We start from the raw sequence: 144,179 nt of genomic DNA on the forward strand, positions 1-144,179 counted from the left end.
GTGTACTTGTAATTATTATTATTGGGGTCTGCGTGCCTCCATTATATTTCTCATTTATTGTCGGGCCTGCATGCCTATGATTACGTTGTAATCGTATGAGAAGGCACAGCGAGAGCGTGGATGCGATAGCGGGACCCACGAGACGGATGATTGCGATGCATGGAGATGCATTAAGATATCAACGGAACCGACGAGAATAAGATGAACGATCACAGGGCATGAAGATGCATCATTGCACACATAGATCTTGATGTGAGTGATCAGGCCTACCGGCTCGGGTCTGAGCACATTAGGTTATGTTCCATGATCATATGTTGTGATTGCTTATACACATACTAGATATGTATATATATTTGCAAGTGATGTAGATATATATTAAATATGTATAAGTGTGACATGTCATATTAGGAGACCAAATTATACAAACATCTCTCTCGATAATATTAAGTCGGTAAATGTGAGGCAATTAGTTTGACTCACGTGGCCTTCCATCGTTATAGGTAGGAACCGATTCCCGGTGTAGGTTGAGTTGATCGAGTCCCTCGAGGCTCACCTATATCGCGACTCGCTATCTTACTTACGACATAGAGATGTCACCGGTGACCTGAGGACATGGTATGCTTGGTCGAGTCTCTCGAGGGTATAACATCAAATCAGACTCATCTTGTAACGAATGTGTTGACTTAACCGAGCATCATGGTTGATCGAGTCCCTCGAGACCATGATAATTTGGAGGCCGAACAGGACGGGAATCACAAGGAGTTGTGATCGGCAAGAGTTGCCTACTTATTTGGCTTAGTGTGATTGGTTGAGTCCCTCGAGGTTATACTAAGATGCTGATTGAATCCTGATCCCCATTAGAAGCCTGCCGGAGACTTATGTTTCACGTGCTGAGGGTGTCGCGTGACTCGCTAGTAAAATAGTGGGAGCATATTAAGATAGAAGTCCATATATTGATAGTTTATTTCTTACAAAATCTGCATGTTATTCATTTTTACTGCATATTTATTTTCAAAAAATGTCGCTTTTAAATCCCTTACGTGGCATTCTTGATGTCAACCGCCTCACTGGTCCAAATTATATGGATTGGCTCTGCAACTTGAGAATTATTCTCACGGTGGAGAAAATCGCGTACGTCCTTGATACAGTGATACATACGCCCGAGGAAGCGGCAAGCGAGGATGAGATCGCTCGTTACGTAAAGTACATTGATGACTCCACTCTTGCTCAGTGCTACATGTTGGGCTCTATGACTCCTGAGTTACAGTGATAACATGAAAAGATGAGTGCCAGATCCATTCTCCTATATGTCCACAAATTGTTTGAGGAATAGGGAAGGACTCATCAATATGAGATATCCAAGAGCCTCCTTTACGCTAGGATGACTGAAGGGACATCGGTTCAAAACCATGTCCTAAAGATGATTGAGTGGATGGAGAAACTCACAGGTCTAGGAATGGTCCTAGAGGATAACTTGTGTGTGGACATTGTGCTTCAATCCCTACCAGATTCCTTTTCACAATTCATAATAAATTTTAATATGAACAAGCTTGAGGTGACTCTCCCAGAGATCCTCAATATGTTGAGGGAGGCAGAGAGTACTATTAAGAAAGAGAAGCCAATTCTCTACACTAGTGAGACCAAAAAGAAAATAAAAGCAGAAAAGTCCCTTAAGAAGGGCAGGGGTAGGGGCAGACTAGGTAAAGCAAAGGTTGCTAAGAAAGACTCAACAAAAGACAAAGGCCAGTGCTTCCACTGTGGCAAAGATGGGCACTGGAAGAGGAACTGCAAAGAATACCTTGTAGAGAGGGTGAAATAGAAGCTTGGAGAAGCTTTAGGTATATTCATGATCAATCTCCATTTGTCAGACTCTTATGATAACACATAGGTATTGGATACCAGTAGTGCTTATCATATATACAATTTGTTACAGGTTCTGACAATGCCTAGGAGACTAGAGAGAGGCGAGATGGACCTCAAGATTGGCAATGGAGCAAAAGTTGTTGTAGTAGCTGTTGGTGAGGTCACCCTACATCTACCTAGTAGAGCTTTTATTGCATTAGATGCATGTTATTTTGTTCCTTCTATTATCAAAAACATTATCTCAATTTCATGTTTGATAGTTAGTGGATATAAATTAGTTTTTGAGAACAATGGTTGTTCGATATTATTAGATGATGAGATCATCATGAAAGGAACATTGTATAATGGTTTATTAATGCTAGACACTACTCCACATATCATGAATGTAAGTGTGTCTAAGAGGAAACGAGATGAGATGAACAGTGCATACCTATGGCATTGTAGGCTAGGTCACACCCATAAAGAAAGGATTCAAAAGTTGCTAAATGATGGATATCTAGATCCATTCAATTATGAGTCATATGCAACTTGCGAACCTTACCTTCGTGGAAAACTAACCAACTCTCCATTTAGTGGAATTGGAGAGAGAGCCATTGAGCTGTTGGAACTCATACATAGTGATGTATGTGGACCCATGTCAACTCATGCCATTGGTGGTTACTCCTACTTCATTACCTTTACTGATGATTTCTCAATGTATAGATATGTGTACTTAATGAAGTACAAGTCCGAGGCATTTAAGAAATTCAAAGAGTATAAGAATGAGGTGGAGAACCAGACTAGAAAGAGTATCAAGACTCTTTGATCAGATCGAGGAGGTGAGTACTTAAGTATAGAGTTTACTCAATTCCTCAAGGACCATGGGATATTATCCCAATGGATACCTCCTTATACACCTCAGCTCAATGGTATCTCTGAAAGGAGAAATCGTACACTATTAGACATGGTACAGTCCATGATGAGTTTCGCTGACCTACCCATCTCATTCTAGGGATATGCCCTAGAGATCGCAACTTACCTTCTGAACAGAGTTCCAACTAAGTCGGTAGTGTCTACACCATATGAGATATGGAAAGAGAAGAAGCCCGATCATAAGATTGTTAAGATTTGAGGCTGCCCTGCCCATGTTAAAAGACACAACCCTGATAAGTTAGAATCAAGGACAAAGCAATGCAAATTTGTGGGATACCCCAAGGAAACTTGTGGGTATTATTTCTATCATCTCGAGGACCAAAAGGTCTTTGTAGCCAAGAGAGCAATGCTCCTTGAGAAGAAACATATTCTTAGCGAAGATAGTGGGAGCATGATAGAGTTGAGCGAGGTTGGAGAACCAAGCTCAAGCACTACTCTATAGCCCGAGTTTGTTCAGGTACCTAATACACAAGTTTCAACTTTACGTAGGTCTGACAGAGTATCCCATCCTCCTGAGAGATACGTGGGATATATTAGAGGAGAGGATGTTGAGGATATTGATCATCAGACCTACGAGAAGGCTATTATGAGTATAGACTCCGGGAAGTGGCAAGAAGCCATGAATTCTGAGATGAATTCCATGTACTCCAACAAGGTTTGAAACCTAGTTGATGTGCCCAAGGGTATTGTACCCATCGTTTGTAAGTGAATCTTTAAGAAAAATGATCAAAGTAGATGGAACGGTAGAGGCCTATAAAGCAAGGCTAGAGGCTAAGGGGTATTGTCAAAGGCAAGGTGTTGACTATGACGAAACCTTCTCACCCGTAGCAATGCTAAAATCCATCCAAATTCTATTGCCTATTGCAGCACACTATGATTATGATATCTGGCAAATGGATGTGAAAACTGTATTCCTCAATGGGAACCTTAAGGAGGAGGTGTATATGATACAACCTGAGGGATTCGTATCCAAGAACTGCCCAGATAAGGTGTGCAGGTTGCTTAGATCCATTTATTGACTAAAGTAAGCTTCCCAAAGTTAGAACATAAGATTTGATGAGGTAATCAGATCTTATGACTTCGTTAAGAACGAAGATGAGCCTTGTGTGTATAGGAAGGTAAGTGGGAGCGCTATCACCTTTTTGGTGTTATATGTGGATGACATTTTGATCATTGAGAATGACGTAGGAATACTATCCATAGTAAAGGCTTGGTTATCTAGACACTTCTTTATGAAGGACTTAGGGGAAGCATCCTATATCTTGGAGATTCGGATCTATAGAGACAGATCCAAGAGGATGCTTGGCTTGTCCCAGTCCAGGTACATAGAAACTATTGTCAAAAGGTTTGGCATGAAAGACTCCAAGAGATGTCTCATATCGATAAGATATGGGATATCGCTTTCTAGGAGTTTGTCCCTAAAGACTCTAGAAGAAAGAGCGAATATGGATATGATACCTTATAACTTAGCGATAGGGTCTATCATGTATACCATGCTATGTCCTAGGCCTGATATAGTGCATGCTCTGAGTGTCACGAGCAAGTATCAGGCGGATCCAGGCTTGGAGCACTAGAAAGTAGTAAAGTGTATCATTAAGTACTTGGGAAGGACTAAGGATCTTTTACTAGTATATGGAGGTAGTAACCTCAAGGTTGAAGGCTACACTGACTCAAGTTTTCAATCTGATGTCGATGATAGCAAGTCAAATTCGGGGTATGTGTATACCTTGAATGGAAGAGCAGTGTGCTGAAAGAGTTCCAAGCAAGATACTACTACTGACTCGACCACAAAGGCGGAGTGCATTGCTGCATCAGATGCAGCAAAGGAGGGAGTCTGGATGAAAAAGTTAATTATAGATCTGGGAATCATACTGGGTAGTAAAGAGCTAATTTCCTTATATTGCGATAATAATGGGGCGATTGCTCAAGCAAAGGAACCCAGGTCTTATCAGAAATCTAAACATGTTCTGAGGAGGTTCCACCTGATCAGAGAGATCGTGTCCCGAGGAGATGTAGTAGTGGAAATAGTTCCATCTGAAGATAACATTGCAGATCCACTAACAAAGTCGTTGTCTCAGATTATCTTTGAGCGTCATAGGGGTCTGATGGGGATCAGATACATAGGTGATTGACTTTAGGTTAAGTAGGAGATTGCTAGTCATAGGTGCCTAACAAGCCAATCACGTGAGTGATGGCACGTGTGACTTGACACGGAATATTTTTACTTATTATATTTTGGCATTTATCACTTTATATTAATTATTGCATATATGCATGTATATGTTGTGATGTCCTTGGATCCGTGCAATGGGAATCGGATCGCAATGAGATCATAATAATGAAACTGATTCACCTTTAAACATAGATCCTAAATAATCCCGGTCATAGGTTACTCGAGAGGGACATCGTGATAACCGGATAGACTGGTATACCTATCCATATGATGGATGCAGTTGGTCTTATAGCTGCTTGTGTAGAGATACTATGGATACAATATAAGTGCTCATTGGAGAATGAGTTCATTGATTGATCCGCTTTTGGAATGCTGGATGGTTGATGATGCCTAATTGTCAAATAGTGATTCCATAGTCCTAGTGGTGTATTTGGTCCTTAGACTTGAGACATCAAGGATGTCCTGTATGAGTGCTCCACTCCTTGATACCAGACTTATAGGTTTGGATATTCGAGATCTAGTACAGTTGGTCATTGGGAGTGGCAGTCGACCTTACGAGGGCTATTGAGTATCAATAGAGGATCATCCACTCTCGACGTCATAAGAGGAATATTCCATGTGTTCTTGCTCAGACAAATCCCTGGCTAGGGTCATTCGGGTTAAGAGAGAAAGAGTTCTCCGGCTGAATCCGATTAGAGCGAGACTCGAGTAGAAACCGTATGGGTCTAACAACACTATGCTCGATATACGGTCTTTAGGATATTAGATGGATGAGGGACTATAGGTACATGGTAACTGAGGACAAATAAGTCCAATGGATTGGATTCCCCTGTATCGTTTGGGGACTACGGTATAGTGGCCTAGTACGTCCGTAGTCGATGAGTCGAGTGAATTATTACAGTAATAATAATTCACTAAGTTAGAAGGAGTTCTGATAGGTATGACTCATGGCTAGCTCGATATTGGGCCTAGAGGGTCACACACATATGGTAGGCATTGCGATAAGAAGAGGTTCGGATATGAGATATCCGCTAGAGCCCCTGTCTCATTGGATATCCAATAAGCCCCTGAATTATTGGATCCTATAGACAAGATCCAATAAGAGCCCATGAGATATTATTGGATAGAGATCCACTAATCTAAAAGGCTTAGGTAATTAGATGCAGATCGAATACCCACTAGGGGAGGATCCATTAGGTTTTGACAGGGGGCTTCTATAAATAAAAAGGATTCAAAGCCTCATAGGCTAGAGCCTTTGCTTGCCTCTCCTATTCTCCTCCCCCTCTCCACCTCAAAGCAGGCCTAGAGTTTTGAAGAGCGTCGTCACAGCCTTGCTATGTGGATCACTTCTAGAGAGGAGGACGCTTGACCTCCTTCACCCTCTCCTAAAGATCTACAAGGAAACATGGATATATGATCTCCCTAGATAACACAATCTACTCTATATGCAGTTTTAAGTTTCATGAATTTTGCGCACCAATCTTTGCACGATGACGAACATCTCTTTGGGAATAGGGGATTTTGTTTTCTTGTACTTCCGTTGCGCATGTGATGTCTGCTAGTCATAAGTGCCCAACAAGCCAATCACGTGAGTGATGGCACGTGTGACTTGATACAGAATCTTTTTGCTTATTATATTTTGGCGTATATCACTTTATAACTATTGCATAAATGCATATGTATTGTGATGTCCTTAGATTTGTGCAATGGGAATCGGATCGTGATGAGATCACGATAATGAGATCGATTCACCTTTAAACACATATCCTAAATAATCCCGGTCATAGGTTACTCGAGAGGGACATCGTGATAACCGGATAGACTGGTGTGCTGTATACCCGTCCATATGATGGATGCAGCTGGTCTCATAGCTGCTCGTGTAGGGACACTAGGGATACAGTACAGGTGCTCATTGGAGAATGAGTTCACTGATTGATCCGCTTACGGAATGCTGGATGGTTGATGATGCCTTATTGTCAGACAACGATTCTGTAGTCCTAGTGGTGTATCTGGTTCTTAGACTTGAGACACCAAGGATGTCCTGTATGAGTGCTCCACTCTTTGATACCAGACTTATAGGTTTGGCTGTTCCCAGATCTAGTACAACTGGTCATTGGGAGTGGTAGTCGACCTTACGAGGGCTATTGAGTGTCGATAGAGGATCATCCACTCTCGGTATCATGAGAGGAATATCCCATGTGTTCTTGCTCAGACAAATCCCTGGCCAGGGTCATTCGGGTTGAGAGAGAAAGAGTTCTCCGGGAGAATCCGATTAGAGCGAGACTCGAGTAGAAACCGTATGGGTCTGACAGCACCATGCTCGATATACGGTCTCTGGGATATTAGATGGATGAGGGACTATAGGTACATGGTAACTGAGGACAGACAGGTCCAATGGATTGGATTCCCCTGTATCGTCTGGGGACTACGGCGTAGTGGCCTAGTACTTCCGTAGTCGATGAGTCGAGTGAATTATTACAGAGATAATAATTCACTTAGTTAGAAGGAGTTCTGACAGGTATGACTCACGGCCAGCTCGATATTGGGCCTAGAGGGTCACACACATATGGTAGGCATTGCGATGAGTAGAGGTTCGGATATGAGATATCCGACGGAGCCCTTGTCTTATTGGATGCAGATCCAATACCCACTAGGGAAAGGACCCATTAGGGTTTTGACACGGGATCTCTATAAATAGGAGGGATTCACAGCCTCATAGGCTAGAGTCTTTGCTTGCCCTTCCTATTCTCCTCTCCCTCTCCACCTCAGAGTAGGCCTGGAGTTTTGAGGAGCGTCGTCGCAACCCTGCTGTGTGGATCACCGCTAGAGAGGAGGACGCTTGACCTCCTTCACCCTCTCCTAAGGATCTGCAAGGAAACAGGGATATACGATCTCCCTAGGTAACACAATCTCTATACGCAGTTTTGTGTTTTTGCGGATTTTGCGCACCAATCTTCGCACGACGATGAACATCTTTTTGGGAATCGGGGATTTTTGTTTTCTTGTTCTTCCGCTGCGCATATGATGTCGCCCCCTTATGATTTCCCAACAGTGGTATCAGAGCCAGGTTGTTCGTGCGAATGATTGGTTTTTGAACTGCGTGTGTTGTGTTTAGGAAGAATATTGACGTCAAAATCGTTGACGCAAAAGCAAGGAAGGGCAGCAACAGTTGCTGCCCTCGATCTGCATGCCTGCAGCCAGCCGCAGCCGCAGCCAGGCAGCACAGCGCCGGCGCATGCGCAAGCGCTGTGCCTGCAGCAGCTGGCCGGCGGTCTGCTTGCAGCAGGCTTGCGGCCGGCGGGGCTGGCAGCCCGCTCGGTAGAAGCGCCTGCGGCCACTGAGCCCGCGGGCAGAGGCGCCGCGGGGCAGCAGCGCGGGCTGAGGCACCGCAGGGCAGCGGCGCCTATGGCCGCTGCTCCCACGGGCAAAAACCCCGCAGGGGCGGCCGCCAGCGAGACAGCACCACCTGCGGGCGCTGACTCGCGGGCAGAACCGCCCGCGAAGGCGGCGGCGCCCGCGGGGGCGCCCACCCGCAGCGGCATCGCCGCCAGCGGGCGTGCCGCCTGCAGGCGAGGGCAGTGCCCTCGCCCCGCCGCACAGGCCGCCGCCGGTACGGTGGCGGCGGCGAAAAGGGGAAAGGGTATTAGGGTTTTCTGCGCAAAAGACAGTTTTGCCCCTCGGAATTTGAGAAATTCCAGTTTCTGTCTTTTGTCCAAATTATGAAAATACCCTTAGGAATTGAGAAATTCCCTATATATCCCTGATTTCAGAAAATATTAATTAATTAAAAGGTTTAGTTGATTATTATTTTTATTATTATCTAGTAGTCCTACATGATGATGATTATTTATACATGTGATGTATGATGAGTGGACGGATGATCATGGACCGTGTGATGTGTGTACTTGTGATTATTATTATTGAGGTCTGCGAACCTCCATTATATTTCTCGTTTATTGTCGGGCCTGCGTGCCTATGATTAAGTTGTAATCACATGAGGAGGCGCAGCGGGAGCGTGGAAGCCATAGCGGGACCCACGAGACGGACGATCGTGATGCATGGAGATGCATCAAGATGTCGACGGAACCGACGAGGACGAGATGGACGATCACAAGACATGGAGATGCACCGTTGCACACATAGATCTTGATGTGAGTGATTAGGCCTACTGGCTCGGGCCTAATCATATTAGGTTGTGGTCCATGATCATCTGGTGTGATTGCTTATACACATACTAGATATGTATATATATTTGCATGCGATGTAGATATATATTAAATATGTATATGTGTGACATGTCATATTAGGAGACCAAATCATAGAAACATCTCTCGATAATATTAAGTCGGTAAACGTGAGGCAATTAGATTGACCCACGTAGCCTTCCATCGTTATGAGTAGGAACCGAATCCCGGTGTAGGTTTAGTTGGTCGAGTCCCTCGAGACTCACCTATATCGCGATTCGCTATCTTGCTTACGACATAGAGATGTCACCGGTGACCTGAGGGCATGATATGCTTGGTCGAGTCCCTCGAGGGTATATCATCAAATCAGACTCATCTTGTAACGAAGGTGTTGACTTAACCGAGCATCATGGTTGGTCGAGTCCCTCGAGGCCATGGTGATTCGGAGGCCGAACAGGACGGGAATCACAAGGAGTTGTGATCGGCAAGAGTTGTCTACCTTTTAGGCTTAGTGTGATTGGTCAAGTCCCTCGAGGTTACACTAAGACGCTGATTGGATCCTGATCCCCACTAGAAGTCTGCCGGAGACTTCCGTTTCACGTGCTGAGGGTGTCGCGTGACTCGTTAGTAAAATAGTGGGAGCATATTAAGATAGAAGTCCATATCTTGATAGTTTATTTCTTGCAAAATCTGCATGTTATTCATTTTTGCTACATCTTTATTTTCAGAAAATGTCGCTTTCAAATCCCTTACGTGGCATACTTGATGTCAACCGCCTCACTGGTCCAAATTATACGGATTGGCTCCGTAACTTGAGAATTGTTCTCACAGCGGAGAAAATCGTGTACGTCCTTGATACAGTGATGCCTACGCCCGAAGAAGGGGCAAGCGAGGATGAGATCGCTCGCTACGTGAAGTACATTGATGACTCCACTCTTGCTCAGTGCTATATGTTGGGCTCTATGACTCCAGAGTTACAGAGACAACATGAAAAGATGGATGCCAGATCCATTCTCCTACATGTCCGTAAATTGTTTGAGGAACAGGGAAGGACTCAACGATATGAGATATCCAAGAGCCTTTTCCGCGCTAGGATGACTGAGGGGACACCGGTTCAGAACCATGTCCTAAAGATGATTGAGTGGTTAGAGAAACTCACAGGTCTAGGAATGGTCCTAGAGGATAACTTGTGTGTGGACATTGTGCTTCAGTCCCTACCAGATTCCTTTTCACAGTTCATAATGAACTTTAATATGAACAAGCTTGAGGTGACTCTCCCAGAGCTCCTCAATATGTTGAGGGAGGCAGAGAGTACTATTAAGAAAGAGAAGCCAGTTCTCTACACTGGTGAGACCAGAAAGAAAAGGAAAGCAGAAAGGTCCCTTAAGAAGGGAAAGGGCAAGGGCAAACAAGGTAAAGCAAAGGTTGCTAAGAAAGACCCAACAAAGGACAAAGGCCAGTGCTTCCACTATGGTAAAGATGGGCACTGGAAGAGAAACTGCAAAGAGTACCTTGCAAAAAGGGCGAAACAAAAGCTTGATGAAGCTTCAGGTACATTCATGATCAGTCTCCATTTGTCAGACTCTTATGATAATACATGGGTATTAGATACCGGTAGTGCTTATCATATATGTAATTCGTTGCAGGTTCTGGCAAGGCCTAGGAGACTAGAGAGAGGCGAGATGGACCTCAAGATGGGTAATGGAGCAAAAGTTGTTGTATTAGCTGTTGGCGAGGTCGCCCTACATCTGCCTAGTGGAGCTTTTATTGCATTAGATGCATGTTATTTTGTTCCTTCTATTATCAAAAACATTATCTCCATTTCATGTTTAACAGTTAGTGGATATAAATTTGTTTTTGAGAACAATGGTTGTTCGATATTATTAGATGATAAGATCATCACGAAAGGAACATTGCATAATGGTTTATTTATGTTAGACACCACTCCACATATCATGAATATAAATGTGTCCAAAAGGAAACGAGATGAGTTGAACAGTGCATACCTGTGGCATTGTAGGCTAGGTCACATCCATGAAAGAAGGATTCAAAAGTTGCTAAATGATGGATATCTAGATCCATTCGACTATGTGTCATATGCAACTTGTGAGCCTTGCATTCGTGGAAAACTGACCAACTCTCCATTTAGTGGAACTGGAGAGAGAGCCACTGAGTTGTTGGAACTCATACATAGTGATGTATGTGGACCCATGTCAACTCATGCCATTGGAGGTTACTCCTACTTCATTACATTTACTGATGATTTCTCAAGGTATGGATATGTGTACTTAATGAAGTACAAGTCCGAGGCCTTTGAGAAATTCAGAGAGTATAAGAATGAGGTGGAGAACCAGACTGGAAAGAGTATCAAAACTCTTCGATCAGATCGAGGAGGTGAGTACTTAAGTACAGAGTTTACTCACTTCCTCAAGGACCATGGGATATTATCCCAATGGACACCTCCTTATACACCTCAGCTCAATGGTGTCTCTGAAAGGAGAAATCGTACATTATTAGATATGGTACGGTCCATGATGAGTTTCGCTGACCTACCCATCTCATTCTGGGGATATGCCCTAGAAACCGCAGCTTACCTTCTGAACAGAGTTCCAACTAAGTCGGTGGTGTCTACACCATATGAGATATGGAAAGGGAAGAAGCCTGATCTTAAAGTAGTTAAAATTTGGGGCTGCTCTGCCCATGTTAAAAGACACAACCCCGATAAGTTAGAATCAAGGATAGGGCGATGTAAATTTGTGGGATACCCCAAGGAAACTTGTGGGTATTACTTCTATCATCTCGAGGACCAAAAGGTCTTTGTAGCTAAGAGAGCAGTGTTCCTTGAGAAGGAACACATTCTTGACGGAGACAGTGGGAGAATGATAGAATTGAGCGAGGTTGGAGAACCAAGCTCAAGCACCACTCTACAGCCCGAGTCTGTTCAGGTATCTAATACACAAGTTTCAACTTTACGCAGGTCTGATAGAGTATCCCATCCTCCTGAGAGATATGTGGGACATATTAGAGCAGAGGATGTAGAGGATATTGATCCTCAGACCTACGAGGAGGCTATTATGAGTATAGACTCCGGGAAGTGGAAAGAAGCCATGAATTCTGAGATGGATTCTATGTACTCCAATAAGGTTTGGAACCTAGTTGATGCACCCGAAGGTATTGTACCCATCGGTTGCAAGTGGATCTTTAAGAAAAATATCGGAGTAGATGGAAAGGTAGAGACCTATAAAGCAAGGCTAGTGGCTAAGGGGTATCGTCAAAGGCAAGGTGTTGACTACGACGAAACTTTCTCACCTGTAGCAATGCTAAAATCCATCAGAATTCTATTGGCTATTGCAGCACACTATGATTATGAGATCTGGCAGATGGATGTGAAAACCGCATTCCTCAACGGGAACCTGGAGGAGGAGGTGTATATGATGCAACCTGAGGGATTCGTGTCCAAGAACTGCCCAGATAAGGTGTGTAGGTTGCTTAGATCCATTTATGGACTAAAGCAAGCTTCCCGAAGTTGGAACATAAGATTTGATGAGGCAATCAGATCTTATGACTTCGTTAAGAACGAAGATGAGCCTTGTGTATACAGAAAGGTAAGTGGGAGCGCTATTAGCTTTTTGGTGTTATATGTGGATGACATCCTCATCATTGGGAATGACATAGGAATGCTATCCACAATAAAGGCTTGGTTATCTAGACACTTCTCCATGAAGGACTTAGGAGAAGCATCTTATATCTTGGGGATTAGAATCTATAGAGATAGATCCAAAAGGATGCTTGGCTTGTCCCAATCCAGGTACATAGAAACTATTGTCAAAAGGTTTGGCATGGAAAATTCCAAAAGAGGTCTCATACCGATGAGACATGGGATATCGCTTTCTACGAGTATGTCCCCAAAGACTCCAGAAGAAAGGGCGAACATGGATATGATACCTTATGCCTCAGCAATAGGGTCTATCATGTATGCCATGCTATGTACTAGGCCTGATATAGCGCATGCTCTGAGTGTCACGAGCAGGTATCAGGCGGATCCAGGCTTGGAGCACTGGAAAGCAGTAAAGTGTATCCTTAAGTACTTGAGAAGGACTAAGGATCTTTTACTAGTATATGGAGGTAATAGCCTTAAGGTTGAAGGCTACACTGACTCAAGTTTTCAGTCTGATGTCGATGATAGCAAGTCGAATTCAGGGTATGTGTACACCTTGAATGGAGGAGCAGTGTGCTGGAAGAGTTCCAAGCAAGATACCACTGCTGACTCGACCACAGAGGCGGAGTACATTGCTGCATCAGATGCAGCAAAGGAGGGAGTCTGGTTGAAGAAGTTCATCACAGATTTGGGAGTCGTGCCGGATAGTGAGGAGCCGATTTCCCTATATTGCGACAACAACGGGGCAATTGCTCAAGCGAAGGAACCTAGGTCTCATCAGAAATCTAAGCATGTTCTGAGGAGGTTCCACCTTATCAGAGAGATCGTGACCCGAGGAGATGTAGCAGTGGAAAGAGTTCCATCCGAAGATAACATTGCAGATCCACTAACAAAGTCATTGTCTCAGATTGTCTTTGAGCGTCACAGGGGTCTGATGGGGATCAGACACATAGGTGATTGGCTTTAGGTCAAGTGGGAGATTGCTAGTCATAAGTGCCCAACAAGCCAATCACGTGAGTGATGGCACGTGTGACTTGATACAGAATCTTTTTGCTTATTATATTTTGGCGTATATCACTTTATAACTATTGCATAAATGCATATGTATTGTGATGTCCTTGGATTTGTGCAATGGGAATCGGATCGTGATGAGATCACGATAATGAGATCGATTCACCTTTAAACACATATCCTAAATAATCCCGGTCATAGGTTACTCGAGAGGGACATCGTGATAACCGGATAGACTGGTGTGCTGTATACCCGTCCATATGATGGATGCAGCTGGTCTCATAGCTGCTCGTGTAGGGACACTAGGGATACAGTACAGGTGCTCATTGGAGAATGAGTTCACTGATTGATCCGCTTACGGAATGCTGGATGGTTGATGATGCCTTATTGTCAGACAACGATTCCGTAGTCCTAGTGGTGTATCTGGTTCTTAGACTTGAGACACCAAGGATGTCCTGTATGAGTGCTCCACTCTTTGATACCAGACTTATAGGTTTGGCTGTTCCCAGATCTAGTACAGCTGGTCATTGGGAGTGGTAGTCGACCTTACGAGGGCTATTGAGTGTCGATAGAGGATCATCCACTCTCGGTATCATGAGAGGAATATCCCATGTGTTCTTGCTCAGACAAATCCCTGGCCAGGGTCATTCGGGTTGAGAGAGAAAGAGTTCTCCGGGAGAATCCGATTAGAGCGAGACTCGAGTAGAAACCGTATGGGTCTGACAGCACCATGCTCGATATACGGTCTCTGGGATATTAGATGGATGAGGGACTATAGGTACATGGTAATTGAGGACAGACAGGTCCAATGGATTGGATTCCCCTGTATCGTCTGGGGACTACGGCGTAGTGGCCTAGTACTTCCGTAGTCGATGAGTCGAGTGAATTATTACAGAGATAATAATTCACTTAGTTAGAAGGAGTTCTGACAGGTATGACTCACGGCCAGCTCGATATTGGGCCTAGAGGGTCACACACATATGGTAGGCATTGCGATGAGTAGAGGTTCGGATATGAGATATCCGACGGAGCCCTTGTCTTATTGGATGCAGATCCAATACCCACTAGGGAAAGGACCCATTAGGGTTTTGACACGGGATCTCTATAAATAGGAGGGATTCACAGCCTCATAGGCTAGAGTCTTTGCTTGCCCTTCCTATTCTCCTCTCCCTCTCCACCTCAGAGTAGGCCTGGAGTTTTGAGGAGCGTCGTCGCAACCCTGCTGTGTGGATCACCGCTAGAGAGGAGGACGCTTGACCTCCTTCACCCTCTCCTAAGGATCTGCAAGGAAACAGGGATATACGATCTCCCTAGGTAACACAATCTCTATACGCAGTTTTGTGTTTTTGCGGATTTTGCGCACCAATCTTCGCACGACGATGAACATCTTTTTGGGAATCGAGGATTTTTGTTTTCTTGTTCTTCCGCTGCGCATATGATGTCGCCCCCTTATGATTTCCCAACAATGTCGCCCCCAGATTTCCTAACATAAACAACATAGGATTACAACATCAAAGTAAGCAGAATTTTATGTTTACCACATCAAGGTAAACAACATAAGATTATAACATCAAACTGAGTAGAATAAAAGAGAGGGCTATCATCCATTTCTCCCCCTTTGTCATCAGCAAAAAAGCATAGTCAATTATTCAAGTGGTGGCCAGTCAAAATGTCTAAACAAAGTATTGAGTTGCTGATGAATCTGCTACAACTCAGTCAAAATTTGATCTTGGTATTATTCAAGTCGATCTTGACATTGTTCAAATTGATCCATCTGAGTCCCTATGTCGTCGATTGATGAGGGAGGTGCTTGCTCTATTAGAGGTATTTTCTCAAAGGGACCAGTTGGAGGAGATTGATTACCCCTAAAAATTGGTGTTTCAGGTTTAGGTTCAGGTTGGAGGGGATCAGTCCTTCTAGGCAGTCTAGTCCATATACTATTTCTAAATGTACATCTCAACCGTCAAAGTAGGTTTCTATTTATGATACTAAATCTATCTAGTTTTATAACTTCTTCATCGGGTGAAATAGCAATATCATAGGCATAGAGTAGTCTTGTGATAAAGCCACCATATGGAAGCATCATGTTCCTTTTTGATAGTTCAATTATGTTTTGTTGGATTAGGTAACCAAAACAATTGTTATATCCCTTCATAATCTAATACATGGTACCTAATTCCATTTAGCTTACTTCATCACGATGATATTGTTTTGAGAGAATTATACTTATCAGGATGTGATGAAGTATTATGGTGCTTAAAGGTAGTAAATGTTCATAGCTTTTTAGAAGAATAGTTAAGTTAGGATTACCAAAAATTGTTCATAAGGCATCAACGTAAGTAGTCCCAATTGATTCTTTATCCCATTATCCTCTAAAATAACACCCTCTTTCTTTTATCAGAATTCCTATGATGTTGCAAATTATGCTATTCGTAATGGGTATATGATGTCCTAAGAGATAGGTAGATACCCTTTCGTCTTCATTTATATGTAAATTGTTGTAAAATAGCCTAATAAGTCTGGGTAGATAGGTTCACTCATTTGAAGGATTGGGAGAATGTCTAGATTAACAAACTATTGAATAGGTTCCAAATCACTTAATTCATCTAAATCAACATATTTACCATTATAAATATGTCTAGACTATATGGATAAAAATTTTAGGGCATGTTTATTAGAATCGAAAAGTAGGGAGTTATAATTTTCATTTAATCTCCTCTTCCCTTTGTCTCTAGAGGATCTTTTAGAACCCATAGAGACTACAATTATGAAGACAAATAAGGAGTAAGAATAAATAATACAAAGAGGAATCAATTTGATTTAGAGAATACCTTAGTAGTTTATCCTTCTAGTGATCTTCAAAAGGTTATTGGAGATTAATCCTTGATCTAGTAGGAAGTGGGGATTTTTGAGTTGCTAGAGGGAGAGCAAGATGTTCAAGAGGTTTGGTGCTATTTGGAGGAGTGCATAATGTGTTAGGGTTGGTTCTACCACCGGCCCTAACTTGGTGTTTACAAGGGGTAGGTTGCGGGCGGTGGCATCGCTAACTGGGCGGTGTTACTTGCCACTTGTAACAACTAGCGGTGCTACCGCCAGCTAGGCAGTGCCATCGCCTACAGGCAGTGAGCACTACTCACATAGTTGTGTGGAGCTATCATGGGGTGAATCCAACTTGCAAGATTTTTATTATTGTGAACCACACAAACTTATTTACATCAGCATATAAAATTCACATCATAAGAGAAAAAGATTCGTATTGAAGATTGTATGTTCATGATTCATCATATAAAATGCATACCATACTCAAACATTATATAGAGCTCGTATTAAAAAATGCATACCATAAGTTCATGATTCATCATATAAAATTTGTATGCAAGCATCGTAAAAACTCGTATGCATATGGCTCATTGCGCACACTATAAGATCATGATTCAAGTGAGTGATCAAGAAAGTTCAAAAATGAAAATTAACAAATTCATGCATTCGGACAGTGTAACATCCCTAATTTCCTTCTAATAAAATCAAATTATTCTTCATTTAAGGGTATTGTAAAGATATCGATCAATTGATGTTTTATATCAATAAACTCTAATATTATATTATGATTATTAACAAGATATCATATGAAGTGATGCCTAATGTCAATGTGTTTAGTTCTCTCTCTCTAGTAACTCAAAGGAACACTCATCCTCTGCAAAATCAATGATCAATCCCAAACCTTCCTTGGGTGATCACAAGAAGGTTAAACCACTAAAGTAATCTCTAAATCAAATTGTTTCCTTCTTTGCATTAACTATTCTTGCCTCTCATTTATTCTTCATAAATGTAGTGTCTATAACTTCTAAAAGATCCTCAAGAGATAAAGGGAAGAGGAGAGTAGATGAAACATACGATTCCCTACTTTTTTATTCTTCTCAACATAGCCCTTAGATTTCCTACCATAGAATCTAGAAATGTTCATAAGAGTAAATATGTAGACTTAGAGGAATTTAGTGACTTAAAACCTATTCAATTGTTTGCTAATCTAGATATCCTCACAATCCTTCAAATATGTGAACATATTTATCCTAGACTTGTTAGGCTATTTTACAACAATTGACATTTGGATGAAAATGATAGAGTATCTACTTATCTCTTAGGGCATCATATACCCATTACGGATGGGGTAATTTATAACCTCATAGGAATTGATGAGAAAAGTAGAGGTTGTTACTTTAGAGGACAATGGGATGAAGAATTAGTTGGGACCACTTATTCTGATGCCTTAAGAATAATTTTTGGTAATCCAAACATATATCCTTCCAAAAAGCTATGAACATCTACTACCCTTCAACACCAAATTGCTTCATCATATCTTGATAAGCATTATAATTCCAAAACAATATCATCATGATGAAGTTAACCAAATGGAACTAGGAATGATGTACTGGATTATGAAAGGCCATCAAAATTATTTTGGCTACCTAATACAATAAAACATGATTAAACTATCAAAAAAGGATATGATGCTTCCATATAGTGGCTTGATCATAAGACTAATTCATGCATATGACATAGTCATTCCACCTGATGAAGAAGTCATGAAATTAGATAGATTTAATATCATAAATAGAAATCTACTAAGAAGATTAAGATGTATATTCAAAAATGGGACATGGACTAGATTACCTAGAAGGACTGATCCCCTCCCACCTAATCTAGAACTTGAAACACTAATATTTAGGGGCAATCAATCTCCTCCTATTGGTCTCTTTGAGGTAACACCTCTAGCAGAGCAAGCACCCTCTTCATCTACCGACGACATACGAACTCGAATGGATCGATTTGAACAACGTCAAGATCAAATTTTAACTATGTTATAGTAGATTCATCAACACCTTAATACTTTGTTTAGTCATTTTGACTTACCTCCACCTGAATAGCTAATGTATGTCTTTTTGCTAATGACAAAGGGGGAGAAGTTGATGATCTCTCTTAACGTTGTAATGTTCACTTTGCTATTATGTTCACTTTGATGTTGTGATGTTGTGATGATGTTGGATCTCTTTAAATGATTGTGATCTCTTAAATATCAAAAACTGTTGATGTTGTGAAATTTTATTATTACCATACAATGATGTAATATCATATTCTTAACTTTTGAATGTTACCATGCAATATAATGATGATGTTTCATGCATTGTAAGGCTACTTTATCATGCACGAAATGATAAAATCATTCATTTAATATCTCAATATATTGTGGCATGATTACTTGTAAACACTTTATCATGCTTGATTTCATATCAAATATTATGGTAAGGAATCATGAGCTTAACTTGCTATTTACAATTGACACCATGATGAATTGTCATCTTGCTAGATTCCACATTCGTATCATCTTTTGAAATTTGAAAATTGATACGTGGTATCATATTTTGATTTAGTGAATCATGATAAATATCATGTTATGCATGAATATAACTTATCAATTTGATTTTTGAATTCAAAGACCTTATATTCAAGAGTGTCTTTCTCAAAGTATGACATATAGATAGGGGGAGTTAAGGTTAACTCCACCAATTGGTTGTCATCATCAAAAAGAGAGAGATTGTTGAATCTCATATTTTGATAATGAAATCAATTAGTAAATTGTTTGACCTAATCTATGTATTGAGATAAGTGTGCAGGATTAACTACGATAGCGGTAAGGCATAAAGCAGATGATGGGCCGGAGTTGATGATTCAGACGATGTACCGGAAGTACATCAGGAGCTCGTCGAGAACTCGTCGGAAGATCGCCGAGAGTTTGTTGGATGATCGCCGAGAGTTCGTCGAGAGTTTGCTGGAAGCTCGTCGGAAGACTCGCCGAGAAGTTCGTTGGAGGTTCGCCGAGAAGTTCGTCGGAGGTTCGCCGAAAGAAAATTTGACATACCGGACTAATTTCTTGCCTTAATCATAGTTAGAACATTAGTTGAGTTAAGATCGAAAAGTAATCCCACTAACTCAGTTAAGGGCCAATTAAGCCCTTAATAGGGCTGAATTGGGCCGGATTGAATAAACCATTCGGCACTTGAAACCACGATCAGCGATGGCACTGCTAGGATCGGCAGTGGCACTACTTGGGACTCGGTCTCCCAGGTGTTCTGGGCGATGGTACCATCGACAATTAATGCTACTAACGGTGGTACTGCCCTTATTAGGCGATGGTACCACCAAAGCTTAGTTTTCGAGCTCTATCAGGTGATCGTACCGCCTAGACTAGGTGGGTACCATCCAGTGTTAGGTGTCAAGTGGTGGTACCGCCAATACCCTGAAATCTTGGGATGTGACACTTTTTGGATCTAATTCTGAGCCATTGGGACCTATAAATATCCCACCCTTTTCTACATGATAGGGCATAAAAGTATTAATATAATCTTGAATTCTTAGGGTGTTAAAGTGTTGTAAAAGTGAGAAGAGTCCTCCCCTCCCTCCCTTAGCTTTGTAAATATTTAAGAAAGAGGAGTGAGGCATGTAAGGGTTATCTCCTAAACCTAGTAAAAGGAGAAAGAGCTGTAAATGGCAGTTGGTCTTCGCCTTTGAAGGAAGGCCATTAGTGGATCCCAATAACCTCAACGGAGGAGGAATCCGAAGTGAATGTAGGTCACAACGATCAAACCACTCTAAATTCTGGTATGCATTTTGTTTTAAGCAATTTACTTTAATTGCAAACTATTTTACCTTCTTATTGCTTTCTCTACGCTCCATGCTTTCAATTCAATATCTTTACGAAACGAGTTTCGTTAGAATTGGGTTTAATCGAAATGAAGATTTTGAAACCGATAATTTTTCTACTGCACTAATTTACCCGCCCCTCCCCCCTCTTAGTGCTGCTCTTGATCCTAACACTAATGATATATTGGACAACGTAGGCTTCATGATTGTAATTAAGTCTTGGTTGAAGTTTAGAGTCTAATTGAGTTGGTTTTGGGGTGTAACCATGCCAACTCAATTAAGGGCTCATTGAGCTTGAGTTGGGGCTATTATGGGCCAAGTAGAAGGCTTATTCAATTACCTTTAGCTAGCCCAAGCAGTGGCACTACTAGGGCTAGCGATGGCACCACTTGAGGCTCGACCTCCCAAGCTATCTAGGTGGTGGTACCGCCCAGATATAATCTCCCAAACTGTGTCAGATGGTAGTACCGCTAGATTAGACAGTGGTACCATCCAGTGTCAGTGTCAGACTAGATAGTGGTATCGCCCAGTGTCAGACTGACAGGTGGTGGTACCACCAACTATCAATCTGGCAAGCGATGGTACCATCCAATACTGGCGATGGTACGATCAGTACCTCGAAAACCCAGGATAAGATCTTTCTTAGCTCCAAATTTGAATAGTCTATAAATATCCCAGCTATTCCTGCTTAAAGTAGTAAGAAAAAAGAGTAGAAAAGGGTTGTTATTGTGAGTTGAAAAAGTGCTAAGTGTCCTCCTCCTCTTTGAATTTCGAGCTTAATCTAAAAGATGTGTGAGGCTTATAAAGGTCGTCTCTTGAGCTTGTCAAAAAAAGAAAATAGTTACAAAAGGGTAGTTAATCTTTACCCATTAAAAGAAGATCGTTAATAGAAATCGATGGTCTCGACGGAAGAGGAATCGGGAGTAAACGTAGGTCACGACGATTGAACCACTATAAATTAGTTTGCACTTTCTTTCTGTATTTCATTGCTATTACATTCTGAATTAATTACTTAATTTACTTACTATAAGCCAAATACGTTCTCATTATCATTTTTATCGAACGAATATTTTTTAAAACTAATATTTTTATCACCCTTCTCTTAATATCAAAACAATCTTAACAATAATATTATAGACCGTAAAGAATATCATAATATCAGCTAGATCCAAACCACTTCAATGTTATAGTTTGCAAGATGATCTCTATTGAATTCTAAGACACTGCTTCGTAGGAAAGTTAACACTCTAATATTTAAATTATTTAAAACAGTAGTACTTAATGTTGATGAAACCTCGTACTTGAAAAAAAACAAAATAGTACTGCAAAAGCAAGATTCACAAGAGAAAGCTGATGATCACACGTGACCAATGGCATTCTCTTTTACAGAAGCATGACAAAGATAGTTAAAGATATTACACCTAAGAATAAATTGAAGATTGTAAAATCTACATCTTGTACATGGCACCACGGAAAGTTCAACTTTCCGATGATGATCTTACACATTTCCATGGATGATAAATGTTAGTTTTAGAACCTACGTTTAAGCGAAGAGAGAGTGTCACGACTCGAGCTGCCAAAATATTTATATCGAAATTGATGTTGAAATATAATCAATCCTAACCTTATTCATTTTCAAAAATATTTATAAAATTATAATTTTTCTCACTCAACATTTATTAAATCTGATGGGCTAACTAACCCATTCACTTTATTTGGCTCAACCCATTAATCAGCATGCTTAAACTAAAATTAATAATAGTATACTTATCGTACTCTTATACATCAATCTTAGTTTTAATATTAATATAGGATTAATAGGATATTATAGTTTTCTATACTCAAGAGCTCGATATCTACATCAAAACCTAACATAACATAGATCAAGTATGCATGTCACACGTAGTCCAATTCATGTCATGATGAGTATTGACTCCATTTACATATAGTCTTTATCTACTCGAGTCTATTCATTACATCTAAATACTATGTCAGTTCCGATATCAAATGTCATGATTAAGACTTAATAGATAATTAGTCCATCAAATTTGTTTGGTCCAAATCGTTGATCAAAATACTTAAGCTGAAATCAATAATGGTATACTCAAGGGTTTGACATCCTTGTCGAGCCCAGCATAACTCGAATCAAATCCTTGTATGGTACATGTGAGATGTATCTACTGATGGCTTCATATCGTGATAATACCTGACTCCATCCATGAAAAGTTTTTTCTTACTCGAATCCTCTCACCGTACTCAAATATTATATTGGTTCTGATATCAAATGTCACGATTAGAGTCTAACAGGCTAATTGATCTATCAATTTTATTTGACCTAAGCTACTAATTAAACTATTTAATTTAAAATTAATAACTATACATTCATTAAATTTTTATAAGATAATTTTAATTTTACTCTTTTCGATATAAGATTAAAGATTAGTCGGAATGTTACAAAGAGGCATCCTGCACTGTGGGAGGGGGATGCTTCGCAGCTGCTTCTGAGAAAGCGATCGTCGTATATGGTTGATGGCTTGGCATTTCGTATGCTTCCAAGTCAAGTCTTCCTAACGTTATTGACTTGATAGCTGTTAATTTTGGTTCGGTGGTCCCTTCTTCGGAGACTTGCACAAGTCTTGCGACCGGATTGATGAGGATGCAACTTGGCTTGCCTGTGTCTCTATCTGACAGCTGAAACATCACTTCATGCATATAGTTTCCACAAAGAAACGCAATATATTAACTTGTAGCAGCAAGGTCACATGGCATATACATATTCGAGTATTCTCATCGCTACAGTAACGCAATATATTAACTTGAAACTAATGTACATGACACCTTATGTGGCCTTTACACTAGAAAGATTACTGCAAGGAGTCTCCGCCTTGATTAAGTTGAAAATACAGCTACAATAGGAGATGAACACTTTCGTAGAATTCTATGACCTATAGCAAACCAAACGATCTGATTAGGCGATTAAGTATAATTTGTCTGAAAGATAAAATGATAGAAATCATTTAAAATGATTCCAAAGAAAATGATTAGAAGAAGACGTGCATCGATTAGAATTGCCAATGCAAGGAGGAGGGATAGAAAGTATAGAAAAATTTGATTTCTAAATGTAATAAAAACTGACTGATTGATTCATTTAACTACAAATATTATCCAACAGATTAATGAGGGCAAAAAAAATTTAGTCGGACCACTTCTGCATCATCGTTGCGGCAAAGATCTTCTTTTTCTATTTTTGAACTGAGAAAGTGATTAGATAATTATATTTTTCATTGAGGAGATTATATAAGACTACGAGTTTAGGTTATTTTTATTTAAGTTTCATGATTTTAAGGGGAAGAGAAGTTTAAAACACTGAAAAAAGAGGCTTCTTTTGTATGTGTCAACTCTCAATAATAAATAAATTAAGATTTAAAAAATATTTTTCCCCTTCTATATCTTAATATTGAGGAAATAAGTATAGATATTTCAATTTTTGTCAAGTAAAATATTATCTCATAATATTCTACCAATGCGACTATTCAGACAGATCATCATGTTATTGAAATATCGAGTAGCACAATTTCTAAGATGATAGATAAAGACATGACATCCAACTTGTATAACTTGAATATCAGATAAAGACATACATGGTTGAATTATTTGTTCATTCTATCGATCTAATTCAAATGACTAAATCGACTATTCAAGCAGATCATAATGTTTTTGAAATATCCGGTGACAATTTCTAAGATGATAGATAAAGACATGACACCCAACTTGTATAACTTAAATATCATACAAAAGACATGCATGGTTGAATTATTTTATTCATTATATCTATCTAATTCAAATGACTAAATCAGTTTAACGAAAATCCAGAAAGAGTTGGGCACAAAACAACCTATCAGGAACATTTGTTGTCTGTGAGACTTTTCTTCCAGTTTTTTTTCTAAATGTAACCATCTAATTGAAATGGCTAAACTTGCTGTATTCTAGTGCACCAAGTTTCCCCAATTAATTACCAGACATACTAGTGTGAAATCAATGATTGTTCATCCATTACGAAGACTTTCCAAATTAAATTAAATCTCTCGGTGTGGCATGGTGGGTCGATTGTAATGATATAGCGACATCATGTCTTCTAAAACGTTAATAGGATAGAAAAATTAGTCATTCAAGTATATTTGCTTGTTTTCCTTTCAGTTCGAATGACAGATAAAAGAAAGAGAAACATATATTAAACCAGCGTGCATCAGATGATCCAATGTATTGGATGACTTCACACTTCCACAACTATTTGATTAAGAAAACAAGTGTTAGGTGAAGGAAAGCCCCATCTCCATCCCGGCCCTCCGCCAACTGCTTTAAATCAGCCGGTACAACACACACATTCTGCATAAACACTTTGTCCACCATTTTCCTAACACCGAGTAAAGATCGATCGGATGGAAGCCTTTGCTATGGGGTTCGCGGAGGGCGTCACTACGTCCCTCTTAGGGAAGCTTGGAAACATCCTGGCAGAAGAAGCAGGATTGCTTGCAGGCGTCGAAGATGACATACAGTACATAATGGAAGAGCTCAACAGCATGGACTCCTTCCTGGCCGTCCTGTCTTCCTCGTTGGATCATAACAAGCAAGTGAAAACATGGATGGATCAAGTTAGAGATTTGGCTTACGATGCCGAGGATTGCGTTGACGTGTTCAGACATCGTCTCCGGAGGCCTCGCCACCAGCATCCACTGGCAGGCGTGCTCCTCCGTACTGTTCGCCTGCTGAGGACACTCGAAGCACGTCACTCTATCGCAACTGACCTGCGCAAGCTAAAGCTCCGCGCTCGCGATGTGAGCGAGAGGCGTGCACGCTACGCCCTCGGAATTGGCCCTTCTCCGGGAGGCGCAAGAAGTTTCAGCTCAAGTACTGCCTCCAGCTCTTCTGGCCTTCTTCGACGTTGTGCTTCTTTTGTGAAGGAAGTTGGACCCATGGGCATGGATCATTACAAGCGTGAGATTGTTGGGCGGCTAATGGAGGAGAACGATCCCCAACTCAAGGTAATTTCTATCGTCGGCGTTGGTGGATTGGGCAAGACGACTCTGGCAAAGATGGTATATCAAAGCTCGGCCGTCACCGGCGGCTACTTCCAAGCCCGCGCATGGATTGAGATGCCACGATGTTTCAAGATCGAGCCACTTCTCCGAAACATGATTCGACAATTCTCCTCCAGGGGTCAGCAGATCCTAGATATCTTGGGGGTTGATCCCATGAATCCGGGAGCGAAAATTGAGCGAGTTCTGGAGCAACATCTGGACAAGATGGGAGAGACGCAACTGGTGACGGCGATGGTGGATTATCTCAAGGACAAGAGGTATGTGATTGTTCTTGATGACATGTGGACTGTCCATGCATGGGATCATATCAAGTCTGCATTACCTTCCAGTACTAATGGTAGTTGGATCATCGTGACAACCCGCAATGAGGCGGTGCCAAACGCCTGTGGCTCTTCTTCCCATTGTTTCATCTATAACATCTCACCCCTCACGCCTAAGCTGTCAAACAAGCTGTTCTGCAAAAGAGCATTTCCTGGCCCCATCGCTACTTGTCCTCGAGGTATGGAAAATCTTACGGAAGATATGGTGAAAAAATGTAGTGGAATTCCATTGTCCATTGTCACTGTAGCTGGTCTTATAGCTGCTAAGCCTGATATGACGCCGGTGGACTGGCAAAACTTGCAAAACCATCATCCTTTCCGTTTGAAGACCAATATCATTCCGGAGAAAATAAAACGTATACTGCTTCTATGTTACATCGATTTGCCTCATCATCTCAGGCCCTGCTTCTTGTACCTCATTGTTTTTCCCAAAGATTATGACGTTGAACGGAAGCGTTTGGTGAGAAGATGGGTGGCTGAAGGTCTCGTGAGTGGAAGCCGTGGCATGTCCGCCGAGGAGGCTGCGGAGGGCTACTTTAACGAGTTGATCAGCCGCAGGTTAATCCAGCCATCAAAGATCACCGGTGACGGGAAGGTGAAAACTTGTCGAGTCCATGACATCATGCTGGAGGTAATCGAGTCCATAACTTCCGAGGAGAACTTCGTTACGGTCCTTCACGAGCATTCCACGCCGATGCTACATGGTAAGATTAGGCGGTTGTCACTCCATGGCATGATCACCCAAATACATGGTGTCCGCGTATCCCACGTCCGGTCGCTCACCGTGTTTGGTGACGGCATACCATTCCACAACTTTGGAAGGACGAGACTACTGAGGGTGTTGGACTTGCAAGGATGCAAGGGTCTCCGTCACAATCACCTCAAGAACATCTCCCAGTTGTTTCTTTTGAGCTTCCTATCTCTGAGAAACTCTTCTGTAGAGAAGCTTCCAGATTCGATCGGAGACCTGCCGAACCTGCAGACTCTGGACATCAGAGGAACAGGCATCAAGAAGTTCCCCGGTGCGGCTGTCAAACTCAAGAAGTTGGCCTATCTTCTCGCGGGCACCAAATTCCATTTTGAAGCTAACAGAGTCGAGTTTTCCGGCAGTTGGTCCTATGAGAGTTTGAGGATGCCGACAGGAGTCGGGAAGATGAAAGGGCTGCGAAAGTTGGGACTAATAACTGTTACCAACTCGATTGTGCTGCGGCAGATAGGCAAGCTAACCCAGCTTCAGAAGCTAAGCATCGATGTTACCGTAAGATACGTACGAAGGGTAGTCCATATCGGTCCTGAATACACCCGACGAAAGGAGCACTTCGTCGACTTGCTTTCGAAGCTCGACAGTTGCCTTCGTTCCTTAACCATTCTTGACAATGGCAATGGCCTGGGTCAGATTCTAAACAACCTACATAGACCGCCCTTGCTCCTCCATGACATACAGCTCGTGGGCTTTCTCCAAACTTTGCCGGTTTGGGTCGCATCGCTAAACAGGATTGTCAAGATAACACTACGGTTCACGTTCCTAATGCGAGATGCTGTCCGAGTCTTGAAAAATCTCCCCGCACTTGCCCAACTAGTACTTGGATATAATTCACTCGATGAATGCGACGAACAACTAGTCTTCGACCATAATGGATTTAAAGGCTTGAAGTTATTGCACATGGAATCCGTGGACGTGAGTTTCCGAGAAGGAGCACTGCCAAATCTCGAGTGGTTGAAATTAATCGGCCACTTCGGTGACCAAAGCATCTCAGGGATGCAACATCTCCACAGTCTCAAGGAAGTCTACCTGGATATCGGTAATGAACGACTCCAGGAAATGATTAGAACAACGGCTACAGTACATCTGAACCGCCCCAAATTTGTGATCGCGTAAAAAAATCTGTGGAGAGGTCTTCTTCTTTTCAATCTTACCAGCGTTGTAAATGTTCATATCATTAAATTTGTCTCTTGCTAATCTTCCTCAACCCCCACCCTCTTCGACATTATTATGTGATGCTTAGCATCTCCCAAGTGTCTCTATAAAAAAGCCGCTTGCTTCAATTTTGATTGATAAATAATGGTCACCAAAAAAATATTGATTCACTCGTATGTTATTTTTCAACTTAAGCAAACAGGATGATGCAGTTTATGTTTTTCTGACTTTTTCTCATTTTATCAAATTGACGTTTATGAGACTATTCTGTTGGAAGATAGCTTTGAAAATAGTTCTAGACAACAAGACAATAGACTAGACAGATAATAAATTATATATTTTTATTTATCCTTGTACTCACACAATTAATTTGAAATCATATTGTAATATAATTTATTCTATGATTTTTAATTTTAATTAAAATCTAGTTTGATCCAAAGTATAATTTATCTTTCAAAATCTTGTGACAAAATTAACTAAAAATATTATTTTGAATAACTATATAAGTATCAACTTTATCAATGTTATTTAAATTTGGGTTTAAATAATTTTACTCAATTGAATTCTAAAATTTAAAAAATATATATGTATATGAATGAATTTAAAAACAAGCTAAAAAATTTAATTAATATAATAATACTATATTAAGTTTAACTACTAAATATTGTCATAACGATTATATATCATCAATGTTATACTTACTACAACACTATTAGTTTATTTTAACGGGATAATCTTATTATTCACATTCAATTAACTTTAATTATATAAATAAGAATATCAATTATAATATATATTGAATCTCGAATTTTGATGATGAAATCAGTTAATCAGTTTATAATATAGTATTTGTTTTGAGTGACGTAAGACTAGCTTCGATCAAGGAGAGGCAAATTGATTAAAACAGGAGGAATCAGACAGGGCTAGCATGAATAAGTTAGAAGATTGGACGTCGGGCAAGAGGATTGATCGACGTGATGGCAGAAGGCTTCATGTCATGAATTCAGGCATCGGGCTAAAGTATCGGACATTATGCTAAGGAGATCGAAAGTTATTTTCAACCTTGCCTTTTGAGAAATTATTTTCAATAAGAAAAGAATTAAGTCTCTCATACCAAGCCCTTAGGGCTTGTTTTAAACCATAAAGAGCTTTAGTTAATTTAAACACATGATTAGGGAGGCTATTATTTTCAAATCCGGGAGGTTGTTCAACATAAACTTCTTCGGAAATAAAACCATTAAGAAAAGTGCTTTTAATATCCATTTGAAACAACTTAAAATTATTATTACTAGCATAGGCAAGGAGCATCCTTATGGCTTCTAATCGAGCCACAAGAGCGAAGGTTTCTTTATAATCGATACTTTCTTCTTAGTTGAAACATTTGGCCACTAATCTAGCCTTGTTTTAACCACAATACCATATTCATCTTGCTTATTTCTAAAGACCCATTTAGCACCAATAACTAAATGGTCATTTGGCCTAGGAACAAGCTTCCATACCTCATTTCTCTCAAATTGATTTAACTCATCTCATATTGTGATAATCCATGAATCATCTTTCATGGCTTCATCAATACATTTAGGTTCAATTTGGGAGAGAAAAGCGGCATTGGCACAAAAATTTTTAAGAGAGAACGTGTTTGAACCCCCTTAGATGTGTCTTTTAAGATTAGTTCCTTATGATAAGCATCTACCTACTTCCAATCCTTAGGTAAGGATGTTTCGGAAGTGGATGCATCCAAGTTGCTAGTTGGAGAAGGGGTTTCATTTAAATTCAAAGAATCAATATTAACATCATCATCAAAATCGTTTTTCTTGATTTCGGAAATCTCATTGAAAACAACATGAATAGATTATTCTATAATTAAAGTTTTTTTATTGAAGATACGAAAAGCTTTAGAAACCTAAGAATAACCAAGAAAAATTCCTTCATCGGATTTAGCATCAAATTTTCCTAAGGCATCTTTTTCATTTAAGAAAAAACACTTACACCCAAAAACTTTAAAATATGAAACATTGGGTTTTTTATTGTTTCACAAGTCATAGGGAGTTTTGGTGAGTAAGGGTCTTACTTGAACTCTATTCAAAATATAGCATATAGTGTTTACGGCTTCGGCCCAAAAATATTTGGGTAGGTTATGTTCGTTCAATATGGTTCTTGTCATTTCTTATAAATTTTTATTTTTTCTTTCAACTACTCCATTTTGTTGAGGATTTCTAGGAGTAGAGAAGTTATGATTGTATCCATTAAATTCATAAAATTCTTGAAAATCATAATTTTGAAATTCACCATCGTGATCATTTCTAATTGATGAAATCATATAGCCCTTTTCATTTTGAACAAGTTGACAAAACTTGGTGAAATATCTAAAGCATTCATTTTTTGTGTTTCAAGAAATAAGTCCATGTGTATCTATTGTAATCATCTACAATAACAAAGGCGTATTTGATACTTCCTAGGCTTGATATAGAGATTGGTCCGAGTAAGTCCATATGGATCAATTGCAAGGGTCTAAAGGTGCTTATTTGGTTCTTAGATTTGAAGCTATCCTTAATTTGTTTTCCTAATTGACAAGCATCACACACATTATCTTTGATGAACTTGATATTAGGAATTCCTCTTACAAGTTCTTTGGATGAAATTTGAGTGATTAGTTTCATGCTAGCATGACCTAATCTCCTATGTCAAAGCCAAGCATCGTCATTCAAAACCGAGAAACACATTTCAGTACAAAGATCATTGATGTCAATGGTGTATATGTTATTTTGTTTTAATGCAATCATAGATGTGTTTTTATGTGGTTTTTCAATGATGCAAGCATTAGATTCGAATTTGACAATATACCCTTTATCACACAATTGACTAATGCTCAAGAGGTTATGTTTTAAATCATCAACTAACAAAACATCTTTAATAAAGAAGTTGAATTTATTACCTATGGTTCCTTTGCCAATGATTTTACCCTTGTTGTTGTCTCTAAAGGTGACATAGCCTTAGGCTATGCTAGTGAGGTTAGAGAATTGAGATGGATCTCCGGTCATATACCTTGAGCATCCACTATCAAGGTACCATCTCTTGCTCCTAGCTTGTGATAGTATATGTTTCTCCTCTCCGATGGCCATTAGGGCGTAATGAGCAACTTGCTCGGTGTTGGACTCCTCTTCTTCGGACGCGCTTGAGTCACCCCACGTTGCTTTGAGCGCCTTCTTCTTTGGTGTTCTCTTTTTGGCTTGGGGACAATCACTTTTGTAGTGTCCCGGCTTCTTGCATTCGTAGCAAATAACTTGGTCCTTTTTGGATTCAAGTTTATTTTTAGTGTCATTTTTAAATTTGTTCTTTTAATAAATTTTTAAAATTTCCTTATTAGAAGTGCCAAGTCATTGTCAAAGTCCTCATCACTTGAGTTTTCTCTCAAGTGGTCTTCTAGAGTTCTAAGTGTCATATCCTTCCTATTCTTTGGAAGGATGTCTTCTTACTCTTCATAAGCTTTGTAAGTCATTTCGTAGATCATTAATGACCCGATTAATTCTTTAAGAGGGAAGTTATTTAAATCTTTAGTCTCTTGAATAGCAGTGACTTTAGGGTCCCAACTCTTTGGAAGGGATCTTAGAATTTTATTAACGAGCTCAAAATCCAAAAAACTTTTACCGAGTCCTTTTAGACCATTGACGACATCCGTGAAACGGGTGTACAAGTCGTCTATGGTCTCGCTCGGTTTCATTCGAAAAATTTCATAAGAATATACTATAAGATTGATTTTTGACTCTTTCACTCTACTTATGCCTTCGTGAGTCACTTCGAGTGTATGCCAAATATCAAATATAGTTTCATAAATCGAAACACGATTGAACTTGTTTTTATCAAGCGCACAAAATAAGGCATTCATAGCCTTTGCATTAAGAGCGAAAGTCTTCTTCTCCAATTCATTCCAATCGGTCATTGGAAGAGAAGACTTTGAAAATCCATTTTCAATAATATTCCAAAATTTAAAATCCATGAAAATAAGGAAGATCCTCATTCGGGTCTTCCAATAGGTGTAGTCCGTCCCGTTGAACATGGGCGGATGTGTAATAGAGTGACCCTCTTAGTTTCTGGCATATGTCATCTCTCTTGGGTTTTAATCTGATTGAGAGTGAACCCCGCTCTGATACTAATTGTTAGGATCAAGAGCACTAAGAGGGGAGGGGGGGTGAATTACTACAGCGAAAAACTTTCGTTGGTTTAAAACGACGTTTGTACGATGAAAGCATTTTCGATGAAAACCATTTCGAAATATTCTTCAACTTAAGATCAAACAAAAGAATAGTTGAAGTAAAGCAACGGAGGGAGTTTGAAGTTAAGATAGAGAGCAGAATGTAAATGAAAACCGAGATTTAGAATGGTTCGGTCAATCTTAACCTACATCCACTTTTGGCTTCCTCCTCCGATGAGGTCACCGACGTCCACTATAAGCCCTCCTTTAATAGGCGAAGGCCAATCACTATTTTACAGCTTTACTCCTTTTAATGGGCTTAGGAGACAACCCTTACAGATTTTCACTCCTCTCTTGAATGATCAAAACTTAGAAGAAAAGAGGGAGAAGAACTCCTAGCCATTTACAACACTTTTAAGCTCTCAAATTCTTAGAATAAATGCAAGCTTTCGGTGCCCTTTCATGCAGGAAAGGGTGGGGTTTATATAGGCCCCCAACTAGTTTGAATTTAGAGCTCAAAAGTGTCATCTCCTAGATTTCCTAGGTCCTGGCGGTACCACCGCCAGAACTGGGCAGTACTGTTGAATCTCGTATTTTGATGATGAAACCACTTGATATGTGTTTATGTTTTAATCTATGTTTTAAGTAACGCAGGATGCTTCGATCATGATAAGACAATTAAAGCAGGAAAAATCATGTTGTGCCGGAGAAACATGTCAGAAGATTGGACGTCGGGTCGATGGATCGATCGACGTATCGACAGAAGGCTTCGGGCCATGGACTCGAGCATTGGGCCAAGAAGAGCGGGTATTGTGCCAAGGATATCGGAGTTGTGGAGTCAACTGGCCGATTGGGCAATAGGCCGCAGGAGAGGACGATGCGCCGAAGAATCAGACGAAGCGTCGAGGGACCAATGACATGTCGGAAAACTTGGTTAATTGCTTAGGATTAATTGTCTCGATCGAAGTTTTATTTTAAGTATACAGGATTAACTACAATGAAAGTAAGACATGCAGTAGGAGTTGCGTCGAAGTCAGGACTATGATCACGTTGGGAGTTCGAGAGCTTGACGGAAGTCCGGACGATCATCGAAGGTTCTACGGGAACAAATCCGAGAAGTCCAGGAGCTTGCTAAAAGAAGCTCGTCAGAACACGCCAAGTGGATCATCGCAAGTCCAGGAGTTTGCCGGAAGTCCGTAGGAGCATCGTCGGAGGACCGTCGGATGTTTGCCGGAAGTTCGTCGGAAGCTCGCCGGAAGAAGCGATTAACGCACTGGAGCAAGCTGTAGTAAAAGTCTTAAGAATTATCGTAGTTAGCACGATGATTAAGTTAGAATTGAGAGGTGATCCCATTAACTTAATCTAGGGGCAATTGGGCCCTTGAAAGAACCAAATTGGGCCGAATGGATCAACCCATTCGGACCCAGATCTCTCGCACAGAGGTGGCACCGCCTGAGCTCGGTCTCCGAGCTCTGGTTGGACGGTGCAACTGCCCCAGTTAGGCGGTGGCACCGCCTGAGCTCGGTCTCCGAGCTCTGCTAGGCGTTGCAATCGCCCCTGACAAGTGGTGGCACCGCCCAGAGGCTCAGTCTTCGAGCCTTGTCAAACGGTGCAACCGCCCCAGTCAGGCGGTGCAACCGCCAGACCCCGGAATTCCGGAAGATGACAGATTTAAGCTCCAAATTCAAACTGGTTTGGAGCCTATAAATACCCCTCCAATCCCTGGGTAAAATATACAAGCATAGAGAGATTAAAAGAGAGAAAACACTGCTGTAATCTCTAGAATTTCCCTCCTCTAGCTTAAGTGTTAAAATTCTGTTTAAGAGAGGAGAGTGAGTGCTTGTAAGGGTTGTCTCCTAAACCTAGTAAAAGGAGAAGAGGGGTGTAAGAAGGAGGTTGATCTTCACCTAGTAAAGGAAGATCGTTAGTGGATGCCGGTGGCCTCGACGGAAGAGGAATCGGAGGAGTGGATGTAGGTCATGATTGACCGAACCACTGTAAACTCCCGTCTTCTCTGGTTTGCATTTACTTTGAGCTTATTATCCTTACTGCAAACCTCCTTCATAACTTACTGCCTTCTGCGCTTTTAGGATTGCGTTTCCAAGCTCAATATTTTCCGAATCGTGTTTAGACGTAAATCGCTTTTCTCGTACGAACATCATATTTCAGTTTGTGCTTACATTCTGATTTCCATCACAATAGCAAACTGCCTTAACAGATTCATTTTAACTACTTCTTGCCTAATCACAAGTTAAAGTGATTTACGAATCGGCTTTTCTACTGATCGCTTTTACCGTACGAACATCGTATTTCAGTTTGCGCTTACATTCTGATTTCCATCATAACTGCAAACTGCCTTTATAGATTTGTTTTAACTGCTTCTTACATGATCTTAAGTCAAAGAAATTTACGAATCGACTTTTCTACTGAAATCGGCTTTGTCGTACGAACACAGTTTTAAACGTTGAAAGTTTTCCGCTGCACTAATTCACCCCCCCCCCCCCCCCCCCCCCTCTTAGTGCTCTTGATCCTAACAATTGGTATCAGAGCCCGGTATTTCTCATTTCGGATTTACACCCGAGAGAAATGGCTCTTCATGGCTTTAAAGAGGGTTTTTCGGTTGTTCGTCCACCGTTGTTTCACGGATTGGACTACACTTATTGGAAAACTCAAATGAAAATTTTCTTGATTTCTATGAATTTGGATTTATGGAATATTGTTGAAAACGGTTTTCAACTTTCCTCTAAACCGATGAACGAATGGTCGGATTTGGAGAAGAAGTATTTTTCTTTAAACGCAAAGGCTATGAATGCCTTATTTTGCGCTTTGGACAAAAATGAATTCAATCAGATTTCTATGTGCGAAACGGCTTTTGATATTTGGTGAACACTTGAAATCACGCACGAGGGAACTAGTAGAGTCAAAGACTCGAAAGTTAACATTTTATTGCATGATTTTGAGCTTTTTCGAATGCAACCAAGCAAGACTATAGGCGAGATGTACACCCGTTTCACGGATGTCGTCAATAATCTAAGAGTTCTTGGTAAATCTTTTTCGAATTTTGAACTAATAAGTAAAGTTTTATGATCACTTTCTAAAGCTTGGGAACCAAAAGTAACGGCAATACAAGAAATAAAAGATTTAAATATTTTTCCACTTGAAGAACTTATCAGTTCATTGATAACATATGAAATGGTGCGCAATGCACATGATGAACATGATGAACAAAACAACCTTCTAAAGAACAGGAAGGATTTGGGATATAGAACATTTGAAGACCACTCGAGCATAAGCTCAAGTGATGGTAAACTTAAACCACAAATAAAATAAAAATTAAAAAGCAAAAAGAATGGAACTACTTGCTTTGAATGCAAGAAAAAGAACAAAAATTGGGATGAATTGAGCTCCTCCGAAGACGAGGAGAAAATCAAGAAAGGCGAGGTGGCAAACTACGCCTTAACCGCTTTCAATGAAAAGGTAATCGAAATCCCCTTGATTTATTTTGAAATTACTTGATGCTTTCATGATGTATTTTCTTTTTTAATCTAGAATTAATTTTCTTAAAAATTACATATTTAAAAATAAAAATTCAAAAATTATGATCATGCTAGTAATTTTGAAAATGATAACATTGCATATTTTATGATAAACAAACAAAATGATTTTGATTGAAAATATGAAATCATGGTTAAGAAGTAATAATGTGTATCATGTTTGATTAACATTGTTGAATGAAATCATGTTTGATTTGAAGTAATGCATAATGATGTAATGAAAATATTAAATGTTTTTGATACAATAATTGATAATTTTATAAATGAGATTTTAAGTTATACATGATGATAAGCATGTGTTATTTTCATAAGTGTATTTGAAAAACATATGGCAAAACAATGTCCGAATGCATGAAAGTGTTAAACTTCATTTTCGAATTTTCTTGACCATAACAATTAACTTTTTAGAATATATTGATCTTGATGGTCTTATGAAGAAATTCATTTTTCGATCCTAAACGTTGATGCATGTTTTTATTTAACATAAATGAAAAAGCATACTAACATGAAATCAAATACTTAAAAAAAAAGGGGGGGAAATATATTATGAAATCATGAATCTACCTATGTTATGAATTTTGTGAATCATAAAAGTGATTTTTATGATTTAAATTTGAAATGAGTTTTATCAAAATCATGATATTGATTTCTTGGAATAACATGAGATTACCTTTGATGATCTTTCTGATTCATGGAATTTTGGATTCATGACTTGGTCTTACATCTATTTATGAGATGGTTGAAATCTTTCTACCTTTGAATTCTTCCCTTCTCCTTTCAATTTTTGAATTTATGCATGTTATATGTTGAAGATTTAAAATAATGTTTCAGTATCATGCATATCTAAGAAATATTGATGTGACAAATTGAAAATAAATGATGATTTTTCTCTTGAATATATCTTGTGATATTTTTTATATGAATCATCATTTTGATTTCTCGACATTCGATACATGAGATTTTATTATAAATCAAAATTTCTCATTAATCGATCTTCTATGATTTGACTTGATATTCTCTTGAGATGAGATTTTCTAAATGAATCATGATTTTTCCTTGTGAGTTCTTGGAGTTATTATTTGATTTTCTTTTAAAACAAGATCTCTTCTTTATACTCCTATAATTTTTCTTGATATTTTATTTAAAGAAGATATTTACTATATGAATCATGTCTTTTGGCATTCAAATGATTTTATCCTTCATGATATGATTTCTTTGTATTTATGGCTTGCATGTCTTAAAATATTTTGATATGATGCATGCAATGATGAAATATTCATGAAGTTAAAATGATGTATGCAATACTTATGATAATGATGTACATGATGTATTTATTGCATATGATGTGTATCATGAATGCTTTAAATGATGAATATTTGATATCATGATCAACATGTTGATAAATGCTTAAAAATTTTAATGTTTGAGTATCAGGTATGATTTCCCCATTAATGATGATTGATTTATTTTTCGGTATCGTGCATGAAAAAAATAAGGTTTTTAAAATTGTGTATGTTTTAATTTGAATGTATAATGATGCACAAATAAGATTGATACTTACCTTTGTCATAATATGAAAATTTATATAAGAGTCTTCCCTTGTTTTTTATAATTACAAAGGGGGAGCAAGAATTTCTAGTATGGACATCGTGAAAAGAGACAAACTAGCTAGCTTGCACAATTCAAGATGAAAGCAAAAATTGCACTTCTCAGAAGAGAAGATGCAAATGTAACATTTGTCAAATTGTTTGCTTGCCTCATGTAAAACATTATCTCTTGCTAGTTTGGCATTTTGCTAGCTTGCACTTTGCAAAGAAAGCAAAAATGGCACTTCTCAAAAGAGAAGAAAGAGCTTGTTATCTTGAACATCACAAGCTTGCCTATCTTAAGAAACAAAAATTGCAAAAGTGCTATCTTGCCTATCTCAAGAGGCAAAAATGCTAACTTGCACATCAAGCAAAACTTAACAAATTTGCATATCTCAAGAAGCAAGAGTTGCTTTCTTGAACATCTTAAAACTGATAGCTTGCGGGTTCTAAAATGTTATAATATTGCTAGCTTGCATGATGTAGAACTTTCTATCTTAAACATTACCAAAAGTGCTATCTTGTATGCTGTAAAACTTGCATATCTAAAACTTGATAGCTTGAATGTTCTAAGTATGATGTAGTACTTGCTAAATTTTCTGGCTTCAAAACTGCATGATGATAAAACTTGATATTATGTTTTTCATGCAATAAGTTGAACTAATACTCCAAACACTTGATTGTGGTACTTCTCCTTTTTGTTGATGACAAAGGGCGAGAAGTATGTTGATGACATGACATGATATGCATAAGTTTATGCATAAGTTCATGATGATATATTGCAAGTATTCATGATGAATATTGCAATGACTTGAATTCAGTTTGAATTCAAGGTTTTATCAATATGGCATATTGATAGGGGGAGTTTGTTTAAACTCCGGGAGTTAAGGTTAACTCCGTCATCAAGTGGTAGTCATCATCAAAAAGGGGGAGATTGTTGAATCTCGTATTTTGATGATGAAACCACTTGATATGTGTTTATGTTTTAATATGTGTTTTAAGTAACGCATGATGCTTCGATCATGATGAGACAATTAAAGCAGGAAAAATCATGTTGTGCCGGAGAAACATGTCAGAAGATTGGACGTCGGGTCGATGGATCGGTCGACGTATCGATAGAAGGCTTCGGGTCGTGGATTCGAGCATTGGGCCAAGAAGAGTAGGTATTGTGCCAAGGATATCGGAGTTGCGAAGTCAACTGGCCGATTGGGTAATAGGCCGTAGGAGAGGACGATGCGTCGAAGAATCGGATGAAGCGTCGAGGGACCAATGACATGCCGGACAACTTGGTTAATTGCTTATGATTAATTGTCTCGATCGAACGTTTGTTTAAAGTGTGTAGGATTAACTACGATGAAAGTAAGACATGCAGCAGGAGTTGCGCCGGAGTCAGGACTATGATCATGTTGGGAGTTCGAGAGCTTGACGGAAGTCCGGACGGTCGTCGGAGGTTCTGCGGAAATAAATCCGAGAAGTCCAGGAGCTTGCCAAAAGAAGCTCGTCAGAACTCGCCAAGTGGATCATCACAAGTCCAGGAGTTTGCCGGAAGTCCGTAGGAGCATCGTCGGAGGACCGTCGGATGTTCGTCGGAAGTTCGCCGGAAGCTCGCCGAAAGAAGCGATTGACGCACCGGAGCAAGCTGTAGTAAAAGTCTTCAGAATTGTCGTAGTTAGCACGATGATTAAGTTAGAATTGGAAGGTAATCCAATTAACTTAATCTAGGGGCAATTGGGCCCTTAAAAGAATCAAATTGGGCCGAATAGATCAACCTATTCGGACCCAGATCTCTCGCCTAGAGGTGGCATCGCCTAGGTCAGCGGTGGCACCGCCCAGGGCTCGATCTCTGAGCTCTGGCTGGGTGGTGCAACTGCCCCAGTCAAGCAGTGGCACCGCCTAGGTCGGCGGTGGCACCGCCCAGGGCTCGGTCTCCGAGCTCTGGCTGGGCGGTGCAACTGCCCTAGTCAAGCGGTGCCACCGCCTGAGCTCAGTCTCCGAGCTCTGGCTAGGCGGTGCAACCGCCCCAATCAAGCGGTGGCACCGCCTGAGCTCGGTATCCGAGCTCTGCCAGGCGGTGCAACCGCCCCTAACAAGCGGTGGCACCGCCCAAAGGCTTAGTCTTCGAGCCCAGTCAGGCGGTGCAACTGCCCCAGTCAGGCAGTGCAACCGCTAGACCCCGGAATTCCGGGAGATGACATATTTGAGCTCCAAATTCAAACTAGTTTAGAGCCTATAAATACCCCTCCAATCCCTGGGTAAAATATACAAGCATAGAGAGATTAAAAGAGAGAAAACACTGCTACAATCTCTAGAATTTCCCTCCTCTAGCTTTAGTGTTAAAATTCTGTTTAAGAGAGGAGAGTGAGTGCTTGTAAGGGTTGTCTCCTAAACCCAGTAAAAGGAGAAGAGGGGTGTAAGAAGGAGGTTGATCTTCGCCTAGTAAAGGAAGATCGTTAGTGGATGCTGGTGGCCTCAACGGAAGAGGAATCGGAGGAGTGGATGTAGGTCACGATTGACCGAACCACTGTAAACTCCTGTCTTCTCTGGTTTACATTTACTTTGAGCTTATTATCCTTACTGCAAACCTCCTTCATAGCTTACTACCTTCTGCGCTTTTACGATTGCGTTTCCAAGCTCAATATTTTCCGAATCGTGTTTAGACGTAAATCGCTTTTCTCGTACGAACATCGTATTTCAGTTTACGCTTACATTCTGATTTCCATCACAATAGCAAACTGTCTTAATAGATTCATTTTAACTGCTTCTTGCCTAATCACAAGTTAAAGTGATTTATGAATCGGCTTTTCTACTAAAATTGCTTTTACCGTACGAACATCATATTTCAGCTTGCGCTTACATTCTGATTTCCATCATAACTGGAAACTGCCTTTATAGATTTGTTTTAACTGCTTCTTACCTGATCTTAAGTTAAAGAAATTTACGAATCGACTTTTCTACTGAAATCGGCTTTGTCGTATGAACGTAGTTTTAAACGTTGAAAGTTTTCCACTACACTAATTCACCCCCCCCCCCCCCCCCCTCCCCCCCCCCCCCCCCCCCCCTCTTAGTGCTCTTGATCCTAACAGGTACTACCGTCAGAACTGGGCGATACTACCGCCTAACACTACTAGGAGACCGAGCTCAGGTGGTACCACCGCTTGACAGGGGCGGTACCACCGCCCAACTTCACTCAGAGACTGAGCTTCTGGGCGATGCCACCGCCGACAAGGAAATCTCAGTCCGAATGGGCTGATCCATTCGGTCCAATATGGGTCTATCAAGGGCCCAATTAGCTCCAGATTAAGTTAATGGGATCACCTCCCATTCCTAACTTAATCTTTATGCTAACTACAACATTTAAGATATTAATACTGCAACTCGTGTTCCGGTGCGTCAATCGCTTCTTCCAACGAGCTTCCGGCGAACATCCGACGAACCCTCGGCGATGCTCCGGTAGACTTTTGGCAAACTCTTGGACTTGCGATGATCCTCTTGGCGAGTTCCAACGAGCTTCTTTAGCAAGCTCCTAGACTTCTCGGATTTGTTCCCGTAGAACCTCTGACGACCGTCCGGACTTCCGTCGAACTCTCAAACCCCCAACGTGATCATGGTCTTGACTCCAACGCAACACCTGCTGCATATCTTACTGTCATCGTAGTTAATCCTATTGAATCTCGAATTTTGATGAGGAAACTAATTGATTGTGTTTAGATGTTTAACTGCATTTTGAGTGATGCAAGTCTACTCGATCAGGATTAGACAGTTGACGTAGGAGGAATTGACGTTGCGCCGGAGGAGATCACGTCAGGATATTGGACGGTAGAAGGCTTTGGACGTCGGGCATCAGGCTAAGGAGAGCGAAATTGAGCCAAGGATATCGGGGTTGCGGAGGTCAACCACTGATTGGGCAACAAGCTACAAGAGTGGATGATGCGCTGAAGAATCGGACGAAGTGCCAACCAATGACGTGCTAGGCAGCAGAATGTCAATTTACGTTGTAATAATTGTCCAGATCGGAGTAGAGTTTTAGTTTGTGTGTGCAAGAATAACTACGATAATGACAAAGACATAAAGTGAAACAAAGTGTCAGAGTCAAGCGCGAAGGATTCGTTGGGAGTTCGAGAGTTCGATGGAAGTCCGAAGGTTCGTCAGGAATGCTGCCGGAACTAGCCGAGAATGAGTAGGGAGCTTGCCGAAGGGTTTTTCGGAAGCTCGCCGGAAGGTTCGTGGGAAGTTCACGGAGCTCGCCGAGAAAGATCAGAGCTTGCTGAAGAAGCTCGTTGGAACTCACCAAGATCAAATCGTGAAGTATAGGAGCTTGCCGGGAATTCGCAGAATGGTTTCCGAGAGTTTATCAGAAAACCGCCGGAAGTTCGCCGGAAGCTCACCGGAAGAAGTCTTGACTTACGGACTTTGTAATGGCTTAGGAAATGTCTTTAAATTCGTAGTTAGTATGATAATTAGGGTTAGGATTAGGTGTTAATCCTATAACCCAAGTAGGGGCCAATTGGGCTCGAGTTCGGACTGGTTTGGGCTAAGTTTAGAGCCCAACCAGTGAGCTGAAATAGTGCAAGCGGTGGCACCGCCAGATTAGGCGATGGCACCGCCTAGAACCCGAGAACTGAGTGGTGGCACTGCTGGACTGAGCGGTGGCACCGCCCGGCACCCGAGAGATCCGGCGGTGGCACCGCCAGCCTCGGAAACCCAAGAGAATTCAAATTTTGGAGCCCAAATTTGAATCCTCTTGGGGCCTATAAATACCCCTCAATTCTCAGCTGAGATTACAACCTTTTGCAAAGCAATAGTTTGAGATAAGAGCCTTAGATAAGTCTTAGTAAGTCTTGTTTTTCAAATTGCTTGAGTGTTCACCTCCTCCCATCTTGTTGAAAAGAATTATGAGAGTGTGAACCACTTGTAAAGGTTGTAAGAGGGGTATTAGTCCTTCCCCTACAAAGAGATTTGCTAGTGGAAGTTGGGAGCCTCTTCAAAGAAGGCTTCACAAGTGGATGTAGGTCATTTTGACCAAACCACTTTAAAATTGCTGTGTTATCTGGTTTGCATCCTACTCTTGCCATTTACATACTGCAAACTTCTTTACTTAGTCACTACACTTCCATACGCTTCTAAGTTACCAAGCTTCCAACCCCCCCCTCCCCCCCCTCTTAGTGCCACTCCGATCCTAACAAATCCTGCACACTTATCTCAACATATGGATTAGATAACCAAATGACAATTAGCTTCAACATCAAAATCTGAGATTCAACACGTTCGCCGACTCTGCCCGGGTCGCTCTAGATCACTCTCGATAGGCGACCCACTGGCACCAAAACCTGAGCATGAGCGTAGTCGCTTGGCCCGCAGGTCAGGCTCTTGCCCGAGTCACTCTAGATTACTCTTGACAAGCGACCTGCCGACACTAAGGCCCAAACTCGAGCATAGTCACTAGGTTCGCTTGCCGACTCTGCCCGGGTCGCTTTAGGTTGCTCTCGATAGGAGACCCGCCGGCACTAAAACCTGAGCACGAGCGTAGTCGCTCAGCCCACAGGTCAAGCTCTTGCCCGGGTCACTCCAGATCGCTCTCGACAAGTGACCCGCCGCACCAAGGCCCGAGCCTAAGCATAGTCACTCGGTTTGCTCACCGACTCTGCCCAGGCCGCTCTCGGTCGCTCTCGATAGGTGACCCGTTGTCACCGAACCTGAGCACAAGCATAGTCGCTCGGCCTGCAAGTCAGGCTCTGTTAGGATCAAGAGCACTAACAGGGGGGGGTGAATTAGTGCAGTAGAAAACTTTCAACGTTTAAAATTACGTTCGTATGACAAAGCCGATTTCAGTAGAAAAGCCGATTCATAAATCACTTTAACTTGTGATTAGGCAAGAAGCAGTTAAAATGAATCTGTTAAGGCAGTTTGCTGTTGTGATGGAAATCAGAATGTAAGTGCAAAATAAAATATGATGTCCGTACGAGAAAAGCGATTTACGTCTAAACACGATTCGAAAAATATTGAGCTTGAAAACGCAATCGTAAAAGCACAGAAGGCAGTAAGCTATGAAGGAGATTTGTAGTAAGGATAATAAGCTCAAAGTAAATGAGAGAAGATGGGAGTTTATAGTGGTTCGGTCAATCGTGACCTACATCCACTCCTCCGATTCCTCTTCCGTCGAGGCCACTAGCATCCACTAACGATCTTCCTTTACTAGGCGAAGATCAACTTACTTCTTACACCCCTCTTCTCCTTTTACTGGATTTAGGAGACAATCCTTACAAGCACTCACTCTCCTCTCTTAAACAGAATTCTAACACTTAAGCTAGAGGAGGGAAATTCTAGAGATTGCAGCAGTGTTTTCTCTCTTTTAATCTCTTTGTGCTTGTGTATTTTACCCAGGGATTGGAGGGGTATTTATAGGCTCCAAACCAGTTTGAATTTGAAGCTCAAATCTGTCATCTCCCAGAATTCTGGGGTCTGGCGGTTGCACCGCCTGGCAGAGCTCGGAGACTGAGCCTCTATGCGGTGCCACCGCTTATCAGGGGCGGTTGCACTGCCTGGCAGAGCTCGGAGACCGAGCTCAGGTGGTTGCACCGCCTAGTCTCACTCGGAGACTGAGCCCTCACGGTGCCACCGCCTGCCTGGGGCGGTTGCCCCACCCAGCTTTGCTAGGAGATCCTCTTCTGGGCGGTGCCACCGCCTACACTATTTCAGCTCACTGGTTGGGCTCCAAACTTAGCCCAAACCAGTCTGAACTTGGGCCCAATTGGCCCCTACTTGGGTTATAGGATTAACACCTAATCCTAACCCTAATTAACGTGCTAACTATGAATTTAAAGACATTTTCTAAGCTATTACAAAGTTCGCAAGTTAAGACTTCTTCTGGCGAGCTTCCGGCAAACTTCCGACGGTCTTCCGATGAACTCTCGGAAACCATTTTGCGGACTCCCGGCAAGCTCCTAGACTTCACGATTTGATCTTAGCGAGTTCCAACGAGCTTCTTCGGCAAGCTCCGATCTTTCTCGGCGAGCTCCGCGAACTTCCAATGAACCTTCCGGCAAGCTTCCGAAAAACCCTTCGGCAAGCTCCCAACTCATTCTCGGCTAGTTCCGGTAGCATTCCCGACGAACCTTCGGACTTCCTTCGAACTCTCGAACTCGCAACGAATCCTTCGCGCTTGACTCCGACACTTTATTTCGCTTTATGCTTCATCGTTATCATAGTTAATCCTGCACAATTAAAACAAAACTTCGATCGAGACAATTAATCATAACCAATTAAATAAGTTGTCTGGCATGTCATTGGTCCCTCGACTTTTCATCCGATTCTTCGGCGCATCGTCCTCTCCTGCGGCCTATTGCCCAATCGGCCAGTTGACTCCGCAACTCCAATATCCTTGGCGCAATACCCGCTCTTCTTGGCCCGATGCCCAAGTCCACGGCCCGAAGCCATCTGTCGATACGTCGACCGATCCATCGGCCCGACGTCCAATCTTCTGACATGTTTCTCCGACACAACATGATTTTTCTTGCTTTAATTGTCTCATCCTGATCGAAGCATCCTGCGACACTCAAAACGCAGATTAAAACATAAACATAATTATCAATTGGTTTCATCATCAAAATACGAGATTCAACAATCTCCCCCTTTTTGATGATGACAACCAATTGATGACGGAGTTAAACTTAACTCCCGGAGTTTAAACAAACTCCCCATATCAATATGTCATATTGATAGAACCTTGAATTTAAACTGAATTCAAGTCATTGCAATATTCATCATGAATACTTACAACACATCATCATGAACTTATGCATAAACTTATGCATAACATGTCATGACATCAACATACTTCTCCCCCTTTGTCATCAACAAAAAGGAGAAGTACCACAATCAAGTGTTTGGAATATTAGTTCAACTTATTGCATGAAAAACATAATATCAAGTTTTATCATCATGCAGTTTTGAAGCCAGAAAATTTAGCAAGTATTACATCATGCTTAGAACATTTAAGCTATTAAGTTTCAGATATGCAAGTTTTATAGCATAAAAGATAGCACTTTTGGTAATGTTCAAGATAGCAAGTTCTACATCATGCAAGCTAGCAATATTATAATATTTTAGAACCTGCAAGCTATCAGTTTTAAGATGTTCAAGAAAGCAACTCTTGCTTCTTGAGATATGCAAATTTGTCAAGTTTTGCTAGATGTGCAAGTTAGCATTTTTGTCTTTTGAGATAGGCAAGATAGCACATTTGCTTCTTTTGAGATAGCAACTTTTTGCTTCTCTTTAGACTACAAGCTAGCAATTTTTACGATTTACAACTTTCACAATATACAAGCTAGCAAAAACTTCGAAAGCAAATGCAAGATAACTTTCTTATGTAGGCTCATGATTCTTGCTTCCTATTGCAATGTGCAAGTTGCAAGTTTTGCTTCTTGAGATAGGCAAGCTAGCACTTTTGCAATTTTTGTTTCTTAAGATAGGCAGGCTTGTGATGTTCAAGATGACAAGCTCTTTCTTCTCTTTTGAGAAGTGCCATTTTTGCTTTCTTTGCAAAATGCAAGCTAGCAAAATGCCAAACTAGCAAGAGATAATGTTTTACATGAGGCAAGCAAACAATTTGGCAAATGTTATATTTGCATCTTCTCTTTTGAGAAGTACAATTTTTGCTTTCATCTTGAATTGTGCAAGCTAGCTAGTTTGCCTCTTTTTATGATGTTCACGCTAGAAATTCTTGCTCCCCCTTTGTCATTGTCAAAAACAAAGGAAGACCCTTATATCAATTTTTATATTATGACAAAGGTAAGTATCAATCTTATTTGTGTATCATTATATATTCAAGTTAAAACATACACAATTTCAAAAACCTTATTTTAAATACACGATACCGAAAAATAAATCAATCATCATTAATGGGCATATTATACATGATACTCAAACATTAAAATTTTTAAGCATTTATCAACATGTTGATCATGATACCAAACATTCATCATTTAAAGCATTCATGATACACATCATATGCAATAAATACATCATGAACATCATTATCATAAGTATTGCATACATCATTTTAACTTCATGAATATTTCATCATTGCATGCATCATATCAAAACATTTCAAGCCATGCAAGCCATAAATACAAAGAAATCATGTCATGAAGGATAAAATTATTTGAATGCCAAAAGACATGATTCATATAGTAAATATCTTCTTTAAATAAAATATCAAGAAAAATCATAGGAGTACAAAGAAGAGATCTTGTTTTAATCAAGTAATAATTCTAAGAACTCACAAGGAAAAATCATGATTAATTTTGAAAATCTCCCCTCAAGAGAATATCAAGTAAACTCGTAGAAGATCGATTAATGAGAAATTTTGATTTATAATAAAATCTCATGTATCGAATGTCGAGAAATCAAAATGATGATTTATATAAAAAATATCACAAGTTATATTCAAGAGAAAATTCATCATTTATTTTCAATTTGTCACATCAATATTTCTTAGATATGCATGATACAAATCTTCAACATATAACATGCATAAATTCAAAAATTGAAAGAAGAAGGGAAGAATTCAAAGGTACAAAGATTTCAACCATCTCATAAGCAAATGTAAGACCAAGTCATGAATCCAAAATTCCATGAATCAAAATGATCATTAAAAGTAATCTCATGTTATTCCAAGAAATCAATATTATGATTTTGATAAAACTCATTTCAAATTTAAATTATAAAAATCACTTTTATGATTCACAAAATTCATAACATAGGTAGATTCATGATTTTAAAATATATTTCCCCCCCTTTTTTTTTAAGTATTTGATTTCATGTTAGCATGCTTTTTCATTTATGTTAAATAAAAACATGCATCAACATTTAGGATCGAAAAATGAATTTCGTCATAAGACCATCAAGATCAATATATTCTAAAAAATTAATTGTTATGGTCAAGAAAATCCGAAAATGAAGTTTAACACTTTCATGCATTCGGACATGATTTTGCCATATGTTTTTTAAATACACTCATGAAAATAACACATGCTTATCATCATGTATAACTTAAAATCTCATGCATAAAATTATCAATCATTGCATCAAAAACATTTAATATTTTCATTACATCATTATGTATTACTTCAAATCAAACATGGTTTCATTCAACAATGTTAATCAAACATGATACACATTATTACTTGTTAACCATGATTTCATATTTTCAATTAAAATCATTTTGTTTGTTTATCAAAAAATATGCAATGTTATCATTTTCGAAATTACTAGCATGATCATAATTTTTGTATTTTTATTTTTAAACATGTAATTTTTAAGAAAATTAATTGTAAACTAAAAAAGAAAATACATCATGAAAGCATCAAGTAATTTCAAAATAAATCAGGGGGATTTCGATTACCTTTTCATTGAAAGCGGTTAAGGCGTAGTTTGCCACCTCGTCTTTCTTGATTTTCTCCTCATCTTCGGAGGAGCTCGATTCATCCCATTTTGTGTTATTCTTCTTTGGCCTCTTCCTCCGTTCAAGTTCATTGTTTATTTTAGATTTTTATTTAATAAACTTATTAAGATTTAGTGTTCGAAGTTCAAGTTCATCATTGTCCTCGTCACTTGAGTCATTGCTCAAGTGGTATTCATTTGTCCGGGGTTCTAAATCCTTCCTGTTCTTTCGAATGTTGTTTTGTTCATCATGTTCATCATGTGCATTGTGCACCATTTCATATGTCATTAACGAACTAATTAGTTCTTCAAGTGGTAAGTTGTTTAGGTTTTTAGCTTCTTGTATTGCAGTTACTTTTGAATCTCACTTCTTAGAAAGAGAACGTAAAATCTTGTTTACGAGTTCAAAATCCAAAAAACATTTGCCAAGAGCTCTTAAACCATTGACAACATCCATGAAACGGGTATACATGTCAACAATGGTTTCGCAATGCTTCATTCGAAAAAGTTCGTAAGAATGCACGAGAATGTTGATTTTGGACTCTTTCACTCGGCTAGTGCCTTCATGAGTGACCTCAAGAGTTCTCCAAATATCAAAAGTCGAATCACACATTGAAACGCAATTAAATTCATTTTTGTCAAGTGCACAAAACAAGGCATTCATAGCCTTTGCGTTTAAAGAAAAATACTTCTCCAAATCCGACCATTCGTTCATCGGTTTAGAGGGAAGTTGAAAATTGTTTTCAACAATGTTCCATGACTCCAAATTTATAGAAATCAAGAAACCTCTCATTCGAGTTTTCCAATAAGTGTAGTCCAATCTGTTAAACAACGGTGGACGAACAACCGAAAAACCCTCTTTAAAGCCATGAAGAGCCATTTCTCTCGGGTGTAAATCCGAAATGAGAAATACCAGGCTCTGATATCAATTGTTAGGATCAAGAGCACTAAGAGGGGGGGGTGAATTAGTGCAGCGGAAAACTTTCAATGTTTAAAACTGCGTTCGTACGACAAAGCCGATTTCAGTAGAAAAGCCGATTCGTAAATCACTTTAACTTGTGATTAGGCAAGAAGCAGTTAAAACGAATCTGTTAAGGCAGTTTGCTGTTGTGATGGAAATCAGAATGTAAGCGCAAACTGAAATACGATGTTCGTACGAGAAAAGCAATTTACGTCTAAACACGATTCGGAAAATATTGAGCTTGGAAACGCAATCGTAAAAGCGCAGAAGGCAGTAAGCTATGAAGGAGGTTTGCAGTAAAGATAATAAGCTCAAAGTAAATGCAAACCAGAGAAGACGGGAGTTTACAGTGGTTCGGTCAATCGTGACCTACATCCACTCCTTTGATTCCTCTTCCGTCGAGGCCATCGGCATCCACTAACGATCTTCCTTTACTAGGCGAAGATCAACCTCCTTCTTACATCCCTCTTCTCCTTTTACTGGGTTTAGGAGACAACCCTTACAAGCACTCACTCTCCTCTCTTAAATAGAATTCTAACACTTAAGCTATATGAGAGAAATTCTAGAGATTGCAGCAATGTTTTCTCTCTTTTAATCTCTCTGTGCTTGTGTATTTTACCCAGGGATTGGAAGGGTATTTATAGGCTTCAAACCAGTTTGAATTTGGAGCTCAAACCTGTCATCTCCTAGAATTCCGAGGTCTGGCGGTTGCACCGCCTGACTAGGGCGGTTGCACCGCTTGGCAGAGCTTGGAGACTAAGCCTTTGGGCGGTGCCACCGCTTGTCAAGGGTGGTTGCACCACCTGGCAGAGCTCGGAGATCGAGCTCAAGCGGTGCCACAACCTGACTGGGGCGGTTGCACCGCTGTCAAAGGCGGTTGCACCACCCAGTCTCGCTCGGAGATTGAGCCCCAGCAGTGCCACCGCCTGCTTGGGGCAGTTGCACCGCCCAGCTATGCTGGGAGATCCTCTCCTGGGCAGTGCCACCGCCTACACTATTTCAGCTCACTGGTTGGGCTCCAAACTTGGCCCAAACCAGTCCGAACTTGGGCCCAATTGGCCCCTACTTGGGTTATAGGATTAACACCTAATCCTAACCCTAATTAACATGCTAACTATGAATTTAAAGATATTTTCTAAGCTATTACAAAGTCCGCAAGTCAAGACTTCTTCTGGCGAGCTTCCTGCAAACTTCCGGCGATCTTCCGATGAACTCTCGGAAACCATTTTGCGGACTCCCGGCAAGCTCCTAGACTTCACGATTTGATCTTAGCGAGTTCCAACGAGCTTCTTCGGCAAGCTCCGATCTTTCTCGGCGAGCTCCGCAAACTTCCAATGAACCTTCCGGTGAGCTTCCAAAAAACCCTTCGGTAAGCTCCCAACTCATTCTCGGCTAGTTCCGGTAGTGTTCCCGACGAACCTTCGGACTTCCGTCGAACTCTCGAACTCGCAACGAATCCTTCGCGCTTGACTCCGACACTTTATTTCGCTTTATGTCTTCATCGTTATTATAGTTAATCTTGCACAATTAAAATAAAACTTTGATCGAGACAATTAATCCTAAGTAATTAAATAAGTTGTCCGGCATGTCATTGGTCCCTCGACGCTTCGTCTGATTCTTCGGCGCATCGTCCTCTCGTGCGGCCTATTACCCAATCGGCCAGTTGACTCCGTAACTCCGATATCCTTAGTGCAATACCCGCTCTTCTTGGCTCTATGCCCAAGTCCATGGCCCGAAGCCTTCTGTCGATACGTCGACCGATCCATCGGCCCAACGTCCAATCTTCTGACATGTTTCTCCGGCACAACATGATTTTTCCTGCTTTAATTGTCTCATCCTGATCGAAGCATCCTGCGTCACTCAAAACGCAGATTAAAACATAAACACAATTATCAATTGGTTTCATCATCAAAATACGAGATTCAACAGGCTCTTGCTCGGGTCGCTCCAGATCGCTCTCGATAAGCGACCCACCGGCACCAAGGCCTGAGCCCGAGCATAGTCACTCGGTTCCCTCGTCGACTCTGCCTAGGTCGCTCTAGGTCGCTCTCGATAGGCGACTCGCTGACATCAAAACCTGAGCACGAGTGTAGTTGCTTGGCCCGCAAGTCAGGCTCTTGCCCGGGTCGCTCCAGATCGCTCTCGACAAGCGACCCGCCGGCACCAAGGCTTAAGCCCGAGCATAGTCACTCGGTTCACTCGCCGACTCTGCTCGGGTCGCTCCAGGTCACTCTCGACAAGCGACCCACCGGCACCGAAACCTGAGCACGAGCGTAGTCGCTTGGCCCCGCAGGTCAGGCTCTTGCCCTGGTCGCTCCAAATCGCTCTCGACAGGCGAGTCGCCAACACCAAGGCCCGAGCCCAAGCATAGTCACTTGGTTTGTTCGTCGACTCTGCCTAGGTCGCTCCAGGTCGCTCTCGACAAGAGACCCGCTGACATCGAAACCTGAGCACGAGCGTAGTCGCTCAGCCCGCAGGTCTGGCTCTTACCCGGGTTGCTCCAGATCGCTCTCGACAAGCGACCCACCGACACTAAGGCCCTAGCCCGAGCATAGTTACTCGGTTCGCTCGTCGACTCTGCCTGGGTCACTCTAGGTCGCTCTCGATAGGCAACCTGCTGGCACCGAAACCTGTGCATGAGCATAGTCGCTCGGCCCGCAAGTCAGGCTCCTGCCCAGGTCGCTCTAGATCACTCTCGACAAGCGACCCGCCGGCACCATAACCCGAGCATGAGCATAAACCACTCAGCCCACAGGTCTGGATCCGATACCCGAGCTGCATCTCGAGCGATCCAACGTCCGAGTCATACCTCACGGCCGATCTGATGCCCGAGCTGCATCTCGAATGACCCAACGCCCGAGTCATACCTCACGGCCGATCTGATGCCCGAGCCGCATTTCGAAAGACCTGACGCCCGAGTCATACCTCGTGGCTGACCCGACGCCCCTCCCGGTCCGATGCACGAATCGCTCCACGTTGATCCTCGATTCCCTCTAAACAGCCCTAACCGGGTCACCTCGGTTCGCTCGTCGACTCGCAAAATCGGGGTCCGTAACTCCGACCCGTGCTAAACCAGGTCATTCGACCGACCAAGTCAGCAGGTCCCGACCGCCCGACCAGTAGAGTTAACCCTACCCAAGGCACGGGGCGTTGCCCCTTTGATCGCCCCACGACGAGTCAATTCTGTTTTTTCCTCCTAAACGACCAACACCCCTCCAACTCAGGCATGCCTCTTGGCCCGTTAAGGACCTCACGGCACGCCTTGGAGGGGGGGGGGGGAGGGGGGGGGGAGGGGAGAGGAAGAAGTGATACGATATATTTTGGCAGTTTGAACACATCCCGTCAGAGCCCCACGCCACACGTCCTGTCCCAAGAGCTCACACCAAAAAGATATACCACACGTCTTGTCCCGAGAGCTCTAGGGGTGTCGTTTGATGTCGCACTGCATGCCCTGGCATGGTGGCCAGTCAGAAGGGTCGTCTCATCCCTCGGGGACCAACGGCGATGCCAAATCAATGCGCCCTCAACTCTCTCGCCAAGGTATAAAACCCCTGGCCAGCCTCCGGCCAAGAGGACGAAAAAAGGGAGGAAAAAGGCAATCCCACTCGTTACTAACTTGCTCGTCGGAGGGGCCATGACCGGGTATCACCCGACAGAGGCTATTTTTACATGAGGGCGACCACTCATCGAGGGTGAAGGACTCGGCACGGAAGCACAACCGCCCGATGCCAAGGAGTCGCCGATCAACCCTGATCCCGATCAACGCCAACCAACAACTCTTCCCGAGAGCCATCCGAATCACCCGAATCACCCTCATCATTGTTAGGATCGAGAGCACTAAGAGGGGGGGGGGTGAATTAGTGCAGCGGAAATCTTACAGCGATTAAAAACCAAAAGCTGCGTTCGTCCGATAAAAAATGATTTCGATATAAAAGCAGAATCACAGTGCAGTTTGCGTCTAAGCGCAGTTTTGCGTCTAAGCGCAGTTTGCGTCTAAACACAGTTTGCGTCCAAACGCAGTTTTACGTCAAAACGCAGTTTTACGTCTAAACGCAGTTTTGCGTCTAAACGCAGTTTTACGTCTAAACGCAGTTTTACGTCTAAACGCAGTTTTGCGTCTAAACGCAGTTTTACGTCTAAACGTAATTTTACGTCTAAATGTAGTTTTGCGTCTAAAAGCAGTTTTGAACCTTGAAAAGCGTTTTACGTAGAAAGCAATTTGCAGTTATAAATGGAATCCGAATGTAAGCGTAAACTGCAGTGTGAAGATCGTACGAAAACACGATTTACGTTTGAATGCAGATTCTGAAAGAACAGCACTTAGAACTTGTTCGTGAAAGCGCAGAGAGCAGTAGTAATGGAGGAGGTTTGCAGTAATGATAAAGTGCTCAAAAATAAACGCAAACCAGAGATTTAGAGTGGTTCGGTCAGCCTTGACCTACTCCACTTTTGGCTTCCTCCACCGACGAGGTTGCCGACGTCAACTAGCTGCCTTCCTTCAATGGGCGAAGGCTAACTGCCCTTTTACAGTTTCTCTCCTTTTGACAGGCTCAGGAGACAACCTTTACAGATCCTTTCTCTCCTTTCTTTACAACTCAAGACTTGAAGAACAGAAGGAGGAGAACTTTAGGACTTTACACAAATTTGAGCTCTTAGAATCACTGAAAAGATCAAGAATTCGGTGTGGATCTGTCTCTTTTCAGTGCTGAATGGGTGGGGTATTTATAGGCCCCAACCCAGTTCAAATTTGGAGCTCAAAACGATCAAATCGATCAAATCCCAGAATTCTGGGATCAGGCGGTTGCACCTCTTGACTGGAGAGGTGGCACCGCCTGGCAGAGCTCGAAGACTGAGCTCAGGCGATTGCTTCTCTCTGCCAGAGCTCGAAGACTGAGCTCGATGGTTGCATCACCTGGCAGAGCTCGAAGACTGAGCTTGGTGATTGCATCACCTGGCAGAGCTCGAAACTGAGCTCGGTGGTTGCATCACCTGGCAGAGCTCCAAACTGAGCTCAGGCTGATGCACCTCTCTGCCAGAGCTCGAAGACTGAGCTCGGTGATTGCATCACCTGGCAGAGCTCGAGACTGAGCTCAGGCTGATGCACCTCTCTGCCAGAGCTCGAAGACTGAGCTTGGTGGTTGCATCGCCTGGCAGAGCTCGAAACTTGAGCTCTGGCGGTGCTACCTCTTGGCAGAGGAGGTTGCACCGCCCAGTCTAGCTCGTAGACTGAGCTCTGGGCGGTTGCACCTCTCGGCTGGGGCGGTTGCACCTCCCAGCCTCGCAGCCCTGGCGGTTGCACCTCCTGGCTGGGGCGGTTGCACCTCCCAACCCCACAGCCCAGGCGGTTGCACCTCCTGGCTGGGGCGGTTGCACCTCCTGGTGCAATCAGGGTCCGAATGGTTCACTCCATTCGGCCCACTTTGAATCTTTTCAGGGGCCCAATTGCCCCAAGATTAAGCTAATGGGATCACCTCCCATTTTCATGCTTAATCATCATGCTAACTACGATTAACTCTAAGACAACTTCTGCAGCTTTGCTCCGATGCGTCAATCGCTTCTTCCGGCGAGTTTCCGGCCAACTTCCGTCGATCAACCGATAACCCTCGGTGATCCTTCTGCGGACATCCGGCATACTCCTGGACTTTGCGACGATCCACTTGGCGAGTTCTGACGAGCTTCGCTTGGCAAGCTTCTGGACTTCTCGGATCTGTCCTCGCTGAACCTCCGACGACCGTCCGAACTTCCGTCGAACTCTCGAACTCCCAACGTGATCATGATCTTGACTCCGGCGCAACACCTGCTGCTTGTCTTACTCTTATCGTAGTTAATCCTGCACACTTATCTCAACACATAGATTAGACAACAAATGACAATTGACTTCATCATCAAAATCCGAGATTCAACAATCTCCCCCTTTTTGATGATGACAATCAATTGATAATGGAGTTATCCTTAACTCCCCCTGTCTATATGCCATAGTTGAGATAAGTCAACCTTGAATTCAAGACTAAGAATTCAAGTGACGTATTGATAAGTTAGATCAGTTAAACTTATCAATACTCCCATCATGATACCTATCATGATGTATCTCTTCAAGGATGATGTCAAAGCTTGACATTCATCATTACGTTTGTATTATGGTGTTTGTAACTGTTCATCATGTAAACATATAAAGCTACGAAGGACTTTTTACATGATGCACACATTTGAGATTTTCTAGCAAGTTTGCATTTACTTCACAAAATAGGATATCAAATCAAGATATGATGCAAACTATAGCACATGTTCACATATCTCTTGGTGATGCAAGGATGGCATAACATTGTTTATAGCATCATTCAAGTATTTGCAACTATGACATAGATATGATGATGGCAGTTCAGCTATGACATAGTGTTTATCAATTCATATGTTTCTCCCCCTTTGTCATCAACAAAAAGCATGATAGCATTATCAAGCATATAAAGGAAGTCATGACACATATATCTTTTTATTATTTTTGCTTGACGGAGGAAAGTCATTTTTCAAAGAGTTTTCATAAGAGTGTACAAGAACATCCCATTTTTAGTATACAAACCGAAAAATGAACTTCTTACATGCATCTGGTTAAAAATGTTTGTCACATAATTTGCAACATGTTATTTGATCAAGCGTTTGTCAAGGCATGTAATAGTAATAACATCCGAAAAATAATTTTAACTAGTTAAAGTATTCGGACAATTCAACATTCCTAATTCTCTTCTTATGTAATCAAATTGTTCTTCACATAGGGGTTTTGTAAAAATGTCAGCTAGTTGATGTTTAGTATCAATGAATTCTATGGTTACGTCATGATTGGTGACATGATCTCGTATAAAGTGATGTCTAATATCAATATGTTTTGTTCTTGAGTGTTGTATAGGATTTTTGGTTAAGCATATTGCACTTGTGTTATCACATTTAATTGGAATATTTCTGAGATAAACTTTATAATCTTTATAATCTTCTAAGGTATTTTTCATCCATACAACTTGTGCACAGCATGCACTTGCTGCAATATATTCAGCTTCGGTTGTTGATAGTGCAACTGAGTTTTGTTTCTTTGATGACCAGGAAACAAGGGCATGTCCTAAAAATTGACATGATCCTGATGTGCTTTTTCTATCTAATCTACACCCAGCAAAGTCAGCATCAGCAAAAGCAATTAACTCAAAATTTTCTGATTTTGGGTACCATAATCCTAGATTTGTGGTACCATTAAGATATCTAAATATTCTTTTAACTGCTTTGAGATGAGACATCTTAGGGTTTGATTGAAATCTAGCACAAAGTCCTACACTGAACATGATGTCTGGTCTGGTTGCAGTGAGGTAAAGTAAACTTCCTATCATACCCCTATAAGTTTTTTGATCAAAGCTTTCTCCACTTTCATCAATTTCTAATTTAGTGGAGGTGCACATAGGAGTGTTACTGGCCTTTGAGTTGTTCATATTAAACCTTTTTAATAAATTCATGGCATATTTAGCTTGACTAATAAAGATGCCATTGCTTAGTTGTTTGATTTGTAAACCTAAGAAGAATGTTAATTCTCCCATTAAGCTCATTTCGAATTCAAGACTCATAGTTTTACCAAACGATTCACAAAGAGATTCATTTGTAGAGCCAAAGATGATATCATCAACATAAATCTGAACAATGAGAAAATTATTTTCAAAATTCTTGATAAACAATGTAGTATCAACCTTGCCTTTTATGAAATTATTTTCAATGAGAAAAGAACTAAGTCTCTCATACCAAGCCCTTGGGGCTTGTTTTAAACCATAGAGAGCTTTAGTTAGTCTAAACACATGATTAGGGTAGCCATTATTTTCAAATCCAGGGGGTTGTTCAACATAAACTTCTTCGGAAATGAAACCATTTAGAAAAGCGCTTTTAACATCCATTTGAAATAACTTAAAATTATTGCAACTGGCGTAGGCAAGGAGCATCCTTATGGCTTCCAATCGAGCCACAGGTGCGAAGGTTTCTTCGTAATCGATACCTTCTTCTTGGTTGAAACCTTTGGCCACTAATCTAGCCTTGTTTCTAACCACGATACCATTTTCATCTTGCTTGTTTCTAAAGACCCATTTAGTACCAATAACTAAATGGTCATTTGGCCTAGGAACAAGCGTCCACACCTCATTTCTCTCAAATTGATTTAATTCATCTTGCATTGCGATAATCCATGAATCATCTTTCATGGCTTCATCAACACATTTGGGTTCAATTTGGGAGAGAAAGGCGGCGTTGGCACAAAAGTTTTTAAAAGAAGATCGTGTTTGAACCCCCTTTGATGTGTCTCCTAGGATTAGCTCCTTAGGATGAGCATCTATATACTTCCAATCCTTGGGTAAGGATATTTCGGAAGTGGATGCATCCAAGTTGTTAATTGGAGACGGGGTTTCGTTTAAATTCAAGGAATCAAAATCATCATCAAGATCATTTTTCTTAATTTCTGAAATCTCATTGAAAACAACATGGATGGATTCTTCAATAACTAAGGTTCTTTTATTGAAGATACGAAAAGCTTTAGAAACCGAAGAATAACCAAGAAAGATTCCTTCATCAGATTTAGCATCGAATTTTCCTAAGTTATCCTTTTCATTCAAGATAAAACACTTACACCCAAAGACTTTGAAATATGACACATTGGGTTTTTTGTTATTCCATAACTCATAAGGAGTTTTGGTGAGTAAGGGTCTTACTAGGACTCTATTTAAAATATAGCATGCAGTGTTTACAGCTTCGGCCCAAAAATATTTGGGTAGGCTATGTTCATTCAACATTGTTCTTGCCATTTCTTGTAAATTTCGATTTTTTCTTTCTACTACCCCATTTTGTTGAGGATTTCTTGGAGTAGAGAAATTATGGTTATATCCGTTGAGTTCACAGAATTCTTGGAAGTCATGGTTTTGAAATTCTCCACCATGATCACTTCTAATTGACGAAATCATAGATCCTTTTTCATTTTGAACAAGTTTACAAAACTTGGTAAAATATCTAAAGCATTCATTTTTCTGTTTTAAGAAGTAGGTCCATGTATATCTGCTATAGTCATCAATAATGACAAAGGCGTATTTGCTACCTCCTAGACTCGATGTAGAGATTGGTCCGAACAAGTCCATATGGATCAATTGTAAGGGCCTAGAGGTGCTTATTTGATTCTTAGCTTTGAAGCTACCCTTAATTTGCTTACCTAATTGGCAAGCATCGCACACATTATCTTTGATGAACTTGATATGAGGAATTCCTCTTACAAGTTCTCTAGATGATACTTGAGTGATTAGTTTCATGCTAGCATGACCTAATCTTCTATGCCATAGCCAAGCATCCTCATTCATAACGGCAAGGCACATTTCATCACATAAGTCATTGATGTTAATAGTGTATACGTTGTTTTGTTTTAATGCAATCATAGATATATTTTTGTGTGGTTTTTCAATGATACAAGCATTAGATTCAAATCTTATAATATATCCTTTATCACATAATTGACTAATGCTCAAGAGGTTATGTTTTAAACCATCAACTAGTAAAACATCTTCAATAGAGAGGTTGGATTTGTTACCTATGGTTCCTTTGCCAATGATTTTACCTTTGTTGTTGTCTCCGAAGGTGACATATCCTTCGTCTATGCTAGTGAGCTTAGAGAATTGAGATGGATCTCCGGTCATATGCCTTGAGCATCCACTATCAAGGTACCATTTCTTGCTCCTAGCTTGCGATTGTTTAGTTTTCTACAAGAAAGGATGATGTTTAGGTACCCATTTGCTTTTGGGTGCCTCATAAATAGATCTACATTTCTTATCATGTTGCATAGAGTTTATCATGGTTCCCTTAGGAACCCAAATTAATTTGTTTGGACTTATTTTCTTGAATGGACAACAATGTGTCTTGTGTCCAGATTTGCAACAAAAGTTGCACTTGGTTTGGTGTTGAACATGTAAGATGGGGCCTTTTACAAAGGTAGTTGGATTTCGGTGAGGACTCCTCACAAATCCAATCCCACTTCTTTTGGGAATGTGACCCTTGTTTGCAAGGATCATGTTTAATGACTTGCTACCAACCTCGAATTTCTTCAAGGTGTCCTTGAGTAGCAGGTTTTCTTTTTGCATAGTTTCTAAATCATGACATTTGATACATGAATTTAAACTATCATGATGTTCGACTTTTAACTTATCAAACTCACAGGTAAGACTATCATGCATCTTTTTCAGCAATTTATATTTTCTACTTATACTCTTGCATTCGTCAAATAAATCATTGAAAGCATTTAATAATTCATCGAAAGATAAATCAGCATCTATTGAATTTGTTACCTCGTCTTCGATGGCCATTAAGGCGAAATGAGCAACTTGCTCGGTGTTGGACTCCTCTTCCTCAGATGCGCTCGAATCATCCCATGTTGCTTGGAGCGCCTTCTTCTTTGTTGTTCTTTTCTTGACTTGGGGACAATCACTTTTGTAGTGTCCCGGCTTTTTGCATTCATAGCAGATCACCTGGTCCTTTTTGGGTTCAAGTTTATTTTTTGCATCATTCTTAAATTTGTTTCTTTTAAAGAACTTTTTAAACTTTCTTGTTAGTAGTGCCAAGTCATCATCACAGTCCTCATCACTTGAGTTTTCTCTCAAGTGGCATTCTGACGTTTTGAGTGCCATATCCTTCCTGTTCTTTGGAAGGATGTCTTCTTGCTCTTCATGAGCTTTACAAGTCATTTCATAGGTCATTAGTGACCCGATTAGTTCTTCAAGAGGGAAATTTCGCAGATCTTTTGCCTCTTGAATAGCGGTGACTTTAGGATCCCAACTCTTAGGAAGGGATCTTAGTATCTTATTAACAAGCTCAAAATCCGAAAAGCTCTTTCCGAGTCCTTTTAAACCGTTGACGACATTCGTGAAACGGGTAAACATGTCGCCAATGGTTTCACTCGGTTTCATCCGAAAGAGTTCGAAAGAGTGTAACAGCAAATTGATTTTTGACTCTTTTACTCTACTTGTGCCCTCATGGGTCACTTCGAGTGTGTGCCAAATATCAAATGCAGTTTCACAAGTTGAAACACGGTTAAACTCGTTTTTATCGAGTGCACAAAATAAGGCATTCATAGCCTTTGCATTTAGAGCGAAAGCCTTCTTCTCCAAATCATTCCAATCGATCATTGGAAGAGAAGACTTTGAAAAACCATTCTCGACAAGATTCCATAATTCAAAATCCATAGAAATAAGAAAGATCCTCATTCGGGTTTTCCAGTAGGTGTAGTCCGTCCCATTAAACATGGGTGGACGTATAATAGAATGGCCCTCTTGGTTTCCGGCGTAAGCCATCTCTCTTGGGTTTTAATCCTTTTGAGAGTTAACCGGGCTCTGATACCAATTGTTAGGATCGAGAGCACTAAGAGGGGGGGGGGTGAATTAGTGCAGCGGAAATCTTACAGCGATTAAAAACCAAAAGCTGCGTTCGTCCGATAAAAAATGATTTCGATATAAAAGCAGAATCACAGTGCAGTTTGCGTCTAAGCGCAGTTTTGCGTCTAAGCGCAGTTTGCGTCTAAACACAGTTTGCGTCCAAACGCAGTTTTACGTCAAAACGCAGTTTTACGTCTAAACGCAGTTTTGCGTCTAAACGCAGTTTTACGTCTAAACGCAGTTTTACGTCTAAACGCAGTTTTGCGTCTAAACGCAGTTTTACGTCTAAACGTAATTTTACGTCTAAATGTAGTTTTGCGTCTAAAAGCAGTTTTGAACCTTGAAAAGCGTTTTACGTAGAAAGCAATTTGCAGTTATAAATGGAATCCGAATGTAAGCGTAAACTGCAGTGTGAAGATCGTACGAAAACACGATTTACGTTTGAATGCAGATTCTGAAAGAACAGCACTTAGAACTTGTTCGTGAAAGCGCAGAGAGCAGTAGTAATGGAGGAGGTTTGCAGTAATGATAAAGTGCTCAAAAATAAACGCAAACCAGAGATTTAGAGTGGTTCGGTCAGCCTTGACCTACTCCACTTTTGGCTTCCTCCACCGACGAGGTTGCCGACGTCAACTAGCTGCCTTCCTTCAATGGGCGAAGGCTAACTGCCCTTTTACAGTTTCTCTCCTTTTGACAGGCTCAGGAGACAACCTTTACAGATCCTTTCTCTCCTTTCTTTACAACTCAAGACTTGAAGAACAGAAGGAGGAGAACTTTAGGACTTTACACAAATTTGAGCTCTTAGAATCACTGAAAAGATCAAGAATTCGGTGTGGATCTGTCTCTTTTCAGTGCTGAATGGGTGGGGTATTTATAGGCCCCAACCCAGTTCAAATTTGGAGCTCAAAACGATCAAATCGATCAAATCCCAGAATTCTGGGATCAGGCGGTTGCACCTCTTGACTGGAGAGGTGGCACCGCCTGGCAGAGCTCGAAGACTGAGCTCAGGCGATTGCTTCTCTCTGCCAGAGCTCGAAGACTGAGCTCGATGGTTGCATCACCTGGCAGAGCTCGAAGACTGAGCTTGGTGATTGCATCACCTGGCAGAGCTCGAAACTGAGCTCGGTGGTTGCATCACCTGGCAGAGCTCCAAACTGAGCTCAGGCTGATGCACCTCTCTGCCAGAGCTCGAAGACTGAGCTCGGTGATTGCATCACCTGGCAGAGCTCGAGACTGAGCTCAGGCTGATGCACCTCTCTGCCAGAGCTCGAAGACTGAGCTTGGTGGTTGCATCGCCTGGCAGAGCTCGAAACTTGAGCTCTGGCGGTGCTACCTCTTGGCAGAGGAGGTTGCACCGCCCAGTCTAGCTCGTAGACTGAGCTCTGGGCGGTTGCACCTCTCGGCTGGGGCGGTTGCACCTCCCAGCCTCGCAGCCCTGGCGGTTGCACCTCCTGGCTGGGGCGGTTGCACCTCCCAACCCCACAGCCCAGGCGGTTGCACCTCCTGGCTGGGGCGGTTGCACCTCCTGGTGCAATCAGGGTCCGAATGGTTCACTCCATTCGGCCCACTTTGAATCTTTTCAGGGGCCCAATTGCCCCAAGATTAAGCTAATGGGATCACCTCCCATTTTCATGCTTAATCATCATGCTAACTACGATTAACTCTAAGACAACTTCTGCAGCTTTGCTCCGATGCGTCAATCGCTTCTTCCGGCGAGTTTCCGGCCAACTTCCGTCGATCAACCGATAACCCTCGGTGATCCTTCTGCGGACATCCGGCATACTCCTGGACTTTGCGACGATCCACTTGGCGAGTTCTGACGAGCTTCGCTTGGCAAGCTTCTGGACTTCTCGGATCTGTCCTCGCTGAACCTCCGACGACCGTCCGAACTTCCGTCGAACTCTCGAACTCCCAACGTGATCATGATCTTGACTCCGGCGCAACACCTGCTGCTTGTCTTACTCTTATCGTAGTTAATCCTGCACACTTATCTCAACACATAGATTAGACAACAAATGACAATTGACTTCATCATCAAAATCCGAGATTCAACAATCATCCCGGTACCTCATCATCCGAATCACCCTGTAAAAAACTCCCAACATCGACCCGTGGACCAGGCCGTGCTAACTCACCAATCACAACGCATTTGTACACTAACATTAGTGATTGTATTCTTTGTATATAAATACAATTACAAGTATGCTTTCTTTCAAATGACGTATTCGGTATTCTGTGAAGTATACATACAGGATGACAAAAAAAGATTATTATTGTGAAATGCTTTTTGTTTTTCTTTTCCCGAAGAAAACGATAGATACCTCCGACGAACGCTGACAACAGTGTTTTCCTGAGCTGCTGCGGATGAACTGTTCTGTGTCCTGTCGGGGGTTCCTGTGTTCGTTCTGCTCGTGCACCCTCGTTTCAGATGATGACCAGTTTACATAGTAAACCATTCTTCGAACTGCTTATTAATCAGAACCCCTCACATAATTTCAAATAATGTTCCCTTAAAAGATCTTGATAAATGATAGACGAAGGTTCAGATCGTAGTAAACGTCATGAAATAAATACATGAACATATCAATCTTGGCTTAGCTATCTTGACTTGGCATTAGGATGAGGACTCACCCCATGAAATTGTTCTCTGTATTTGATATTTTAAAAAATAGAAATCCAAAAAATGATTGTCCGAGAAAATGTTTTTATATTTTTATTATTTTAAAAATCATAAAAATATCCTCCAAAAATTACTATGTATTTTTTCCTCAATCCACAACTTGTTTCCTTGTCAACTATTTAAAGTATTTTATAATTTTTTTATCAAAAAAATATAATATTAAATATTTTAAAAATACTATACCATGATTTTGAACTAATTTTATAATTTTTTTTAAAGTTAAAAATCAACCCCCAAAACACTATAACAATTGATTAAAAAACATTTTAGATTTAATAAAATAAAAAATATTTTTAGAACATTAAAAATATTCAAAAAAAAAGTTTTTCTAACAATCGTCCAAATAAAAATAAAAATAAAAATAATCAATTTTGTTATGTTTTTTAATAATTCTCCTAATTTAAAAGCTCAGTTGGTACTTCGTCGTGAAAATAAAATTTACATCAAACAGTGGCTGTACACACAGCACCATTTCAATATTTATAACGAAGAAAAGGAAGAAAAATGAAAAAAAGAAAAGAAAAAAAAAGATAAAAGAACTCTCCGTTGTCACCGCACCAATCATCATCAGCAGCATGATCATCCAAGTGTAGCTAGCGACACCCACGCCTTCTGTGGCATTCACGGCCAAGCCCTACGACCTAAAACCACGGCCAAGAGAAAGTGGAGACGGAGGAGGAGAGGGTGGGCTCCTCGCCCGGGAGGACGTGCGTCCTACATAATGGACACGTGGCGTGGTGGTAGTCGAGCCACGTTTCCAGGCAGGCCTTGTGGAAGAAGTGCCCGCAGGGGAGCCGATTCACCATGGACTCCGGCTCGAACCGGGCGAGGCAGACCCGGCAGTCCGCCGGGCGCTCGGCCGGCGCCCGCCTTCGCCCCAGCGCTGAGCCGAACCGCACGGGCCTCGACCGGCTGCGGAATTGATCGATGAGGGTGGGCTCAGCGGTCCCGCCCCCAGCCGGCTCCGCCTGCGGCGGTGGCGGTGGCGGCGGCGCGCGGAAGCGGAGGAGGTGGAGGGTGGAGCGGAGTAGCTCCTTCAGGATGGCGACCGTGAAGGCGGTGTTGACGAGCACCAGGGTGAGCACGCTCTCCGATGGCGTCGGCAGACTCGAGAGCCCCATGGACGTCGGGTTGGGAGATGAGGCGGTCGAGATTCGTCCTATGGAAGCTTTTGACTCAAAAAGAGACGGGCTTCGGATCCGCTGGCTTCGATCTGTGAGATCAGCAGGGAAGAAAAAGAAAAACCCCAGATTCAGATTTACTTGATGAGAAGCATTTGATTTTGTATCAAAAGATGAGATTTTTAACGGAGATCAAGAAAAATGCACGGCCTTCAAAATCCCACATATTTCCTATGAAATCAGCCAACATCGATGGATGAACATGCATAGAAATTTGGTGCTAACGTGAAATGCTGAAAAAAGAGGGATTTTTCGTTCAATTTACCATTACCTCAACCAAATTAAACCAGTAAAGGTGGAGATCGGCGCCGAAAGCTAATCATACAGATCAAAATGGCACCGAAGATGCCGGAATGTTGGATGTAATTTTCATATGCTAAATAAAAGAAGAGGAAATAAAAAAAATCGCGATCTGATTCGATGATCGGAAACAGGGAATCTAAGATATGACCAAAGATTCTACTTGTGACGATAAATGCAAATAAAAAAGGGCCTAAGTACCGGTGAGAAAAATCAAATTTTTAGCTTTAACTCCTTCAAAATTTCGGTCCTGCCGAAAAAATGTAAAAGGAAAATTAAGGAAAAAAAGCAAAGCTCGACTCTGATAGCTAATGGGGAAGGAAGATTTTGTTGCGATAATGGATCAAGAAAAAGTAGAGAGATAACGAAGACGAAAAACGTTCGAAGCTATCAACCCAGAAAGAAACCAGATCGAACGAATACCGTACACGCAACAAAGGCCGAACTTTTGCACACAAGCAAAGCAAGCTTTCCAAACGAAAAAAGATCCACTCTTTGAGCTCCAAAACACCCGACGGGCTAACTGTAAGGATCAAGAGACAAAAGAGAGAAGAGATCCGAAGCACCCATTCTCCACAACTTACGCTTCTCTTCCTTCTCCACACCAGGACTCTGTCTCGGGGACGCAACACAAATTGCTGGCGCATCGTGGAGAGCCACCGATGGATTTATCAATGCTTCTCGAGGGGAAGGTGCTCTTACCGCCATACTTTTTTATCCACCCATTTTTTTGCTGCTGCTTCTGGAACTCGACAGCAGCTTAGCCACTGGGTGCTGACTTAAAGTTACCTCCGGTTCGTTTCACTCGGTCTCGTCATCTTCTTCTTTTCCCACTTCTACCAGCAGAGAGATAATATTAATAATACGATACTTGGGACTTATTTAATTACTAAGATTTAGATAATGATGCAGTGTGGTCATGACATGAGATTTTTAATTCCGCCGTCCAACATACGAATTAATTAATTAGATCAGAAGACAGGCAGTGTAGCTTCCAGATTCATTAAATTCCACCTCGATTTTAAGGAATTATTGATGCACATGGAGATCGCTAGTCTACTCAATCGGCGCCAACTTAATGAATCCTATAATTTTAATTCCTTTGACACATAGAAAATGAATATTTTTTTAGGGTTTGTTCTCAATTTACTGAATTTTATTCTCATGACCGACAATATTTATTGTCCATCCAAATCACGATGTCATTCCATCGATGAACCCACCCTTAAGCACTCCAATTATAGTAGGATCAAGATTGAAAAAAATATGAACTTGGAGATCCTCACTATCTCCCAAAAATCCATCTTTTATTGGGATTCACATGTACAATTGATTCCTGGCTTTTAATCATGCATGCATGCAGATGCTACAACACATGGCAAGGCATCTTTGCATGTGAATTTTCCGGCACAAATGCTAAATTTCCTTCGTCGTTTATTTCTGAGCTCATCATGCCTTGGCATCGAATCACTAGGGCTTCACTTGGAAGACACATGTCAACCTATCAATTCCCACCGTGGCTTGAGATCAACCATAGTCCCCATGTTGCATGCTCTCTACGTGGCTGGACGCAGAGGGGGTGCAACCCACTTGTTCTTCTCAGTTTAGCGACACATGTCTCTCCTTCCATCACGTCAAATTCACCTTCTTTTACTTCCCACCGAAACCTTATTTTACGTGTCCTTGTTTCACCCACGCAGCCAGAAGCTGATAAGATTCACCACAAATCTCCTCCGAGGTTGGAGATCCTCAGCGTGGGATTCCCTTTCGAGTGATGACAAAAGGAGAGACGTGACATGCAATTAACTCGACGAGCACCTCTCGGTAGGTGCAATTGCACATCTTCCAATCCTTACTTGGTACGATGCTGACTCGCTATTTTATGTGTCATGGACACACACACACCCATCCGGTCAATCCTGATCATCTTTGCGATAAGATTAACGCGAATGCTTCCCCCGAGGTGGAACTGTAATTTGGCAGTCGTAAAAGTGTCGTACGATTCAAGATGTGAACATTTAGTCGAGCAGTGGTTAATCACAAAGTTGCATCAACTTGGTTGGGTAACCATTCATCACACCAACCTTCCCCCCCCCCCCCACATTGTTGACTTGCAGCCCTCTCTTTCTCCTGATGTGTAAATGCCAACCCACACAAGGAATAAAAATGACATACAGCAAGATCAAGTTGCAAGAAAAGAAGCAGCCATTTGGCACTTCCACTTGCCGCACCCATCCACTTGAAAGGCATTTGGACCACTTGATGGCTGTAGAATATGTAGGATATCCAATATTCTTGTCGGTCCACAACTCAAACGAGACAAATCGGTGCACTTAAGAAAGCATTTGTGTTCTTTGGATTCCATTTCGTAGGACTAGAGATTTCCCAGCGCATATACATATATATATATATATATATATATATATATATATATATATATATATATATATATATATATATATATATATATATATATATATATATATATATATATATATATATATGCACACAGTTTACTTGTATATTTGGTCTCATTCAAGGAAGTCGCATGAAAAGGAATAAATACATGGTGTGTGGGTGGCACAATTCTTACAAGTCACCTGTGAGCCTCGCATTACACGACTGCATGTGAATGGGGATGAGATGCATTGCACCTGCAAACGGATGAAACTTTTCGGGAGCCCGCCGACACGTGATCGTCACATGGATATGCCACCTCGCAGGTGGGGGCGTGTCACGTGGTGCGGCCTCCCCAGTTTTGTCCTGCCTCGGGGAGCAGAACATTCGCATGATGGTAGAACGATGCTTTCTCCTACGTCGTTTTGTGGCGTACCCACGTGGCAGCAGCGGCGCCACGTGGCCATGTCAGTCATTATCCATCTCCCGATAATATTGTTTCGTCTATTGAATTCGGTTTTACATATTTATCCTTTCAAAGCTTTCGAGTAGCGTAATAATTCATTCAACTCAAATTAAAATATTACTAATCATAATTTCTTTTATTTAATTTAAATTTTTTAAAATTTTAGATATCTAAGATATTCTTTAATATTTTCATAAGTTATTTAATCTTTCATGTTTTCTTATAATTTTTGAATAAATTTATATTAATTTAAATTTTAATATCATTAAATTAATAAGTAATTACCACGGTTCCAAAACTTATGGTCTTGAATTGGACCTTACCATGGTTACATATTATGTGAAAATTAAAATCAAAACAATTGTGATTTTGATTTTGATTAGATTAATTTTGATTTGGGTCTTATTCAAGCCAAATCATAATTAGGTTTAACTCTCGGATATTAACTACAATAAGTAGTCTTATTGTAAAGATTTTTATCCTTTACTATTAAAGTCCATCGAATCCCGCCTTCATCTTTTGCATATATATATATATATATATGTGTGTATATATATATATATGTGTGTATATATATATATATATATATATATATATATATATGTGTGTATATATATATGTTTATATATATATATATATATATATATATATATATATATATATATATATATATATATATATATATATATATATATATATATATATATATATATATATATATATATATATATATATATATATATATATATATAGAGAGAGAGAGAGAGAGAGAGAGAGAGAGAGACCCTAATTCCTCATATACCAGCAACACACGTTCCACTAGGGATCAGGAGAAGAAACCAATCACATGTTCATTGGAGAAAAAGGACATGATATATAATTGATAGGATGCTCTTGATCGGCAGCAATATCTCAGCCTTTCAGTAGAAAGCAGATTTAGAGTTTCGTAAACAACTCACAAATGATGACAGTGCTACTATATAATTACATGTAGTGTCTATACACTACTTTTTTAACGTGTTCGTCGATTCAGATACGGAGCATCTCAACTGATATCATCATCTCATGATGTTTAATGGCACCATGGCACTGTAGGAAGAATCGCATTCGCTGAGTGTGCCACTGCCGCTGCAGAGTAGTGTTGGATGAGCCAGCAAAGGCTGACCCAACAAAGGTTCAAAGGCCTCGTTGCTCTCCTTCACCCATGGGTGCTTTTGGAACGTTCTGATGCCATCGAGCACCATGGCCACCTCCTTCATGGTTGGCCTCTCCTCCCCCCTCAGCAGCAGGCATCTCTTGGCAAGCTCAGCTATCGCCACCAGCTTCTCCATGCTTCCCTCCTGCACCACACGATTCTCCAGAATCTCCATAAGCCTATTCTCATTCATGCAGACAACAAAGTAGCTCGCGAGATTGCCAATCCCCTGCGCCGACCTTGTCCCCGTGATGGCTCTCTCTCCCGTCAACAACTCTACAAGAACAACTCCGAAGCTGTAAACGTCGCTCTTGTCTGTGAACTGCCCGGTGTGGAAGTATTCGGGGTCCAAGTACCCAAACGTTCCCCTCACCAACGAGCTAAGGCAGCTTCGATCGAACGGCACCAACCTGGAAGTGCCGAAATCTGATACTTTAGCGGTGTAATTCTCGTCCAGGAGTATGTTGGAAGACTTGACGTCTCTGTGAATGATCGGTGTGACAGCCGATGAGTGAAGGTAGGCCAATGCTTCAGCGGATTCTGCGGCGATCCTTAGCCGGCTATCCAGCGACAACGATGCTGTGTGACCTTCGTCATGGAGGTGCTGCGACAGGGTTCCGTTTGACATGAACTCGTAGACCAGCAATGGCACTTCCGTCTCGAGGCAGCAACCCAAGAGCGTCACCACGTTCCTGTGGATTATGTTGGAAAGAACGACGACTTCGTTTATGAACTGCTCGATTTGACCTTCGTCGGAGATCTTGGATCGCTTGATGGCCACTACCCTGTGATCCAACAGGACTCCTTTATACACCGTGCCGAAACCCCCCTTGCCGATTATACGACTCTCATCGTAGTTATCGGTTGCCCTTTGAAGCTCCTCTGATGTGAATATTCTTAATGCGTTCGCTGCTCCTCCCAGTGGAGTGATTTGTTGTCGGAGCAGAAGGCCACCATTCTGTTCGAAGAACTTCTCCCTGAGCTTGAGCAGCCTCCTTTTCCTTGTAATCCAATATAGCCATGAAATGCTAGCAACTACGAAGAGGATGCAGAAGCCCAGACCTGAAACATGGTTGGATTAGCACCCAATTAGTGAGGCGACTCATGTATGTATAGCCATGATCGAAGAGGTGCCATATTTTGATGTTCAACACTTTGCATGAGCAAAAAATTCTCAACATAAGCTCTTCTATCTTAGCAAAAAGAGCTAATAATAGCACTCCAGTGAAAGCAATTTCGAGGAAAAAGTTGACGTATTGCTGTAACAGGAATTGAACAGGCAACCAAGCTAATTTGCCCAGTTAGGAAGTACCTAAGCCCATCTGAAGATAAGGCAATTTAGAGCTGCATCCGGTTCCATCTTTTCGACCATCCCCCTTCATTCCCTTCTGGCAAATACAGGAATAACTTCCTTGAGTATTTTGGCACTGATGAAGGCACAGATTCTTAGCTTCATCCTCGCATTCATTAACGTCTGTCGAGATCAAAAGAACGATGACATGTTTACATGAATAATGGCAGAACAGATAAAACAAGGATCGGAGTTCAGTAATTCGTAAAGAACAACATGTGAGAAAAACATTTCTATGCAGAGTAGCCTGATGACAGAAAGGTGCATAGCAATCATTTGAACTTAATACTGCTTAAATCCAACAGTGGTCAAACTGACTTAGTAATGATTGAATTGGTCTCAATTCTATTTGTAGAACTGTAATTGGATTTGGAGGATAGGCTTGCACAAGTAGTTGGGTTGGTAGAGTTTAGACTGCGTCAAACTTGTTAGACTCAGATAACTAGATTCTCGAGCGATCTGCACTTTCAGTTTACTTTGGTCATTTTCAAAAGATGATCAGGTCAAATAATGCTTTTCCTTGTTTCTTAGAGGGTGAAAATTAAGTAGCTCTTGTTCATCCCACGAAAAAGGAAATTAATGAGAGAAGTCGCTCCTAAATAAACTTAGAGGGTGTACCTTTGCATCCACCTTCGAGGTAGGGATTCCCTTCGTAGCCTCGAGAGCAATTGCAGCGGTACCCCTGGCCATTGGTGGAGTCGTAGCACTCGCTTTGCTCGGCGACACAAGCAAAATCCTTGTCGGTTCGAGCTTCTTCGCACGTCTTGTTTCCGATGGCCCATTCCAGCGTCACCGGCAGTGTCTCGACTTTGTCATAGCTGAAGAACGTGGACGCATTGAACTTGAACGAATGGTCTGCCAAAAAGGCGTAGCTGCAGGGACTGAAGCTCCAACAACCGCTATGGTTGTAGTAACTCCGTAGCCATATATCAAAGGCCCTGAGCCCCTTGGGCACGCTCGTCTCGCAGCAGCCGATGCCGGAGCAGGTCCCGTTGATCACATAGCTCATGTTATTGCACAAGGAGGCACATCCAGTCGAGAATTTTTTGTCAACATCGACAACGTAAGCTTCAGTGTCACACCCGATGCCGACGAACTTGTTCCTGGCATCCGAGAACTTGTATGGCCTCTGGCTCAGGTCAATCGATGGTTGATTTCTCCGGGTCCTCAAGCCGTTCCGGTCGTAACAGTCATGAGCGATGAAATGGTTGATCTGCATGAGGCCGTCAACGCTTATGCTCAGTGCCTCGACGTTGCCGTTGCCGGGAAATAGTTTGGGAGGCTTGAATGAGGAGTTGCAAGTGACATCGAATCCTTCTAGGAAGCAGCCGTCGCCCATGCCGAAAGGGTAGGGCACTTCAACGTCTCCGCACCGCTCTCGGCATCCTTCCCGCGCTATGCGAGCGGTAGATGCTGAAGCTTGCCATAGAAGTTGAAGCAGCAGCAGCATCTGCCACACCGTCGTCATCCTCGAGATCGCTTCCACTTACCTTCTTCCTCTCAGCAAATGCGCAGCCACCTAATACAGGTGCGGGGTAGCGAACGATCAAGGTTGGTGGCGGAAGACTTCGGAACGAGTCCGTCAACCTCTGCCAGCGAGCATCGAGTCAGTCAACCTCTGGCAGCGAGTGCGTAAGAAGACTTACTTCCGACGATTAATATCGACATGTTCTGTCGCGTAGGAAGTGGGTCATGCAGATAAAAAAATCGATAGAGTCGTTTATGATCGCGATAAGACAGTTTGTTTCACCCACAGACATCTGAACAAAGCATGCTGCTTCTGGAAGAATCGATCAACTCACAACTATTGTAATGCTTATTTTAATGGTTCTTGAAATAATATAATACATTCATATGCATTATGAACCCAAGTCGGTCGTCCATCGCAGCTCATAGTCAACGCATCTAAGATTAGCTAGATTGGAAATTTTGAATGCATACCTCCCAACATCAAAATATTGATTTTACATGCATTTTCCTGCAAGACTGCTGATGCTACCAGATATACTGTTACGTTTCATTGTACGTCTTACGTGACACAGCATTTTTATCCTTTGTTGAGCTTTAAAAATAGGGAAAAAAATTCTTAACACACAACATTGAGAACTGCCATAATGCCTGCCATATTTGCCACCATATTTTATAAGCAATAACAGAAACTAAATAAACTCAGTGTTTACATAAGAATGAGTTAAACCACACAATATTTCAATAATATTTGAACCGTAACATCCAAGACATTAGCCCGTATGAAAGAATAGCTTTAATTGGATATGTACAAGTGACAAAGCAGTTCTATTCCACAAGAGTCAATGGCACAAAAACCAGGCTCACAGCTCCTCAAGCCTCATGTTACATACATAGTTTTTCACATGCCGACAAGCTACAAAGTGTTGCCTCATCTACAACGAAATGGATGATCTACAAATTCAAGATAAAAGGAAATGTATATAGTATAAATATCTGAATTAAAAACCTAACCTGGAAGCAGGGCACTGCAACAAGCCACAGAATGTGAGAACCGATCATTAGGTGGAGTTAGGAGAGTAACTAGAGGAGTGGGTTATCAAATAAGGATATGATCCAAACTTCATCAGGCATATGCTCCATTCACCAAGCTGGACAATGAAGAAGAAATGCCTAGTATAACCATCTGGTAGTGCACAATACTAAACTGCTTTTGAGAAACTGCCTTCAATCTTTAGCCCTGAAGGAATGCTTCTAATTCAAATTCCAATCAGGAATTTCTCAACCATTAACCAATTGTCATCTTTCTTTTCCTTTTCTAATTGTCAGTGGATGGACATGCACTTTTGACAGGAAGGAAACAAATATATACTCCTGGCTCACAAAAAGTATTTATGCTAATCTCATACTAGAAGATGTGAAGATGCAATGCTCTCAAAAACGTCTTGTCTAGGAGAGTGGATCATAATCATAAGCTTCCCCAGCCTTAACAAACCGTCCCTTTATTCGTTTTCTTACATCTGCCCTAGCCTTGCGAGATGCATACCGGATTTTTTTTTAAGAATCTTGTCATATATCCATGAACTATGATCATTAGTAATTAAAATCACTTGTGCTCAATCTAATTGCAATATACACATAAATCTATGTTCTTTACATCATAGCTCCAAGGTTCAGTAAATGATTTAGGAGAATGTCCTTGATGAAAATTCAGCAGTTGCTCGAGAACATTACTTTAGACCTGCAGCTGCCAAAGATGCATTGAATTGATAATATTTTTGTCAACAAAGAAGACCTTGCCTATAGGATTAGGAATTTCAGGTGCTTAAAATGGATTATGTATATGACATTAACTTTTAAATGGTGAAGAGATTAGAAACTGGAAGCAAAGGACGTGACAATATGGAATACATTGACGAGTAGATATAGTGGGTTGATAATTTTATTTAGCCTAGTTTCGGTACATAAACTTCAAACAGCTATGGCACCCGAAATGGGTGAAGTTAAGAGACAAGTTAACTGTCATGCACTTAGCTGGTTTTGCCTAAGTCGTGCGGTACCCTTGCGTATCTGTCCGCAAAGGTCAGCCTCCCCGAAACCTCCTATGGTCACTTAGGACCTACAAAATAAAAAACGGGTTAGAGAAAGCGTCGCACTCGGGATCTACAAGCAATCATTTCAGTAAGTACTTCATAGCCAATGCAAATTACAAATAGACTTTATAAGCTCTGAACGGTTGCACAACAAATGATCCAAAATGATCCACTACAGATCAAAATCTCCCACAAGAATCCACATGACATAACCTTTATTTATAAGCCCAAAATGGCCATCAAACCCAACTAAAATAAGGCTGTTAAGCTTTTGACCGTCCCTCTACATGCTATACAAAGCATGGACAAATCAAAAGACACGAATATACATAAGCATTACATCGAACACCCTGTTTATAATTTTATACGTGACATTCTCCCCCACTTATTCCTTTGACATCCTCGTCGAATCCTTTGCTGACACTGTAACTCCTCGTCTTTGCCGAGTCTTCAATCTTTTGCTCCAATTGTAATGCGCCTCTTGGCTCCCAACTGCTCTCCGTCGCTGTTGTTGAGTAGTCAAACTTTTGATCCATCATGCTGCTTCAACTTACTAATAACTCTGACTCTAGTATGGGGTTAGTTGAGTTGTGTTGATCATTGTTGGTTCATACGGATCCTTCAGATAAAGGAAAAGACTATCCTTAGTATGCACTAGTCTCTTAAATGCCTCATGCTCCTTGAATTGGGTGGATGCGTGTTGGAGCTTTAACGAGCATCACCTTGTAAACTTTTAAAGTTTTTGGGTCATTCCTTTACAAAATTTGCCCATCGATTCTTCTTTCACTTATTTGTCACTTCCAAGTAGGTTCGCATCACTTCCGCTTTCGATTGACATTCTGTTGGGAAATGAAACGGATAATCTACTCTCAGTAGCATTGATCACCATTGGTGAGGATTTGACAACTATTGTCTTCCATTCGGCTTCATCGAAGGGTCTTTGAACCTGTATATAACTCTATTGCTGGATATATAAGAGACTTGGGATACTCGGTTTCGCCCATTCTCTTAAGAGTTGAGAAGGCAACGGTTACTTGACTTCGCCTACCTCTTTGAGGGTTGTACTCCATACATCGAGTTGGTTACTAACCTTCATATGCTCTTTACTCACACTTCTGAAGCACTCGAAGTGTTTGTACTCCTTGCGTTAAATTAGCTACTGTGATTCACCTTCTCAATGTCATCGAACTTTTGGAATACAAGAAGTTTTTGATGGGAAATCTTGGGGGCGACATCACATGCGCAACAGAAGAACAAGAAAATAAAATCCCCAATTTCCTAAAAAGATGTTCGTCGTCGTGCGAAGATTGGTGCGCAAAAATCCGCGAAACAAACTACGTAAAGAATAGAGTGTGTTACCTAGGGAGATCGTATATCCCTGTTTCTTTGCAGATCTCTAGGAGAGGGTGAAGGAGGTCAAGCGTCCTCCTCTCTAGCGGTGATCCACACAGCAGGGTTGCGACGACGCTCCTCAAAACTCCATGCCTACTCTAAGGTGGAGAGGGGGAGGAGAATAGGAGAGACAAGCAAAAGCTCTAGCCTATGAGGCTTTGAATCCCTCCTATTTATAGAGGTCCCATGTCAAAACCTAATGGATCCTCCCCAGTGGGTATTGGATCTGCATCCAATTACCCAAGCATTTTAAATTAGTGGATCTCTATCCAATAATCTCTCATGAGCTCTTATTAGATCTCGTCCATGGGATCTAATAATTCAGTGGCTTATTGGATATCCAATAAGACAGGGGCTCTGGCGGATATCTGATATCCGAACCTCTACTCATCGCAATGCCTACCATATGTGTGTGACCCTCTAGGCCCAATATCGAGCTGGCTGTGAGTCATACCTATCAAAACTCCTTCTAACTTAGTAAATTATTATCTCTGTAATAATTCGCTCGACTCATCGACTACGGACGTACTAGGCCACTACGCCGTAGTCCCCAGATGATACAGGGGAATCCAATCCATTGAACCTGTCTGTCCTCAGTTACTGTGTACCTATAGTCCCTCATCCATCTAATATCCTAGAGACCGTATATCGAGCATGGTGCTGTCAAACCCATACGGTTTCTACTCGAGTCTCGCTCTAATCAGATTCTCCCGGAGAACTCTCTCTCTCAACCCGAATACCCTGGCCAGGGATATGTCTGAGCAAGAACACATGGGATATTTCTCTCATGACACCGAGAGTGGATGATCCTCTATCGACACTCAATAGCCCTCGCAAGGTCGACTATCACTCCCAATGACTAGCTGTACTAGATCTGGGACATCCAAACCTATAAATCTTGTATCAAAGAGTGGAGCACTTATACAGGATATCCTTGGTGTCTCAAGTCTAAGGACCAAATACACCACTAGGACTATGTTAGAACCCTTCCAAATTCTAAACTTGGGGTTGATCTCTTTAGGGGATCGACCTCCTTGGAACTCTATAGGGGTTCCTCCCTCCAAGTTGCTGCTCAAAGGCTGCAGAAAAGATTCATCTATTGCTTATGAAAAGAGGAGGAATACATGACTTTATAGGGCTTCTAAACCCTAACTCATAATAGGACTCCTACTCAAGACTCCTACTTCTAACCAACTCCTACTCAAGACTCCTATTCCTTTACAACTCCTTATTCTTCTCTAAGAAACAACCTCCTAACCCTAGCCGGCCTCTTCACCTCTTTAATAGGGGTCGGCTTAGGTAGATTTTACATGAATGTCCCTCTTAATTAGGACTCTCCTAGCTAGAGTCCTAACAGACCCGCCCTCTTCAAATCAGCCTTGTCCTCGAGGCTGACGATTCATGAATTTTGGGAATTTGATCTTCAAGTCGTCATAGTTCTCCCAAGTGGCATCTTCTGTTGGTAGGTTCACCCATTGTATTAGCACTTTAGTAGTGGGTCGTCATCGTCGAGTCACGATCTGTCGATCAATAATGACACTTGGCTGGGTTTGGAGTTCTCCTTGGATAGTCATATTTGGTGGGTGGCTTTGGGTTGTCTCCAAGCACCTATTTACAACTTTTGTCTGGCCGTTGATTTGTGGGTGATATGTCATACTCCTTTTCAATTTAGTACCTTGTATATGGAATAACTTTGTCCAAAATCTGCTCGTGAAGATGCAAGTAGAATTTATCATAAGCACAATGCGCCCCTTATAGTGTAATTCTTTTGAGTCCCAATTGTAATGAGCCATGGAGCTTGGTGCTTCCTCCAATTTTTTTATAATCTTACTAATCTCTGAATCTTCTTGTCATTCCATCTTAATATCCTCAAGGAAGTCACTGGTCGGAAGTGAAATGACCAAAACTTCAGCTTGCTCGGGTAGTTGCGAAAGCGCATCTACAAAAACATTCTCTTTTCCCATTTTGCAAGTTATTTCATAATCAAATCTAAGAAGTTTTGTTACCCATTTTTGCTGCTCAGGAGATGATATCTTTCGCTCCAAAAAGTACTTGAGGCTTTTATGGTCGGTTTTAATTTAAAATCGTCGACCAATCAAGTAGGGTCTCCACCTCGTTGCTGCGCGCATAATGGCGAGCATCTCCTTATCATATGTTGACTTATTTTGATGGGAGGGAGATAATGCCTTGCTAGTGTATGCGAGTGGTCGACCATCTTGCATGAGATTGGCTCCAATTCCGACTCCAGATGCGTCAGCCTCAATAATGAAGGGTCGGTTGAAATCTGGTAGTGTTAGCACCGGCGTCATCGTCATGGATGCCTTAAGTTTGTCGAAGGCAGCGGAGGCTCTGTCCAACCATTGGAAGACATCTTTTTCCATTAAGGAAGTAAGTGGTGCACCGATCTTTCCATAGTTTTTCACGAACTTGCGGTAGTAGCCTGTTAAACCCAGAAAGCCATGTAGCAATTTTATGTTTCTCGGGGTCGGCCAGTTTTGCATTGCTCCAATTTTGAAGGGGTCCACTACCACACCTTCCTCTGATATGATATGCCCAAGATATTCCACCTTCTGTTAAAGAAAGCAAAAATTTGTAGTGGTTGTTGTGTGTTCAAAAGGTGGTTTTCGGTATGTCTTCTTTGCACACTCGTATTTGATGATACCCGGATCAAAGGTCCAACTTTGTGAAGATTTGTGTTCTCTTTCATCTAGCAATTCATCTGTTATTGGAATAAGGTATTTATCCTTAATGGTTATGCCATTGAGAGCTCGGTAATCAATGCATATTCGCCATGTTCCGTCCTTCTTGCGTACAAGTAGCACCGATGAAGAGTAGAGGTTGCAACTTGGCCGAATAACTCCTGTTTCGAGCATCTCTTTTACAATCCTTTCTATTTCATCCTTCTGGAGATGTAAATACTGATATGGTCGAGTATTTGCTGGAGGTTTGCCTGAAAGAATCGTTATATAATGATCATGTCGACGGGTAAGAGATAGGTTGTACGGTTCGTCAAATATATCTGAAAATTCAGCAAGCAAAGGAAGTAGGTTTGGATCTTCAAATTCTATTGGCTCTCCCTTAGTTTGCTGCTCAAGTTGTACCAAAAAGCCGCTGCATGCTTTATCCAAAACCTTCTTCATTTGTTGTGTGCAAATCGTCGTTACGTCGCCCCCACGTTTCCCATTCAGTATCACCTGTTTCTCCTTACTGTAAAATTTCATAATTAGTAGCATAAAATTCCAAGAAATATCACCTAATATTGTCAACCATTTAATTTTGAGCATGGCCTCATGATCATCAAGAGGGAGAAGGAAGAAATATGTAATTATCTCTTAGTAAGGCCTCATGATCAGCAATAGTTTCACTTGCGGGCGCCTACGATCATACTTCAAAATCTATCCATTGGCGACCTTAACGTCAAACCTGTTGTAATTCTCGATAGGTTAGGCCATCTGGATAGTAACCTTACTGTTTAGAAAGTTATTAGTAATGCCTATGTCGATGAGAACAATGATCGGTTGTTGTTTGAGAAGGCCTCCAACTTTCATCGTTTGCGGGTTTGAGTAGCCGGCTAGTGTATGTACCATAACTTCGGTTGTGGCTCTTCTTCTGCATCTTCTTCTTCATATTCAAGGCTCTCTTCTAGATGTTTAATGACCTCTTCTTCTATTGGTTCAATCATAAGAAGTCTCCCTTTACTACAGCGATGCTCACGGCTCCACGGCTCCTCACAATGCCAACATAACTGCTTCGCAGATTATTCCCGAAGCTCTTCTCTTATCAACTTCTTTGGTGCAAGGACTCGATCGATAGTAGGGGGGGCTGAGGACTTCAGTATTTCTAGTTGAGGAGCAACTCTAGTCCTCCAAGCTTCATGATTCAATCGCTCCTCTTGATGTTGTGCGAAAGAGATGGCTGCCATAAGCATGTACGGTTGTCGCGCTTTAACTTCCCCTCGGACCTCCGGCTTCAAGCCCTCAATGAAAGTCCTCAATAGCTGTTTTTTAGACCAATCACGAGTTTGATTAGATAACCTTTCAAACCTGGTTTGGTACTCCTGAATGGTAGAGGTTTGTCGGATCTTTGCTAGTTGTCCGTCAATATTCTCGTAATCGGTTGGTTTGAAGCGGATCAGCAGTCCTTCTTTAAATTATCGCCATGAAAGGACTCCATAAGTGTGTTCAAACCAGTCAAACCACTGTATGACATCCCCTTCAAGATGTATAGCTGTAATTTTCACCATAGATGTGTTCGCGGTTTTATGGTACCAAAAATATCGCTCCGCACACGAAATCCAACCAATTGGGTCTCCTTCTTCCCATCTAGGGAAGTCCACCCTCATGCGTGGATAGTTGGGATCGATCATAGAACCTCCCCTCTTTTGGAAGTCATCTCTTCGGGCTTGATGCGATTGGGCAGAGCTCTCTCCTTGATGTGATTTCTTCTGGCTTAGTGATCGGCCCAATCTGAGTTCAGTAAAGAGTGTCCGAATCGTATCCTCCATTCGTGCCTCAAAGGCTTCGAATTTAGCATTGATTGCCTCCTCAGATGCCATAGTATATACCTCCAAATCTGTGATATTATGATCTCTCTTTTGTTGTCGGGTTAAAGGTGTGTATAGGTTGAGAGAAGTGATAGTCGAAAGGGTTGGTGGATTGGTAGATGTAGGCTGCGGTTTAGGCTTGTTTTGTGGCTATTTTGGGTGCAGTTTGAGGGTGTGGTTTAGTGGAGTTTTAGGGCTATGGATGAAAGTTTTGGATCTGTGGTGGATGGCAGCAAAGGTTTGATAGAAATCAGTGAAAGTTTGCTGTAGAATTATGTTGTCTTGTAAGAGCAGAATTGTCGTCGAAGAAACAGCGGTTTCTTGACGAAATCTCCACCAAAAACTTGAGAGAATTGAGGAGGGAATTGATAGAAAAATCACAGTTTATATGATAGCAAGGATATCTAATTTAATCAAGAAAATATCAGCAGTATAACAGCAAGGAAATTGGTGCAAGTTGCGATTGCAGAATTCTCGTTGAGAAATTTTAACGGGATACGACGAAAATTTGCAGCAACACAAAATTGTTTTTAGTGATGAATTTCTTAATAGATCAATCATAGATGGAAGCCAAGATGATCTATGAAGTGTATAAGAAATTTCATTCAAAAAAGATTGCAAATAGATGGGTTAAGGCAACAATATGTAGCTGAAATTTTCGGCAGCACAGATTTTTAAGTATAGTAGATTGGACGTAAAAGATCAGTAGTTTATATTAAGAATTTTTTTATGAAACTAAAGGGAAATCCACTATTAGGAAGTGTCAAAGCTATCATAAAAATTTCGTAGAGATTTGGATAGAAACAACGTAGTATCAAGATCAAACAAACAGTGCTATACGGCTGGAATTCTGCAATGCATCTTTCGTCATAGAGATGAAAACTTTATGACGAAAAGTTTATGCAGTAATATAGGAATAATTTTTTTGGGATTTTCAAATAAGGATAACAAAATTGCAGCAGCAGTAAGGTAGAAAATCAGAACCTGTTGCAATTCACGGAGAGATCAAAGGATGATCCGTGGTGGTGGAGATGATGATGGAATTTAGCGATGATCTTTTAAGCAATTGTGGGAATTGCTTTGGGCGGTTGTGGAGGGTTGATGGATAGCTGTGGAAGGGCAGCGAGATGCCAAGAACGCTACTCTGATACCAGGTGTTAGAACCCTTGCAGATTCTAAACTTGGGGTTGATCTCTTTAGGGGATCGGCCTCCTTAGAACTCTATAGGGGTTCCTCCCTCTAAGTTGCTGCTCAAAGGCTGCAAAAAAGATTCATCTATTGCTTATGAAAAGAGGAGAAATACATGACTATTTATAGGGCTTCTAAACCCTAACTCCTAATAGGACTCTTACTCAAGACTCCTACTTCTAACCAACTCCTAATAGAACTCCTACTCAAGACTCCTATTCCTTTACAACTCCTTATTCTTCTCTAAGAAACAACCTCCTAACCCTAGCCGGCCTCTTCACCTCTTTAATAGGGGTCGGCTTATGTAGGTTTTACATGAATGTCCCTCTCAATTAGGACTCTCCTAGCTAGAGTCCTAACAGACTATGGAATCGTTGTCTGACAATAAGGCATCATCAACCATCCAACATTCCAAAAGCGGATCAATCAGTGAACTCATTCTCCAGTGAACACCTGTACTGTATCCCTAGTGTCCCCACACGAGCAGCTATGAGACCAGCTGCATCTATCATATGGATGGTTATACAGTACACTAGTCTGTCCAGTTATCATGATGTCCCTCTCGAGTAACCTATGACCGGGATTGTTTAGGACCTATGTTTAAAGGTGAATCGGTCTCATTATTGTGATTTCATCATGATCCGATTCCCATTGCACGGATCCAAGGACATCACAATATATACATGCATATATGCAATAATCAATATAAAGTGATAAATGCCAAAATATAATAAGCAAAAAGATTCCGAAGTCACACGTGGCATCACTCACATGATTGGCTTGCTGGGCACCTATGACTAGCAGTTTTCACCCCAACTTGGAGTAAATCTCTAGTAGTTTTGGTCGCCTCTGGTATTATACTATCTTCTCCATCATCTTTGCCGCCTACTCCACTGAGTAGCAAAGGTACAGCACCACATACTGTCTGCTTCGTTTCTTGGTCATGCACTCTTGTATCGACCCGAAGACTTTCACTTTCGGCTATCTTGATGAGAAGCTCATTGACACTGGTCTTACGAAGTTCCCTGGCCTCTGCTCTTCAGCCTTGTCTCAGTACTTGGAGTTTGCCGTTACATTCTCCACCTCCTCAGCCCCTTTCACAACCAAGCATTCTCCCTCCATGAGAACAAAAGATCGATGACTTCACGGAAGTCCCACCTCTATGGTACCATGGTGTTGCCATGCCCATAGCCCTACTATTCGTCGCCTCGTATCTACGTCCCTTTCTTCGCGATCAGTAGATCTACCTCTATGACACTCCTCCGAGTCCACCTCCATTCTAACCGATGCTTGGTTTTGGGTAGCTAAGTTCCTTTGGACTCGTCGTTGCTTCCTCACCCCTTTCGACCCCCTGCTTCAACACTTTGTATTCTCCGAGCACTTCCTCTGGGTCGATGGAAAAACATACTGCAACTCCTATAGATTGCCTCTACCATCATGTTATAGGGTTTATACCGATTCTGTTCTCCCTAGCTTCCTTGGTAGCAATATTCGCTTTCTCGGCTTTGTCTTCTGACTTGTCGGGCTCGCTTAAGCGAATATGAGCTCTAGAGCAATCCAACTCTCCAGCCGCTCCGATCATACCTCTGCATGATCAAGTTCCTCTTATAGGACTCGCTAGTATTTGCAATCAAACTTTTCTCTCGATGGTACACAACCACCATATGTTGATGACCAAGGCTTTTATCCGATGCAAAATTCGATGTACGCACGGAAGACCTACCTTTGCGGTATCATGGCCTTCACTCCTTGAATCCATTGCCCTTCTTGCCGTCGTGTTATTCACCGAAATGGAGCTCCTAATAGCTCTCGATCATAGCTTCGTATGATCTAGTCCCTTGCGAGACTAGATTCGTGTGTATCGCATTACCACAAACTGTTCCAACATGATCTGCTGCATCATGTTGCCTCCTGGTGACATCTCTATTGCATTCTAATCATTGTAGGATGAACTCGGATTACGATCCCTCAATATGTGGCCTCTGCCAACACATTGCAAGGCCTATTCCATATTCGATTGTATTCGCTCTACTAGCAATCGACCTTCGTTCACCCGCTCTCGGGTCACACCCAGACGAAGCACCGCTCTAGAACAGTTCGTCGCCTAGTAGCTCCCGAAGTCCACCGACTTCGCTGAAATTGGTGCACCATTATCTGGATCCTAGGCCTCTACCCCCACCAGTACAATCTCCGCTGCGCACTGCTTCCTTCATGACAACTCGAATGGCAGCACCATGGCATATTCTTTAAGAGTACTCGCCTCCGCATCCTCTTACCCCGTACTAAGGCCTTTTAAACCCAACTTCGCCTCTGCAAGTTGATTCGCCTTAGTTCTTCCATCAAATGCTTCTCCGAGATATGATGCATGTGCCTCGAAACTCCCTTCGTCTTTGGCACTATGCAGGATGAGTCCGCTCCATCAGAATGAAGGATCCATAGAACGACATGATCCCGCTCTTGCCATTACAAGAGTTCATGTCCTTGACCTCTGTCCAAAGAAAGCTTCATGTCTTCGCTCCATATTTCATCTTCTATGCCGACTCCTTTCATACAGCTTGGGTACTTCACTAAGTTATACCCAAGTTGCCCCTCTCCTCAATTTGCATTGAGTTGATGGTAGCCCTCACGCCCACCATTCTACGGGTCAACCCTTCATTGAGTCTGATCTCCATATCGATTCCAAGTGTGCTTTCATTTTGTGTTGCCTTGGGTCGCTCCCCTATTTGATCTCGCAATGCATCCCCCAATGCATTATCTCAAGTGAGATCATGCAATGACTCCTCGCCACTCGCTCGGTCCATTGAGCTTTGTGGAGTTGTTTTGAGGTACTCCTCAACATATGCGGTCTGTTGCACATGATTCTTCCTCTAGAGAGCAAGGACTTATCCCTCTTGGATATCTGTCCTATTGGAGCAACTCCTCTCTTCGTATCATTTCGCATGAAAGTTTTCAGAGATCACCATCCCCTTGGACTACTCTGCTATGCTGAACAAACTGTGCATTATTTTGCCCCCACAAATGCACTTGCTTTATTGCGACTCTTCGTCAATATAGCCCCCGCTGCACCCCTCAAGACCTAGCAATATGTTGAACTCGCTGCACACTTCAGCCTCCTATGGATGTATCCTTCTCATGTCGAAGAGAAAGTTTCAATGCTCCATGGCGCCGAGTTTCGGTCGCCTTGGGATGGCCACGAACATTCCATCGTCCGCATACAAGCCCTTGCATGAGTACTGAATTCTTCAAGTTAATAATTTCCCTCACCTCTATGAGCTTTTGCACAACTCCTTCAGTCATTGAACAACCCATCCCACCTTGCATGGTCTCATTATTTACCAAGCGCCTTGCTTCCCTTGAGCACCATCAAGTACAATTGTCAATGTCAAGCCGTAGCTCGAACTCAACCATCCCAACCTTTGTGCGCTACGTATCTTCCAAGCTTGCTTGTCCTCGTGGTGCCTCTTACGCGAAAGGATGACCATTCCTCTGAATACTAATCTTAGATGCCCACTCCTCTGAGCGACTCCTTTTCTCTACATCTCCATGCCCGTTTCTCCCAAACGATCACGCATGCTGGCTACCCTCAACGCAGCTCTGCTAGGTCCCCCACGTTTGCATGCCAAGTGTTTCTATGAGTGCTTATTCTGCTCTGATACCATATGTCACGCACTTAGCTGGTTTTGCTTAAGTTGTGCGGTACTCTTGCGTGTCCGTTTGCAAAAGTCAAACCCTCCGAAACCTCCTATAGTCTTAGGACCTACAAAAGATAAAACAGTTTAGAGAAAGCGTCTCACTCGGGACCTACAAGCAATCATTTCAGTAAACACTTCATAGCCAATGCAAATTATAAACAAACTTTATAAACTCTGAACGGTTGCACAACAAAAGATCTAAAATGGTCTACTACATATTGAAATCTCCCACAAGTGTCCACATGACACAATCTTTATTTACAAGCCTAAAATAACCACTAAACCCAATTAAAATGGGGTTGTTAAGCCTTTGATCGTCTCTCTACATGTGTAAAATATGAAAAACCAAAAGACACGAATATACATAAGCATAACATTAAACATCTCGTTTATAATTTTATCATAACATCAAACATCTCATTTATAATTATATCCGTGACATAATGTTAATTGGAAAGCTAATCTTAAGTTGTATGCAACAAATAAAGCCCTTCATCTCTTTCACTGGCCTCAATTCTGTCATTTTCATGTGTCAGAAAGCCACTAAACTATCTAGCTTCACTTCACATTTTCTCAATTTCTAGTATTTTGTTATAGTTTCTGTAATTTGTTATGTTGTACCCCTAAGGCTATGTTAAGACATAAGAGTGAACAAATGCTACCAATGACTTATGGAAGCATCCTTTACGAAACTGAAATGTATGGGTTTATCATGCAAGGCCTTATTCCCTCGCTATTGACTGAATCAAAAATCAAGAGAAGTCCATGGCTGCAGTTCCAAAACTCTAAATATCAAAGTGCAGCTGGAAATCAGTATTTTCATTTCTTAAGTCAAAGAAAATCTTAGGTATAACAAGAAAATAGCCTAATGATGAGAAGAAATGAAATCCAGGACATATCATGGCTCCATTTTTATGTTTCTTGAGAAGATTTTACGAAATAGAACTCCAGACAGAAACAAGTGCTTGGCCTTTGAGATATTTTCATGTATTAGAAAACGAGCAAAAATATACACTAGAGTGCTAAGGCCCCAAAAATAAGAGAAGTGACCATATACATGTCTACAGTGACAGTGTGAAGGTATGAACTTACCTGCGCTTTTTCTTCTTTTCTTTGTAACGCATTACTGCAGAATCCCGTCTAGCTGTAGGCAACGAAGAGATTTCAGGACCCACAGGGTACCATGCAGGCTCACCCATAAGTAACATTGTTGACATTCCACAATCTTGATAGTCTCCAGCACTGCTTTCACCAGTCAAACCAGAAAAGCAAAGGGATAGCCTGGATCGAGTTTGGCGTAATGGGAAATACAGGCTAGAATCTTCAGTTTTCCCAAGGTTTGACTTGGCAGAATCAGCAGAAACTGCATTGCTACATGTAGTCTGCATGGCTTTGTCCTGTACCACAGTTGATACCCACAAATGATACATATATGGTAGTAACACTTTCAAACTAAAAATGCAACATACTGCTTGTTTGCATCTAGTTAAATGGACACTCAAAGCTAGTGTAACGAAGCAGCTTCGCTGAAAAAGGAATAGCTAGAAAGAACATAATCAATCGTAAGGTAGGTGGAAATATGGATCTAGTAAAAATGGCAATGACAACCTGCATGATTGTCGTGTTATCAGTCATGTGATATAAATTAATTTATTTATCCTTCCTTTGAAAATATAAATCTTGTTGGATCCATTTATATTAGCAAGAGACAACTTTAAATGTGGTGGCTAACAGTCAAAAAGCACCATTGCAAAAGAAAGAACATTAAGACTATATGACAGATGACAACTGACAAACATCAATGACTAGATATACAATTGCATCATTTTCTTAAGTACTAAGATGACAATACATTAAACAAGGGCAAAACAACTTTCATTCAAATATACTATTTAACCCCCTTATAAGTTATTCAGGTTTCTTAATCTCTTGGACTGATTCATCTAGCAAATAAAAAAGAATTGGCTTAAAGTTTAAAAAATCTATCAAGGTTTTATCATTGAAGAAGCCTGCATGAGAAGCCTCACCTTGGTGTTTTGAAATTATAGCTGTTAGCGAGTGGGACTTGAATAGTCGTGAAAAGGTTAGGAGAAAGTTACCTTCCTCCTTACCACAGCTATACTAAAACATCTGTATATTATGCAACAGCATCCAGCATGGATCAACCCTGCAAGAGAAGGTAATACTTACTGTCGAACAGACATTTGCATTCTGGTATATAACATGGTTTACTATACCTGGATTTTCCTAAGAAGAATGAATTATACTCCAACATTTGCATTTTCCTAATTTTTAGCACCCATTTTGAAATTCACTTCTTCCAATGAGCTGCTTCTAAAATCCTTACAATCTAGTGATCACTAAATGTAATGTTATTGCTTCTTTTATTATATAAGTGAATGTTTTAGAGAAAACATCTCATCTCCTTACTACTGTACATCAACTAAAAACCATAAGTTTTTAAAGTAGGCATGAGAAGAGAGAGGCAAATTAAGACCACAGGTGGTGTCATTTCTTATGAGTACCAGAAACAAAGGTAGCATAACTGAGAATAAAGGCCATGATATTACCTCAGTAACAAATGCTCCCTGACATTTTGAATTAGTAGCACAATTTTCCGTCGTATTGATAAAACTATCAATTTCAGCATCAAAAAGACAACCTGATTGATCATAATAGAAATCAATCAGAATAGAAATCCTGATTGACATGTGAGAAAGAACTATTAATTTCAGCATAAAAAAGACAACCTGATTGAGACAACCTGATTGATCTTTGTAATTCTCAAATGTCAAGTCAACATCATCCATGTTAAGATCATAATAGAAATCATCATTGCAGAATTCAACATCTTTACTCCCAGGATAAAGTAGCTGCAAATTGAATAAAAGAGATCAGCAAATTACAGCTAAAAAAATTAATGTAAAAGAGATAGAAAGTAGGGTCATCTGTTCGAGATGAAGGATTAATCCACCTCGCTTCATGCATTTAGCAAATTCATCCTAGATAGTCACAAGACGAGTTCATCCAGATAGTTAAACAAATTAAAGTGGCTGATATCATGCTTGTACTACACAGTGCATATATATGATATACAAATCAAGTTTTCAAAACAAAGAATGTCTCCTAAATCTTTCTTTATAACTCTAGGCTTGCATCACATTTTTACACTACCTTTTGGTTCAGTTATCAGACATAAACAGTGCAAAAAATTGCAGCAAAAAGCTAGAATATTATGATTGGTCTCTAAAGAAAAAATATGCAACAACAATGTGCAATAAATTGTAACTAAGTCAATCTTAGAAAGATCATTTTGGTTTTATTAATGAATCTGAATAGACACTTTCTCATAAACAAAAATAATAGATTAAATGTCTAAGAACCTCTTTTGTTTTAGGACATGCCTATTATAATAGATTAAACACATACCCTGCAACCAGTTGAAGTAACAATAACAGACTAGGATAGAAACATAAGTAAGGGCTGTCCCAAAGATGGAGAAATTCCAAATTTGGAAAACAAAATTGTTACTAGTTCCTATCAGACCAAAATTAGCAACAAAAGATGATATCCTAATTTCATGTTGACAATTTTTAATATCACGCAAGTTTGTCAAAATGTTGATAACTTGTAAAGCCTAGAATATTATTGCTTTAGATAATATTCTGGAACCAAGAGACAAAAACTGTGAACAGTTTCAAATATTTTTGTGACAAATAATTATATTATTGTCCAGCCTTGATGCACCTTAGGTGTAGTTGGATCAAAAGAACCAGCTGGCTGATCTGTAGTACAAGGCATAGCATTAGGTGCAGAAGTTGAAGATGATCCGATTCAGGAATTATACTTATTGACTGCTTCCAGATCTTTTATCTTGCCTAAGCTCTCATCATCAATCTTACAGCTGTCTTCTGAAGGTCCCAAACAATTACTGACACTGTTCTCATTTATTGTCATCAAACCAAATCCCTGATTAAAATCGGACTCTGCCACAGGAGGTAACTCATGAATAAAGGACCAAATTCTAGAAAAATCAGCACCTGATGGGCAACCCAAGTAGCAATTTATTGTCTGTCTTTTATGTTTTGAGGTGGAGCATGAACCACCATAACCATTCCAATCACAGTTTGGGCAAAGAGAAACATTTTCTTCGTTGCACCGGACTGTGGCAGGTTGCATGGTGCATCTGTCACACAAAAGAGTACGCGAGTGCCGCCGAGAAAGTGCGTTTGCAGAATGGACATTGCGATCACATGATAAGCATAAGGATGCTGCATCGGACCTGCAGTAGACCATAGATCTTTGCTCCCCACAAAAATCACAAAGAGGACTCGTACTTCCTCGAGAAAAGCAGATAATTTACAATCCAAATTTATGTTGCAATTCTTCTTTTGGCTTGTGCAACAATTCTTTTTAATACATGTGCAGCCTTTTACTCCAATCATTCAAGAAAAGGACAAATCCGCAACAGAAATGGTTGCATTCTCCTGCAAAAATCGTCGTCATCGAAAAGATATCAGAACTTACCTTACAGCAATTTAAATCCAAAATACAAATGTCTACTAGTTTTGAGAAGATCAAGTAAAAAAATCACATTGTCATCAGCAGATAGGTCGCATCATAAACAGTCAAATGTTGTTTTTCAAAGTTTTCCATGACTACATGTATACATTATTGATAACTTGTGATTCCTCGATTTCCTACACATAAGAGAACTTATCACTATTTACGGTTTAAAATAATAAAGTATTCCAGCGAACAGTGTCATCAAAATACGGCGTTCTCCCATTCGCTGCCGCCAGTTATAGAATTCCCACGATGAATAGCTCAGATAGCTGCTTGAGATGTTGATTGCTCAGCGGATTCCTTAAAAGTAATGCAAAAGGCTAAAGAAGGGGGAAAAAAAGAACAAATCGCGTGACTCCAAGGGCCGATTCAACTTCAACTCCAATATTTGAACGGATATTAGTCAACTTGTAATCCTTAGAAGTACTTGTCCCCATAAAAGAAGAATCCACATGAGAGCTTTCTTGAAGTTCCGGATCAAGTGAAGAACATATTCCACCGAAGTCCACAAGTAAAGGTCCTTTAATCGATGTTTCTCGAGCCCAGGCATTCGAAGTGAGATGTATAGATAACAAAGAGAATTGAACCATAAGTAGATCCATGGAAACCAAAATGGTGAATTTTTTTTTTCCCATTTTGAAACCGGAATCGACATCTAAGTACAAGAAGACGTGAAAAGATAAAAAAATTCACATTCTTGCCCAAGAAGACCATCAAAATGCTTTAGAAACGAGGAACGATCGAGAAAATTAATCTTTCGACAGCTGCAGCAGCGGAAACCCAGTAGTAGAAAGAGAAGGGTTACCGACCCACGAAGATCTTGATGAAGGCTGCGCGGCGGAGTGGCAATGGGCGAATCCGAACCCCGATGGAGAGGAATTGTAGATGGACAGGTAGGAGAGAGAGGAGGAAGAGAGGAGAGGATAAGGAGGAGGCCGGTGTGTGGGAGCGGTCGGCATACGGCCCGACACGAGCTCGCGGCCAGCGCCATCGCGCGACGTAACGTTCGACAGACCGACGATTTTTTATTCTCCGGTTTAACTCGCAGTTACGAAATTACCCCCGGCCTGCTAAATATTAACGAACACACCCATTTCTCTCTCTGAGGGTCTTGCCCCAAACACGGCATAGGGATTCCCATCGCCAGAGCAGCGCCCGTCCGGCCTGATCTGCACTGGATGACGTCATCAGAGGGAAACGACTTAGCTATTTGAAGACCGGAAACGTGTTCCTTGCTTGGGTCTAAAGAGAGAATCCTTACCACGTCATCATGCAGTGTTAAGATGGTGCAGATCAACGGTACACGTCTGCAGATGCGACGGAGGAAAACAGGTATCCGCCAGCTGGCGAGTAGGTGCCTCCCCGCCGTCCGATCGGGAACACGGCGTGGTGCAGACGTGTCGCGATCAAGTGACCAGAGACGACGGGAGCCCTTCCCATTGGCTAGTGGACCCGGGCCCCGCTTAAGCAACGACGACCCCCGTTGGGGCCCACGGATGGCCGACCGATGCATAAACGCCGCTTGTGATTGGTGGTCACTCGATTGGTCATCAGCAAATCCCCCCAGCAGGAAAAAGCGGGAGGACGGTAATCGGAAAGTAGGAATGAATCAAACTCGAAGGACTCTCTCGCTGATCTGATGTGACGCGAACACCCACCCGCAAACGGGTAAGAGTTGAGAATTCCAATTCATTTTCTTTCCGCATAGGAAATACGGCTTAAGAAATTTATTATTGTAATTCAAATTATATTGAATTCTAACATTCCACTATAGATGTAATGTCATCAAGAAAATATTTAAAAATAGATTAGAGCGGTAGTTTATATAGACAAATCTTAATACATTAAAAATATATGTAACTTTAATTAATTTAAAATTGTCATTTGCATACCAGCAAGATGTTAAAAAATATAAATTAGATTCTGTCTTATCTATAAACTTAACCATATCACTAATGGTTTAATTTGGCCCTACAATTACAACCTCACCAATAGTTTATGATAATGATATTATTACTGGCGAGGGATAAAAGAATTTGAAATAAAAAAAAATTATATTTTAAAATTAATTAATAAAAATACACTAAAAGGTCAACGTAAAATTAACATGATTTATCACTTTCTACCTACTTTTGTATACTCACTCACATAGAACTATGAACAATTTGCATATATTTTTTTTATCCTCTTTAAAACCCTGTAAATCATCCTCTTTTATCTTAGAGAAACTCAAAAAATATCTAAAATATCCCTCGTATCTTTCTCTTTTCAACCAAAATTAGAATATTTACCTTAGGATTTCCTTCTTTCATAACACTACAACTAGTTAAGACTTTACCCTACAGTATATTATTGTAGTTTTCATGTGTTATAGTTTTTCAAAATCTACAATCGTAAATATCTTATAAACCATGATTACTATGCAACTATAAGGAAAGATAAATGTAGAATATTTTCTAACGCGTGCTTCTCTGTCTTTCCTAATTATGGTTCTCTTTTTTGTTTATTGACTTCTTCTACATTCTCTCCCAATAAGACGGCCTATGCTTGTGACACATCTTTACGTTGATCTTGAATCCCTAAACAAAGGTAAAATATACCATCTTCCTCCTTACTCTTTATTTTCTTTCTCGTTTTGGGGGTGTTTTTGTTAGGTGTTTTTGGTTAGAAATTGTATAGTTTTAAGAACTAGGATATCTCTACTCACTGTCATCAGCAGATTTCAACCCCCCTCCCCCCTGCTTCCTATCCTTCCATCGAAGAAGATTATGAATCGGTCTACGTTCCCTGCCTTTTTCTCAACGTCTTTAATCATATGATTCTTGAACAGTCTGAGGATGAGAAAGATGAAGAAATTTGATAACTAAAAGAAAAGCTTAAAAAAATACTCAAGATATGGAAGATATTGTAAAGATGAAAGAGCTTTTTGAATAGATAATATAGGTAAAATTTTAAAAACTTCTCTTAACATATGATTTCATATTTATATATATGTATCAAATTATTATTACGTATTCTATGCAGGCACTTGAAAGGATATCGTTTGTAATTTTTCTAATACTGTGTCGTTTGTAATTTTTTTGATATTGTGCTACTCAAAACTTTCAAAAGAGAAGTACTTCGTTTGCATTTGCGCATCACATTGGATGTTCTTGAATATTGGTGCTATGGTATTATATAAATTGATAAAGTTAATGAAAGCATATTATCTTTCTTTTTTGAATTGTGAGCTACCATTGTGATTAGTATATTATAGTAATTTGTATGCTGCTGTTATGACTGTCTTTCATTGGATAAAAATATCAATTTATGTAATTGAATAATAGCATAAATGTATTAACATTATTACTATGATTATTCTTTTCAGGATTAAAAATATCTATTACTATAGTTAAATAATCACAGCAATAACTAAATTATTACTATAGTTTTTATTGGCAAGGTAAAAGCAACTATTACTGTAGTTGTGGAACCAAAGTGATATATGAACTATTAATACAATTTTAGGAAAAAACATCTATTACTGCGATTCAATCATCACAGTAGCATGTACATCTTTATCTGCGATTCAAAAAATTATCGTTATATCTTTGCACGATGTCACCTACTACTACAGTTTTTAACGACAGTACTTACAGATTGATGTTGTAATCAAATCAAATATTTAAAATAGGAGTCAATTTTTATCTCCTACCATTGTAATTTAGGAATTATTAATCTTATTTTCTTTTTTTTTATGAATTAAGAAATTATTATTAAAAATTTTAAATAGGATGATATAATATTTGTTAATATATTAAATATAAATAATTTATATTAAATAAATATAAAAATTAAGATAATTTTTTTTAATAGAGGCTCACCTCCTCCTATTTAAGGAGAGAGGAACAAGGAGTTACATCCTGCTAACGAGGTAGGTTTCTCTACCTTTCTTGAAATAAAAATTTTTATTTTAATTTCTTAAATGTTTAAATTTTTATAGTTTGAAAATATTTATCATTTTTTTTAATATCAAAATACTTATTGTTGGATTTAGATATATTATCTGAAGTTTTTAAGGGATTCTTCAATCATTTTAAAAGTTTCTTTAGATTTAAATATACTAAAATTATACATATTTTATGTATTGAATACATGATATTTATTTTTTTATATTTGGATTAGGAATGTTATTTCCTCGTATTGTAATTTACCTTTTAATCTTATTTTGATTAAAATATACTATGAGTAGTTTATAAAAATATTTTTTAATCCTTTAATTATTATTTTATTTATTGTTAGATTATAATATATTATCTAAATTTTTCATCCCTTTTAAAATTTATAATTTTATTGTTTGATTATATCATATTAAAATTATTCATGTTATAGGTATTAAAAATATGATTTCTAATTTGTATTAAAGTACAAATATCATTTCCTTGCATTGAAGTTTATCTATCAATCTTATTTTTTAATTTGTTATTATATTTTAATATATTATTGTTAATGAATATATATTATCATAATTTAATATTGATAAAATTGGATAGACAGGGTTATAAAAACCCGCAAACTAGGCCAAACCCATAGGTCATACCATAACCCATTAGCTAGACCCAATTAACAAACTAGGCTCAACCTACAGGCTAAGCCTAACTTGTAGGTCAGGCCCTAACCTGTAGGGTAGCCTAGCTTAACCCAACATGGGCAGTCATGTGCGACGCATATAATTGGTCCATGGGCTAAGGTTGGCCCAACTTGCTATGGTGCTAATAATATTATGTAATTATTAGATTTGAGCTCAAACATTGATTGATTTAAACCAGACTTGGTTAGTCTAGATCAATTCAGGATGATTCTGAATTGGTTTGACTTATTCAAGTTAGTTTAACCTAAATTAAATATAATATGGTTTAAATTATACTAGTTTAGGGTGGTTCCAGACCAGTTAAATGAGGATTAGAGATCAGTTTAATTAGGTTCTAGTAAATCGAGTTTAAATGAGATTGATTGAACTAGGGTTTAAGTCAATTAAAGGTTAATTTATATTATTTAATATTGATGACATTTGAAAGAGATGTTTTAAATATGTTATTTTATCCCGATATAGACATGGTCAATATGAGATTATATTATTTCTTTGACGAGAGTAGGTAAGGCGATTTCCTTCATGGATTAGCGAGCCATTAGACGTGGCGGTTGGACGGTTCCTCCATCTGTTGTTGGGAGAAACGTGTCCCTACTTTGGTGGGTAAGGGACACCACTCCATCCGCTATTAGGAGTATGACATGAGTTTGCCTCCATCCGTTGTTGGAAGAATACAAACTCATCCCAAGGATAAAACATCTCTATCCACTATTGGGGGAGTGCTCCTTCGTGCTAGTCATAGGTGCCCAGCAAGCCAATCACGTGAGTGATGGCACGTGTGACTTGATACAGAATCTTTTTGCTTATTATATTTTGGCGTATATCACTTTATAACTATTGCATAAATGCATATATATATTGTGATGTCCTTGGATTTGTGCAATGAGAATCGGATCGTGATGAGATCATGATAATGAGATCGATTCACCTTTAAACACATATCCTAAATAATCCCGGTCATAGGTTACTCGAAAGGGACATCGTGATAACCGGATAGACTGGTGTGCTGTATACCCGTCCATATGATGGATGCAGCTGATCTCATAGCTGCTCGTGTAGGGACACTAGGGATACAATACAGGTGCTCATTGGAGAATGAGTTCACTGATTGATCCACTTACGGAATGCTGGATGGTTGATAATGCCTTATTGTCAGACAGTGATTCCGTAGTCCTAGTGGTGTATCTGGTCCTTAGACTTGAGACACCAAGGATGTCCTGTATGAGTGCTCCACTCTTTGATACCAGACTTATAGGTTTGGCTGTCCCAGATCTAGTACAGTTGGTCATTGGGAGTGGTAGTCGACCTTACGAGGGCTATTGAGTGTCGACAGAGGATCATCCACTCTCAGCATCATGAGAGGAATATCCCATGTGTTCTTGCTCAGACAAATCCTTGGCCAGGGTCATTCGGGTTGAGAGAGAAAGAGTTCTCCGGGAGAATCCGATTAGAGCGAGACTTGAGTAGAAACCGTATGGGTCTGACAGCACCATGCTCGATATACGGTCTCTGAGATATTAGATGGATGAGGGACTATAGGTATATGGTAATTGAGGACAGACAGGTCCAATGGATTGGATTCCCCTGTATCGTTTGGGGACTACGGCGTAGTGGCCTAGTACGTCCGTAGTCGATGAGTCAAGTGAATTATTACAGAGATAATAATTCACTCAGTCAGAAGGAGTTCTGACAGGTATAACTCACGACCAGCTTGATATTGGGCCTAGAGGGTCACACACATATGGTAGGCATTGCGATGAGTAGAGGTTCGGATATGAGATATCCGATGGAGCCCTTGTCTTATTGGATGCAGATCCAATACCCACTAGGGAAAGACCCATTAGGGTTTGACACGGGATCTCTATAAATAGGAGGGATTCACAGCCTCATAGGCTAGAGTCTTTGCTTGCCCTTCCTATTCTCCTCTCCCTCTCCACCTTAGAGTAGGCCTGGAGTTTTGAGGAGCGTCGTCACAACCCTGCTGTGTGGATCACCGCTAGAGAGGAGGACGCTTGACCTCCTTCACCCTCTCCTAAGGATCTACAAGGAAACAGGGATATACGATCTCCCTAGGTAACACAATCTCTATACGCAGTTTTGTGTTTTGCGGATTTTTGCGCACCAATCTTCGCACGACAGCGAACATCTTTTTTGGAATCGGGGATTTTTGTTTTCTTGTTCTTCCGCTGCGCATATGATGTCGCCCCCCCATGATTTCCCAACAGTGGTATCAGAGCCAGGTTGTTCGTGCGAATGATTGGTTTTGAACTGCGTGTGTTGTGTTTAGGAAGAATTTTGACGTCAAAATCGTTGACGCAAAAGCGAGAAAGCGCAGCCGAAGGCGGGCAGCACAGGGGCTGCGTCTGTAGTAGTCGGCCGGTGGCCTGCTTGCAGCAGCCTTGCTATCGGTGGGGCCGGCAACCCACGGGCAGAGGCGCCGCAGGGCAGCGGCGTCTGCCGCCGCTACTCCCGCGGGCGAAACCCCCCCCCCCACAGGGGCGACCGCCCGGCGGGACAGCACCGCCTACGGAGGCAGCGGCGCCCGCGGGGGAGCCCACCTGCAGCGGCAGCACCGCCAGCGGGCGTGCCGCCTGCAAGTGAGGGCAGCGCCCTCACCCCGCCGCACTGGCCGCCGCCAGCAGGGTGGCGGCGGCGGCGGCAGCAACAGCAAAGGATAGTAGGGCATTAGGGTTTTATGGAAAAAATATAGTTTTACCCCTCGGAATTTGAGAAATTCCAGTTTCTGTCTTTTGTCTAAAATTACGAAAATACCCTTAGGAATTGAGAAATTCCCTACATGTCCCTGATTTCAGAAAAATATTAATTAATTAAAAGGTTTAGTTGATTATTATTTTTATTCTTATCTAGTAGTCCTACATGATGATGATTATTTATACATATGATGTATGATGTGTGGACGGATGATCATGGACCGTGTGATATGTGTACTTGTGATTATTATTATTGAGGTCTGCGAACCTCCATTATATTTCTCGTTTATTGTCGGTCCTGCATGCCTATGATTAAGTTGTAATCACATGAGGAGGCGCAGTGGGAGCGTGGATGCGATAGTGGGACCCACGAGACGGACGATCGTGATGCATGGAGATGCATCAAGATGTCGACGGAACCGACGAGGATGAGATGGACGATCACAGGGCATGGAGATGCACCGTTGCACACATAGATCTTGATGTGAGTGATTAGGCCTACTGGCTCGGGCCTAATCATATTAGGTTGTGGTCCATGATCATATGATGTGATTGCTTATACACATACTAGATATGTATATATATTTGCATGCGATGTAGATATATATTAAATATGTATATGTGTGACATGTCATATTAGGAGACCAAATTATAGAAACATCTCTCGATAATATTAAGTCGGTAAACGTGAGGCAATTAGATTGACCCACGTGGCCTTCTATCGTTATGAGTAGGAACCAATTCCCGGTGTAGGTTGAGTTGGTCGAGTCCCTCGAGACTCACCTATATCGCGATTCGCTATCTTGCTTACAACATAGAGATGTCACCGGTGACCTGAGGGCATGGTATGCTTGGTCGAGTCCCTCGAGGGTATATCATCAAATCAGACTCATCTTGTAACGAAGGTGTTGACTTAACCGAGTATCATGGTTGGTCGAGTCCCTCGAGGCCATGGTGATTCGGAGGCCGAACAGGACGGGAATCACAAGGAGTTGTGATCGGCAAGAGTTGCATACTTTTTAGGCTTAGTGTGATTGGTCGAGTCCCTCGAGGTTACACTAAGACGCTGATTGGATCCTGATCCCCACTAGAAGTTTGCCGGAGACTTCCGTTTCACGTGCTGAGGGTGTCACGTGACTCGTTAGTAAAATAGTGGGAGTATATTAAGATAAAAGTCCATATCTTGATAGTTTATTTCTTGCAAAATCTGCATGTTATTCATTTCTGCTACATCTTTATTTTCAGAAAATGTCGCTTTCAAATCCCTTACGTGGCATACTTGATGTCAACCGCCTCACTGGTCCAAATTATACGGATTGGCTCTGTAACTTGAGAATTGTTCTCACAGCGGAGAAAATTGTGTACGTCCTTGATACAGTGATGCTTACGCCCGAAGAAGGGGCAAGCGAGGATGAGATCGCTCGCTACGTGAAGTACATTGATGACTCCACTCTTGCTCAGTGCTATATGTTGGGCTCTATGACTCCAGAGTTACAAAGACAACATGAAAAGATGGATGCCAGATCCATTCTCCTACATGTCCGCAAATTGTTTGAGGAACAGGGAAGGACTCAACGATATGAGATATCCAAGAGCCTTTTCCGCGCTAGGATGACTGAGGGGACACCGGTTCAGAACCATGTCCTAAAGATGATTGAGTGGATAGAGAAACTCACAGGTCTAGGAATGGTCCTAAAGGATAACTTGTGTGTGGACATTGTGCTTCAGTCCCTACCAGATTCCTTTTCACAGTTCATAATGAATTTTAATATGAACAAGCTTGAGGTGACTCTCCTAGAGCTCCTCAATATGTTGAGGGAGGCAGAGAGTACTATTAAGAAAGCGAAGCCAGTTCTCTACACTGGTGAGACTAGAAAGAAAAGGAAAGCAGAAAGGTCCCTTAAGAAGGGAAAGGGCAAGGGCAAACAAGGTAAAGCAAAGGTTGCTAAGAAAGACCCAGCAAAGGACAAAGGCCAGTGCTTCCACTGTGGTAAAGATGGGCATTGGAAGAGAAACTGCAAAGAGTACCTTGCAGAAAGGGCGAAACAAAAGCTTGATGAAGCTTCAGGTACATTCATGATCAATCTCCATTTGTCAGACTCTTATGATAATATATGGGTATTGGATACCGGTAGTGCTTATCATATATGAAATTCGTTGTAGGTTTTGGCAAGGCCTAGGAGACTAGAGAGAGGCGAGATGGACCTCAAGATGGGTAATGGAGCAAAAGTTGCTGTATTAGCTGTTGGCGAGGTCGCCCTACATCTGCCTAGTGGAGCTTTTATTGCATTAGATGCATGTTATTTTGTTCCTTCTATTATCAAAAATATTATCTCCATTTCATGTTTAACAGTTAGTGGATATAAATTTATTTTTGAGAACAATGGTTGTTCGATATTATTAGATGATAAGATCATCACGAAAGGAACATTGCATAATGGTTTATTTATGTTAGACACCACTCCACATATCATGAATATAAATGTGTCCAAAAGGAAACGAGATGAGTTGAACAGTGCATACCTGTGGCATTGTAGGCTAGGTCACATCCATGAAAGAAGGATTCAAAAGTTGCTAAATGATGGATATCTAGATCCATTCGACTATGTGTCATATGCAACTTGTGAGCCTTGCATTCGTGGAAAACTGACCAAATCTCCATTTAGTAGAACTGGAGAGAGAGCCAATGAGTTGTTGGAACTCATACATAGTGATGTATGTGGACCCATGTCAACTCATGCCATTGGAGGTTACTCCTACTTCATTACATTTACTGATGATTTCTCAAGGTATGGATATGTGTACTTAATGAAGTACAAGTCCGAGGCCTTTGAGAAATTTAGAGAGTATAAGAATGAGGTGGAGAACCAGACTGGAAAGAGTATCAAAACTCTTTGATCAGATCCAGGAGGTGAATACTTAAGTACAGAGTTTACTCAGTTCCTCAAGGACCATGGGATATTATCCCAATGGACACCTCCTTATACACCTTAGCTCAATGGTGTCTCTGAAAGGAGAAATCGTACATTATTAGATATGGTATGGTCCATGATGAGTTTCGCTGACCTACCCATCTCATTCTGGGGATATGCCCTAGAAACCGCAGCTTACCTTCTGAACAGAGTTCCAACTAAGTCGGTAGTGTCTACACCATATGAGATATGGAAAGGGAAGAAGCCTGATCTTAAGGTTGTTAAGATTTGGGGTTGCCCTGCCCATGTTAGAAGACACAACCCCGATAAGTTAGAATCAAGGACAGAGCGATGCAAATTTGTGGGATACCCCAAGGAAACTTGTGGGTATTATTTCTATCATCTCGAGGACCAAAAGGTCTTTGTAGCTAAGAGAGCAGTGTTCCTTGAGAAGGAACACATTCTTGACGAAGACAGTGGGAGAATGATAGAATTGAGCGAGGTTGGAGAACCAAGCTCAAGCACCACTCTACAGCCCGAGTCTGTTCAGGTACCTAATACACAAGTATCAACTTTACGCAGGTCTGATAGAGTATCCCATCCTCCTGAGAGATATGTGGGACATATTAGAGTAGAGGATGTAGAGGATATTGATCCTCAGACCTACGAGGAGGCTATTATGAGTATAGACTCCGGGAAGTGGAAAGAAGCCATAAATTTTGAGATGGATTCTATGTACTCCAATAAGGTTTGGAACCTAGTTGATGTGCTCGAAGGTATTGTACCCATCGGTTGCAAGTGGATCTTTAAGAAAAAGATCGGAGTAGATGGAAAGGTAGAGACCTATAAAGCAAGGCTAGTGGCTAAGGGGTATCGTCAAAGGCAAGGTGTTGACTACGACGAAACTTTCTCACCCGTAGCAATGCTAAAATCCATCAGAATTCTATTGGCTATTGCAGCACACTATGATTATGAGATCTGGCAGATGGATGTGAAAATCGCATTCCTCAACGGGAACCTCGAGGAGGAGGTGTATATGATGCAACCTGAGGGAATCGTGTCCAAGAACTGCCCAGATAAGGTGTGTAGGTTGCTTAGATCCATTTATGGACTAAAGCAAGCTTCCCGAAGTTGGAACATAAGATTTGATGAGGCAATCAGATCTTATGACTTCGTTAAGAATGAAGATGAGCCTTGTGTATACAGAAAGGTAAGTGGGAGCGCTATCACCTTTTTGGTGTTATATGTGGATGACATCCTCATCATTGGGAATGACATAGGAATGCTATTCATAGTAAAGGCTTGGTTATCTAGACACTTCTCCATGAAGGACTTAGGGGAAGCATCCTATATTTTGGGGATTAGAATCTATAGAGATAGATCCAAGAGGATGCTTGGCTTGTCCCAGTCTAGGTACATAGAAACCATTATCAAAAGGTTTGGCATGGAAAATTCCAAGAGAGGTCTCATACCGATGAGACATGGGATATCGCTTTCTACGAGTATGTCCCCAAAGACTCCAAAAGAAAGGGCGAACATGGATATGATACCTTATGCCTCAGCAATAGGGTCTATCATGTATGCCATGCTATGTACTAGGCCTGATATAGCGCATGCTCTGAGTGTCACGAGTAGGTATCAGGCGGATCCAAGCTTGGAGCACTAGAAAGCAGTAAAGTGTATCCTTAAGTACTTGAGAAGGACTAAGGATCTTTTACTAGTATATGGAGGTAATAGCCTTAAGGTTGAAGGCTACACTGACTCAAGTTTTCAATCTGATGTCGATGATAGCAAGTCGAATTCAGGGTATGTGTACACCTTGAATGGAGGAGTAGTGTGCTGGAAGAGTTCCAAGCAAGATACCACTACTGACTCGACCACCGAGGCGGAGTATATTGCTGCATCAGATGCAGCAAAAGAGGGAGTCTGAGTGAAGATGTTCATCACAGATTTGGGAGTCGTTCCGAATAGCGAGAAGTCGACTTCCTTATATTGCGACAACTATGGGGCGATTACTCAAATAAGGGAACCCGAGTCTCATCAGAAGTGTTCTGAGGAGGTTCCAGCTTATTAGAGAGATCGTAACCTAGGAGATGTAGCAGTGGAAAGAGTTCCATCCGAAGATAACATTACAGATCCACTGATAAAGCCGTTGTCTCAGATTGTCTTTGAGCGTCACAGGTGATTGGCTTTAGGTCAAGTGGGAGATTGCTAGTCATAGGTGCCCAGCAACCCAATCACGTGAGTGATGGCACGTGTGACTTGATACAGAATCTTTTTGCTTATTATATTTTGGCATATATCACTTTATAACTATTGCATAAATGCATATATATATTGTGATGTCCTTGGATTTGTGCAATGGGAATCGGATCGTGATGAGATCACGATAATGAGATCGATTCACCTTTAAACACATATCCTAAATAATCCCGGTCATAGGTTACTCGAGAGGGACATCGTGATAACCGGATAGACTGGTGTGCTGTATACCCGTCCATATGATGGATGCAGCTGGTCTCATAGCTGCTCATGTAGGGACATTAGGGATACAGTACAGGTCCTCATTGGAGAATGAGTTCACTGATTGATCCGCTTACGGAATGCTGGATGGTTGATAATGCCTTATTGTCAGACAGTGATTCCGTAGTCCTAGTGGTGTATCTGGTCCTTAGACTTGAGACACCAAGGATGTCCTGTATGAGTGCTCCACTCTTTGATACCAGACTTATAGGTTTGGCTGTCCCAGATCTAGTACAGCTGGTCATTGGGAGTGGTAGTTGACCTTACGAGGGCTATTGAGTGTCGACAGAGGATCATCCACTCTCGGCATCATCAGAGGAATATCCCATGTGTTCTTGCTCAGACAAATCCCTAGCCAGGGTCATTCGAGTTGAGAGAGAAAGAGTTCTCCGGGAGAATCCGATTAGAGCGAGACTTGAGTACAAACCGTATGGGTCTGACAGTACCATGCTCGATATATGGTCTCTGGGATATTAGATGGATGAGGGACTATAGGTATATGGTAACTGAGGACAGACAGGTCCAATGGATTGGATTCCCCTGTATCGTCTGGGGACTACGGCGTAGTGGCCTAGTACGTCCGTAGTCGATGAGTCAAGTGAATTATTACAGAGATAATAATTCACTCAGTCAGAAGGAGTTCTGACATGTATGACTCACGGCCAGCTCGATATTGGGCCTAGAGGGTCACACACATATGGTAGGCATTCCGATGAGTAGAGGTTCGGATATGAGATATCCGACGGAGCCCTTGTCTTGTTGGATGCAGATCCAATACCCACTAGGGAAGGACCCATTAGGGTTTGACACGGGATCTCTATAAATAGGAGGGATTCACAGCCTCATAGGCTAGAGTCTTTGCTTGCCCTTCCTATTCTCCTCTCCCTCTCCACCTCAGAGTAGGCCTGGAGTTTTGAGGAGCGTCGTCGCAACCCTGCTGTGTGGATCACCGCTAGAGAGGAGGACGCTTGACCTCCTTCACCCTCTCCTAAGGATCTGCAAGGAAACAGGGATATACGATCTCCCTAGGTAACACAATCTCTATACGCAGTTTTGTGTCTTGCGGATTTTTGCGCACCAATCTTCGCACGACGACGAACATCTTTTTGGGAATCGGAGATTTTTGTTTTCTTGTTCTTCCGCTGCGCATATAATGTCGCCCCCCCATGATTTTCCAACACTTCAGGTATTTGATATACGCCAATGGGATAATTGATTTTTGATCATGTATTCATTTTGAGTTAATTTTTAGGGTTCCTACTCAGCGTTGCTGAATTTTATTTATTTCTGATTTTTAGAGCAGCCTCTCACTAGTACTAAATCGGATTCTAGTAGAGAGTAGACCTTCCTCTATTGCTAGGTAGAGCCACTTGGACGATTCATCGAGTTAACATCACTATGTTTATTTTTTCACTTGTGATTTGATGAATAAATAAATTATAATAAATATTTATAAATTATGAATAAAGTGATGTTCATCTACTTGGCTGTGAATGTATGAAAATATGTGATCTTAAAAGAAAAACCTAGGATGTGACATCTTTTATAGTATCAAAGTGTGGTTTAGGGCTTGTAGGTGTTTAAGTCCCTTGATTGACTTTGACCATTAATTGTCTTTAACCTATTATAGGAGTAATGGAACCAATTTCAGAGAATAGCAGTCTTGTCACTTGGGGTACTTATGGTCATAATGCTACTGGTCTACACACTCGAAGAGGTGTTCGAGCAAATAATAACTTAGAAGTTCCACGCATCGTAGAGCAAACCTAGTCCTCATGTACACCTGCCACTGATTATGTGCTAACTTTTTCGACTTCGCAGAATGTACCTCATGCCCCAACACCCGTCAATGCTCCAGATGACGTATATGGAGTGCTCAATGCTATTAGATGCTCAATGCCCCAACATCAGGAGGAGCGAGATGGAGTTATGCATGGTATAAATAATACCTTGGATCACTTTAAGAGATTGGGACCACTAGTTTTTGAGGGAAAACCAAATCCAATTTTGTTGAACATTGGATTCATCATGTGGAGAAGACATTTGAGACTATCGAATGTAGGGAAAATCCGAAAGTGCATTTCGCTTCTTTCATTTTGGAAGGGAAAGCAAACACTTGTTGGATCTTAAAAAGGAGGATGTTAGAGGCTGGAGGTAATGTAGTGACTTGGGAGCAATTTAATGATGCATTTTATGAGCAGTTCTTTCCTGATTAAGTTCGCTCTGAGAAGAAACAAGAGTTCCTTAGCATCCACTAAAGAAGTAGAATCGTAATGGAATATGATCATTATTTGACTGAACTGGCCCAATTCTCTCCACATATTGCTTTCAATAAAAATCAAAGAGCTTCTCATTTTAAGAGGGGACATCGATCATCAATTAGAAATTTTGTTCTAGTATCGATTTTACCAACATATATTTAAGTGTTAAATTGAGCTCTGATAGTAGAGAAATTGGATAATGAACTGCAACAAGTAAATGATCGAAAGCGACCTTTTAATATTACACCATCAACATATGGGGGATCACACTCTAGACCCTCAAAGAAAGGCAAGGGCAAATAGTTTGGAGATCAATAAGCAGGAGCTCCTAGAAATCAAGTCGTCAAAAGATGTTATTTATGTGGGAAGTCGGATCACGTTTTCACCTCATGCTTCATAAGACAATGTGTATGCTTTTATTATCAACAATCGGGGCACATGTTGAAGGATTGCCCTCATAAGCAATATCAATGCCAAGCTCCACCCCAAACAATTGGACAACAACAACTAGGACCCAAAGAGGAAGGTCAAGTGAGAGTCTATGCATTGACTCACCAAGATGTTGAAGCATTATGATCTATTATTAAAGGTATCATCACACTCTATGGTATGCCTGCATATGTGCTTATAGATTCTGGTTCTACGCATTCTTTTATATCACCCTATTTTGCTATGAAATTGCATAAGAATCGTGAAACAATGAGTAATGCATTACTGATAGTAATACCAGTTGGAAACTCTTTGATAGTTGATTAGATATATAGAAACTGCATTATTACTATTGAAAGTCATGAATTGCTAGATCTTATTTTACTAGAATTTCAAGAAAGGATGTCAAGGATACTTGGCCTTCATTTTGGAGAAGAATCTAAGAAGCCAGTACTAAAGGACATCCCTATTATATGGGATTTTTCAAATGTTTTTTCTAAAGATTTACTTGTACTACCATTAAACAGGCAAATTATATATATTTTATGTATTGAATTTAGAATATCATTTCTAGTAGAATAAGATCTACTAGCAATTCGTGACTTTCAATAGTAATAATACAGTTTCTATATATCTGATCAACTATCAAAGAGTTTCCAACTTGTGTAATTATCATTAATGCATTACTTATTATTTCATAATTCCTATGCAGTTCCATAGCAAAATAGGGTGATATAAAAGAATGTGTAGAACCAAAATCTGTAAGTACAGATGCAGACATACCATAGAGTGTGATGATACCTTTAATAATAAATCTCGAGACTTCAGTATCTTGGTGGGTCAATGTATACTCTCGCTTGAGCTCCTTCTTTGGATCTTAATTGTTGTTGTCCAACTATTTAAGGTAGAGTTTGATATTGATTTTGTTTCCGAGAGCAATCTTTTGACATGTGCCCCGATTATTGATAATAAAGGCATACACGTTATCTCATGTGGCATGAGGTGAAAACATGATCTGTCTTTCGATAGAAGTAGCATCTTATGATGACTTATTACAATGAGCTTTTGCCTATTGATGCCCAAACTGTTTGCCTTTGCCTTTCTTTGAGGGTCTAGAGTATGATCCCCCATACGCAAATAGTGCAATACTAAAAGGTTGATTTCGATCATTTGCTTATTGCAGTTCATTATCCAATTTCTCTACCACTATAGCTTAATTTAATACTTTAGCATATGTTGGTAAAATCAATACTGCAACGGACTTTCTAATTGATTATTGAAGTCTCCTCTCAAAATGACGAGCTCTTTGATTTTTATTAAAAGTAATATGTGGAGAGAATTGGGTCAGTTCAGTGAAATAATGATCATATTCCATTATAGTTCTACTTTCTTAGTAGATGCTAAGGAACTTTAATTACTTCTTAAAGGGAATTGAATCAGGAAAGAACTGCTCATAAAATGTATCCTTAAACTACTCCCAAGTCACTACATTACCTCCGGCCTCTAACATCTTCTTTTTTTAGGTCCACCAAGTGTCTATCTTCCTTTCCAAAATAAAAGAAGCAAAAGACACTTTTTCATTTTTTCCTACACTCGATAGGTTCGAATGTCTTTTCCACTTGACAAATCCAATGTTCAGCAAAGATTAGATTTGGTTTTCCCTCAAAAATCAATGGTCTTAATCTCTTAAAGTGATCCAAGATATTATTTCTACCCTGTGAAACTCCATCTCGCTCCTCCTGACACTCAAAGTATCCTTTAATAGTATTGAGCACTCCGTGTACATCATCTGGAGCATTGACAAGTGTTGGGGCATGAGGTGCATTCTGCGAAGTCGAAAAAGCTAGCACATAATCAGTGGCAAGTGTACGTGAGGACTAGGTTTGCTCTATGATGCGTGGAACTTCTAAGTTATTGTTTGCTCGAACACCTCTTCGAGTGCGTAGACCAGTAGCATTGCGACCATGAGCACCCCAAGTGATATAACCACTATTCTTTGGAATTGGCTCCATTACTCCTATAATAGGTTAAAGACAATAATTGGTCAAAGTCAATTAAGGGACTTAAACACCTATAAGCCCTAGATCATACTCTAATACCATAAAAAGATGTTACATGCTGGATTTTTTTTTATCACATCTTTCCATACATTCAAAGCCAAGTAGATAAGCATCACTTTATTCATCATTTATAAATATTTATTATAATTCATTAATTTATCAAATCATAAGTAGATAAGTAAATATAGTGATGTTAACTCCAAGAATCATCCAAGTGGCTCTACCTAGCGATAGAGGAAGGTCCGCTCTCTATTGGAATCTGATTTAATACTAGAGGAAGGTTGTTTTGAAAATAAAAAAATAAAAAAATTCAGCAACGTTGAGTAAAAACCCTAAAAGTAACTCAAAATGAATACATGATAAAAAATCAATCATCCCATTAGCGTATATCAAATACCCGAAGGAGCACTCCCCCAATAGTGGATGGAGATGCTTTATCCCGTGGGATGAGTTTGTGTTCTCCTAATAGTGGATAGAGGCAAACTCATATTGCACTCCTAATAGCGGATGGAGTGGTATCCCTCACCCGCTAAAGTGGGGATATATTCTTCCGAACAACAGATGGAGGAACCGTCCAACTATCACGTCTAACGGCCCTCTAATCCGCGAAAGAAATCACCCTACTTGCCCTTGGTAGGGAAATTATTGAATATCATATTTTGATGATGAAACCAATTGATAAAGTTTATGATCTAATCTACGTTTTAAGTAACGTAGGACTAGCTTCGATCATGAAAAGACAATTAAAGTAGGAAGAATCAATGTTGGGTCGAAGTGTAACATGTCAAAAGATTGGACTTCGTGTTGGAGGATCAATTGACATTTCGGCATAAGGCTTCGTGCCATGAGTTCCGGCATTGGGCCAAGAAGATCGAATATTGCACCAAGAAAATTAGATGTTGCGAGAAGACAACATATTGATTAGGCAATATGCCGAAGGAGAGGATGATGTACTGAAGGGTCGGATGAAGCACCGAATGAACCAATGACATGTCGGACAACATGTGATTAATGTTTTATAATAATTATTTAGATCAAAGTAGTTTTAGTTCTAATTGGGTTGGTTTAGAATGTAATTAGGCTAACTCAATTAGGAGTTAATTGGACCTAAATTAAGATTGTTTTAGGTCAAGTGGAAGGCCCATTCAGTGATCCAAAAGTTTGGTCAAGTGGTGGCACCACCAAAGGCTCAATCTCCAAGACACAATCTCCGAGACTATATCAGACGGTAGTACCGTCAGATTGGGCGGTGATACCATCTAGTGTCAGGTGGTGGTACCGCCCAGACATAATCTCCCGGATTATGTTAAGCGATGGTACCGTTAGACTAGGCCATGGTACCGCCTAGTGTTAGTGTTGTAGGCAGTAGTACTGCCTACACAAGCGGTGGTATTGCTAGTACCCCGAAAATCCAGGATGAGACTTTTTTTACTTTATTTTTTAAGCCATTTGGGGTCTATAAATACCCTAGTTATTCTTGCTTAGAGGAAGCATGAATTAGAGTAGAAAGGGTTTGTTATTCTGGGTTGTAAAATTGCTAAGTGTCCTCCTCCTTGCTTTCTAGTTTCAAGATCATTCAAGAGAGGTGTGAGGCTTGTAAGGGTTGTCTCCTATATCTGTGAAATGGAGACAGAGTTGTAAGAGGGTAGTTAATCTTCGCATATTGAAGAAAGACCGATAGTGGAAGCCGATGGCCTCAAGTGAAGAGGAATCGAGAGTGAATATAGGTCACGACGACCGAACCACAATAAAATCTGGCTTGAATTTACTTTATGCTTATAATTTATATTTTAAACTGATTACGTACTGCTTTCACTACGCTTATTATTCTTACGGACGTGTTTTAAGTTAACATCTTTCCGAAATTAATTTTCATCGTATGAAGTTTCAAACCAACATAATTTTTCGTAAACACTAATTCACTCCCCTCTCTTAGTGTCGACTTGATCCTAATAGTTGATATCAGAGCTAATTTTTTCTCAATTGGATTAACACCCAAGAGAGATGACTTTTTTCGACTTTCAAGAGAGTTTTTCTATCACTCGTCCTCCTATGTTCAATCGGACATACTATACTTATTGGAAAACTCGGATGAGAGTTTTCTTACTTTCTTTGAACTTTGATTTATGGAATATTGTTGAACTTGGTTTTCAAACCTCCTCTAAACCTATGAATTAATGAAATGACTTTGAGAAAAAAAATATTTTCTTTAAATGCGAAAGCTATGAATGCTTTATTTTGCACTTTGGATAAAAACAAGTTTAATCGTATTTTGACTTGTGAAATTGCAAATGACATTTGACACACTCTTGAAGTCACACACAAAGGCATAAGTAGGGTTAAAGATTCTAAAGTTAATTTTTTGATGTATGATTTTGAATTATTTTGTATGAAACCAAGCGAAATCATTAGAGACATGTACACCCGTTTTACAGATGTCATCAATAGTCTAAAAGCACTTGGTAAAAGTTTTTTTTAATTTTAAACTCGTTAACAAGATATTAAGATTCCTTCTAAAGAGTTGTGATCTAAAAGTGACGACAATACAAGAAGAGAAGGACCTAAACAATCTTGCTCTTGAAGAACTTAACAAGTCATTAATAACCTATGAAATGACACACTAGGGACATGATGAACTTGATAAACATAAGAACAACCTTCCAAAGAATATGAAGGATTTAGCATTTCAAACAAATGAAGACTACTCGAGCGAAAGCTCAAGTGATGATGACTTTGAACTCTTAACAATAAAGCTTAAAAAGTTCTTAAAATAAAAATCAAAGAATAAAAATAAACTTAAAAAGAAGAAACTACCAAAGAAGAAGAAATCACTCAATGTGATTTTGGACGAAACGAGTGTATACGAAGATGAGGAGCAAACCAATAAAAACAAAGTGGTGAACTATGCCTTAGTGGCTCTCAACGATGAGGTAAATGACTCACCCAAAACCCATTTACTTTACTATAAAATTACTTTACTTTTCATGAGTTACTTTTAAATTAGTTAGTAAAAAATAAAAAATATTAAAAAAATCATGCTTCTCTTTCTAGTGATTTTGAAAAAAATTAAAAATTTGAGCATGACAATTACATGTTAACTCCTAGCACTAAGCATGAAAAGTTAGATACATTTAAAAAGAAAAATACATTACTATAATATAAAAAAATAATTTTGATTGAAATTTTTTTATGTTTAATGAAATCATGGTTGATGTTTTAATGATGTAATGATATAATGGTGTAATGAAAATGTTAAAAGGTTTGATATCATGCTTGATGATTTTATATTATACATGAGGATTTAAAGTAATGATGATTTGAAATCTTATGTTTTGAAATTATATGTTACACTTTTGATCTGGATGATTTTTGTGATAAATCTTGTTTTTCAAGTTTAAACGCTGAGGAATGGTTTTGGCTTAGAAAACAATGGCTTACTCGTATGAAATCAATCACATAAAGGAATGCATTATTTTTCTTGAAAATGACTCTATCCCTAAAATGTTATTAAATTTTTCAACAAGTGATCCTAAGAGATTAAAAATATATTTATGTCATTTTGAATATCTTGAAAGTGATTTTGATGATTTTGATTATTTGAATATGAATTAGTTTTTACCTATATCGTGATTTTGATTCCTTAGACTTATAACTTAAAATCTTTTATGAATCAAGATCTCTTATTATGTGTTCTTGTATTATTTAAGAGAAGATATTTTTTATGAATTATGATTTTTTGAATTATAACTTGAGATTTTTCTTTAATATATAAATCATGATCTTGACAACTTGAGATTTCTTATGTATGAATCGAGATATTTTATTTGTTTCTCTTATGATTCTTTTTGCTTTTTACAATAGAGAAGTTTTATCCAAATCATGATTTTGATTCTTTCATAATTAATATGATTCTAATGAATCAAGATTATTTAATATGATTCTTCTTTTCACTATTTGATTTATCCAAAAGAATCATAATTTGTCTCTTGATATTCAGAACTTGAAATTTGTATTCATGAATTGTATATCTCATTACGAAGTTAATTTTTTTATATATATTTTATGTGATGATTTGAAAAATGATATAAAGGAAAAAGTTTTTCACTATTGTAACATTCTCTTCTTTCTGATAATGACACAAGGGGAGAAAGAAAATTTCTAGCATATCAAGAAAACTACAATTGCTAGCTTGAATGTTAAACTTAGGCATGTTAAATCTCTCAAATGCATAAATTTTTCTTATACCTTTTTTGGATCATGTACTTGATTTTTCAACTTTTATAACTTGAGTTTTCCTAAAAATCAAGATTTTTCCTTTAACTAAAGAAGAGATGTTTTCAAATTAACCATGATATGTCACTTGACTTCTTGATGTTTATGACTTGAATTTTATTATATACAATTGCCTTGTATTTATGATTTGTATATCTCATGATATGATTGAATCATTGATGTAAAAAAAAAATAAGAAAAATTATACTATTGTGGTATTCCCTTCTTTTTGACAAAGGGGGGGAAAGATTGCTAGCTTGCACATTGCAAAGAGAAGAAAGAGTTTGCTAGCTTGCAAACTCAACAGAAGCAAAAGTACTATCTTGCCCATCTTAAGAAACAAAGAATTGTTAACTTGCACATCTCAAAATTATTACTAGCTTATATGTTGTAAAAATTGCATTTCTCAAAACTTTGCTAGATGCCCTTCTCCTTTTTGTTGATGACAAAGGGGGAGAAAATATGATAATGAGTTGAATCATATATGGTAGGATGTACTTTTATATTTCAAACATTGCATGATTTTTTGAATTTAAAGGTTCTATTGATATGACATATTGATAGGGGGAGTTTGGTTTAAACTTCGTTATCAATTGCTTATCATCATAAAAAAAGGGGGAGCTTATTGAATCTTGGATTTTGATGATGAAACCAATTGATAGAGTTTATGATCTAATCTATGTTTTGAGTGATGTAGGACTAGCTTTGATCATGAAGAGATAATTAAAGCAGGAAGAATCAATGTTGGGTCGATGTGGAACATGTTAGGAGATTGGACGTTGGGTTGGAGGATCGGTTGACGTGTCAGCAGAAGTCTTCATACCATGAAGTTGGGCATCGGGCCAAGAAGATTGGACATTGTGTTAAGGAGATCAGATGTTGCGAGAAGACAACATGCCGATTGGATAATATGTTGAAGGAGAAGACGATGTATCGAAGGGTCAGACAAAGCGTCGGATGAACCAATGATATGTCAGATAACATATGATTAGTGCTTTATAATAATTGTCTAGATTAAAATAGTTTTAGTTCTAATTGGGTTGGTTTAGAATATAATTATGCTAACTCAATTAGGGGCCAACTAGGCTCGAATTATGGTTGTTTTGGGCCAAGCGGAAGGCCCATTTAGTAACCCAAAAGTTGGGTCAAGCGATGGCACCGCTAGAGACTTAGTCTCCAAGACTATGTCAAGCAATAGTACCGCCTAAGTGTCAAATAGTGGTACCACTCGAGTGTTAAGCGGTGGTACCACCCAGTGTCAGTGCTATAGGTGGTAGTACCATCCAACACAAGTGGTGGTACCGCTAGTACCCCGAAAACTTGAGAAGAGGCTTTTTTTTGCTCCAATTTTGAAGTCATTTGGGGTTTATAAATACTTTAACTATTCCTGCTAGGAGGAAACATGAATTAGAGCAGAAAAAGGTTGTTATTTTATGTTATAAAATTACTAAGTGTTCTCGTCCTTGCTTTCTAGTTTTTAGATCAATCAAGAGAGGTGTAAGGCTTGTAAGGGTTGTCTCCTAAACCCGTGAAAAGGGGAAAGAGTTGTAAGAGAGTAGTTAGTCTTCACCCATTAAAGGAAGACCGTTAGTGGAAACCAGTGGCCTCGAGTGAAGAGGAATCGGGAGTGGATATAGGTCACGATGACTAAACCACTATAAAATCTGATTTACATTTACTTTATAATTATCATTTATATTAAAAACTGATTACTTACTACTTTTACTATGCTTATTATACTTATGAACATGTTTTCAAGTGAACATATTTCCGAAATCGATTTTTATCATACGAAGTTTCAAACCGATGTAATTTTTTATAAGCACTAATTCACCCCCCCTCTTAGTGCTAACTCGGTCCTAATAGAAATAACATAATCTCACACTGGTTATGTCTATATCGAGATGAAATAACATAATTAAAATATCTCTTTTAAATATCATTAATATCAAATAATATAAATTAGCCACCAATTAACTTAAACCCTAGTTCAATCGATCTAATTGAACTCGATTTGCTAGAACCTAACTGAACCAATCTCTAATCCTCATTTAACTAGTTTAAAACTATCATAGACTAATATAATTTAGGCTAGATTAAGTTCAATTTAGGTTAAACTAACTTGAATAAGTCAAACCAATTCGGAATCACCCTAAATTGATCTAGATTAACTAAGGTTTAGTTCAATCAATGTTTGGACTCAAATCCAATAATTACATAATATTAGATTAGATTAGACCGACTTATATACTGGTCATGTGCACTGCACATAACTATGCATGCACCACAGTAGGTTGGGCTAACCTTGGCCCATGGACTAGTCATATGCGTCACATATGACTGCCCATATTGGGCTAGGTTGGGTTAGCTTACGGGCTTAGGCCTAACCCGTGGGTTAGGCTTAGCCTATAGTTGGGCCTAGCTTGCTGATTGGGCCTAATCAATGGGTTGTAGTCTGACCTATGGGTTGGGCGTAGTTTACAGGCTGTTCTAACCCTATGCCTATCTAATTTCATTAATATTGAATTATGACAACATATATTCATTAATAATAATGCATAACAAAAAATTAAAAAATAAGATTGAAAGATAAACTTTAATATAAGGAAATAATATTCTAAATTTAATAAGAATTAGAAATCATATTTTTAATAGAATTATATTTTCAATACATATGATATGAATAATTTTAACATGATCTAATCAAATAATAAAATTTGAAATCTTAACATGAATAAAAATTTTTAGATAACATATTATAATCCAACAAAAAAAATTAATAATTAAATAATTAAGAAATATTTTTTTTGAACTACTCATAGTATATTTTAATCCAGATAAGATTAAAAGGTAAACTATAATACAAGGAAATAACATTTCTAATCCAAATATGAAGAATCAAATATCATGTATTCAATACATAAAACAACATTGTATTAATCCCTTAAAAACTTCAGATAACATATCTTAATCCAACAATAAATATTTTGATATTAAAATGAATGATAAATATTTTCAAACTATAAAATTTTAACATTTAAGTAATCAAAATAAAAAATTTTAATTTTAAGAAATATAGGGAAGCATATCTCTCGTCAAGAGGGTATAACTCCTCGTTCCTCCTATTGTTGGATTCAGCTAGGTGAGGAATGAAGGAGAGAAATCCCTACCCTTAAATAGGAGAAGGTGAGCCTCCATTAAAGGAAATTTATTTTAATTTTTATATATTTTTAATATAAATTATTTATATTTAATATACTAATAAATATGATATCATCCTATTTAGAATACTTAATAGTCATTTCATAATTCGTAATAGCAAATAAGGAAATAAGATTAATATTTCCTAAATTATAATGATAAGTAAGGAAATAAAAATTGATTCCTAATTTAACTATTTGATTTAATTACATATAGGCTAAGCCTAACCCGTGGGTCAAGCCCTAGCCCGTAAGCTAACCCAACCAATCCAACATGGGCAGTCATGTGCGATGCATATGACCAATCCATGGGCGGTTGCCCTAACCTATTGTGGTGCATGCACAGTTATATGTCGTGCACATGACTAGTATATGAGTCGGCCTAGTCTAGTCTAACATTATGTAATTGTTGGATTTAAGTCCAAACGTTAATTGAATTAAACCATACTTAGTTAATCTAAATCAATTCAAGGTGATTCCAAATTGGTTTGACATATTCAAGTCGGTTTAAACTAAATTGAATATAATCTAGTCCAAATTATACTAGTCTATGGTGTTTCCAAACTAATTAAATGAGGATTAGATATCAGTTCAGTTAGGTTCTAGTAAATTGAGTTTAAATGGAATCGATTGAACTAGGGTTCAAGTCAATTGAGGGCTAATTTGTATTATTTGATATTGATGACATTTGAAATAGATGTTTTAAATGTGTTATTTTATCCTAGTAGAGATAAGACCAGTGTGAGATTATGTTATTTCCCTACTGAGAGAAGATAAGGCGATTCTCTTCGGAGATTAGCGGGCCATCAAACGTGTCGGCTGGACAGTTTCTCCATCCGCTAATGGGAGGAACGTGTCCCCACTTTGGCGGGTAAGGGATACCACTCCATCCGTTGTTGGGAGTACGATATGAGTTTGCCTCCATCCGCTATTGGGAGGAACGTGTCCCCACTTTGGTAGGTAAGGGATACCACTTCATCCGTTGTTGAGAGTACGATATTAGTCTGCCTCCATCCGTTGTTGGGAGTGTTGGGAAATCTTGGGGGCGACATCACATGTACAGTGGAAGAACGAAAAATAAAATCCCCTATTCCCAAAAAGATGTTTGTCGTCGTGCGAAGATTGATACGTAAAAATCTACAAAACTTAAAACTATATATAGAGTATATTGTGTTACCTAGAGAAATCGTATATCCGTGAATCCTTGCAGATCTCTCGGAGAGGGTGAAGGAGGTCAAGCGTCCTCCTCTCTAGCGGTGATCCACACAGCAAAGCTGCGACGACGCTCCTCAAAACTCCAAACCTGCTCTGAGGTGGAGAGGGGGAGGAGAATAGGAGAACCAAGCAAAGACTCTAGCCTATGAACCACTGAATCCCTCCTATTTATAGAGGTCCCCTATTAACTTAACCCTAATGGATCCTCCCCTATTGGGTATTGGATCTCCATCCAACTACCCAAGCCTCTTATATTAGTGGATCTCTATCCAATAATCTCTTATGGGCTCTTATTGGATCTCATCCATAGAATACAATAATTCAGGGGCTTATTGAATATCCAATAAGATAGGGGTTCCGATGGATATCTCATATCCGAACCTCTACTCATCGCAATGCCTACCATATGTGTGTGACCCTCTAGGCCCAATATCGAGCTGGCCGTAAGTCATACCTGTCAGAACTCCTTTTGGCTCAGTGAATTATTATCTCCATAATAATTCACTCGACTCATCGACTATGGACGTACTAGGCCACTACGTCGTAGTCCCTAGATGATACAAGGCAATTCATTAGACCTGTCTATTCTTAGTTATCGTTTACCTATAGTCTATCATCCATCAATATCCTAGACATTGTATACCGGGTATGGTGTTGTCAGACTCATATGGTTTCTACTCGAGTCTCGCTCTAATCGGATTCTCCCGGAGAACTCTTTCTCTCTCAATCCGAATGACCCTAGCCAGGGATTTATTTAAGCAAAAATACATGGGATATTCCTCTCATGACGTTGAGAGTGGATGATCCTCTATCGACACTCAATAGCCCTCGTAAGGTCGACTACCACTCCAAATGACTAGCTGTACTAGATCTGGGACATCCAAACCTATAAGTCCGGTATCAAACAATGGAGCACTCATACAGGACATCCTTGGTGTCTCAAGTCTAAGGACTAGATACACCACTAGGACTACGAAATCACTATCCGATAATAAGGCATCATCAACCATCCAGCATTATATAAGCGGATCAATCAGTGAACTCATTCTCCAATGAGCACCTATACTATATCCCTAGTGTCCCCACATGAGCATCTATGAGACCAATTGCATCCATCATATGGACGGGTATACAGCACACCAGTCTGTCCGGTTATTTCAATGTCCCTCTCAAGTAACCTATGACCAGGATTATTTATAATATGTGTTTAAAGATAAATCGATCTCATTATCATAATCTCATCACGATCCAATTCTCATTGCATAGATCCAAGGATATCACTATATATATATATATATATATCACTTGTCACACGTGATAAATGTCAAAATATAATAAGCAAAAAGATTCTGTGTCAAGTCACACGTGTCATCACTCACGTGATTGACTTGTTGGGCACCTATGACTAACAAAGAGAATACAAACTCATCCCATAGGATAAAGCATCTCTATCCACTGTTACGGGAGTGCTCGTTCGAGTATTTGATATATACCAATGAGATGATTAATTTTTTTTATCATATATTCATTTATGGTTAACTTTTGGGGTTCCTACTCAACGTTGCTGAATTTTTTTTATTTTTTATTTTCAAAGCAACCTTCTACTGGTACTAAATTAAATTTCGGTGAAAAGCGGACATTCCTCTACTGTTAAGTAGAGCCACTTGGATGATTCATTAAGTTGACATCACTATGTTTATTTTTTCACTGATGATTTGATAAATAAATAAATTGTAATAAATATTTATAAATTATAAATAAAGTAATGAATGTGGGGAAAAATATGATCTTAAAAAAAATAAAAATCTAGGATGTATTACTAGCTTGCATGGAGGTCATGGTACAATGACCTAATAAAAATAAAACTTAATATACATGGTATAATGTATTATTGGCTTGCATAGAGGTCATCCCTATTGGGCACATGGCTCATTTATTTAGCCTATAGTGGGTCTTAATAACTCGCAGCCTATATCAATTATTAAAAATTATTTTCTTTATTAACCTTATATTTTTTTTTAACCTAGACATGTAGCTGTTAGGGTAGGAAAAAAGGGTTTGTAGGTTATAGTGGACATGGTTGGGAGAAATCATAATAGCGATAGTTGAAAGTAAAGGAACAAGAAAAGAAGAGAAGGGAAGAAGGCGAGGGTAACATGTATGGTGACTAATTCTTGTATCCCTGTTATTCTCTTATAATTGTTGCTTGGTTTTGGGCAAGATACTTTAAGATTTATGTGTTCATTATTTTTATAGTGGATCCGCTTCTTTAGTTTATCCCATGATTTTTTCCCCTTATGTTAGAGGGGTTTTCCACGTAAATCTTAATGTTTTATGTGATTATAATTTCTATTTAATTTTTCTACTATGTGTTTGGCCTACTCGTATTTGTTCATATATATATACATACATATATATATATATATATTTATCCCATCAATTGATATCAGAGCAGAGTTTCAATGATATTTAATTTTTATATTTGAATATGGAGGTCAATAGTATTTCTCGCATGGTTAGCTTGAACAGAAACAATTGGATGATATGGAAACTAAAAATGGAAGACCTCTTGTATTACAAGGATTTGTATGGACCTTTATAAGAGGATAGTACAAAGCTCACAACTATGACAAATAATGGTGTAAGAAGTTAGACCGGAAAATGATCGGGTTTCTTCAACAGTGGCTCAATGATAGTGTCTTTCGTTATGTTTCTACCGAAAGTTCTGTATACTCTCTTTGAAAAAAGTTAGAAGAACTTTGTGAGAGAAAAATAGTTGGTAACAAGACTTTCTTAATAAGAAAACATATGAACCTGAAATATAAATAGGACTTTTCTATTGTTGAGCATTTGAATGAAATATAGAGTATCACTAACTAGTTATAATCTATGAAAATGTCTCTGGATGATGAGTTGTAGGCATTGTTACTTTTTAATTCATTGTCAAAAAGTTAGGAGATACTAGTGGTTTCCCTTAGCAATTTTGTGTCAAGCGGTATTATCACCATAAGCCAAGTAACAAGTAGTTTATTAAACGAGGAGTTAAGGAAAAAAATTTCAACAATAACTCAAATTAATTCACAAGCATTTGTCTCAGAGAATATAAGAATATCAAGAATCCAATGATAGAAGCAGTTTACACATGAATAGAAGCAATTTAAGATCAAGAAAATGTATTATTTGCTACAATTATTATGAGAAAGGATATTACAAGAATCAATGCAAGCAATATAAGAAGAGTAAGAAAAAAAAAAGTAGAGCCTATAGAGTCAAAACAGAATACCATAACTATAATATATGGTGGTGATTATTTGATTTTATCTCATTATGATGATATTTTTTCTTGTGTATATCAGAATCTCGAGTGAGTGATTGACATAGATGCTTCTTACTATGCTACACTATAGACGGAGTTCTTTATTACCTTATAGGTCTGAAAATTTTGGTGTTATTAATATGGATAACTATAACATGCTAGATATCATTGGCATAGGTTATACCCAAATACAAACCAATCTTAATTGCAAGGTAGTGCTTAAAGATATTAGATATGCCGTTGACCTGAGGCTGAATTTAATTTCAATTGGAAGACTAGATGATAAAGAATTTAATAGCAGATTTCATAAAGGTCAATGAAAGCTCAGGGTCCTCTTATTGTAGCTAGTAGGAAAAAATATCATACTTTATATAGGTTGCAGGACAAAGCTTGTAGTAAACAATTGAATCCTACAGAGAAAGACTTTAGCATGGAGTTATGACATAGGCGAGTAGGACATATGAGCGACAAAGGGATGTAAGTTCTTTCCAAGAGAGAAATCTTATCAGACTTCAAAGGTACATATCTAAACTCTTATATCGATTATTTAACTAGCAAATAACATATAATTTCCTTTGCTAGTTATGCTTTGTTTAAAAAAATACATACCTTTGAGGATAAAAATTGATAGTGAATCTATTAATATTCCTAATATCAATGATATATTTTATTATCACTTTTATAGATAACTTTTCTAAGAAAGTTTGGTCCTATACTTTGAAGACCAAAGATCATATTATTAATATTTTCAAAAAGTTTCATGCCAAAGTTGAAAGGCAGGCAAAAAGATCATTTAAATATATAAGATCAGATAATGGTGATAAGTACATAGGATTATTTGATGATTATTACAGATCACATAGCATCCAATATAAGATGATGATTCCTGATATACCTCAACATAATGTAATTACAAAGAGAATGAATCACACCATCATGAAAACAATTAGATGTATACTTTCACAAGCCAAGCTACCCAAAAAGTTTTGGGATGAGACTTTGAGGACTGTAGTTGATGTGATCAATTTGTCACCCTATATAACTCTAGATGGTGATGTTGTAGAGCATGTATGGTCAGGTAAAGATATTCCTACCAACACTTAAGAGTATTTATTTATCATGTATTTTTATACGTTTCAAATATTTAGAGGTCTAGGCTATATGGTAAGACATAGAAATATATTTTTTTGGCTACTTACATGATCAGTTCAGTTATAGGCTTTGAGATTCAAAAAAGTAAAAGGTATTTAGAAGCAGAGATGTGGTCTTCTTTGTTGAATCTCGGATTTTGATGATGATATCAATTGTCGTTTGTTATCTAATTTATATGTTGAGATAAGTGTGTAGGATTAACTACGATGAAAGTAAGACATGCAGCAGGAGTTGCGCCGGAGTCAGGACTATGATCACGTTGGGAGTTCGAGAGCTCGACGGAAGTTCGGACGGTCGTCGGAGGTTCTACGGGAACAAATCCGAGAAGTCCAGGAGCTTGCCAAAAGAAGCTCGTCGGAACTCGCCAAGTGGATTGTCGCAAGTCCAGGAGTTTGCCGGAAGTCCGCAGGAGCATCATCGAGGGTTCATCGGATGATCGACGGAAGTTCATCGGAAGCTCGCTGGAAGAAGCAATTGACGCACCAGAGCAAGCTGTCCTTAGAATTGTTGTAGTTAGCACGATGATTAAATTAGAAATGGGAGGTGATCCCATTAACTTAATCTAGGGGCAACTGGGCCCTTGAAAGAACGAGATTGGGTCGAATGGATCAACCCATTCGGACCCAGATCTCTCGCCTAGAGGTGGCACCGCCTGGGTCGGTGCAACCGCCCCTAACAGGCAGTGGAACCACCCAGGGCTCGGTCTCCGAGCTCTGGCTGGGCGGTGCAACCGCCCCAGTTAGGCGGTGGCACCGCCTGAGCTCGGTCTCCGAGCTCTGCCAGGCGGTGCAACTGCCCCTGACAAGCGGTGGCACCGCCCAGGAGCTCAGTCTCCGAGCTCTGCTAGGCGGTGCAACCGTCCTTAACAAGCGGTAGAGTGAAACCACTTGATGATGAAACCACTTGATATGTAAATCTCATATTTTGATGATGAAACCACTTGATATGTGTTTATCTTTTAATCTGCGTTTTGAGTGATGCAAGATGCTTCGATCAGGATGAGACAATTAAAGTAGGAAAAATCATGTTGTGTTGGAGGAACATGTTAGAAGATTGGACGTCGGGCCGGTGGATCGGTCGACGTATCGACAGAAGGCTTTGGGCCGTGGACTCGGGCATCAGAGCGGGTATTGTGCCAAGGATATAGGAGTTGCGGAGTCAACTAGCCGATTGGGCAATAGGCCGTAGGAGAGGACGATGCGCCGAAGAATCGGACGAAGCATCGAGGGACCAATGACATGCCAGACAACTTGGTTAATTGCTTAGGATTAATTGTCTTGATCGAAGTTTTATTTTAAGTGTGTAGGATTAACTACGACGGAAGTAAGGCATGCAGCAGGAGTTGCGCCGGAGTCAAGACTATGATCATGTTGGGAGTTCGAGAGCTCGACGAAAGTTCGGACGGTCGTCGAAGTTTCTGCTGAAATCGGCTTTGTCGTACGAACTGAGTTTTAAAACGAAGAAAGTTTTCCGCTGCACTAATTCACCCCCCCCCTAGTGCTCTTGATCCTAACAATTGGTATCAGAGCCCGATTTTTCTCATTTCAGATTTACACTCAAGAGAAATGGCTCTTCATAGCTTCCAAGAGGGTTTTTCGGTTGTTCGTCCACCGTTGTTTAACGGATTGGACTACACTTATTGGAAAACTCGAATGAGAGTTTTCTTGATTTCTATGAATTTGGATTTATGGAATATTATTGAAAATGGTTTTCAACTTCCCTCTAAACCGATGAACGAATGGTCGGTTTTGGAGAAGAAGTATTTTTCTTTAAACGCAAAGGCTATGAATGCCTTGTTTTGTGCACTTGACAAAAAATGAATTTAATCATGTTTCGATGTGTGATTCGGCTTTTGATATTTGGAGAACTCTTTAGGTCACTCATGAAGGCACTAGCCGAGTGAAAGAGTCCAAAATCAACATTCTCGAGCATTCTTATGAACTTTTTCGAATGAAGCCGAGCGAAACCATTGTTGACATGTACACCCGTTTCACGGATGTCGTCAATGGTTTAAAAGCTCTTGGCAAATGTTTCTCGAATTTTGAACTTGTTAGTAAAGTTTTACGATCACTTTCTAAAGCTTGGGAATCAAAAGTAATGGCAATACAAGAAACAAAAAATTTAAATATTTTTCCACATGAACTTATCGGTTCATTGATGACATATGAAAAATGCACATGATGAACATGATGAACAAAACAACCTTCCAAAGAACATGAAGGATTTAGAACTCCAGACGAATGAATACCACTTGAGCGATGACTCAAGTGATGAGGACAATGATGAACTTGAACTTCGAACACTAAATCTTAATAAGTTTATTAAACAAATATCTAAAATAAACAATGAACTTGAACAGAGGAAGAGGCCAAAGAAGAAGAATAAAAATTGGGATGAATTGAGCTCCTCCGAAGACGAGGAGAAAATCCACAAAAGTGAGGCGGCAAACTACGCCTTAACAGCCTTCGACGTTGAGGTAATTAAAATGCCTTTGATTTATTTTGAAATCACTTGATGCTTTCATGATGTATTTTCTTTTTTAGTTTAGAATTAATTTTCTTGAAAATTACATGTTTAAAAATAAAAATACAAAAATTATGATTATGCTAGTAATTTCGAAAATGATAATATTGCATATTTTATGATAAACAAACAAAATAATTTTGATTGAAAATATGAAATCATGCTAAGAAGTAATAATGTGTATCACGTTGATCTCCATTGTTATTTCTCGATTTTGATTAAATAAAATCATGTTTGATTTGAAGAAATGCATAATGATGTAATATTTTGATATCATGATTGATAATTTTATGCATGAAATTTTAAGTTATACATGATGATAAGCATGTATTATTTTCATGAGTGTATTTGAAAAACATATGGTAAAAATATGTCCAAATGCATGAAAGTGTTAAATTTCATTTTTGGATTTTCTTGACCATAACAATTCATTTTTGAGAATCTATTGATCTTGATGATGAAATTCATTTTTCGATCATAAATGTTGATGCATGTTTTTATTTAACATAAATGAAAAAACATGCTAACATGAAATCAAATATTTAAAATAAAAAGGGGAAAATATATTATCAATGAAATCATGAATCTACCTATGTTATGAATTTTTTTTTTGAAACCATATTTTGGTATCATACATATCTAAGAAATGTTGATTTGACAAATTGAATGAGTTGAAAAAGAATGATGATTTTTCTCTTAAATATAACTTGTGATATTTTTTTTTATAAATCATCATTTTGATTTCTCGACATTCGATACATGAGATTTTATTATAAATCAAAATTTCTCATTAATTGATCTCCTACGATTTTACTTGATATTCTCTTAAGAGGAGATTTTCTAAATGAATCATGATTTTTCCTTGTGAGTTCTTAGAGTTATTACTTGATTTTCTTTTAAAACAAGTTCTCTTCTTTGTACTCCTATGATTTTTCTTGATATTTTATTTAAAGAAGATATTTACTATATGAATCATGTCTTTTGGTATTCAAATGATTTTATCTTTCATGACATGATTTCTTTGTATTTATGGCTTGCATGGCTTGATCGAGACAGTTAATCCTGCACACTTAAAATAAAACTTCGATCGAGACAATTAATCCTAAGCAATTAACCAAGTTGTCTGGCATGTCATTGGTCCGTCGACGCTTCGTCCGATTCTTCGGCGCATCATCCTCTCCTTCGGCGATTCTTCGGCGCATCGTCCTATTGCCCAATCGGCCAGTTGACTCCGTAACTGCTATATCCTTGGCACAATACTCGCTCTGATGCCCGAGTCCACGGCCCGAAGCCTTCTGTCGATACGTCGACCAATCCACCAGCCCGACGTCCAATCTTCTGACATGTTCCTCTAGCACAACATGATTTTTCCTACTTTAATTATCTCATCTTGATCGAAGCATCCTACGTCACTCAAAACGCAGATTAAAACATAAACACATATCAAGTGGTTTCATCATCAAAATATGAGATTCAACAATCTCCCCCTTTTTGATGATGACAACCAATTGATGACGGAGTTAAACTTAACTCCCAGAGTTTAAACAAACTCCCCCTATCAATATGCCATATTGATAGAACCTTGAATTCAAACTGAATTCAAGTCATTGCAATATTCATTATGAATACTTGCAACACGTCATCATGAACTTATGCATACCATGTCATGTCATCAACGAAGTTAACCTTAACTCCCGGAGTTTAAACAAACTCCCCCTATCAGTATACTATATTGATAGAACCTTGAATTCAAACTGAATTCAAGTTATTGCAATATTCATCATAAATGCTTGCAACACATTATCATAAACATATGCATAAACTTATACATCACATGTCATGTCATCAACATACTTCTCCCCCTTTGTCATCAACAAAAAGGAGAAGTACAACAATCAAGTGTTTGTTATATAAGTTCAGCTTATTGCATGAAAAACATAGTATCAAGTTTTATCATCATGCAGTTTTGAAGCTAGAAAATTTAGCAAGTGTTACATCATACTTAGAACATTCAAGCTATCAAGTTTTAGATATGCAAGTTTTATAGCATACAAGATAGCACTTTTGGTAATATTCAAGATAGCAAGTTCTACATCATGCAAGCTAGCAAATTAGAGATGTTCAAGACGGCAACTCTTGCTTCTTGAAATATGAAAATTTTGTCAACTTTGCTATATGCGCAAGTTAGCATGTTTTGCTTCTTGAGATAGGCAAGATAGCACTTTTGTATTTTCTTGAGATTTAAAGCTAGCAATTATCGGTGATGTTCAAGATAGCAATTTCTTCTCTTTTAAGAAGTGTAATTTTTGCTTTCTTCTTGAATTGTGCAATTTGCTTCTTTTGAGATAGCAATTTTTTGCTTCTCTTTAGATCACAAGCTAGCAATTCTAGCAAATTTTACATCATGCAAGGTAACAAATTTTTGTGATGTTCAAGATGTCAAGTTCTTTTCCTTGCAATATGTAAGCTAGCAAGTTTGCCAAACTAGCAAAAGATAATGTTTTACATGATGTCTATGCTAGAAATTCTTGCTCCCCCTTTGTCATTGTCAAAAGGAAGGGAAGACCCTTATATCAATTTTCATATTATGACAAAGGTAAGTATCAATCTTATTTGTACATCATTATATATTCTAATTAAAATATACATAATTTCAAAAACCTTATTTTTCATGCATGATACAAATAAATCAATCATCATTATGAGCATATCATACATGATATTCAAGCATTAGAATTTTTAAGCATTTATCAATATTTTGATCATGATATCAAATATTCATCATTTAAAGCATTCATGATACACATCATATGCAATACATCATGTACATCATTATCATAAGTATTGCATACAGTATTTTAACTTCATGAATATTTCATCATTGCATGCATCATACCAAAATATTTCAAGCAATGCAAGCCATAAATACAAAGAAATCATGTCATTAAGGATAAAATCATTTGAATACCGAAAGACATGATTCATATAGTAAATATCTTCTTTAAATAAAATATCAAGAAAAATCATAGGAGTACAAAGAAGAGATCTTGTTTTAAAAGAAAATCAAGTAATAACTCCAAGAACTCACAAGGAAAAATCATGATTCATTTAGAAAATCTCCTCTCAAGAGAATATCAAGTAAAATCATAGGAGATCAATTAATGAGAAATTTTGATTTATAATAAAATCTCATGTATCGAATGTCGAGAAATCAAAATGATGATTTATAAAAAAAAATATCACAATTTATATTTAAGAGAAAAATCATCATTCTTTTTCAACTCATTCAATTTGTCAAATCAACATTTCTTAGATATGTATGATACCAAAACATGGTTTCAAAAAAAAAATTCATAACATAGGAAGATTCATGATTTCATTAATAATATATTTTCCCCTTTTTTATTTTAAACATTTGATTTCATGTTAGCATGTTTTTTCATTTATGTTAAATAAAAACATACATCAACATTTAGGATCGAAAAATGAATTTCATCATCAAGATCAATAGATTCTCAAAAATGAATTGTTATAGTCAAGAAAATCTGAATAAGAAATTTAACACTTTCATGCATTTGGACATATTTTTACCATATGTTTTTCAAATACACTCATGAAAATAACACATGCTTATCATCATTTATAACTTAAAATTTCGTGCATAAAATTATCAATCATGATATCAAAATATTACATCATTATGCATTTCTTCAAATCAAACATGATTTTATTTAATCAAAATCAAGAAATAACAATAGAGATCAACGTGATACACATTATTACTTAGCATGATTTCATATTTTTAATCAAAATCATTTTATTTGTTTATCATAAAATATGCAATATTATCATTTTCGAAATTACTAGCATAATCATAATTTTTGTATTTTTATTTTTAAACATGTAATTTTCAAGAAAATTAATTCTAAACTAAAAAAGAAAATACATTATGAAAGCATCAAGTGATTTCAAAATAAATCAAAGGCATTTTAATTACCTCAATGTCGAAGGTTGTTAAGGCGTAGTTTGCCGCCTCACTTTTGTTGATTTTCTCCTCGTCTTCAGAGGAGCTCGATTCATCCCATTTTTTGTTCTTCTTCTTTAGCCTCTTCCTCCGTTCAAGTTCATTATTTATTTTAGATTTTTGTTTAATAAACTTATTAAGATTTAGTGTTCAAAGTTCAAATTCATCATTGTCCTCATCACTTGAGTCATCGCTCAAGTGGTATTCATTCGTCTGGAGTTCTAAATCCTTCCTGTTCTTTGGAAGGTTGTTTTGTTCATCATGTTCATCATGTGTATTGTGCACCATTTCATATGTCATCAATGAACCGATAAGTTCTTCAAGTGGAAAAATATTTAAATCTTTTGTTTCTTGTATAGCTGTTACTTTTGATTCCCAAGCTTTAGAAAGTGATCGTAAAAATTTACTAACAAGTTCAAAATTTGAGAAACATTTGCCAAGAGCTTTTAAACCATTGACGACATCCGTGAAACGGGTGTACATTTCAACAGTAGTTTCGCTCGGCTTCATTCGAAAAAGTTCGTAAGAATGCTCGAGAATGTTGATTTTGGATACTTTCACTCGGCTAGTGCCTTCATGAGTGACCTCAAGAGTTCTCCAAATATCAAAAGTCGAATAACACATCAAAACGTGATTAAATTCATTTTTGTCAAATGCACAAAACAAGGCATTCATAGCCTTTGCGTTTAAAGAAAAATACTTCTTCTCCAAAACCGACCATTCGTTCATCGGTTTAGAGGGAAGTTAAAAACCATTTTCAATAATATTCCATAAATCCAAATTCATATAAATCAAGAAAACTCTCATTCGAGTTTTCCAATAATTATAGTCCAATCCGTTAAACAACGGTGGACGAACAACCGAAAAACCCTCTTGGAAGCTATGAAGAGCCATTTCTCTCGGGTGTAAATCCGAAATAAGAAAAACCGAGCTCTAATACCAATTGTTAGGATCAAGAGCACTAAGAGGGGGGGTGGGGGGTGAATTAGTGCAGCGGAAAACTTTCTACATTTTAAAACTGAGTTCGTATGACAAAGCTGATTTCAGCAGAAACTTCGATTCGTAAATCACTTTAACTTGTGATTAGGCAAGAGGTAGCTAAAACGAATCTGTTAAGGCAGTTTGCTGTTGTGATAGAAATCAGAATGTAAGCGCAAACTGAAATACGATGTTCGTACGAGAAAATTGTTTTACGTCTAAACATGAGTCGGAAAGTATTGAGCTTGGAAACACAGACGTAAAAGCGCAGAAGGCAGTAAGCTTTGAAGGAGGTTTGCAGTAAGGATAATAAGCTCAAAGTAAATGCAAACTAGAGAGCAGCGCGACTTAGAGTGGTTCGGTCAATCTTGACCTACATCCATTTCTGGCTTCCTCCACCGATGAGGTTGCCGACGTCCACTAGAGGCCTTCCTTCAATAGGCGAAGGCCAACTACCTTTTTACAGATTCACTCCTTTTGACGGGCTTAGGAGACAACCCTTACAAACTTTTCTCTCCTCTCTTAAAAGATCTGAAGTTGGAAGAAAAAAGGGAGAAGAACCTTTAGCTTATTACAACACTTTTGAGCTCAAAAATCTTAGAGTAAGATCAGGATTTTGGTAGCTTTCATTGCTCTTTCATTGCTGAAAGTGTGGGGTATTTATAGGCCCCAAACCTGTTTGAATTTGGAGCTCAAAACTATCAATTCTCAGAATTCTGGGGTCTAGCAATTGCACCGCCTGACTGGGGCGATTGCACCGCTGGCAGAGCTCGGAGACCGAGCTCAGGCGGTGCCACCGCTTGTCAGGTGCGGTTGCACCGCCTGGCAGAGCTCGGAGACCGAGCTCAGGCGGTGCCATCGCCTGACTGGGGCGGTTCCACCGCTTGTCAGTGGCGGTTGCACCGCCCAGCCAGAGCTCGGAGACCGAGCCCTGGGCGGTGCCACCGCCGACCTAGGCGGTGCCACCGCCGACCTAGGCGGTGCCACCTCTGGGCGAGAGATCTGGGTCCGAATGGGTTGATCCATTCGGCCCAATCTCGTTCTTTCAAGGGCCCAATTGCCCCTAGATTAAGTTAATGGGATCACCTCCCATTTCTAACTTAATCATCGTGCTAACTACGACAATTCTAAGGACAGCTTGCTCCGGTGCGTCAATCGCTTCTTCCAATGAGCTTCCGGTGAACTTCCGTCGATCATCCGATGAACCCTCGGTGATGCTCCTGTGGACTTCCGACAAACTCCTGGACTTGCGACGATCCACTTGGCGAGTTCCGACGAGCTTCTTTTGGCAAGCTCCTGGACTTCTCGGATTTGTTCCCGCAGTACCTCCGACGACCGTCCGAACTTCCGTCGAGCTCTCGAACTCCCAACGTGATCATAGTCCTGACTCCAGCGCAACTCCTACTGCATGTCTTACTTCCATCGTAGTTAATCCTGCACACTTAAAATAAAACTTCGATCGAGACAATTAATCCTAAGCAATTAACCAAGTTGTCTAGCATGTCATTAGTCCCTCGATGCTTCGTCCGATTCTTCGGCGCATCGTCCTCTCCTGCGACCTATTGCCCAATCGGCCAGTTGACACCGCAATTCCTATATCCTTGGCACAATACCCGCTCTGATGCCCGAGTCCATGGCCCGAAGCCTTCTATCGATACGTCGACCGATCCACTAGCTCGACATCCAATCTTCTGACATGTTCCTCCAGCACAACATGATTTTTCCTACTTTAATTGTCTCATCCTGATCGAAGCATCCTACGTCACTCAAAACGCAGATTAAAACATAAACACATATCAAGTGGTTTCATCATCAAAATATGAGATTCAACAATTAATCCTGCACACTTATCTCAACATATGGATTAGATAACAAATGACAATTGATGTCATCATCAAAATCCGAGATTCAACAATCTCCCCCTTTTTGATGATGACAATCAATAGATAACGGAGTTAACCTTAACTCCCCCTGTCTATGTGTCATAATTGAGATAAGTCATTCTTGAATTCAAAGCCTTTGAATTCAAGAGACATATTGATAAGTTTAAAGTCATTTAATCTTATCAATACTCCCATCATGATGTATCTCTTTGTATGATGTCAAGACTTGACATCCATTTTCAAATTTCAAATGTGAATTGTTGTAATGATAGCAATTCATCGTATAGAAAGATATCAACATGTAAATTTGTAAAATTACAATACAAGTTCTTGATATCTTAATATGATGCAAATATGGCAATCATAGTAAACATGGCATAGCATCAATAATCATATGTCTGTTTCTTTTAACATAGTATGGCATTTATAGTATCAATTCATATACTTCTCCCCCTTTGTCATCAACAAAAAGGAGAACGATATATGCATCTTTTGAATATACATGTGATGCTATAAGTGGGTTCATGTCATTTATAGGATACAAACATCTCAAGAAGACCATGACATGGAGAGTATATACATAGAATAAAAACTTCTTCCTTGTTATTATTCTTTTTGCATGAAGGAGGAAAGCCATTTGTATAGTTCAAATCGATAGCATGCTTTACAAGGATCAAGATATTTATGTGAGTAAAGTCCTTGCAAAAAAAAATATGTTCCTTAAGCAGGAATCATCAATTTTATTTTTCAAAAGCAATATTGTTGTCAAGAATTAATAATGTGTATCAAAATCCGAAAGAGAATAATGAAATCCAATTGGAACCAAAAATTTAATTTAACACTTTCATGCAAGACTATGAGGACATGCTCATTGTTTATGAAGATTTTTCCAACATGTTATTTTTGTCATGTAATTCAATCAATAAAGTCCAAATAATAATTTTAACAAGTTTATACATTCGGACACATCAACATTCCTAATTCTCTTCTTATGAAATCAAACTGTTCTTCACTTAGAGGTTTTGTAAAAATATCAGCTAGTTGATGCTTAGTATCTATGAATTCTATAATTACATCATGATTAGTAACATGATCTCGTATAAAGTGATGTCTAATATCAATATGTTTTGTTCTTAAGTGTTGAATGGGATTCTTTGTTAAGCATATTGCACTCGTGTTATCACATTTAATGGGAATGTTTTTAAGATGGACTTTATAATCTTCTAAGGTGTTTTTCATCCACACAACTTGTGCACAGCATGCACTAGTTGCAATATATTCAGCTTCAATTGTTGATAGAGCGATTGAGTTTTGTTTCTTAGATGTCCAGGAAACAAGAGAATGTCCCAAAAATTGACATGTTCCTAATGTGCTTTTTCTATCTAGTCTACACCCAGCAAAATCCGTGGTTCCTTTAAGATATCTAAGTATTTTTTTAACTGCTTTGAGATGAGATATCTTAGGGTTCGATTGAAACCTAGCACAAAGTCCTACACTGAACATAATATCTGGTCTTGTTGTAGTTAGATAAAGTAAACTTCCTATCATACCCCTATAAGTTTTTTTATCGAAGCTTTCTCCACTTTCATCAACTTCTAACTTCGTGGAAGTGCTCGTAGGAGTGTTAACAGCTTTTGAGCTATTCATATTGAATCTATTTAGCAGATCTAGGGCATATTTAGTTTGACTAATAAAGATGTCATTGCTTAGTTGCTTAATTTGTAAGCTTAAGAAAATGGTTAACTCTCCCATCAAACTCATTTCAAATTCGAGACTCATGGTTTTAGCAAAAGATTCACAAAGAGATTCATTCGTAGAACCGAAGATAATGTCATCAACATAGATCTGAGCAATGAGAAAGTTATTTTCAAAATTTTTGATAAATAATGTAGTATCGACCTTGCCTTTTATGAAATTATTTTCAATAAGAAAAGTACTTAGTATGTCATACCAAGCCCTTGGGGCTTATTTTAAACCATAGAGAGCTTTGGTTAATTTAAATACATGATTAGGGAGGCTATTATTTTCAAATCCAAGAGGCTGTTCAACATAAACTTCTTCAGAGATAAAGCCATTTAGAAAAGCGCTTTTAACATCCATTTGAAATAACTTAAAATTATTATTACTAGCATAGGCAAGGAGCATCCTTATGGCTTCTAATCTAGCCACAGGAGCGAAGGTTTCTTCGTAATCGATACCTTCTTCTTAGTTGAAACCTTTGACTACTAGTCTAGCCTTGTTTCTTACCACGATACCATATTCATCTTGCTTATTTCTAAAGACCCATTTAGTACCAATAACTAAATGGTCATTTGGCCTAGAAACAAGCTTCCACCTCCTGAACAAAGACAAGATCGGCTTAAACACCAGCAAGATCAAATCCTATCTGAACTGCAGCAAATTCGTCGACAATTTGACTCTTTATTTAGGCATATTAATTTTTCACCTCCTGAATAGAGTTTGTATATGTGGACACAATAACCTCTTGTTGTAACAATTACGTTGTTGTAAACTCTTTATTACTCACCTTGATCACAATATGGTTACTTGATGTAAGAATATGCAGGGTTACATTGCTAAATATCATTACTCACTGTCCGATTTCATGTTTCTATAATACCAACATTGAAAACTTTGTGTCTTGGTTTCCATAATGAATGTGAAAGTAATATAGCCTTGAAATTGATGTGTCATAATATTGATATATTACAGATACCATGATGTTGATGTGTATCATGAATGCTTTAAATGATGAATGTTTGGTATCATGATCAACATGTTGATAAATGCTTAAAAATTTTAATGATTGAGTATCATGTATGTTATGCCTATTAATGATGATTGATTTAGTTTTCGGTATCGTGCATGAAAAATAAGGTTTCTGAAATCGTATATGTTTTAATTTGAATATATATAATAATGCACAAATAAGATTGATACTTACCTTTGTCATAATATAAAAATTGATGTAAGGGTCTTCTCTTCTTTTTGACAATGACAAAGGGGGAGTAAGAATTTCTAGTGTGGACATCATGAAAAGAGGCAAACTAGCTAGCTTTCACAATTCAAGATGAAAGAAAAAATTGCACTTCTCAAAAGAAAAGATGCAAATATAACATTTGCAAAATTGTTTGCTTGCCTCATGTATAAACTTGTTAAAATTATTATTTGGACTTTATTGATTGAATTACATGGCAAAAATAACATGTTGGAAAAATCTTCATAAACAATGAGCATGTCCTCATAGTCTTGCATGAAAGTGTTAAATTAAATTTTTGGTTCCAATTGGATTTCATTATTCTCTTTCGGATTTTGATACACATTATTAATTCTTGACAATAATATTGCCTTTGAAAAATAAAATTGATGATTCCTGCTTAAGGAAGATATTTTTTTTGCAAGGACTTTACTCACATAAATATCTTGATCCTTGTAAAGCATGCTATCGATTTAAACTACACAAATGGCCTTCCTCCTTCATGCAAAAAGAATAATAACAAGGAAGAAGTTTTCATTCTATGTATATACTCTCCATGTCATGGTCTTCTTGAGATGTTTGTATCCTATAAATGACATGAACCCACTTATGGCATCACATGTATATTCAAAAGATGCATATATCGTTCTCCTTTTTGTTGATGACAAAGGGAGAGAATTATATGAATTGATACTATAAATGCCATACTATGTTAAAAGAAACAGACATATGATTATTGATGCTATGCCATGTTTACTATGATTACCATATTTGCATCATATTAAGATATCAAGAACTTGTATTGTAATTTTACAATTTTACATGTTGATATCTTTCCATATGATGAATTGCTATCATTACAACAATTCACATTTAAAATTTGAAAATGGATGTCGAGTCTTGACATCATACAAAGAGATACATCATGATAGGAATCATGATGGGAGTATTGATAAGGTTAAATGACTTTAAACTTATCAATATGTCTCTTGAATTCAAAGGCTTTGAATTCAAGAATGACTTATCTCAATTATGGCACATAGACAGAGGGAGTTAAGGTTAACTCCGTTATCAATTGATTATCATCATCAAAAAGGGGGAGATTGTTGAATCTCGGATTTTGATGATGATATCAATGTTGAATCTCGTATTTTGATGATGAAACCACTTGATATGTGTTTATAATTTAAACTGCATTTTGAGTGATGCAGGTCTACTCGATCAGGATTAGACAGTTAACGCAGGAGGAATTGACGTTGCGCCGGAGGAGATCACGTCAGGATATTAGACGGCAGAAGGCTTCGGACGTCGGGCATCGGGCCAAGGAGAGCGAAATTGCACCAAGGATATCGGGGTTGCGGAGGTCAACCGTTGATTGGGCAACAAGCCGCAAGAGAGGACGATGCGCTGAAGAATCGGACGAAGCGCTAACCAATAACGTGTCGGGCAAGAGAATGTCAATTCGCGTTGTAATAATTATCTAGATCGGAGTAGAGTTTCGGCTTATGTGTGCAAGATTAACTACGATAATGATGAAGACATAAAGCGAAACAAAGTGTCGGAGTCAAGCGCAAAGGATTTGTTGCGAGTTCGAGAGTTCGACGGAAGTCTGAAGGTTCGTCGGGAATGCTGCCGGAACTAGCCGAGAATGAGTAGGGAGCTTGCCGAAGGGTTTTTCGGAAGCTCGCTAGAAGGTTCGTTGGAAGTTCACGGAGCTCGCCGAGAAAGATCGGAGCTTGCTGAAGAAGCTCGTTGGAACTCGTCAAGATCAAATCGTGAAGTCTAGGAGCTTGCCGGGAGTCCGCAGAATGGTTTCCGAGAGTTTATCGGAAGACCGTCGGAAGTTCGTCGGAAGCTCGCCGGAAGAAGTCTTGACTTACGAACTTTGTAATAGCTTAGAAAATGTCTTTAAAATCATAGTTAGCACATTAATTAGGGTTAGGATTAGGTGTTAATCCTATAACCCAAGTAGGGGCCAATTGGGCCCGAGTTCGGACTAGTTTGGGCCAAGATTGAAGCCCAACTAGTGGGCTGGAAACACTGTAGGCAGTGGCACCGCCCAGTGCCCGAGAGCTGGGCAATAGCACCGCCTGGGCTGGGCGGTGGCACCGCCCAGCACTGTTAGGGTCAGAAACTGACAAGCGGTGGCACCGCCACTGACAGGCGGTGGCACCGCCAGCATCGGGAACTCCAAGAGAATTCAAATTTTAGAGCCCAAATTTGAATCCTCTTGAGGCCTATAAATACCTCTCAAATCTCAGCTGAGATCACAACTTTTTGAGCAGCAATTGTTTAAAAGAAAGGCCCTAGAAAAGTCTTAGATAGTCTTGTTTTCAATTTGCTAGTATTTACCTCCTTCTTTCTTGCTGAAAATCTGTAAGAGAGTGAACCGCTTGTACAAAGTTGTAAGAGGGGTATTCACCCTTCCCTTTCAAGAGATTTGCTAGTGGAAGGTGGGAGCCTCATTGAAGAGGGGCCTCGCAAGTGGATATAGGTCACTTGACCGAACCACTTTAAAAACGGCGTAATCTCTAGTTTGCATTTCATTACTGCTATTTATATTACTGCAAACCTTCTTACTTGCTTTATTTCATCAGTACCTTTGCTGCACAACTTTGCGAATACGTTTTCAAGTTAAGCACTTCCGACTCTGATTTTTATCGCACGAAAGATTTGTCGAAATCAACGTTTTAATCCGCTGCACTAATTCACCCCCCCCCCTCTTAGTGCCGCTCCAATCCTAACAATTGGTATCAGAGCCCGGTATTTCTCATTTCGGATTTACACACGAGAGAAATGGCTCTTCATGGCTTTCAAGAGGGCTTATCGGTTTTTCGTCCACCGTTTAACGGATTGGACTACACTTGTTGGTGTTAGGATCGAGAGCACTAAGAGGGGGGGGGTGAATTAGTGCAGCGGAAATCTTACAGCGATTAAAAACCAAAAGCTGCGTTCGTTCAATAAAAGCTATTATGATGCAAAAGCTAATTCTCAGTTTGTATCTAAGTGCAGTTTGTGTCTAAGCGCAGATTGCGTCTAAGCGCAGTTTGCGTCTAAACACAGTTTGCGTCTAAGCGCAGTTTGCATCTAAGCGCAGTTTGCGTCTAAACACAGTTTGCGTCTAAGCGCAGTTTTGCGTCTAAGCGCAGTTTACGTCTAAACTCAAATTTACGTCTAAACGCAGATTTACGTCTAAACGCAGATTTACGTCTAAACGCAGATTTACGTCTAAACTTTGAAACTCATTTGTATACTTGCAGAAGGCAGTATGCAGTTGAAATCAAGACGTAAACGTGAACTGAGAACTGATGATTGTGAGAGGAAAGCCGATTTACGTCTAAATGCAGTTTTACGTCTAAATGTTGAAACTCGTTCGTAAAATTGTAGAGGACAGTTTGCAGTTATCAATAGGATCAAAATGTAAGTGTAAACTGCAAAGAAACTCTTTCGTAAAAGCACGGAAGACAGTTCTGCAGAATCAAACGTAAACGTAAACTGTAATGTACGAAAATACGAATTTACGTCTGAATGCAGATTCGGAAGAACAGCACTTAGAACTTGTTCGTGAGAGCGCAGAGAGCAGTAGTAATGGAGGAGGTTTGCAGTAATGATAAAGTGCTCAAAAATAAACGCAAACCAGAGATTTAGAGTGGTTCGGTCAGCCTTGACCTACTCCACTTTTGGCTTCCTCCACCGACGAGGTTGCCGACGTCAACTAGGGGCCTTCCTTCAATGGGCGAAGGCCAAACTGCCCTTTTACAGTTTCTCTCCTTTTAACAGGCTCAGGAGACAACCTTTACAGACCTTTCTCTCCTCACTTTACAACTGAAAACTTGAAGAACAGAAGGAGGAGACTTAAAGGCTTTACAACACTTTTGAGCTCTTAGAATCACAGAAAAGATCAAGATTTCGGTGTAGGTCTGTATCTTTTCAGTGCTGAATTGGTGGGGTATTTATAGGCCCCAACCCAATTCAAATTTCGAGCTCAAAACGATCAAATCCCGGAATTCCGGGATCAGGCGGTTGCACCTCTTGACTGGAGAGGTGGCACCGCCTGGCAGAGCTCGAAGTCTGAGCTCAGGCGGTTGCACCTCTCGACTGGAGAGGTGGCACCGCCTGGCAGAGCTCGAAGACTGAGCTCGGACGGTTCCACCTTCTCTGTCAGGGGTGGTTGCACCTTCCTGCCAGAGCTCGAAGACCAAGCTCAGGCGGTGCATCTCCTGACCAGAGAAGTTTCTCTTCTCTGCCAGAGGTGATCGCCCCTTTCTGCCAGAGGTGGTTGCACCTCTCTGCCAGAGGTGGTTGCACCTCTCTGCCAGAGGTGGTTGCACCTCTCTGCCAGAGCTCGAAGACTGAGCTTAGGCTGTGCATCTCCTGGCCAGAGAGGTCGTACATCTCTTCCAGAGCTCGAAGACTGAGCTCGGTGATTGCATCACCAGGCAGAGCTCGAAACTTGAGCTCAGGCGGTGCTACCGCTTGACAGAGGAGGTTGCACCGCCCAGTCTTGCTTGGAGACTGAGCCCTGGGCGGTTGCACCGCCTGGCTGGAGCGGTTGCACCTCCCAGTCTCGCTGGGAGACTTAGCCTGGGCGGTTGCACCGCCTGGCTGGAGCGGTTGCACCTCCCAGTCTCGCTGGGAGACTTAGCCTGGGCGGTTGCACCGCCTGGCTGGAGCGGTTGCACCGCCCAGTCTCGCTGGGAGACTTAGCCTGGGCGGTGGCACCTCCCTGCCTGGGCGGTTGCACCTCCCACAGCTTCTTGGGTTCGAATGGGTTGAACCATTCGACCCAACTTGAGTTCTTCAAGGGCCCAATTGCCCCAGGATTAATCTAATGGGATCACCTCCCATTTCTAACTTAATCACCGTGCTAACTACGATTAAATCTAAGACAATTTCTGCAGCTTTGCTTCGGTACGTCAATCGCTTCTTCCGGCGAGTTTCCGGCGAACTTCCGTCGATCATCCGATGAACCCTCGGTGATCCTTCTGCGGACTTCCGGCAAACTTCTGGACTTTGCGACGATCCACTTGGCGAGTTCCGACGAGCTTCGCTTGGCAAGCTTCTGGACTTCTCGGATCTGTTCTCGCAGAACCTCCGACGACCGTCCGTACTTCCGTCGAACTCTCGAACTCCCAACGTGATCATGAACTTGACTCCGGCGCAACTCCTGCTGCTTGTCTATCTTTCATCGTAGTTAATCCTGCACACTTATCTCAACACATAGATTAGACAACAAATGACAATTGACTTCATCATCAAAATCCGAGATTCAACAATCTCCCCCTTTTTGATGATGACAATCAATTGATAATGGAGTTATCCTTAACTCCCCCTGTCTATATGCCATAGTTGAGATAAGTCAACCTTGAATTCAAGACCTAAGAATTCAAGTGACGTATTGATAAGTTAGATCAGTTAAACTTATCAATACTCCCATCATGATACCTATCATGATGTATCTCTTCAAGGATGATGTCAAAGCTTGACATTCATCATCAAGTTTGTATGATAGTGTTTGTGACTATTCATCATGTAATTGAACATTATCATTTAAAGCTCGAAGGACTATTACATGATGCACACATATTATCATTCTAGCAAGTTTGCATTTACTTCACAAAATAGGATATCAACTCAAGACATAATGCAAACTATAGCACATGTTTCATATATCTCTTGGTGATGCAAGGATGGCATTGTGCAAACATTATTTATAGCATCACTCAAGGTATTTCTAATCACAGTGTTTATCAATTCATATATTTCTCCCCCTTTGTCATCAACAAAAAGCATTGTTATACAAGGAAGACCAATTTAGACGAAAGCTTATAGAGGGATTTTACATAGATTGCTTTGAAAACTTCTTCCCCCTTTTGTTATAATTCATTTTACCCGTAAAGATATTACAGAATGAAATACATATTCAGGAATCACTTTATCAGATTTAATTAAAAAAAGACTCATTTTTCATGAAAGTGTACGAATAAATCTGTTTTATAGCATTCGAACAACTAAGATGCATTTGGACAAGATTTTGTTACAGATTTTCACATATAATCGTAGAAAATGGCATTCATGTGATCTGATCATTCAATATAGTCCGAAAAATAATTTTAACAAGTTTATTTATTCGGACACATCAACATTCCTAATCAATGCACAAGGTTTTCAAAACTTTTAGTTTCAGAACACAATATTCTTATCACATATAAAAAAAACGATATGATTAAAGTTCGAGATAACCTTTACCACAAAGCACATGTCAAATGTTTACCACAATAGATGTTTACATGTCATAAGAAGTTTACAACAACAAATGTTCATACAAGTTCATTCATGAGGTGGAAAATTAAAGTGCCTAAACAAGGAGTCGAATTGACTATGAATCTGCTGTAGCTCTGATAGAATTTGATCTTGTCGTTGTTCAATCCGTTCTTGTCTCTGTTCGAATCGGTTCATTCGAATCCCAATTTCTTCGACGGATGTATGAGTTTGCTCAACTAGATGTGTTTCCTCAAGGGGAAGGATTGGAGGAGATTGAGTACCCCTAAATACTGGTGTTTCCGGTTCTGGTTCAGATTGAGGGTGATCTGTCCTTCTAGGGAGTCTAGCCCAGTTACCGTTTCTATAGTAACATCTTAGTCGGTGAAGTAGATTTTTGTTTATTATGTTGTATCGATCTACTTTCATTACTTCTTCTTCTGGTGATATTAGAATGTCGTAAGCTTTTATTATTCTAGTGATTATACCACCATATGGGAGCATCATATCTTTCTTAGATAATTCTAACATGCTTTGTTGGATAAGATAGCCAAGACAGATGTCATGTCCCTTCATGATTAAGTACATAGTTCCTAATTCTAATTGACTCACTTCATCATGATGGTATTGTTTAGGAAGGATTATACTAGTCATGATATGATGAAGTAATTTAGTGTTCATAGGTAGTAGATGTTCACAACTTTTAGGAACTAATGTTATGTTGGGATTGTCCAAGATTGTTCCTAAGGCTTCAGCATAGGATGTTCCAATAGTTTCATCAACCCATGATCCTCTAAAGTAAAGTCCTATGCTTTTCATGGGAATGCCTATCATATCACAAATGAATCTATTAGTGTGTTGTCCTAAAAGATAGGTGGACATCCTTTCTTCCTCATCTATTTTTATGTTATTGTAAAACAATCGAACTAGTCTAGGATAGATGGGTTCATTAATCTGCAAGATTGGAAGTAGATCTAGGTTTGCAAACCATTGGATAGTTTCTAAGTTTCTAAGTTCATGTATGTCTACGTATTTTCCCTTATGGATGCTTCTAAGTTCGAAAGAGGGAAATTTTTCAGCATGGTTTTTTGAATCAAAGAGGGTGAAATCAAACTCTTCTACTAATCTCCTTTTTCCCTTGTCCCTTGAGGATCTTCTAGATCCCATAACTACAACAGTTTAGAGGGATAAAGATGAGCAAGAGTGAATGGAGAGCAAAACAGAATTTAAGAGGTTCTTAGAGAATACCTTGGTTGATTCTTCAAAAGAGAGAAGGATTCTTGATGTTTTGCTCCGAAATGGGAGGTATTTGGGAAGCTCAACGGGGTGAAGTGGAGATGGAGGAGTTTTGGGGGAGTAGAGAAGGGAAGGGAAGTGAGCTGGGGTCGGTTTCACAGCCGGCCCTAGTGTGGGTTTAAAGGGCAGAGCTGCTGGCGGTTGCACCTCTGGCTGGAGCGGTGCAACCTCTGGCAACCCGTGATAGCTGGAGGTGCCACCGCCAGCTGGAGAGGTGCCACCGCCTGCAGCCAGTGAGCACCTAATATGATTTGATTAGGGAGCTTTTGCCTTAAGGAGAGTTTCAGAGCAATTAATGTTTGTTACATGATTTCGTATGAGTTTTTTATTTAAGGAAGAAGCTCTTGTACGATCAAGATAGATCTTTTAACGTGCATACGTATGTTTGTTTGGTATCCCTTTTAAGATCATGACATATTTAGTTTCTACAAGAATTAATTCGTAGATGAACGGGTTTTGAAGATCAGGGGGGTATATGAATTTGGATATCATACGTTTCTAATAAGGTTGTATCGAATTTGTGATTTCACAACTTCTACTTGTTACTTAAGCGTTGCGAGTTCCTTTTTGATTCTTGGTTTATGACCATTGAGAGTCAAGGAGCAGAATATCATTTCTTGCTCCGGCCTAGACTTTTAATGTTTTTATAGGAAGGGATGATCTTTAGGAACCCATTTGCTTTTGGGTGCCTCATAAATAGATCTACATTTTCTATCATATTGCATAGAGTTTATCATGGTTCCTTTAGGAACCCAAATTAATTTGTTTGGACTTAATTTCTTGAATGGACAACAATGTGTCTTGTGTCCAGATTTGCAACAAAAGTTGCACTTGGTTTGGTGTTGAACATGTAAGATGGAGCCTTTTATGAAGGTGGTTGGATTTTGGTGAGGATTTCTCACAAATCCAATCCCGCTCCTTTTTGGAATGTGACCCTTGTTTGCAAGGATCATGTTTAATGACTTGCTACCAACCTCGAATTTCTTCAAGGTGTCCTTGAGTAGCAGGTTTTCTTTTTGCATAGTTTCTAAATCATGACATTTGATACATGAATTTAAACTATCATGATGTTCGACTTTTAACTTATCAAACTCACAAGTAAGACTATCATGCATCTTTTTCAGCAATTTATATTTTCTACTTATACTCTTGCATTCGTCAAATAAGTCATTGAAAGCATTTAATAATTCATCGAAAGATAAATCAGCATCTATTGAATTTGTTACCTCGTCTTCGATGGCCATTAAGGCGTAATGAGCAACTTGCTCGGTGTTGGACTCCTCTTCCTCAGATGCGCTCGAATCATCCCATGTTGCTTGGAGCGCCTTCTTCTTTGTTGTTCTTTTCTTGACTTGGGGACAATCACTTTTGTAGTGTCCCGGCTTTTTGCATTCATAGCAGATCACTTGGTCCTTTTTGGGTTCAAGTTTATTTTTTGCATCATTCTTAAACTTGTTTCTTTTAAAGAACTTTTTAAACTTTCTTGTTAGAAGTGCCAAGTCATCATCACAGTCCTCATCACTTGAGTTTTCTCTCAAGTGGCATTCTGACGTTTTGAGTGCCATATCCTTCCTGTTCTTTGGAAGGATGTCTTCTTGCTCTTCATGAGCTTTACAAGTCATTTCATAGGTCATTAGTGACCCGATTAGTTCTTCAAGAGGGAAATTTCGCAGATCTTTTGCCTCTTGAATAGCGGTGACTTTAGGATCCCAACTCTTAGGAAGGGATCTTAGTATCTTATTAACAAGCTCAAAATCCGAAAAGCTCTTTCCGAGTCCTTTTAGACCGTTGACGACATCCGTGAAACGGGTAAACATGTCGCCAATGGTTTCACTCGGTTTCATCCGAAAGAGTTCGAAAGAGTGTAACAGCAAATTGATTTTTGACTCTTTTACTCTACTTGTGCCCTCATGGGTCACTTCGAGTGTGTGCCAAATATCAAATGCAGTTTCACAAGTTGAAACACGGTTAAACTCGTTTTTATCGAGTGCACAAAATAAGGCATTCATAGCCTTTGCATTTAGAGCGAAAGCCTTCTTCTCCAAATTATTCCAATCGATCATTGGAAGAGAAGACTTTGAAAAACCATTCTCGACAAGATTCCATAATTCAAAATCCATAGAAATAAGAAAGATCCTCATTCGGGTTTTCCAGTAGGTGTAGTCCGTCCCATTAAACATGGGTGGACGTGTAATAGAATGGCCCTCTTGGTTTCCGGCGTAAGCCATCTCTCTTGGGTTTTAATCCTTTTGAGAGTTAACCGGGCTCTGATACCAATTGTTAGGATCGAGAGCACTAAGAGGGGGGGGGTGAATTAGTGCAGCGGAAATCTTACAGCGATTAAAAACCAAAAGCTGCGTTCGTTCAATAAAAGCTATTATGATGCAAAAGCTAATTCTCAGTTTGTATCTAAGTGCAGTTTGTGTCTAAGCGCAGATTGCGTCTAAGCGCAGTTTGCGTCTAAACACAGTTTGCGTCTAAGCGCAGTTTGCGTCTAAGCGCAGTTTGCATCTAAACACAGTTTGCGTCTAAGCGCAGTTTTGCGTCTAAGCGCAGTTTACGTCTAAACTCAAATTTACGTCTAAACGCAGATTTACGTCTAAACGCAGATTTACGTCTAAACGCAGATTTACGTCTAAACTTTGAAACTCATTTGTATACTTGCAGAAGGCAGTATGCAGTTGAAATCAAGACGTAAACGTGAACTGAGAACTGATGATTGTGAGAGGAAAGCCGATTTACGTCTAAATGCAGTTTTACGTCTAAATGTTGAAACTCGTTCGTAAAATTGTAGAGGACAGTTTGCAGTTATCAATAGGATCAAAATGTAAGTGTAAACTGCAAAGAAACTCTTTCGTAAAAGCACGGAAGACAGTTCTGCAGAATCAAACGTAAACGTAAACTGTAATGTACGAAAATACGAATTTACGTCTGAATGCAGATTCGGAAGAACAGCACTTAGAACTTGTTCGTGAGAGCGCAGAGAGCAGTAGTAATGGAGGAGGTTTGCAGTAATGATAAAGTGCTAAAAAATAAACGCAAACCAGAGATTTAGAGTGGTTCGGTCAGCCTTGACCTACTCCACTTTTGGCTTCCTCCACCGACGAGGTTGCCGACGTCAACTAGGGGCCTTCCTTCAATGGGCGAAGGCCAAACTGCCCTTTTACAGTTTCTCTCCTTTTAACAGGCTCAGGAGACAACCTTTACAGACCTTTCTCTCCTCACTTTACAACTGAAAACTTGAAGAACAGAAGGAGGAGACTTAAAGGCTTTACAACACTTTTGAGCTCTTAGAATCACAGAAAAGATCAAGATTTCGGTGTAGGTCTGTATCTTTTCAGTGCTGAATTGGTGGGGTATTTATAGGCCCCAACCCAATTCAAATTTCGAGCTCAAAACGATCAAATCCCGGAATTCCGGGATCAGGCGGTTGCACCTCTTGACTGGAGAGGTGGCACCGCCTGGCAGAGCTCGAAGTCTGAGCTCAGGCGGTTGCACCTCTCGACTGGAGAGGTGGCACCGCCTGGCAGAGCTCGAAGACTGAGCTCGGACGGTTCCACCTTCTCTGTCAGGGGTGGTTGCACCTTCCTGCCAGAGCTCGAAGACCAAGCTCAGGCGGTGCATCTCCTGACCAGAGAAGTTTCTCTTCTCTGCCAGAGGTGATCGCCCCTTTCTGCCAGAGGTGGTTGCACCTCTCTGCCAGAGGTGGTTGCACCTCTCTGCCAGAGCTCGAAGACTGAGCTTAGGCTGTGCATCTCCTGGCCAGAGAGGTCGTACATCTCTTCCAGAGCTCGAAGACTGAGCTCGGTGATTGCATCACCAGGCAGAGCTCGAAACTTGAGCTCAGGCGGTGCTACCGCTTGACAGAGGAGGTTGCACCGCCCAGTCTTGCTTGGAGACTGAGCCCTGGGCGGTTGCACCGCCTGGCTGGAGCGGTTGCACCTCCCAGTCTCGCTGGGAGACTTAGCCTGGGCGGTTGCACCGCCTGGCTGGAGCGGTTGCACCTCCCAGTCTCGCTGGGAGACTTAGCCTGGGCGGTTGCACCGCCTGGCTGGAGCGGTTGCACCGCCCAGTCTCGCTGGGAGACTTAGCCTGGGCGGTGGCACCTCCCTGCCTAGGCGGTTGCACCTCCCACAGCTTCTTGGGTTCGAATGGGTTGAACCATTCGACCCAACTTGAGTTCTTCAAGGGCCCAATTGCCCCAGGATTAAGCTAATGGGATCACCTCCCATTTCTAACTTAATCACCGTGCTAACTACGATTAAATCTAAGACAATTTCTGCAGCTTTGCTTCGGTACGTCAATCGCTTCTTCCGGCGAGTTTCCGGCGAACTTCCGTCGATCATCCGATGAACCCTCGGTGATCCTTCTGCGGACATCCGGCAAACTTCTGGACTTTGCGACGATCCACTTGGCGAGTTCCGACGAGCTTCGCTTGGCAAGCTTCTGGACTTCTCGGATCTGTTCTCGCAGAACCTCCGACGACCGTCCGTACTTCCGTCGAACTCTCGAACTCCCAACGTGATCATGAACTTGACTCCGGCGCAACTCCTACTGCTTGTCTATCTTTCATCGTAGTTAATCCTGCACACTTATCTCAACACATAGATTAGACAACAAATGACAATTGACTTCATCATCAAAATCCGAGATTCAACAATCTCCCCCTTTTTGATGATGACAATCAATTGATAATGGAGTTATCCTTAACTCCCCCTGTCTATATGCCATAGTTGAGATAAGTCAACCTTGAATTCAAGACCTAAGAATTCAAGTGACGTATTGATAAGTTAGATCAGTTAAACTTATCAATACTCCCATCATGATACCTATCATGATGTATCTCTTCAAGGATGATGTCAAAGCTTGACATTCATCATCAAGTTTGTATGATAGTGTTTGTGACTATTCATCATGTAATTGAACATTATCATTTAAAGCTCGAAGGACTATTACATGATGCACACATATTATCATTCTAGCAAGTTTGCATTTACTTCACAAAATAGGATATCAACTCAAGACATAATGCAAACTATAGCACATGTTTCA

At 39.9% G+C, this 144,179-nt stretch overlaps 4 protein-coding genes across 8 annotated transcripts; 1 reads left to right on the forward strand and 3 right to left on the reverse strand.

Annotated features, from left to right (window-relative positions):
- Positions 1-24,903: 24,903 nt before the first annotated feature.
- On the forward strand, positions 24,904-27,891 carry LOC103998450 (disease resistance protein Pik-2-like). The gene has a single exon (XM_065167981.1). The coding sequence runs from the start codon at positions 24,940-24,942 to the stop codon at positions 27,796-27,798; it is 2,859 nt and encodes a 952-aa protein (XP_065024053.1). The 5' UTR covers positions 24,904-24,939; the 3' UTR covers positions 27,799-27,891.
- A 35,172-nt stretch (positions 27,892-63,063) lies between these two features.
- Positions 63,064-64,898, reverse strand: LOC135648965 (probable E3 ubiquitin-protein ligase XERICO). The gene is made up of 2 exons (XM_065167008.1): positions 64,739-64,898; positions 63,064-63,886 (listed from the first exon to the last, which is right to left on the reverse strand). The coding sequence occupies exons 1-2, from the start codon at positions 64,860-64,862 to the stop codon at positions 63,315-63,317; spliced, it is 696 nt and encodes a 231-aa protein (XP_065023080.1). The 5' UTR covers positions 64,863-64,898; the 3' UTR covers positions 63,064-63,314.
- A 2,973-nt stretch (positions 64,899-67,871) lies between these two features.
- On the reverse strand, positions 67,872-71,167 carry LOC103998438 (wall-associated receptor kinase 2). Its single transcript, XM_009419912.3, has 3 exons — positions 70,182-71,167; positions 69,525-69,686; positions 67,872-69,274 (listed from the first exon to the last, which is right to left on the reverse strand). The coding sequence occupies exons 1-3, from the start codon at positions 71,029-71,031 to the stop codon at positions 68,076-68,078; spliced, it is 2,211 nt and encodes a 736-aa protein (XP_009418187.2). The 5' UTR covers positions 71,032-71,167; the 3' UTR covers positions 67,872-68,075.
- A 583-nt stretch (positions 71,168-71,750) lies between these two features.
- Positions 71,751-89,483, reverse strand: LOC103998453 (zinc finger protein CONSTANS-LIKE 9-like). 5 transcript variants are annotated; one of them, XM_065168044.1, is made up of 7 exons: positions 89,314-89,483; positions 87,979-88,425; positions 87,686-87,875; positions 86,703-86,811; positions 86,509-86,600; positions 85,031-85,335; positions 71,751-72,777 (listed from the first exon to the last, which is right to left on the reverse strand). In XM_065168044.1, exons 3-7 carry the CDS (start codon positions 87,737-87,739, stop codon positions 72,741-72,743), a joined length of 597 nt encoding a protein of 198 aa, XP_065024116.1. In that variant the 5' UTR covers positions 87,740-87,875; positions 87,979-88,425; positions 89,314-89,483; the 3' UTR covers positions 71,751-72,740. The 5 variants fall into 5 exon arrangements, with proteins under 5 accessions (XP_065024116.1, XP_065024117.1, XP_065024118.1 ...); XM_065168045.1 differs by having other exon boundaries at positions 71,751-72,181; positions 87,686-88,425; XM_065168046.1 differs by having other exon boundaries at positions 71,751-72,270; positions 87,686-88,425.
- Positions 89,484-144,179: the final 54,696 nt, after the last annotated feature.

Source organism: Musa acuminata, chromosome BXJ3-9 (genome assembly GCF_036884655.1).
Source record: "Musa acuminata AAA Group cultivar baxijiao chromosome BXJ3-9, Cavendish_Baxijiao_AAA, whole genome shotgun sequence".
NCBI classification, from domain to species: domain Eukaryota; kingdom Viridiplantae; phylum Streptophyta; class Magnoliopsida; order Zingiberales; family Musaceae; genus Musa; species Musa acuminata.

What these genes read in the sequence shown, in the direction of transcription:
- LOC103998450 (XM_065167981.1), top strand. Translation starts at nt 24,940, where the DNA reads ATGGAAGCCTTTGCTATGGGGTTCGCGGAGGGCGTCACTACGTCCCTC.
- LOC135648965 (XM_065167008.1), bottom strand. Translation starts at nt 64,862, where the DNA reads ATGGCGGTAAGAGCACCTTCCCCTCGAGAAGCATTGATAAATCCATCG. An exon ending in TGTGGAGAAGGAAGAGAAGC is followed by an intron (nt 63,887 to 64,738) that starts GTAAGTTGTGGA and finishes CTGATCTCACAG; the next exon opens with ATCGAAGCCAGCGGATCCGA.
- LOC103998438 (XM_009419912.3), bottom strand. Translation starts at nt 71,031, where the DNA reads ATGACGACGGTGTGGCAGATGCTGCTGCTGCTTCAACTTCTATGGCAA. An exon ending in CCTCGAAGGTGGATGCAAAG is followed by an intron (nt 69,687 to 70,181) that starts GTACACCCTCTA and finishes TGATCTCGACAG; the next exon opens with ACGTTAATGAATGCGAGGAT. An exon ending in TTATCTTCAGATGGGCTTAG is followed by an intron (nt 69,275 to 69,524) that starts GTACTTCCTAAC and finishes ACCATGTTTCAG; the next exon opens with GTCTGGGCTTCTGCATCCTC.
- LOC103998453 (XM_065168044.1), bottom strand. Translation starts at nt 87,739, where the DNA reads ATGCCTTGTACTACAGATCAGCCAGCTGGTTCTTTTGATCCAACTACA. An exon ending in GAATTACAAAGATCAATCAG is followed by an intron (nt 86,601 to 86,702) that starts GTTGTCTCAATC and finishes ATGATCAATCAG; the next exon opens with GTTGTCTTTTTGATGCTGAA. An exon ending in AGGGAGCATTTGTTACTGAG is followed by an intron (nt 85,336 to 86,508) that starts GTAATATCATGG and finishes ACTGTGGTACAG; the next exon opens with GACAAAGCCATGCAGACTAC.